This window comes from Tenrec ecaudatus, chromosome 6, assembly GCF_050624435.1.
Source record: "Tenrec ecaudatus isolate mTenEca1 chromosome 6, mTenEca1.hap1, whole genome shotgun sequence".
In the NCBI taxonomy this organism is placed as follows: Eukaryota; Metazoa; Chordata; class Mammalia; order Afrosoricida; family Tenrecidae; genus Tenrec; species Tenrec ecaudatus.
The window spans coordinates 65,872,091-66,016,269 of record NC_134535.1 but is presented as its reverse complement, the minus strand read 5'-3'; the positions used below and the strand labels follow the sequence as shown (position 1 = coordinate 66,016,269).

At 41.7% G+C, this 144,179-nt stretch overlaps 1 protein-coding gene and 1 pseudogene across 1 annotated transcript; both read left to right on the top strand.

Annotated features, from left to right (window-relative positions):
- Window positions 1–14,829: 14,829 nt before the first annotated feature.
- On the top strand, window positions 14,830–15,014 carry LOC142452117 (small nucleolar RNA SNORA62/SNORA6 family; annotated as a pseudogene).
- Window positions 15,015–49,430: 34,416 nt separating this feature from the next.
- Window positions 49,431–124,086, top strand: LEMD3 (LEM domain containing 3). The gene is made up of 13 exons (XM_075551335.1): window positions 49,431–50,938; window positions 89,925–89,962; window positions 95,721–95,784; window positions 98,808–98,875; window positions 112,911–112,990; window positions 113,069–113,214; window positions 116,144–116,245; window positions 116,330–116,432; window positions 117,373–117,551; window positions 120,045–120,126; window positions 121,428–121,533; window positions 121,614–121,692; window positions 121,866–124,086. The coding sequence occupies exons 1-13, from the start codon at window positions 49,468–49,470 to the stop codon at window positions 122,027–122,029; spliced, it is 2,682 nt and encodes an 893-aa protein (XP_075407450.1). The 5' UTR covers window positions 49,431–49,467; the 3' UTR covers window positions 122,030–124,086.
- Window positions 124,087–144,179: the final 20,093 nt, after the last annotated feature.

Here is a 144,179-nt window from a genome sequence, read left to right as displayed (position 1 = left end):
TCCTGGCTTTCTGCCTGAGAGTATTTGCTTTCCTAAAGAGAGAGAAAGAGGGATCCAAGTAGATCATAGCAGTCTGTGAGGAGACAGGGATAAGAGACTGGGAAGGTTCGGACAACTGGAATTTGCGAAGCAAAGGTCTTAGAGGAAAAGACTGGAGACGTGATGATGGTAACAAATGTACAAATGTGCTTGACGCAGTGGATGTATGTGTGGATTGTGATAAGAGTTATATGAGCCCCCAATAAAATGATTAAAAAGAAAAAGAGCTCAAGAAATATGCACAGGAGTCCTTTTGAGCTTACTTCTGAATATTTAGCTGAAAATTCATAGGGGAAATGTCACAACACTGAGCGAAGAACTACTGGGAAGCTGTAAGTGAAAGGGAGATGTCGGTCAGTGTAAGATATGACAAAATAATAATAATTTATAAATTATCAAGGGTTCATGAGGGAGGGGGGCCGGGAGGGAGGGGACAAAATGAGGAGCTGATACCCAGGCCTCAAGTAGAAAGCAAATGTTTTGAGAATGAGGATGGCAACAAATGTACAAATGTGCTTGACATAGTGGATGTATGTGTGGATTGTGATGAGTTGTATGAGCCCCCAATACAATGATAAAAAAAATTTTTTTTCAGAGCCCTCACAGAGCTATGAGAGTTTGACCAGAAAAGGGAGAGACAGAGAGAGACACCTGAGGCACTTGGTTGTTGTTGTTCGATGACCTTGAGTCGGTTCCAACTCATAGTGACTGATGTACAACAGAGCAAAACACCGCCCCGTCCTGCACCATCTTCACAATCGCTGTTATAACAACCATTTATACCAACCGCTGTGTCAATCCATCTGGTTGCGGGTCTTCCTCTTTTCTCACAGTCTTTCTACTTTAGCACGCATGATGTCCTTCTTCAGGGACTGCTTGCTCCTGATGACATGTCCAAAGTACCTGAGACCAAGTCTCGCCATCCTTGCTTCCAAGGAGCACACTAACTATACTTCCTCCACGACGGAGTCGTTTGTTCTGTTCGCAATCTACGGAACTTTTCATGTTCCTTATGTGTACCATAATTCAAATGCATCAAGTCTTCTTCAGTCCTTCCTATCAATGTCTGACTTTCATACGGCTTGAGCCAGGCGCGCCTGGTCCTCAGAGAAACATCCTTGCTCCTCGCTCGATGCTCTAAAGGTCTTTAAAGCCTAAAGACTTACCCAGTGCTCAGCAGTATTAGATCTCTTGACTGTTACTTCTGTGAGCATGGATTGTGGATTCTTGACAACTTCAGTCTTTTTTCCATTTACCTATTAGTCCAGTTGTGAGGATTTTGGTCTTCTTCACTTTGAGTTGTAATTTATACTGAAAGCTGCAATTTTTTATCTTCATCAGAAAGTACCTCCAGTCCTCCTCCTTTTCAGCAAGCAAGGTTATGTCATCTGCATATCACAGGTTATTAATAAGCCTTCCTCCAATCCTGAGGCCAAGTTCTTCTTCATAGAATCCAGATTTTCTGATTATGTGCTCAGCATACACACTGACTAAGCATGGTGAGAGGTACAACCCTGATGCACACTTTTCCTGATTTTAAACCACGCAGTATTCCCTTGTTCTGTTTGCACACCTGCCTCTTGATCCATGCACAACTACGGAAGGAGCAGAACAAAGTGTTCTGGGATTCCCATTCTTCACAAGACTATCTGCAGTTTGTAATGGTCCACACAATCGAATGCCTTTGCCTAGTCAATGAAACACACGTAAACATCTCTCTGGTGTGCTGGGCTTTGAGATCAATGTGATGTTCTCAATGAAATCCTTTGTCCCGTGTCCTCTTCTGAATCCAGTTTGAATTTCCGGCAGTGCCACCTCAGCCCATACACTGTTGCAATCATTGTTACATGGTCTGCCTGAAAATTGTACTTGCATGTGATATTGTTCAATCATTTCTGTATTCTATTAGGTGATTTTTTTTTTTTTGCTGTCAATAGAATTAAAGGTCACATCTGACCTCCTCTGGTTTCTCTATTGCCAAGAAGCAGGAATCAGACATGCCTCTAAGCTCCATCCTTCTTTTACTATCCTGACACCAATTGTTCCTCCCGCAGCACTCTACTTATGCTGGGTTCAATAATCCATTGCAGTGGTCACACGGAACTCACAGGCAATACTCACAATTAGGGGCATTTATTAGGGGAATCAATGGGTCACCACAAATCAGGATCAGTAAACAGCAAGGGTGTGGTCATTGGTCCACACTAATAATGCTCCTCAGCCAGTCCTCAGGTCCTCAGCCTCTCAGCCCCTGGCTTCTCCCTCGGTGAGCCAGAGAGCCAGCCCGCTGTTGCTCTGTCTCACAGCCCCATAGTCTCGGGCCCAATGAGGACAAAGTCCTCCAGAGTCTCAACGCTCGTCCATGCCACTGTCTTGGGTCTTGACCTCGGCTACTTCGAACAGATTCGGAATGTGCTCTTGAGTGCTTCCCATGGTCCTGGGATTTGTCTCTGTATCTGCGAATGTATCTGGAATGTCTTCGTTGCAGGTATGGTTTTGTCTTTTAGTTCACTATACTTTCGAGGAAAATAGAGGATGGTCGGTGTCGTAAATCACACCTTCCAGTAAATTAGTCTTAAAAATATGCCCCACCCCTAATCCTGTAACAGAGAACTCCCTCAACTATGGGGTCATAGCCACAGGCACGGAGACCGGAATGATAACACATCCCATCAGGAGTTAGAGCTAGAGGGGCCACGTTTCACTTTGCTTTGTAATGGGCACATATATGAATCTCTTCCAATAGGCTGGCCACGTAGCTATCGCCCAGTGTCCTGGCATAGGTGAGTGAGTGCTTTCCAGCGCCTCCTCAGCTTGTTGACGCATGCATTTCAGGCTGTAGTCTGTCAGTTGAAGGCTAATGCTTTAATTGCTGAACCTAAGGCTAGTGCCTTCCATCTTCTCCTGATGCTTCCTGCATCACTCAATTTTGCCTATGAAATGTTTTAATATTGCAACTGAAGGCTTGAATTTTTTCTTCAGTTCTGTATTATAACTCACATTTTATACCTTTTTTTCAAATACTCCATAGCAAAATAAAAGATTTTTATTAACAGTGTTTTTACCTTGTTTTTTTTTTAATCAAAGCAATTTGAGAACCCCCCATATTGAAAATGCGTGTAAATACAGTAAACATAGAACACTTCACAAGAGAATGGCTATAAATAGTATTTGCATGGATATAGAAAATGTTTTATCATTTAACTTCCTTTCTATTGTTATTCATCATCCTCCCAAGGGATTCACATGGCTTATCATAGATATACATCATTTCCAATCTCAGACAAGGATTTGTAGATAAACAATAAACTATTATTCTTATATGTCTATGTATATTTTTCACTGATTCACTAGTTGCCACTCAATAAATTTCTATCAGCAACTGAAAATAATACTAAATAGAATTTTTCCAAATATAATGCCTTAAACATAATTTTTATTTAACATCTTGTATTTTTATGACACCATATAAAGCATTTATCCATGATAATTCACTGTTTGTTTGGCAACTATCATGTGTCAGGCATTTTCATGGACACTAACTACTTTTTTTGGTTTTAAGTAGTTTAAAGATACATTAAGTATAGCTGGATGAGTGGTGTGAGGGGCGATCCTGGGAGGGTGGAGGGAGGGTGGGGTGGACAGGGGGAACTGATTACAAGGATCTACATGTGACCGCCTCCCTGGGGGACGGACAACAGAACAGTGGGGGAAGGGAGACATCAGACAGGGCAAGATATGACAAAATAATAATTTATAAATTATCAAAGGTTAATGAGGGAGGGGGGAGTGGGGAGGGAAGGGAAAAATGAGGAGCTGATGCCAGGGGCTAAGTGGAGAGCAAATGTTTTGAGAATGATGCGGGCAATGAATGTACAAATGTGTTTTACACAATTGATGTATGTATGGATTGTGATAAGAGTTGTATGAGCCCCTAACAAAACGATTTTTTTAAAGTATAGCTTTACTTTTTCAAGCCAGGAATCCTCTTAAATACATATTCTCCACCTCTGTGCTCAAAACCTTTCAAGAACTGCTCTTCTCCCTCAAAAAGAAAAAAAGCCTTTTCAGTTTTTTACATTGCCCACCGCAGAGGGCTGGATCCTGGCTGCATGTTAGAATCACCTGGGGTCTTTTAAAAAAGCTCCCATGTTAAGGTCCTGTCCCAAGGCCATTAAACCAGCACTGGGCACTGGCGCTCCAGGTCTCCAGATGATTCTAATTTGCAGCAGACTTCAGCACCTCTGCTCTGCACCCCTGGACTCTCCCCAGCTTATGTCGTTAGCTGCCAGAGAGTGGGCAAGACCAAAGGCAAATCTGTTGTTATTGAGTCAGTTCCCACGAATAACGACCTGACCTCACCTGAAACAGAATGGAAGCTTTCCTGACCCTGTACGATCTTCACAGTCCTTGGTATTCTCCAGTTTATTGCAACCACTATTTCCTTTGACTGCCTTCGACTTAGGAGGCTCATCTTCCATCCCTAGATAGGACTATACAGGACAGTAATCTATTGTGATTGATAGTGTTTTCACTGGGCCATGGCTAGGCCTGTGGGGTAGTGGTTACATGTTGGGCTGCTGGCCCCAAGGTCAAGATGAAGGTGAGGTTTTCTACTCCCGTGAAGAGTTATACTCTGAGAGTCCCACGGAGCAGGTTTACCCTGTCCTACAGTGTTACTATGAGTTGGAATCGAGTCAACGGCAGTGAGTTTGGTTGTTTTTGTTTGTTTGTTTTATTGCTTGGCCTGCTCTGCCTTTGTTTGGAAGCTCCCCTAAAACCTGTCTATCGCTGGTGACCCTGCTCGTATTTTAAATACCAATGACATGGCTTCTGGCACCACAACAACACATCGTATGACAGACGGTATGAACTTTCTGCGTGCGTTCCTACCATACAACCTGCACTGCACATTATTTTTATATGCTAACTCACATTCTTTACAGGGTGCAGACTTCAGTTTCTAGTCCTGGTGACATGGAGACTTGCCTTCAGGTGGGTGTTGGTTTTACACTACTTGAAATTTAAGCAGAAAGTAATTACCACGGGGTCAAAAGTGGCACACAGAAACCAACTTTTGTCATTTTCCGATGAACTGCTGCCGCCATTCTCGTGACTGATGCATGGGACTCCGTGCTGCAACCAAAGAAGGTGAAGGCCCCGGGAGCCCCCAAAGTCACCTTTTCACGCCGATGTTGGCACACGTGAGCAGGCACTTGGAGCAGATGAAGAGAGCGCTGTCGGTGACGTGTAGTGCGGAAGGACGGCGCACGAGCGGATGGTGGTTCCTTCTGCTTCACGGGGGTCCCGGAGTCCGAGATGTCCGGAGGGCACCTAGCGGCGAGGGATGGATGAAGCTGAAATGTACATCTGAAATGCCATCAGCCGCGTGGTAGATGCACGAACGAGCTACACCAGACTGTTGAACACAATTTGACCATTCCCGTGCGTTGTATGTGTGGGGCGCCGTATTTCAGTACACCCACTCCTGGGTCTCGAACCGAATTTCCTACTCTTTCCATCCTGCCCCTTTCACTCAAGCCGCACTGGCAGGATCTTTACACGTGTTACATAACTGAGGGAACCTAGCAGGCGCTGCCTTACCCCAAGAGCTTAGCCCTCTGTCCTCGACCTGAAATGATCCTAGCCCACCTCCGTTAGGTCTTGGCTCAGAATTCATCATTTCCGTGCGGGGTCTCTGCCCTCCTTATTCAAAATCAGACCTGCTCCCCTCAGCCTGCTCCAGCACTCCTCTCTCCGCTCTCGGCTTAGTTGCGATCGGCACCATTTAGGACCGTCACCTGATGGACTATTTTATTTATTTGTTTATTATTATTTACCTCTCCCTTTATTCTCCTTGTCTTCCTCCTCATCCCAGGAATTTGTTCTGTTCACTGATACAGCTCAATGGAGAGACCAGCGCTTGGCACTGGGGTTGGCACTCAATGGATATTTGTTATCGTTGTTGATAACTAAGAGAGAAAACAAAAACAAACATACAAACCAGGAAGAAATCCTAACTCATGGTGACCCCATGCAGAGTAAAGCAAAACTGCCGCGTCCGGAACAATCCCCATGACGGGTTGTAGATCGGACCGTTGTGATCCACTTTCACTGCTTTGTTTTTGGAAGCAGAATGCCAGCCTTTTCTTTCAAGAAGCCCAGCAGACACCCATCCAGCACCGTAACAATAGTGAAGCCTCCAGCAGCAAAGGACTGATGTCTGTACATGCGATACATGGACCAGCTACTGAACAAGGGGCTCGCGTGTGGAAGGTACTGTCTCGCCTTCCTATGCATTCCTCCCAGAAACCTACACATGCTAAGAAGTTCTCTGCCAGCCCCTGAATGCTTCTCCATGGCTCATTGATTCCTTTAGCCCCGTCTACACCTCTATTGCCATTCTCTTCATTAAATGCTCTTGAATGGAACTCTTTGAATATGGTTGACTGTATCATCAGTTACCTAATGAACACAGGGATTGATCCCAAGGAAAAAACCAAAGATACAGGCACAGATGGATGTGCAAGGATTATTCTTGTATCATTGTTTACAACGGCAACACGTTAGAAACAAGGGACATGCTCAACCAGAGAGGAAAGGACCCAAAACTTCAAACTCGTCGCCATTGAGTACACTCTGATTCACAGCGAGCCTACGGTACAGGTAGCCACTGTGGGTTTCTGAGACTCTTTCTGGTTGTAGAAAAACCATCTTTCTTTTGAGGAATGGTTGGTGGTTTGAGACTGCTGGCCATGCGGTTACCACGACACCACCAGGGGAAAGGAAGATGAGGTCATATACTGACTAACCCGTGGACTGCTCAGAATGCAGTGTCAGCGAACAGTAAGCTAAGAAACCATCGTTAGAGTTCATTCCAAATCTTGTAATTCTACATGGATGCACTTGTATACGTCAAGTGAAATTAAAAAGAGAGTCAGGTAAATGACAATGACTACACGGTCTATTGGAAGCGGGTCTGATTTGATGGCACGTTTGTATTTTTCTGATGGGGCATTTTGAGCCCAAAGTGTAATACTCAATTTTTATTCCCTTATTTTCCGTTAGATTCAGTATTAAAACTACAGGTAATGTAAAATACAGAGACTGGCTGCCAATAATAAACATGAATATGTCTACATGGGAAAAGCAACAGAGTGGTATTGTAGGGCTCAGCTCCCTGCCATCAAGTCTTATTGACCCAGGGACTGCAGAGTGGGCCAGAACTGCCCCTGTGGGTTTCTAAAACTCTGACTCTTTCTGAGAGTAGAAAGCCTCATTTTTCTCCATAGAAATGGCTGGTGGCTTCTAACTGATGACCTTTCGGATCCCAGCCCAGCCAATAACCACGATGCCACCAGAATATTCTAACAATGGAATCAAGTATTTACATCATAACCCACTTATAGGGTCTCTTTTTTAAACACAGGAGTCCAACAAATGAAATGCACCTAAGCTTACTGAGTGCCTGCCCTCAAGAAATGCCCAGTCCAGGAGGGCGCATGGACACACAAAGATGTAGTGTGAAAGGCACAGCTTAGACTGAAACACCAGAGTTTGAGTCTGGGCTTTGCTATAACCACAATGAAATAGTTCATGAAGTCTTTTGCAGGGTCTGTAGTGGAACGTGGCTTATCAAGTGCAATTATGCAGTCATGGAGGCTGCAGAGCTTTTTCATCAGTCTGAATGCTCTGCGGCATACATCGCTAGCATGTGCTCGCCCAATCAGGGTTAACATGAGTGTATCCTAGTCACTCTGCAGAGCAGGTACACACATTGTGCTCACGGGACGGGCAGAATTGCCAAGGTTTGGGTGTTTGGGACACATAGAGGCACAATATTCAAAAACCAGACTTGATGGACATAACACAGATGCCATTCTCCTGAGAGGAAAACAAACGTGTATCGTCTCCTTTTCTCTTAATCCGGGTAGCTTTCCAGAACGCAGACTGGAAAGCCTCCTATGGAATGTAGCTCATGGAAAGTGTGCAATGCAGCGTTTGTAAGAGTCAGAGATAAAATGTTAAAGAAAAATTAAGCAAAAAAAAATACAACCATGGATCATCACCAGACTAATGACTGGGGGATTCCAATAGCCAGAGAGACTCTGAATGGAGGGAGAAGAGCAACTAAGCTGCGGGCGATTTCTAATTGGAACATTTCCCCTCTACGATCTAGTTATGCCATTCTCTCATGCCTATGAAACCTATATTTATGCAAATAAAAGTTGCAGTTCTTATACTTTTCAGTGTGTTGTTGTTTTGTTTACCAGAATATCTCCTATGACTTCCCTTTCTACCAAGTCTGATGACTCCATGGCTACTCATGACAGTCATGTTCTTATTTGAACATAAGACTGGTCTCTCTTCAGTCTAGCCTTGTACCTGTCTGCCAGACCTCAGGCTTCAGAAATTCCTAATGTCTAATCTGCTTTGTTTATGCTTTGAAGCTACCATCCCTGGCTGTAGCATCACAGAAGGAATTTCAACTTCTGCCTATGCCAATCGATACCATGAAAAAATCTCTCCTAGGGTATAGCAGGCCTGGTAGACCTTGATCAAGGGCAATGTAACCAAGAATTACTGAAACCCAAACATGATAGTAGGACAAGAATGAAGATCAAACATGATAGTAGGACAAGAGAAAAGTAAAAGGAAATAGAGGAAAGAGCTAGGAGGCAAAGAAAATTTATATAGATCTAAATACAGGCATGTACATATGTAAATATAATTATATCTGATGATGGGGAAATAGATCATGTGCATATATTCATAGGTTTAGTATTAAGGTAGCAGATGGACATTGGGCCTCTACTCAAGTACTCCCTCAATGCAAGAACACTTTGTTCTATTAACCTGGCATTCCATGATGCTCACCTTTCCGACATGAACGCTGAAGACAAAGCAGGTGCATAAACAAATGTGGTGAAGAAAGCTGTTGGTGCCTGGCTATCAAAAGATATAGTGTCTGGGGTCTTAAAGGCTTAAAGGTAACAAGCAGCCATCTAGCTGAGAAGCAACAAAACCCACATAGAGGGAGCACACCAGCCTGTGTGATCATGAGGTATTGATGGGATCAGGTATCATGCATCAAAGACTCAGAACCAAAAATCATATCATTGTGAATGAGGAGAAGTGCAGAGTGGAGACCCAAAGCCCATCTGTAGGCAATTGGACATCCTCTTACAGAAGGCTCGTGAGTAGGAGGTGAGACAGGCAGGGTGAAGTATAGCACTGATGAAACACAACTGTCCTCTAGTTTTTTAATGCTTCCCACACACACACCATCATGACCCCAGTTCTACCTTACAAAATCCGGCTAAACCAGAACACGTACACAGGTGCAGATAGTATCTGGAAACACAAGGAATCCAGAACAGGACCAATAATGAGAGTAGCGTTACCAGGACCAATAATGAGAGTAGCGTTACCAGGAGGGGAAGGGGAAGGTGGGGGGAGAAAGGGGAAACTAATTACAATGATCTAGAACCCCCCTCCCAGGGGGATGGACAACAGAAAAGTGGGTGAAGGGTGACATTGGTCAGTGTAAGACATGAAAAAATAATAATAATTGATAAATGATCAAGGGTTCATGAGGGAGGGAGGGAGAAGAAAGTGGGGGGATGAGAAGCTAATACCAAGGGCTCAAGTAGAAAGAACATGTTTTGGGAATGATGAGGCCAACAGATGTACAAATGTGCTTGACATACAATGGATGGATGGATGGCTTGTGATAAGAGTTGTACGAGCCCCCAATAAAATGATTTTTTTAAAAAGAAAGAAAATGATCATGGCAACAAATATACAAATGGGCTTGACACAATGGATGGATTGATGGATTGTGATAAGAGTTGCATGAGCCCCCAATAAAATGATTTTTTAAAAAGAAAAGTCTCTCCTAAATTCTGTCCAATGGATGAGGATGGTACATTCAATGAGGAGACCCTTCCAAGAAAATATAGTGAAATAAAGGATCTGGTCAGATGCTCTGATGAAGCAAAACAACCCTTCCTACCTCTCTGTGGAGTGAGATTAAAGTAGCAACCATGCTCTTCGTTCAGTACTGGTCGGCCACAGTGGCCATGCTCAGTCATGTACACGGCACAGTTCCACTCCCCTGGAGCGTCCACGAGGTCGCCTGTGCTGCAGGGAGGGAAGTAGTGAAACGATATCTTCAGGCATCCAAGAAGCCTTACCACATAAGTGCTTTTTATTCCTAAAGATACATTCATATTTACGTACTTTTATTCAGAAATTAAAAGTGGTGGGTGAGAGGGGATTGAGCAACCAGTAAGACATATGCGAGGGGGCGTCAAAAAGTCTGTGGGGGAAAAACAATCCATTCTCTTTCAATAGTACTTTTCCATGAGCTTTTCCAAGCCCTTCATCTGTAGAGCTCAGTGAATGCATAGAGTTCTCCTCAGATCTGAAGTAGTTACTTGAAATGGGTTTGCTATTGTTTGACTCAACGTCAGTGGGAGCATTTATGACAACAGGGTAAAGCAAAAAGAATCAGCCCAGGAGAGAAAGGAGAACAAGCTGCACCAAGTGCTGCCTCTCCGACAGGAGAGCCGAGCTCCCAGGTTGCTCTGGATTTTAATAGGGAGAAGAGTAAGCATGAAAGAATAGAGGTTTTTTTATTATTTAAATTTCTAATTTATTTTTTAATTTTTAAAAATCATTTTATTGGGGGCTTGTACAATTCTTATCACAATACATCCATACATCCATTGTGTCAAGCACATATGTACATTTGTTGCCATCATCATTCTCAAAACATTTGCCTTCTTTCTACTTGAGCCCTTAATATCTGCTGCTCATTTTCCTCCTCCTTCCCCATTCCCCCCTCCCTCATGAAGCCTTCATCATTCATATATTATTATTATTTTGTCATATATTACACTGTCTGACATTTCCCCCCTTGCCCTCTTCTCTGCTGTCCCTCCCCTTCCTGTAATCAGTTCCCCCTTTCCACCCCACATTCTCTCCACCCTCCAGGCATCGCCACTCTCATCACAGGTTCTGGAGGAGTCATCTGTCCTGTCCTGGATTCCCTGTGTTTTCAGTTGCTATCTGTACCAATGTACATCCTCTGGTCTAGCCAGATTTGCAAGGTAGAACTGGGATCATGATAGTCTGGGGCGGGGAGGAGGTATTTAAGAACTAGAGGAAAGTTATATGTTTCATTGTTGCTACCCTGCACCCTTCCTGGTTCATCTCCTCCCCACAGCCCCTCAGCAATGGGTGTCCGGTTGGCTACCATTGGGCTTTGAGTCTCCATTCTGCACTCACCCACATTTTTAAGAGTGCGCCAGTAACCCACATAGAAAAAGATAGAAGGAAAGCAATCAAAACTTAGGAAATAATAAACAAGACTATTTTTGTAACAATTAACGTGGTCCTTTTAATGGTTTCCCCCTCTGTTCAGCACCCGTGCATTTTTCCGGGGAAAGCATGCCCTCCTCTCTAATTATAGACACCAAAGGAAGATGACATTATTTTTAGATGATCTTACCTACCAGGTCCAGGATATCTAGAAGTGAGGATCTCACCTAAACCGTCAATCCTAGAACCTCCTCACCCCACCCACTCACCACTCAGCCCATTAAATTGGCAAGAGGCAAAGGCACAGAGGCATCTGGCACAACCTGGGTCTTACTCCTTCCCCCGAGTGTTCACAGGACATGAAAAAGGGGTTTTGCTTGGGTTTTCATTTTGAAAGCTCGGAAGATTAAACTGGGAAGATGTGTACAGTGATTCGAGTAGCGCAAACAAGTGTTACAGAGAAGTGAAGAAGGACACAGGGTAGGAGATTCCTGGTGGTGTCATGTTTGGGCTTAAGGGATCTCTAGCTTTCCTCTTTCTCCTTCTGTTTGTAGGAGCCAATGACTTTTCACCTTGCCTAATTCCAGATGAATTTCTACATAGTGCAGCCCAAAACTATAAATGCAAGAATTATGATTCTCAATGTATTGGATCTCCACCTCTGAAGTCAAAGTCAGGCTCCGATTGGATTAGGATGGAATATACAATCTAGTTATTGAAAAAGAAAGATTAAAGATTGCCCCCAAAAATTTCAAATAAAATAATTTGCCATTACAAACCAGGAAAACACGACCATAATCAAGTGAGACACGTATAATTCCCACCGGAAACATTCAACAGAAAAAAAAAGATTGTCATTTTGTGTTGGTAAAGAGCCTGCTCCACAGAAAAGACATCACAGGGTCCGTGCCGTTGCTGAAGAGGGTCTTGCTTCACTGTCAGGCACGTGACTCACCCCTCGGGTTACAAGATGATGCTCGTGCTTCAGACATCCCTTCTGTGCTCTAGGGACGCAGGGGGAGGGGAGGCAACGTAGAAAGGATAGCGTTTATTTTCTGACTTTTTTCTGTTTACAGTTATTTGGTAGCAAGGGTATCACATCACGAGCCCTAGTTGCAAAGGAACGAGGGCTTCTTGGCACCCAGACAAACCCCTGACTCTGTGCCACAGCAAGGAAAGAATAGAAGTTGCGTAGGCAGCAGCTGGCTCACCTGTCGAGCACAAGGTAAACTAGCCGCTCACACCTGGTGGGTAGAATTCTAAATGATTTGCTTAAACCCTGTTGAAAAGTCATTTGGCAGGATGTATCAGCATCCTACAAAACCCTTACATCCTGTGCTCCAGTCCGTAGCAGGGAAGTGTGTGTTCCTCTGTCCTCTGCTTTTGCGAGAAGAATTGTTCTTAAACACCCTTTGCACTGTCCCGCTCTCGGACTTCCAGAAGGAAGGTAACATGACTTCTCTGGTTGGAAATTTAGAGAAAGAAAGTGGCCAGACACCTTTCACATGTCCCTTTTTTCTTCTTAGGGGCTATCACCCTAGAGCAGCGGTTCTCAACCTGTGGGTCGCGACCCCTTTGGGGTGGGGATCGAACCACCCTTTCACAAGGGTCTCCAAATTCATAACAGTCGCAAAATGACTGTGGTGAAGTAGCAATGAAAATAATTTTATGGTTGGGGGGGGGCGTCACCACAGCATGAGGAACCAAATTAAAGGGCCGTGGCATCTGTTCCACGATGCCATGCTGCTACTGCTGTGGTGGGCTGGGCTGGTGTCCAGTTCATGTCTACTCACGGTGACCCCATAGAACAATGGTCCAATGGGGTGTTCTTGGCTTTAGTCTCTACGGAAACCGATCACAAGGTCTTTCTTCTGTCTCTCAGCGAGTCAGGGGCTGGAATCCATCAACCTTTCAGTGAACAGTCGAGCTCTGCTTTAAAAGACGGGGTCCATTGTAGGAGGCCATCGTTCTCCACGAGTGACCTGTTACGGGTGAATAGTATACCAACTTCTGGACTCCAGGCTCCCCCACACAGAAGCTACTTCCTCTAGCCTAGGCTTGATCAATAATTAAAGGAATATTTATAACTGGTTTGTCAGGTTCTATAAAGAAATGTTAGAGCTTTGATTTATCTTATATTTAAACATTTAAATAACTGTCGAGTTGTTTTCTGTATTCCATCCCCACCAGTAATTTATGTGTTATGTGGATGAGCTAATGCCCCATTGGCCCCCACTCCTCGTGTCCCCATGGTCAAGGGAATGAAATGCTGGCTGATCCTGGACCATCCTCATAGTCATTGCAGATCCGATCACTGTGATTCACAGAATTTTGGGTGATAAATTTTTGGAAGTAGATCACTAGGCCTGTGTTCCTAGTCCTTCTTAGTTTGGAAGCTCAACTAAAACCTGTCAAGTATCATGCTGCCTTTGAGTCTATTCTAATTCACAGCCACCCCGTGTATACTAGAGCAAAACACTGCCCAGTCTTGCACCAGCCTCACAATTGTTGTTATATTTGAGCCCATTGTTACTACCATGATGTCAGTCCATCATGTTGAGGGTTTTCGTCTTTTTCGCTGATGCTCTCCTTTATCAAGTACGTCCATTTCCAGGAACTGGTCTCTCCTGATAACATGTCAAAGTACATGCGATAAAATCTCACCATCTTCGTTTCTAAGGAACATTCTAGCTGTACTCCCCCACCATAGCAGCATGCAATTAGCAGTTCATCATTACCTGCATGTTCTACCAGAGCATCAAGCTCAACCTTCCCCATTGTTAAGAGAACAGGCGTTCCTCCTGTACCCTAGTCTGAAAACCCTGGAGACGTCTTTGCTGTTCCTCTCACCTTGCCTGCATCCTTCCAGATGGTAGCTGAGCTCCATGCTGAGTGAGATTATGACAGGCAGAGGTGATTCAGGTAAGCCTTCAGGCAAAAGGAAGACCAAGAGTAAAATCAAAGACTTCAGGAAATGTCTGTGATTTCTCAGGGATGAGCCAGTCCACAGTGTGACTGATAAACATTGTCTGGAAATGAGGTAGTTGATGATATGGGTTAGCCCCACATCGTTGGAGGGCTGGAGCAGTGGGATGAGGGTGTAGACAGGTGCAAAGCAAGGAGCACATACAAAAAGTAGTATACAAGAAAGAAAATACACCATTGGCATTGTGTTTAAAAAATCATGGAAAAATTCCACTGTCTTTTAGTTCCATTTTTCCACAAACTTTTTGAAGCTCCCTAAAGCGTTTGAGGAGGACTAATCTATAAAGATAGTAGAAGAGAGAAGAAACCAAAAGCCACCTGTGTTTTGTTGTGTTTAGTTATTAGTCAGTGCTGACTCATGGAGACTCTGATGGCGACCCTGAGTGTAGAGAGCAGAAAGGCCCTTTTGAAGATGGGCATCTTTCCCAAGCAGATCCCCTGGCCTGTCTTTCAAGGCACTTTTAGATGCGTTTGAGCCTGCATGCACCTTTTCAGCTAGGAATCAAGCCCTTAAGTGTATCACCCAGAGAATCTTAACTCTATGCTAGGTAAGAAATACCCTCACGAGTGTAGGTAGCGTGCTACATGATGGGCAAGGTTTTCGCTAACACCACAAGGGCCTCTAACCCAATGAGTGGAGTTTGATAGTAATCCTTGCTACAAGTTAAAAAAAAAAGAAAGAAATACCATATACCATATTGGGAAGAAAGAATCAGATAGCAAAAGAAGAAGAAAATACGCATTTAAAAGACCTTTTTACACAGCTTAGCAATGTGTTCAAGTTGGAAAGGCATGAAGACTAACATTGACTTGCAGGCCTTTCTCAAGAAACTATCCCTTTTTAAAAACCTTAATCTATATATCATGTGTGTTCTTTCTTTCAGCCATTGTAACACTTTCTATTTCTCATGTGGTAATGATAATTTTTTGGTTTGGTTTAAGTTACATATTGTTAGTACTTATCTCCACATCATTTTTAAAAATCAGACTGTAAAATGTTTGTAAGGGTTAGGGATTATGTCAACTAGACACTCCGAATTAAGGATAGGGGCGGGGCTCAACCTATCATTTTGATGCAGCCTGATGACACCTCTTTGTGTCCTAAGTATTTTTGTAGAAGAGAGAGACCAAGGAGAGTTGAACTCTCTCTCTCTCTCTCTCTCTCTCTCTCTCTCTCTCTCTCTCTCTCTCTCTCTCTCTCTCTCTCTCTGGCTCTTGCCTTCTGTGGTAGTTACATAATCTGTTGTCAATTTGAGACTATTAAGAGTGAATGGGGTGGAGTTTAGCCTGTCAATCAGGTTCTGGCTTGATTTGGAGGCACTAAGGAGATTAAATAGCTCACTGGGGACAGAACACATGCTCACTCCATGTGAGACATTCCTGCTGATAAGATGCATGGAACTACCTAGTGCCTGGGAACTGGAGAAGCCACATGGAGACCCCTGCCAGCGCTGAGATGCTTCCACCGCCACTGGATCCACAAGACTTTCCACCCACTGGCCTGTGGTCTTCCTGCATTTGGTGTCATTGTATGTTTTGCATGAGTCTGAAGAGGAATTTATACATTGGTGTCGGACGTATGGGCTTATGACATTGGACTTAAACTTTTGATCGGGACTTGGCCGGGATGTTTTCTTAATGTACAATTATTCTTTATGTAAAGCTCTTTCCTGTACACATATGAGTGTCTGTGAATTTGCTTCTCTAGTCAACCTGGACTAACACACCTTCTGCTTGGGCTGGATCTTGTGTCTGATCCCTTGATCTCCTGTCAATCCAAGGGGGCTTCAGCTGACTGCAACAGATTAATTCAGCTGCCTTCAGACCTCTTCATCCAGCAGTCTGTGCCCCCTGCTGTCTCTACTTTGTCATCTTGCTTCGGTTCATCAGCTTCCACGTGTCAGGAGAAGCCTGATTTGAACTGAATTGGACTTTGTGATTTCTACACTGTATAAGCCATTTCATGATATAGATCTCTTTTTTCTATCGGGTTTTGCTTCTCTGGATAACCCAATCTAACACAATGTGTAAAGGGTTTGCACTTCTGCTGTTTCCATTTTCTGTAGGCCTGTATTGGGACAGTACATTTTATCAACTGGCCCCAGTAAATGTTTGTTGTATCGTCGAAGACAAAGAAAAATCAATAATTCTGATATTCTGTAAACATAGCCAAGGTTTCTGAAACAGATTACATATAATGAAGACTTACTAAAGGGCAAAATGTCTATCCTAATGAGGAATTTTGTTGGGAAAATAATTCATTTAACTTGGATCCACAGTTGATGCCCTGGAAGTAACCAAAGTAGAGAAATCAAATGACATAGTGCATGGGCAAATCTCGAAAAGACCTATTTTAAGTGTTTGGGTTTTTTTTTTAAGTATCACCTTGAGGAGTAAGGTACACCTGACCCATCATGGTGTTTTTAATTGCATCATATGCCTCCAAAAGCTCGATAATATAGAAGGAAGATTGAAGAATAATCGACGCTGAAGAAAAACTGAGTTACGGGAGTGGTACAGAATATGGAATATACTGTTTACTGCCAGAAGAATGAACAATCTGAACTGGAAGAAGTGCAGACAGACTTCTCCCTTAAAATCCAAGATGAAGAGCTTCATCTCGCATACTTTGGGCATGTGATCAGGAGGACCAGGCCCTGGAGAAGGACATCCTGCCTGGAAAGGCAGAGGGTCAGCAAAAAAGAGCAGACCATCAAAGAGATGGATCGACACAGTGGTGGCGACATTGGCCTCAAACAAAGCAACAATTGTGATGATGACGTAATGCTTGAAACATAGTAACAATTGTGATGATGGCGTAATACATGACTGGGCAGTGTTTTGTTCTGTTGTATGAGGGGGCTCCAAACGTTTCATGGAAAATGCAATTAAAAGATAATGGAGTTTTTCCACTATTTTAGTGATCTCTTCAGTCATACCCCCTAAAGATCATTTCATCCACTGCTGTTTCCCAGCCTGTCTCATGTCTCCCTCTTCAGCAATGGTGAGGCGGATACCTTTCCCTCGGGGAAAAGAAGCCCATGGTTTATTGCCATTTCCAATAACGATCATGTTGGAGATCCAGAGGCCAAGCTGTTGCCACTGGCATCATTCACACGAACCACATTGAAAGAGCCGATGTCTCTCTATTGGCGGTCACACCAACTCTTCCCTTCAGTTACCATACACACATGAACAGTGTGGAACTTGAAATGAGTCATCTTTCCGGTCTCCAAATCAGTCTGAATGGTGTCCTTCACCTTGATGAGTGGAAGGATCAGGGCAGCAGATGGGGCGAGCATTGTGAGTCCCCAGGGGGTGTTGTGCCTACGGAGATCTCCCTTACTTTACACAAACTGTACTTCGCCTCTTCAGATGTAATACAATGAACAGCAAAGTGTCCCTTGGTGTCATCGATCAGATGGAAATTCTCCCTGGTCTTGTCAATGGCGATGACATCCATAAATCCAGCAGGGTAGGTTACATCAGTTCAGACCTTGCCATCAATCTTAACGAACCACTTCATGCAAATTTTTTTAACTTGATCTCCTGTCAGAGTATACTTAAGTCTATTTCTTAAAAAAAAAAAAGTGGAGGGAGGGTGGGTTGGAAAGGGGGAACTGATTACAGGGGTCTACACCTCCTCCCTGGGGGGGTCAACAACAGAAAAGTGGGTGAAGGGTGACGTCGGACAGTGTAAGATATGACAAAATAATAATTTATAAATTATCAAGGGTTCTTGAGGGAGGGGAGAGCGGAGAGGGAGGGGAGAAAATGAAAAACTGATGCCAGGGGTTTAAGTGAAGAGCAAATGTTTTGAGAATGATGAGGGCAACGAATGTACAAATGTGCTTTACACAATGGATGTATGGATGGATTGTAATAAGAAGTTGTGTGAGCCCCCAATCAAATGATTTTATATATATAATATTGCAAAAGAGGGCAAATGGCATTTTAGTGGTGGTAGACATGAAGGAAACATGTTCTTTGCAAGAAATCAAGCCACAGAAGTAGCTGAGGCAATTGAATAAGGTTTTTTCTGAATATTGCATGGAGTGTCAAATGTTGATTTTTGCACACAAGCTACTCAGAAATACTTGGCTCTCCATGTTACTTTGTTAGGAATAATGGGTTCAGTCACTATCTGGACAGCCTGAGTAAATATAGGAAAATAGTAGAGTAAAAGTCTAGAAATGCTGATTGCAGCCTGGTACTGGAGTGTTCTGACTGCCAGTATTGGAATTGTGTTTAATAAGCTGTCAGAAGCCAATAGAAGTCATTGGTCACAGTGGTGGTTGGCTGGTTTTGAGCATGTTAGCGCCACAACAGGTGAGCTTTCAAGAAACTTAACTAAATAGCAGAGAATAGGAAGATGAGAAAGAAACAGGGAGTAAGGATCATATATATATATCTCTAATAATATAAGAGAAGGCAAACCTCATCACTTATCATAGACTTCTAAGTCTATTGCCAGGAAGTCGACTCCAACCCCTCATGATCCTAGAGCACTGAGTCAAACCATGGTATTTTACGTAGTAGACTGTCACATCATTCTTCCATGAAGCAACGGATGGGTTCGAACTGCCAATCTCTCAGCTAGAAGCTGCGCCTTTAGCTAATGCACCACCAGGGATCTCCCCCAACACCCCCAACTGTCTTATTGGCATTTAATTCCCATACTGTACAATCCAATAGTTCAGTCACACCAAGGAGAGTTTTACAGTCATCGCCACAAGAGGTCTTGGGACATGTTCCTCATTCTGGCACTCATCGTTATTAGCTCCCCATTTCCCCTCCATTTGCCCTGCCACACCCCCATACCACTCCTCCTGTTACTGCATCTGTAGATTTACCTATCCTGGATTTTAAAACACAGCAAAACATTAAAAGAAAACAAATAACAACAACAAAAACGACGACTAAAAAGAATAACAAAGTAAAATAGATCAAAACATCAATTTAAAAGATAGCAGGAAATATGAAAAACTAGAACAAACTTAAATGAATCATCCAAAAAACTAAACTCACTGCCATTGAGTAAATACGGACTCCTAGTGATCCTAGGTGAGTTTCCATCAAGGGGAGTAGAAAGCCTGTATTTATTTATCCAATGGAGCTGCTGGTGGTTTCAAATTGCCAACCATGCGGTCTGTAACACAATGCATAATCACTACACCACCAGGGAGACCAAATGGCAGGATGCTAAATTTTAACCTAATTGCATCTCCAACTATCTGTTTTCCAATGTATTCTGCATTTTCCTAAATCTAAATTTAATTCTTCGGTATTTCTTTAAATATCTAGGTTTACTTGGGACATGGTCTTCAAAAGTTTGCTGGTGGCTACTTAGCCTTAGATCCTGGGGCAGAAGAAAGTCTGATTTCAGTCTTGCCTCCCCTATTTTTTGACTCAGAGTCTAAGAAAGTAGACTTTTTTAAAAGACAGTTTTCTTGTCCTTTAATTCACATATCACACAATTCAATCATTTATTAGCATCAAATGAATTGTACAATACTTACCACAGTCAATTTTAGAACATTTTCTCCCCCCACCCCCATGGTTAAATTAGTTTTAAAATGAGTTGTGTAACCACCATCAGTTCCAGAGAGTGTTCCTTCCCCTCTCCCACTACATTGCTTGCTCCCTCGCCCTCCGATCTCCCAGCCCCACCCCTCCCTCCCCTATAAATCCGTGCATCAGTTCGTCTCTCTGTACCTCTGCTCCTGCTGTGCTTCACAAACAGAAAATCCAACAGGGAAAAAAAAAAAACAGAAACAAACAAAGCCAGGGATGCTTTATAGTCGTCCAGGAAGAGCTTAACTAAACTAAAATGGCAGCAGAAATCATGGAAAAGAGAGAGAATGATGCAAACACTATCACAAAGGAATTAGCCATTGGTTTGTAAGTGGCAGTGCTGGGTAGGGCGAAGGAGAAAGCAAAAAGTACTCTTGCATTCTGACCCGGGGGAGGAACATGAACACTGTGAACAAAAGAGAGAGCTCACCACGAGGATTGAGAAAGGTGGAGCGCTTTCTGTCTCTTCCATGTTTCCCTTGTATTTGCCCCCCCTTAAACATAACTATTTTAGACAATTCACCAACGAATCTGGGACACTGCGTGTTTATTAGATACCATAATTCTTGTCTTAGAAAGTGAGACAAATTAAAAGAATTTGTCATCATTAATCTTGATACCACTGTGCAGGGTGGGGGGAGGTCATGGATATATGCTCTTGGAGAAGTATAAATTGGGAAATTGCCTTATGATTTCATGATTGTCAACCTGTGGGTCATGACCCACATTACATATATTTTAAACTAAAGTATATACCGTATATACTCGTGTATAAGCTGAGTTTTTCAGCACATTTTTAATGCAGTTTTTGTGGTAAAATTAGGTGCCTCAGCTGATATTCGGGTCAGCTTATACGCAAGTATATACAGTGTATAAACATATGTTTTAAGTGGCAGGCTTAGATTTTACCTGACCTCAAAGCCAATTAAATCTTAAAAACTATGTCTACTACAAAGTCACAAGGGGGAGGGCAAAACAAAGTCACCAAGGTATTTTGGCATGTAGTCTTCTAGAAGTATTACATTTTAATTTTTATGGTTAGATCCATGATCCACTCAAGTTCCATTTTCCATATGGTATGATAATGGAGTGAAGTTATTTTTCTCCCTATGGATAACTATTTGTTCCTCTACCTTGAAAAGACTGTCCTTTTCCCTTAAATTACTTGACATCTTTATGGCGAGTCAATTGATCATATATATGATAGTAGCCATTTCAAGAGAGAGCATATGATCAAGAATCAAAGGCATTAAAAGAAGTCCACGGTACACTCAAGACTTAGCCAAAAGCAAGGCCCCAGGAAGAGGTGGGATGAAATGGTTCAACACTGGAAAACACTCACTTTTCTATGCCAAGAAATCTGGAAGACAGCTACCTATCCAACCAATTGGAAGAACTCCAGAGTTTTTCCTCTTCTAAAACAAAAGGTGACCCAGCAGAAGGCAGAAATGATCTGTAGGGGCAGTGAATTATTTAATGTGGTGCATCTAACCAAGTCTCAGTAACTTCCACCAAATGACCTTTTCCTGCATGGCTTTGGACAAGAAGATGGGTGAAGACACTGACAGAATTCACCTGTGACCAATGGTTAATAGACCACATTGGGATTGTCATCCTGGGTATAACATGGGCCCTCTGTAAGACAGGAGGGGGTGGGGATTTCCTACCAGCAAGAGCCATGAGCGGAGCGTGACCTCCAGACCCTGAGACCCCTGTGCCAGGAACCTCCTTGATCCAGAAGACAGCAGTAACCCCAGAAAAGTGGCAGAGGAGCAGCAACCGAACCAGGAGCCAGAGCATGAGGCAGAGTGGTGGACTTCCCAGGCAAGTAAAGCTGAGCGTTTGGGGTAGAAAACTGGTTTGGGGAGTGGATTCTCTCTGACCACTTAATGGGGGCGCTGGACTGGCTGACCCCCAGAACTTGAGCTGAGTGCCTTCAGGCTGAGGCTTGCTGGAGGAGGGTACGTCTGGGCACTTAATTAGGGGAACTAGGTTTGCTGATCCATGGAGCTTGAACTTGAATGTGTTCAGGTTGAGACAGAATGGAGTGGCATTTATTAGCAGCCCTGAAATAACTTTGAAATATATTCTGACTGAACATTTCTGTCCTGTGTATTTTTCAAATCATTTTATTGAGGGCTCTTACAGGTCTTATAACTATCTATACATCAATTGTATCAAGCACATTTGTGCATATGTTGCCATAGTACTTTTCAAGGCATTTTCTTTCTACTTGAGCCCTTATTCTATACAGATCCTCTTTTTCCCTCCATCCCCCACATTTCCACCCTCACGACCCTTTGATAAATTATAAATTATTATTATTTTCATATCTTACATTGTCTGCTGTCACCCTTCACACATGTTTCTGTTATTTGTCCCCCTGGTTAGTGGGTGAGGGGTGTTGTTAAATGTCAATCTTTGGGATCGGTTCCCCCTTTCTCCTCCCACTGTCCCCCTACCCTCATGGTATCGCTACTCCATTACTGTTCCTGAGGGGTTGATCTGTCCTGGATTTCATGTGTCAAAAGCTCATATCTGTACCAGTGCACATGCTCCTGTGTAGTCGGATTTGTAAGGAAGAATTGGGGCCATGATGGTTGGGGATAGGGAGCATTAAAGAACTAGAGGAATGTTGTGTTTTGTTGGTGCTATACTGAACCCTGGCTGACTCATTCCTTCCTTGTGACCCTTCTGGGAAGGGATGTCCAATTTTCTACAGGTAGGCTTTGGGTCTCCACTCCAGCCCCCCTCATTCGCATTGATACCATTGTTTGTTGGGGTCTTCTGATTGTTGTTGGGTCTTCTGATAACTGATACCTGATCCCATCAATACTTCATGATCAAACGGGCTGGTATGCTTCTTCCATGTGAGCTTATTTGCTTCCCTGTTAGATGGCCACTGTTTAACTTCAAGCCTTTAAGATCCCAAATGCTATAACTTCTCATAGCGGGCTACCATCAGTTTTCTTCACCACATTTTCTCATGTACCCATTTTGACTTTGGCAATCATATTGTAAAGGTGGGCATCACAGAATGCCAGATTATTAGAACAAAGTGCTCTTGCGTGAGTGAGAACTTCAGTAGAGGCCCAGTGTCCATTTACTACCTTGATGCTTAACATATAAATATATGTACATAGACCTATATCGCTATCATTTTATATTACTATATTTACCTATATACATGCATATATTTATACCTCTATAAATATTTTTCCTCCTAATTCTTTCCTTTATTTCCTTTTACTTTATTCCTGACCCACTCTCATGTTCGACCTTCATTCAGCTCTCAGTAATTCCTCTGGGCTACATTGCACTTGATCAAGCCCCACCAGGCATTCTACATCCTTCTTGCCATTGATTTTAGATCTCTGCTCCCTTGTCCCTTTCTCCCCTCTCTTCCCGTTTCTATTTCCCCTCTCTCTGTCCCCCAGAACCATTGGTCCTGTTGTTTTCTCCTTGGGATTGTTTATATTGCCTATCTTATATAGACATGAAAAAAGCAGAAGCAAAAGCAGAGGCCTATGAATAGCTCCAGGTCTGTCTTCTGCACCTTATGTATGTCTTCCAATTGAGTGTGATGAGGTGCTAAGCCCTACCCTCAGAGTCTGTAGTCTATTTCGGGATTCATCACGGACTTCATCGATTTGATCCCCTTGCTGCTCTGTTGTGCTCCCTTTGTGTACTGTTCATGTCTCCACAGGAAAGGGAGAGAGGAACCAGACCTCAAGCTGGTAGGCCAAGCCTTGAGGGCAACATACTGGCATGAAGCAGCAAACTAATAGAGAGGGCTGTGGGGCTGAGCCGAATCCCAGCTACGCCCACCGCCTCCCCAGAAGAGGGCACTACAGAGGACAGCAGGATAGCTATTCCCAGAGAGAGGGATGGGTCTTCCCAGACCACATGGGAGCAAACTAAGAGGGAGGGAGAGAGAGAACTGCATCCTGGCCCACCCAAGGCACAGAAAGGATCAGCCCCACCATGAGACACTGCGTCCCCTCCCTGACCCACAGCTCTGCCGGGGAATAATAGCACTGGAGACACAGTGTGGGAATTCTGCCCAGTCTGAGAGCCCCCACCCCCACCCAAAAGGAAGTGCATCTGAATCATGGTGCTGGCAGAGAATGTTGAAAGTACTATGCACTATCCAAATAATAAGCCGGTCTCTCTTTGAGGAAGTACAGCCAGATGCTCCTTAGAGCAAAAATGGGAAGACTCTCTCCATCTTTGGATAGTCATCAGGAGAAATCAGCCCTTGCAAAAGACCACGATGCTTGGTAAAGCAGAAGGTAGTGAAGAAAGGAAGGTCCTCACTGGGATGGAGCGTCCAGTGGCTGCAACAAGGAGTTCATACATAACGATGGTGAGGGTCTCACAGGATCTGGCAGTATTTCCCCCTGTAGGAAAAAGGGTTACTCTGAGTAAGAATGGCCTCAATGACACGTCGCACACAGCGACGGCTTGAGCACCTCTAATGGCAAACTCCTGATTCCTTACCTTCCTAATTAAAAAAATAGTTTTATTAGGGGCTCACACGACTCTTATCACCATCCATATACACATCAACTGTGTAAAGCACTTCTGTACATCCATTGCCTTCATCATTCTCAAAACATCTGCTCTCCACCTAAGCCCCTGGCAGAAGGTCCTCATTTTTCCCCTCCCTCTCCACTCTCCCCTCTGTCATGAACCTTTGATAATTTATAAATTATTATTTTGTCATATCTTGCCCTGTCCAACATCTCACTTCACCCACTTTTCTTTTGTCCGTCCCCCAGGGAGGAGGTCACATGTACATCCTTGTAATCGGTTCCTCCTCTCCAACCCACCCACCCTCTACTCTCCCAGTATCGCCACTCACACCACTAGTCCTGAAGGGATCATCCACCCTGAATTCCCTGTGTTTCCAGTTCCTAACAGTACCAGTGTATATCCTCTGGTCTACCCAGACTTGCAAGGTAGAATTGGGATCATGATAGTGGTGGGGGGGGGGGCACACATTTAGGAACTAGAGAAAAGTTGTATGTTTCATCATTGCTACATCACACCCTGACTGGCTCGTTTCCTCCCCGAGATCCTTCTGTAAGGGGATCTCCAGTGGCCTACAAATAGATTTGGGGTCTCCTGTCCCCCCCCCTCTACCCCATTCACTATGGTAAGATTTCTTGTTCTGGTGATGCCTGATACCGAATCCCTTCAACACCTTGTGATTGCACAGGCTGGAGTGCTTCTTCTATGTGGGCTTTGTTGCTTCTGAGCTAGATGGCCTCTTGTTTACCTTTAAGCCTTTAAGACCCCAGACACTATATCTTTTGGTAGCCAGGCACCACCAGCTTTCTTTGCCACATTTACTTAACGCACCCATTTGTCTTCAGTGATCATATCATGGAGGTGAGCACACAATGATATGATTTTTTTTTGTTCTTTGATGTCTGATAACTGATCCCTTCAGAACCTCGTGATTGCATAGGCTGATGTGCTTCTTCCATGTGGGCTTTGTTGCTTCTGAGCTAGATGGCCACATGTTTACTTTCAAACCTTTAAGACCCCAGATGCTGTATCTTTTGATAGCTGGACACCATCCGCTTTCTTCACCACATTTGCTTATTCACCTGCTTTGTCTTCAGCGGTTGTGTCGGCAAGGTGAGCATCATAGAATGCCAATTTAATAGAAGAAAGTATTCTTGCATTGAGTGGAGGCCCAATGTCCTTCTGCTACCTTAATACTAAACCTATAAATATATGCACATAGATCTGTTTCAACATCCTCATATATAAATATATTTGCATGTGTACATGCCTTCATTTTGACCTGTATAAATGCCCTTACCTTCCTAATTATGAGAGAGAATGTGATTATCGTGGAGCTCAGTTTTAAAACAGCCTAGGATTCATTTCTGGATCAACAATCTTCCTTATTTCATGTCTTACTTTCACATGCATACGAGGCGAGGGCATAAATGCGTGAGTGCTTCGAGGGCTTCTTCAGCTTTCTGAAACATTTCAGTGGTTATTCCATCCATTCCTGGAGCCTGTTTATGGCTAATGCGTTCAGTGCACCTTGAACTTCTTCCTTCAATATCATTGACTCTTGCTCATATACTACATCCTGAAATGGTGGACTGTCAACTAGTCATTTCTGGACCAGTGACTGTATTCTTTCCATTTTTCCTGACATTTCCTGTAATATTTTTCCTATAGAATCTTTCAAAATTGCACTTTGAGGCTTGACTTTTTTCTTGAGTTCTTTCCGTTTCAGCTATGCTGCGCATGTGCTCCACCTTGCGTTTTCAGTCCTTGCACATTTCATCATATTTGGGGCTTTCTTCTCAAGCTGCCCTTGGAAATTTTCTTTTCGTTTTTAAAAATCATTTTATTTGGAGCTCTTACAGATACCATAACATTCCATAGTGCAATCACATCAAGTACTATTGTACAATGGCTACTACAATCCATTTCAAAACATTTTCTTTCTTCTTGCACTCCTTGATATCAGCTCCCCTTTATCCCCTCCCTCCCCACCCTACGCCCCAGGAACCCTTATTTTTATTTATTTAATTTTTTGCCATCTACTACACCATCCAATGTATCCATTCACATACAATTCAGCTCCTTGACCTCATCCTTTCTTCCATTTGATTTAGCTATGCTACAATTAAGAGCAAGTTTCAGAGTCTTCTCTTCTGACATCCACTCTATCTTTTCTTCCTTTCCTGTCTTTCTAATGACCTTTTGCTTTCTTCATGAACGATGGTCTTGATGTCCTCCCACAGCTCATCAGGGCTTCTGCCGTTCGTGTGCAGTGCATCAAATCTGTACCCGAGATGTTCTCGAAATTCAGGTGAGATGGACTCAAGGTTGTATTGTATTTTGGCTCCTGTGGATTTTTTTTTCTTCAGCTTTATCCTGAACTTATATATGAGCAATTGATGATCTGTTCCACAATTGGCCCCTGTTCTGCTTTTAGCTGCTGATAGTTAGCTTCTCCATCATGATTTCACACAAATGTAGTCAATTTGATTTCTGTGTATTCCATCTGGTGAAGTCCATGTGTGCTTTTTGATTTGTTTTTTTAAGGTATTTGCTAAGAACAATTGTTAGTTTGTTTTTAAATCTTTTTATTGGGGGCTTATGCAACTCTTCTCACAATCCATACATCCATCCATTGTGTCAAGCACATTTGCTGCCATCATCATTCTCAAAACACCTGCTTTCTACTTAAGTCCTTGGTGTCAGCTCCTCATTTTCCTCCTCCTTCCCTTATGAACCCTTGATAATTTATAAATTATTATTTTGTCATGTCTTACACTGTCCGACGTCTCCCTTCACCCACTTTTCTGTTGTCTAACTTGAAGGGAGGGACTTATATGTAGATGCTTGTAGCCAGTGCCCCCTTTCTATCCCACCTTCCCTCCACCCTCCCAGTATCTCCACTCTCACCACTGGTCCCGAGGGGTTCATCTGTCCTGGATTCCCTGTGTTTCCAGTTCCTATCTGTACCAGTGTACATCCTACGGTCCACCCGGATTTGTAAGGTAGAATTAGGATCATGATAGTGGTGGGGGAGGAAGCATGAATACAATCAAGGGGAATGATGTGGCATTCATTGTCAGAAAGGATCTTGCTAAATCCATCCTGAAGTCCAATCCTATCTGTGATCAGATTGTAACTATCTGCCTTCAGGGAAATCCAATATAGATGATTATTATTCAACTTTATTCAACCGTAAAAGTTAGTGATGAGTAATGGAAGAATTCTACCAAAGGACTTCAGGCAGAAATTGATCAAACATGCCATCAAGATGCATTGAAAGTTAAAGAGCTAGGGGCGAGGGAAGATTAATTGAACATCCTTTGGGAGTCAGTGAATGGGGCAGATGAAGCTGGAAAGTGGGGTTGGGAGTACCTGGAAAATTGATTGCTTTTTAAGTATCATGTTGAACCTCCCCAGACCAGACATGAAAAAACTGAAGCCAGAGATTTGGTATTTTTCCTCTCCTTTTTTTTTATATTGAATTTTTAAAAATCATTTTATTGGGGGCTCGTACCATTCTAATCACAATCCATACATCCATCCATTGTGTCAAGAACATATGTACATTTGTTGCCATCATCATTCTCAAAACATTTGCCTTCTTTTTGAGCCCTTAATATCTACTGCTCATTTTCCCCCTCCCTTCCTCCCCACTGCCCCCTACCTCATGAACCCTTCATAATTCATAGATTATTATTATTTTGTCATGTCTTACACTGTCCAATGTCTCCCCGCCTTCTTCTCTGCTGTTCCTCCCCAGGGAGGAAGCTATATGTAGATTCTTGTAATCAGTTCCCCCTTTCTACCCCACATTCTCTCCACCCTCCAGGCATAGTCACTCTCACCACTGGTCCTGAAGGAGTCATCTCTCCTGGGTCCCTGTGTTTTCAGTAGCTCTCTATACCTATGTACATCCTCTGGTCTAGCCAGATTTGTAAGGTAGAATTGGGATCGTGAGAGTGAGGGGGTGGGGGAAGGAAGCATTTAACAAATAGAGGAAAGTTATATGTTTCATTGTTGCTACCTTGCACCCTGAGTGGTTCATCTCCTCCCCACAACCCTTCAGTAAGGGGTGTCTGGTTGACTACCAATGGGTTTTAAGTCTCCACTCTGCACTCACCCACATTTTCAATGATATGATTTTTTTGTTCCTGATGCTTGATACCTAATCACTTCGACAGCTCGTGGTCACAGGCTAGTGTGTTTCTTCCATGTGGGCTTTGTTGCTTCTGAGCTAGATGGCCACTTGTTTATCTTCGAGCCTTTATTAAGACCCCAGATACTATATCTTTTGATAGCTGTGCACCATCAGCTATCTTCACCACATTTGCTTATGCACACATTTGTCTTCATTGATTGTACCAGGGAGGTGAGCACCCATTGATATGATTTTTAGTTTTTTCATGTCTGATAACTGGTCCCTTCTGCACCTGTGGTCAGACAGGCTTGTGTGCTTCTTCCATGTGGGCTTTGACGTTTCTTAGCTAGATGGCAGCTTGTTTATCTTCAAGCCTTTAAGACCTCAGATGCTATATCTTTTTATAGCCGGGCACCATTTGCTTTCTTCACCACATTTGCTTAGCACACAAGTTTTCCTCTTCTAAGAATCACTCAGGACTTTCTTATGGACTAATCTTTTCACCAAAGCATACCTGTTTCTTTGTACATGGTTGATGTGATTCCAATCATCAGTTGTTCCTAAGAGGCTGATAGAACCTAGCCACTGGCCTCAGTGGTTCTCCCACATTCCAGTGTTTCTCAAACTAATGTCCAGGAACCCACATGCATTCGAATCTTCAGGGAAGCTTGTTTGAAAGAGAGATGGAATCCTGAGATTCACGCTAACTCTACTACTGAATTGGCATTTCTGCAAAGGCAAGAGGAGAAGTAATCAGCCATCTTCCTTTTGAATATATTTGTTTCCTAGGTGATTCTCATGTGCACTAACATTTGAGAAATACTGAGCCAGATTACAAGTGACTTGAGGACAGGGGACCAGTTTCTCTTGTTAAAGATTGTGTCCCCAGAACTTTGCCTGACACATAGAAGACATCTGATGAATAAAAACATTGAAAAATGGAAGCTCTATCCCTCACATTGACAATATAATGTTTGATATATACAAATACATCATAACAATGATGAGGCTTAATTAATAATTACTGCTAGAATCATAGCCTTGGGATTATATTACACCATCTAATCATTTTTGTCAATTAATAGTACTACATATATGTTTTCAAGAAGCAAACCATTCCATACCTGAAACGCCAACAGTCATCATTATATTTCAGAGAAAAGACAGGGAGCTATTCTGATGCAACTGTTAGACCTCACCAGACCAGACATGAAATAACTGAAGCCTGAGAATCCACCATTATCCTCTTCTAAGAATCCCCGTGAATTTCTTACTTACTAGTCTTTTCACCAAGGAACACCTGTTTCGTGAATTTCTTACTTACTAGTCTTTTCACCAAGGAACACCTGTTTCTTTGAGGCCTCTAAAAAGAACTACACAGATGGAAAATCCTCTGCCTGCTCCCCTTCTCTTTGTAAAACCTCCTGTGGGACCTGATGCTGTCTCTTGGATCCGCAGATGTTTTTTTACAATTATTTCATTTCCCCCTCACATATCTGGCCTTCACTTACATGAATTGTGTCCCAAATTCACAATAGACCCAAATTCAAAAACATACTGTTTCCCACAGTGCTGCTCCACTCTGAACCAAGTAATCCATTCTTGCCTGGTTTATTCTAGCCACTTTTTCCTTTAACTCCATGCTTCCACCCTGGCTTTGAGCTCCACAACCTATTTTCAACTCCCAGAAAGATGGTTTGGAGGTTAGGGGAGATCCATCCCATCATTCCTTTGTGCAAAACTCTTTCACGTAGCTCCCCATCTCACTCAGGCGCCGGCCCAAGTCTTTGCGATTACCTGAAAGGCCCTATGAACTCCAGCACAGAGTAAACACTCAATACATTTTTGTTAAGTGGCTGGATAAATCCGAAGAACCATTAATTATTCTGATTTTCAAATTAACACTCAAATGAATTAAATTCACTACAATTGAGTTGGTTCCAATGATAGCAATCCTGTAATTCCTTTGAAATTTCCTCCAAGGAAACAGCTTCCAGACTTACATTTAGTCACACTCCATTACATTTTTTTAGATTTTTAGGGTCCTTAAAATACAGCACCAAGACATGAACAGGCTGCCCTCCCTTTTGTAGAGCCGACAAGTTACTTCAGGCCCCCTTCTCGCACTGCTGCCTCAGCTTGCGTTGGCTCCTTTGGCAGATGTGCTTTAGCATCGGATCACATTATGTTCATTGAAATTCCCGTCTTCCCTCAGAAATTGATGCTCATCCAATTCTGCTCACCCTTGTGCTCTCGCAGTGGATGTTTTTTGTTTGTTTTTGGGTTTTTTTACATTTTATTAGGGGCTCATACAACTCTTATCACAATCCATACATATACATACATCAATTGTATAAAGCACATCCTACCTTCTTTGCCCTAATCACTCTCAAAGCATTTGCTCTCCACTTAAGCCCTTTGCATCAGGTCCTCTTTTTTTTTCTTTTTTTCCCCCTCCCTCCCCGCTCTCCCCTCCCTTACAAGCCCTTGATATTTTATAGATTGTTATTTTATCATATCTTGCCCTATCCGGAGTCTCCCTTCCCCCCCTTCTCTGCCGTCCATCTCCCAAGGAGGAGGCCACATGTGGATCCTTATAGTCAGTTCCCCCGTCCCAACCCACTCGCCCTCCACTCTCCCAGCCTCGCCCCTCACATCCCTGGTCCTGGAGGTATAGTCCACCCTGGATTCCCTGTGCCTCCAGCTCCCATATGCACCAGTGTACAACCTCTGCTCTATCCAGTCCTCCAAGGTAGAGTTTGGACCATGGTAGTTGGGGGGAGGAAGCATCCAGGATCTGGGGGAAAGCTGTGTTCTTCATCGGTACTACATCGCACCCTGACTGACCAATCTCCTCTTCTAAAACCCCTCTATGAGGGGATCTCCAGTGACCGACAAATGGACCTTGGGTCTCCACTCTACACTTCCCCCTTCATTCACTATGGCATACACACACACACACACACACACACACACACATATATATATATATATATATATATATATATATATATATATATATATATACACATATTCTTTTTTGTTGTTGTTGCATGATGCCTTATACCTGGTCCCTTTGGCACCTCATGATCACACAGACTGGTGTGCTTCTTCCATGTGGGCTTTATTGCTTCTAAGCTAGATGGCCACTTGTTCACCTTCAAGCTTTTAAGACCCCAGACACTATCTCTTTTGATAGCCGGGCACCATCAGCTTTCTTCACCACATTTGCTTATGCACCCATTTGTCTTCGGCAATCGTATCATGGAGGTGTGCAGCCAATGCTATGATTTTTTTGTTCTTTGATGCCTGATAACTGATCCCTTCAGAACCACGTGATCACACAGGCTGGTGTGTTCTTCCATGTGGGCTTTGTTGCTTCTGAGCTAGATGGCCGCTTGTTTATCTTCAAGCCTTTAAGACCCCAAACACTATCTCTTTTGATAGCCGGCACCATCAGCTTTCACCACATTTACTTGTTCACCCGCTTTGGCTTCAGCAGTTGTGTCTTGAGGGTGAGCATCATAGAGTGCCAATTTAATAAAAGAAAGTATTCATGCATTGAGGGAGTGTACAGTGGGTGTTTTGAAACTATGTAAGGAGTGACCAAAAGTTCTAATTTCTCATGGATTCTGATTCTTTGTGGATCAAAGACACTTGCCGCAAAACCTAATTGCTCAGTTTTGCTACTATGGAAACGCTGTTAATTGATACTGTTTTTTTTCCAAGGATTCCATTTCCCTTCATCTTTATCCCTCTTATCTTCCAACTGATGTACAATATAAAAAGTGTACTTTGGTAAAATACTGACATTATTTTTGCTAGATTGTTTATATCTTTCCCCTGATAGATAAGATCCTTTGTGAAAAAGATAAGTATATAGCTAGAAAGTGTGGTATCCAGGGAGTGGGCCTGGCTACTATCCTTATCTAGCTCTGTGATCTTGGACAAGAAGATAAAAACTGGGTGCCTCCTTGTACCACCCATTTAAAATGAGAATGATTGTAACCTGTGTCTGCTATTTAGTAAGTGACAGTGACCTTCAATGAGATAATGGATGTGCCAAAGGAGTGTTGATGCAAGTCAAGGAAAATAGCCAGAGGCACTAAGCAGAGCTTCGGTCAAAGCTCTTCCTACTAGTCTGCTACTTCTTCCCTTTAAAGTATCGCTCTATAGCGGGTAGGGGTGGGGGTGGGGGTGGCTTTTGGCCTGAGGCCCACAAAGTCATCAGTACTAGCTAATGTCACATGCCTCACCAAAGAGAAGTAATTCTGGCCATTACATTAGAGGGACACTAATGAAATGTTTGACCAATATGGCCCTTGAATGATGTTATAAATGTTCAAATGGCCCTTGACAGCAAAAATGTTCCCTACCCCTGTTCTTTGGTAGAGGGAACTGGTCTGCAAGTAGGGATACCTGGCAGCTAACCCTGATTGTCTCACTCACTAGATGCGTGACATTGAGCAAACAATATCATCTGATAGGTTTTATTTTCTTAATCTGAAAAATCAGTAGGATTTCCCTACATCCTCTCTATGCTCCCTCTCAGCTCTGAAGTGTTATAATTCAAAGGAAACTGAATGCAGAGGAGAAACACTTCCATTTGAATAATGATAATAATTCTGTCATCCCGGCCCACACTCAAGAATAACACAAATATTGTTTACATATTTGTCTTCATCAAGTTGTGGCAGCTTTTATAATTATTGCAGCCTGTGTGCAGTATTCAAGTAGAAGAAGTACAGTGCAAGTAAGTGCTGAAGGTTAAACATTTCTTAAAACCTCAGACTAAAACCAACAAGGTCTAGTTCAAGTAATTCAAAGAACCTCTTGAGCGAAACAGGAGTCTTTGGAACCCAGAGGCGCCAAGGACTTTAACAGCATTAATGCATCTTGCTTAACATGAAGAGTCATCTTTTTAAAAATGTGAACCTCAAAACATGTAGACATTGCTTATCAGCTCTTTTTTTCTTTTATTTAGAAAAATGGCAACATTTGGACTTTCAAAATATCAAAATGATAAAAGGAGAACCCAACTTAATAGAAATGAAGCAATAGGGGGAAAGGGGGGGTGTCAGTTAAGACATTAATTGAAGTTCTTTTGTAAGACATTTTTATTACAAATAACTATGAAGCAAATAAAATTAACAAGGTTCAATTAATATATAACCACACACACACACACACACCGCCCCATTGTAAGTACATTTTATTTCCTGATTTGCAGGTATACACGATTGAGTTCCTTATGTTTGTGAGAGTGCAGTCCCTAAAGGAAGAGAATCTAATTGTGGGGAATTTCCAGAATTTGGTTTTAGCAGCTTCTAAAATATACTCTCTCTGTGTTTGCTCTCCAATTACTTTCTAGACTTATTCTTTGTAGGCTTGAGCTTAAAAAATATATATTATTCTCCCTCTCTCTACATCCTAGTGTGTGTCAGAGCTGTAGCTGGCAGCCCTTTCCTGGGTTATACTCTGCTCCTGTCACAGCTGGCCACGGAACCTTTCTGCTCTCACACTCACTTTGGTAGCTCGAACCCAGTTCTTCCCCTTTCACCGGCAACCACTTGTATACAGCTGCTTACCAGACTCCATCACCCAGGAGTCTCACAAGTCAGGCGATTACAGCTCAATACACAGCACATCCTTCCTTCACGATGATTGTGCCAAATGTCTTGACTCTCTTCTCTCATGCTCAGTAATCTCTACCTTTAAAACATATTCACAATCCAAATGTTTCTCTGTTCTAACCACTGCTGTCTTAAGTCTCTTTACTTCCTCCTCCCCCACCTAAAGTCTCTTCTCAATGCCTCCAAGTCTTAAAATGCATATTAGGTCAAAATCCTGCAAGGCTTTCTGATTTCACTCAGAATGAAATCCAAAGTCCTGACCACATCCTACAGGGCTGTACAAGATCTGTACTCCACCACTGTTCTGACCTTAACTCCTCGCTCTAGCACTCCTCCCTCCCACACCAGCTAGACTGGCCTCCTTTGTTCCAAACATGGCCCTACCTTGCACATTCCCACCCCAGGTGTTTGCATTTGCCACCCACATCCCCACTCCCTAGGACGTCCACTGAATTTACTCCACCCATCCTTCAGACTCTGCTTCAAGGTCCCCCTTATCACAATCCATCTAAAAGAATGTTAGCCACCTACTCCCTTAACTCTCTGTTCCACTTGACCTTACTTTATTTCTCTAGTTAGCACTTTATGGAATGAATTCTGACCTCCAGGAAACTATGTTGAAGCCCCAATTCCTGTGCCTGTAAATATGACACAACCAGGAATGAGGAGTTTCTTTAATTATATTAATGAGATCATGCCTCTGTAGGATGTGTCCTAACCCCTGACTGTTGCCTATAAAAAGATCAGACTAGACAAGGACACATGCAGAGAAGACAGGTGTCCCCTGAAGATCTTTCTCCAAGCTAAGGCATGCCAAGGAGGGCCCAGTGCTACAAATGGGGAAGAACCCTCCTCTATAGCTGAAGCCTTGATTTGGACTCTGGCAACTAAAACTGCGAGACAATACATTTTTGTTCATTAAAGTCACCTGTTTACGGCTTTTGTGTTACAGCAGTGCTAGATACTTAAGATAGCACTGGTCACTAACCAACATAACACATCTTGGCTGCTCATTGTCTGACTTCTTCAGCTACGATGAAAGCTTCATAGCGCCTATTTTGTAATTGTAGCCTATCATCTAGAACAAAACGCTGCCTACAGCATGCCCTCAATAAATGTTTGTTGACTGAATAAATGAACAAACAAAATAGCTTTAACAGAGACTTGACAAAACATGTGTGAGAAGTTTAAATGCAAATAAGCCATGTATTGATTGTAAACGCCCGCAAAAAAGTTTAAGTGCAGTAAAAATGAACTAGAATCATTTATATATGACTGAATCTCACAAATGTAATATACAGCAAAAAGAAATGTTGCATATCTATAACTTATATAAGATATTAAAGTAATATTTAGAGATACTGTGTAATATATGCATGTGTTTATGTATGTATGCATGTGTATATATTTCCATGTGTGTATATATATATCAATATTGAGTGGAAGGGGAAAAAGATGATACATGGGAATGATAAATATCAAATTCATGCAAGAATTTACAATGGTGGGGAAGGAACCTTAGTGGTGTAATGGGTCATGCATTAGACTTTGAACTGTAAAGTCAATAGTTCAAAACCACCAGCTGCTCAAATGGTGAAAGATGAGGCTGACTACTCCTATAAAGATTTACAGTCATGGAAAGCCTGGGGAGGAGTCCTACTCTGTCCTATTGGGTTGGAATCAATTCCAGGGCAGGGGCAAGGTAGGGACAGGCGCACAAATATTCGTACTACTCTGACTTTTTGAATGTTCACATTTTGAAAATTGCTTAGAAGCCAAAATACATACAAAATTTAGAGTAGTTTATTAACCTCCATCTACTTGAACAACTTCCTCTTAAAGCGCAACAATAGAGATTTGATTCATCCTCTTATCTGAATGGACAAAGCATGCGAGTCAACAGTTTTCAAGAGATCGGACATCAGGTTATTAAGGAGGGTGATCCCCAGGTAAAGGGAAACAAATGAAGGGGCCCCCTTGTTGCCTCACCTTACTGTCTGGAGAGATTTTACAGGCCTGGGCACAGTGGGAGCAGGAACACTGAGCATTGCTAACACTTAAACTTTTTACAGGTGTAAGTCTTCTTAAGGCCATTTGGGACATGGGGTATCACTTCAGTATTTATTCATCACATTTGGATGGAGGCTTTAGGAGGAAGGAGGGATGAACACTTCGGGAAGACACACCCCTGCCTCCAGGAATACGTAGCCTAGGGGAGATCAGACAACTGTATGGGTAACCAGAATAAAGAGAACTGCGTAACTCTGTGGGAACATGCTTGGCAAATGCTTTATATTTAAGGGCTCTTAATGATCAAGTAGTCTTTCTTCCTCATTTAAGCGATAAGGAGACGAAAAGTAAAGGGTGGAAAGACTCATTTAGTGTGGCATAATCTCTTCACATGCAGTACCACAGAGAACAGTAAGCCCAGGGTCAAATTTTGGAGTAGTTTAGGGTTTCAGTGCTGATTGGCTCTCACATAGGGCAAACAAGTGAACTTTCTTGGATCTTAGTTTCCTCAGCGGTAGAACTGAGAAAATATAGAGTCAGTGAGTTGGGTTTTTTTGGAGGGTGTGGGGAGTGGGGCTGGGGGTGGTGTTGAGATTAGGGTTAGTAGGAGCCATCATGGGTTCTGTGTTGAACCACAAAGGCAGTAGTATCAACCTACGAGCTCTGTGCAAGAGAGAAGAGGCTCTCTGTTCCTGTGAAGATGTATTGGAGCCGCTGGACTCTATGTGACAGGATCGGTATGAGTCAAAATCAACTTGGTGGCAATGAGTTCGGTTTGGGTTGGTTTCTTAGGGCTGGAATAAAAACCAAGTGAGAAGATGAAAGAGCTGTTTAGATGAAATGGACGTGTAAAAAAGGTCAAATACTACTATACTTAATTCACGGTAGAACAAGGAATAGACCCCAAGTGTCCTCTCTCAGAAGAACTTGTTCATCATGCTATTAGTGGACAAGCTCCCCATGCGCTTCCTATCTGTGGTTTAGGCAAATTGCCGGGTTGCATCGTTAGAGTGGAAAATAATTTTTAATCGTTCCATACATATGTGGATTACTTGCGCTGTAGGATGATGACTCACCTGTTTGTGTTCCATAAAGAAAAAGAAGCCAGATGCTCTCACTAGGAAACTTTCTTGGATAATTCACACAGTAACGTAGCAGCGGGATTGGGTCCAACATTTCTCAACACCCTGTTGTATTTTCAGCCTGTTTATTCTGGCTTCTTCCTTAGAAGCAGTGTTAGTCTTGAATAAAATTTGAGCAAGCAATTAAAAAGAAAAATAAACAGCAGGGACTTTGTAGACTAAAATGAGTGAACACATCCTTGAGGCACTTGAAGAGAGCTGAAGAGATAACATCAATACAATATCGTGTTCTTTGATCTGCTTACCACGGAAGGGGTAGGATCGGTTTTACATTTATACATTTTCTTTTCAGTCAACACATGTAGCAACAAACCAAGAAACGGGTTAAAGGCAAGGGCTGTCGCCCTCTTGCTCACCCCTTTACAGACTCCTTCCCCTTTGGCTAGGAGGGGAAGAGGGAGCTCAGTTTATTTTTACACGGATTACCAGATGACTTAAGAAGGGAATTTTAGAGGTGGTGTGATGGGTGTGGTAGAAAACAAAATAAAACAAAACAACCATGGAATTTAGACTTAGAGGGTCCTAGCTTTCAGTTTCCCATCTGACTAATGTGAGACTTGAGTCATGCAACTGTCTGAACCTTCAGTTTCTTCATCTGTAAAAACTGGAGACTCAAAGGGTATGTGGAAATTCTTTATATTTTCTGTGCTTTTTTTCCCGTAAACCTAACACTGCTTTACAAAATGAAATTAAAATTTTTTTAAAAGAAGGGGAGACTAAGAAGACCTGCCCTTTGGGTTGTCAGAGGCACTGCCTGGCATTTCCCAAATTATCTAAAACAGTGCAAAGACACATGCCATATAACAATGAGCAAATAGAAATAAAATGTAATTTCAAAATGAGGTACAAGAACATAAAATTGAAAAATAAGGTGTGATCACAGTAAGATTAACTTATGAAGGATAGGCCATAGAATCTTACACCAGGGCCTAAGACTGGGTCACACATTTGGGTCTGAACTTTCTAACTATCAACCCAATTTGATCACATAGCAAGTCACCAGATAAAGTGTCTATCCAAAAGGTTAAACCAAAATGAGTTTAGTGGATCCTCAAAAAGTTAGACCTAAAATGATCAGATGACCCAGGGATTCTACTAGCTAGAGTAGACACCGCAAAGAATTCAAAACAGTAAGCTCAAATGAGTACTTGTACATTAGAGTGCCTTGAACACAGTTTTCAACAGCTAAGAGGTAAAAGTAGAAGCTATCCTAGAAAAGCCATTCGTTGGATGAACTGATAAACAAAATGTGACATATTCAATCAATAGAATCTTATGGAGGCATATGAAAAATGACTACTGATTCTGATGCCACGATATGGGTGAAAGATGAATGAATGGTTTCCAGGGCCCGAAGAATGACTGCTTCAGGGATTTGAGATATCCTCTGGGTAAGGAAAACGCTTTGGAAGTCGGTGGAGGTGATGGCTGCAGATGAATGTAAACGTACTGAAGGGCACATGGATGTGCACTCTAAAGTAGTGAATTGTACCTCAAACAGAACCAACCCAACCAAACAAAAAAAAACACATGGCTCTAGAAAAGTGAAACTTTCTAACACTGAGAAAAGAAAGGACACTCCTCTAGGAAAAGTCACACCTTCAAGGGCAGTATCTTCATGTAAACATAATGTCAGATTTCACACCATTCTTTGGAAGATCCTTCAAGATCATCAAGTGCCATGACTATGAAGTCTGACATAGAGCAAGTTGTTCTGCTTGGAACTGGGAGATGCAGGCTTAAGGAGTGGGAGCAACAAAGTGGGGGTAATGTGGCTCACTGAAGATAGGCCTCTGATGAGCAACTTTAGGGCAGAGACAGAGTTTTAAGACTCTAGGCTCTAGAGACTTAAAAATGTTTCTCTAGAGTCTAGAGGAAAAAGGGACAGTCTCTCCTTCAGGAATTCATCACGCGTGTTTCTCAAGGTCAAATCTTGAGAAGCTATGGAGCAGGAACGAGTCTGGATTAGCACTCCCTGTCAACATCTGGGTGCCATTTGTCTATGATGCCAATTAAAAATTAGATCCTCATGCTTTAAAGTGTCATCAATCTGGAAACAGGAGTCATACCCAGCTGCAACAGAGGGGAATGCTGGAAACGGCCGGCTATGCTGGGGCAGTGATGGCTCTTCTTTTGAGAAAGACTCGTCTTCTCAAACACCCAGCTAAGGCTGAACTATATAAACCCATGGGATAAATCATGCCCTCAGGATCTTCAGAGGACAGAGGTTTTGTGTAAAATGATGCCACACATATGGAATTTCATTGTAAAGTGTAAGGTTGTATATCATTCATAGTTGTCATTGTTATTAATATTTGGCTATAATACTGAATGTGTAAACAGAGCAGATGCTTCTACAGAAGTGTCTACTCATTCTCAACAATAATTTACTGAGTATTTATTATGTGTCCAGTAGAGCAGGCAATCACATCATGATTGAAAATAATTGATTTAGGTTCTGAGAGAATATGGTTTCCCCAATAAATGAATTTATTTCTTTGGTTTTTAATTTATTCCCAAACTTGTCACCCCCCTAGGGCTGAAACAACCAAGAACGGATGTCTGTCAAAGCCTTTGATCTTCATTAACTTTCTCATGGGATTATTGAAATGTCTTGAGGAGAGTTCGAGTATTTCTATGTGTTTGGCAACATTTTTTTTTAATTGCTGCTTTATGAAGTTCTCAGGAGCTTTGCATAGAAATGGATGCACACAATGCTGGTCTTCTACATTTTTGGCTAACATTTGTTACCTGTATATTGTGTGTCAGGCAAGGTGCTAATCATTATGCAAACATAACCTCATTTAGTCCATAAAATAGTTTTTTAATCATTTTATTGGGGCTCTTACAGCTCTTATAACATTCCATACATCAATTGTGTCAGCATATTTGTACATATGCTGCCATCATCATTTTCTAAACATGTATTTCTATTTGAGCCCTTGGTATCAGCTCCACTTTTTTCCCTCCCTCCCACTCTCCTAACCCTTGTGACCCCTTCATAAACTATTATTTTCGTATCTTATACTGACTGCTGTCTCCCTTCACCCACATTTCTGTTGTCAGTCCCTCCTGGGTTGATGGGTGGGAGTTATGTGTTGATCATTGAGATTGGTTCCCCCTTCCTCCCCTCCTCTCCCTGCCTTCCATTTACCCTCCTGGTATCAATACTCCCATTTCTGTTCCTGAGGGGCTTATCTAACTTGGGTTCTGTGTGTTCTGTGTGTCATGAGCTCTTATCTGGACCAGTGTACTTGCTGGTCTAGCCAGAAGTGAAAGGCAGGACTGGGGTCATGATAGTGGGGGGTGAGGAAGCCTCAAGGAACCAGAGAAATATTGTGTTTCATTGGTGTTATACTGCGCCCTGGTTGACTCATCCCTTCCTTGTAACCTTTCTGTGAGGTATGTCCTATTGTTATTGTCTACAGATGGGTTTTGTGTTTCTGCTCTAACCCCCCTCATTCTCAACAATATGTTTTGTTTGTTTGTTTGGGGTCTTCTGATGCCCGTTACCTGATTCTGTAGACACCTCATGATCAGACAGGCTGGTGTGCTCCTTCCATGTAGGCTTGTTGCTTCTCAGCTAGATGGCCACTTGTTTAACTTCATGCCTATGAGACCCAGATGCTATATCTTTTAATAGCTAGGCAAAATCAGCTTCCTTCACTACATTTGCTTATGCACCCAATTTGTCTTCAGTAATCTTGTCAGGAGGGTGTGCATCACAGAATGCCAGGTTGTTAAAACAAAGTGTTCTTGTGTTGAGGGCTTGAGCAGAGGCCCAAGTCTGTCCACTTCCTCAATGTATTGGCATATAAATATATGTACATAGGCCAATACCTCTATTTTTATGAATTAATATATTTATATAAGTGCATACTTATGTTTATACTTCTATCCATAGCTTTGCTTCCTAGTATTTTCCTCTGTTTCCTTTTACCTACCTCCTGCCCCACCATCATGCTCGCTATTCTTCTGCCTCTTAGTAATTCCTCTCAGCTTGATTGCTGTTGCGCCAGCACCACCAGACACCAGGATCTCTGCATCCTCCTCGTTGTTTCTTTTAATTCCTTAGTTGTTCCCCTGCCTATGGCATTGTTTGCTCACCATTCCTCATAAAAGAGGTTTTTGAAGAGGCAGGAAAAATATCCTACTTTTGTGTATAAAGAAAGCAAGGCTCAGAAACATCAAGTCACTCGCCCAAAGTCCTATAAGGATTTTCAGGCAGAAATATAAGTGGCATGACAATTTTTATAAGCTCATGAAAATTAGAAATTGAGTCAACAAACATCTATGATTTCTACCCGCAGAGGCAGTAGGGTGTGGAACAAATGTTGAAAGAAGGATAAAACGAAGACAGGACTGGACCCATATTTAGTTTTACTTAACTCCAATGCTAACCTCTCTGGTAGACTGATACAAGTTTGATTAAGTTTGTGATCATATGTCTCTCCCACTAGATGATGATTATGATGACGATATGTTTAGGGTCATCATCCTCACATTGGTTAAAATGTATCAAGCATTTACTGTGTGTTCCAACCATATGCATGCAAAAAAAAGAAAAAGAAAAGCAAACCCCGTGTCATCAAATCAATGCCAACTCATGGGGATACTACAAGACAGGGTAGGACTGTCCCTGTGAGTCTGTGAAACTGTAGCTCTTGACAAGAGCAGAAAGCCTTGTGTTTCTCCCTTGGAGAAGCTGGTGGTTTTGAACTTTGGACCCTGGGGTTAGCAGCCCAACTCATAACCATTACACCAGCTGGAGCTTTTCAAAATTAAAAGCAGTGATAAAACTCTGTCACTACACACAAGGAAAAGGATGTTACTATCTGATCCAATTGCACTGCACACACAGACACTTTACTAAGTATTAGCAATAAAAGGCTATTATTATTTTAAAAACATGAACAGGAAATAATAGGATCAGACTTGAGGTGAATTGGTAATCGACAAACCCCCCAAGTACCCCATTTAGCATCGTGGGAGAGGAATGGACTTATGTTTTAAAAAGAAGCTTCCTCCCCCTTCCCAAATTACTCATATCCATGTGTGTCACCCGTGGGCATGGCATGGCCTAGGTGTCAACAGGTGTTTCTCTCAGCAGATGTGTCATCACCTCTGGTCAGGTGTGCCCTGGCTGCGCTCAATCTGTCTCTCCGTGGCTTTTCTTGGCCCGGTCTGGTCCATTTACCAGTGCAGCTTTCAACCAGCAGCTTTGGGACAACCTGGGCCAGTGCCAGGGTTAGGATAGTATTACAACAGCTCCCCAGGCCAAGCCATTTTTATGGGCAACCCTGACAAGCCTCTGAAGGTAATCTCTTGGCCCTTAGGTATGGTTCCCTCTCAGCTTTAGCTCACAGTTCGCAGCGCAGTCTGCTGCAGCCAGAGGCAGGTTGGTTGGACCCCCATGTTGCCACTTGCTCGGATCTGGTGCACATTGCCGGTGCAAAGTGTGGTTGTTTCCCCTTTAAGAGCAGCCAGCTTCCTTGACAAAGTCCTATCTGGCTAGAGGCGCCCTGCTCTGGCCTGTGGGCTAACTCCGCCCACCACAGCCATCTTCCTCTCTGGCCTACTTTTCCGGCCAATGCCATGGGTCCTGCTATGGCACCAATGCCACATTTCTCTGACGCTGGGTTCTCCTGTGGTTACTGCCATTTCTTTCTGTCTTCAGAGTTACCTGAGCAGTGTTCCCTGTATTACAGCTCCTCCGGGAGGTTCTCCGTGCAGGGGCCTATGTCTAAAAGGCACGCTCCGCTCTTGGCTTTCAGTGCTCTGGAAGTCCTACCTGAACCTCCACATTTTAGAAGTCCTGGTAGTATAGTGGGTTATGCATTGGGCTGCTAACTGTAAAATCAGCAGTTCGAAACCACCCACCAGACCGAGGGAGAAAGATGAGGTGTGGAGACACAGTCTCAGAAACCCAAGTAGGCAGTTCGACTCTGTCCTTTAGGGTCACTATGGGGTTGCTATGAGTCGGAACCAACTCAATGGTGGTGAGTTTGGTGTTTTGCGAGGATGGGGGTGGATGGCTAATGTGGTTAAAATCATCTTGGGAGCAGAGGCAGCCAATCTCTGTAAACGTGGACAGCAATCCGGCCAACAGATCTCTGAAACTGCTTATGCAAAGAGCAAACTGATCAAACCTTTAGCGGATGGGAAAGGTTCATACTGGGAGAATTACAGCATGGGGCAGAAAGACCACATTAAAAAAAAAAACAAACCATTGAACCACAGGGTTCAAATTCTTTAAGAGCTTAGCAGTCACTGATTGAGGAACTTCTGTATATTTACATTGTTCAGTGCTGAAGGATAAGGACGTGCCTTTCCATCTCAAAGACTTTTAAAGGTGTCACGCAGTGATGGGGCTCTTCCAGTCAGTCCTGGCAACGTCCAACAATGACTGGATGGGACCATGCAAATCAGGTGTGGAAACAAAGCAACAACTTGTCGAGTTACTGGCATGGCTTCCCTGCATGGGTTTTACAGATGCCAGAGACATAAAGTAATTCAGAGAAGGGGAAGAGGAAATTAGGAAAGGACCCCAGCAGGACAGAGATTTTTAGATGTTGTTGTTAGGTGCCAGTGAGTTGCTTCCAATTCATAGCGACCTCTTGCACAACAGAACAAAACACTACATGGTCCTGCGTGCACCATCCTCACAATTGTTTCTATTGTTGCATCCGTGATGACAATCCATTTCCTTCCGGGTCTCCCTCTTTTTTGCTGCCCCTCCACTTTAACAAAAATGATGTCCTTCTCCAGGGATTGTTCACCTCACAGGACCAAAACATGTAAGATGAAGTCCTGTCATTCTTGCCTCTAAGGAGCACTCTGCCCTTCTTCCAATAAGATGTTTGTCCTTTTAGCAGTCCATGTACTTTCAATATTCTTCTCCAGAAGGACAATTCAGATACATCTATACTTCTTTGGTCTTCTTTATTCTATGTCCAACTTCCTTTTATTTAAAAAAATCATTTTATTAGGGGCTCATACAACTCTTATCACAATCCATACATACATCAACTGTGTAAAGCACATTTGTACATTCATTGCCCTCATCATTCTCAAAACACTTGCTCTCCACCCAAGGCCCTGGCATCAGCTCATTTTCCCCCTCCCTCCCCGTTCCCCCCTCACTCATGAACCCTTGATAATTTAAAAATTGTCATATCTTGCCCTGTCCAACGTCTCCCTTGACCCACTTTTCTGTTGTCTGCCCCCCAGGGAAGAGGTTATATGTAGATCCTTGTAATCAGTTCCCCCTTTCCAACCCATCTCTCCACCCCCCCCAGTATGGCCACTCACACCACTGGTCCTGAAGGGATCATCCATCCTGGATTCCCTGTTTCCGGTTCCTATCCGTACCAGTACATCCTCTGGTCTAGCCAGATTTGTAAGATAGAATTGGGATCATGATAGTGGGGGAGGAGGAAGCACTTAGGAACTAGAGGAAAGTTGTGTGTTTCATCATTGCTACATAGCACCCTGACTGGCTCATCTCCTCCCTGACACCCTTCTGTAAGGGGATGTCCAGTGGCTTAAAAATGGGCTTTGGGTCTCCACTCTGCACTCCCCCCACCCCATTCACTATATGATTTTTTGTAATGATGATGCCTGATAGCTGAACCCTTCGACACCTTGTGATCACACAGGCTGGTGTGCTTCTTGCATGTGGACTTTGTTGCTTCTGAGCTAGATGGCAGCTTGTTTACCTTCAAGCTTTTAAGACCTCAGATGCTATATCTTTTGCTAGCCGGGCACCATCACCATCAGCTTTCTTCACATTTACCTATTCACCCACTTTGTCTTCAGGTTGTCAGGAAGGTGAGCATCATAGAATACCAGTTTAATAGAAGAAAGTATTCTTGCATTGAGGGAGTACTTGAGTGGAGGCCCAATGTCCATCTGTTACCTTAATACTAAACCTATAAATATATGCACATCGATCTATTTCCCCATCCTCATATATATTTACATATGTACATGCCTGTTTAGACCTGTATAAGTGCCCTTTGCCTTCTAGCTCTTTCCTCTACTTCCTTCGACTTTTCTCTTGTCCCACTATCATGCTCAGTCTTCATTTGGGTTTCAGTAATTCCTCTTGGTTACATTACCCTTGATCACGCCCTACCAGGCCTCCTACACCCTCCTCACCACCGATTTGGATGACTTGTTCCCTTGTCCCTGGGTTTGTTAACACCACTACCTTTCCCCCCACCTCCCTCTCTCCCATGTCCCCCCGGAACTGTCCCATGTTTTCTCCTCCAGATTATTCATCCAGACTATCTTATTAAAACAGATCTGTCAATGTCCAACTTTCACATACATAGAGGCAACTGAAAATACCATGACTTGGGTCAGGTGCACCTTATTCCTCAAAGTAACACCCTTGCTTTTCAATACTCTGAAGAGGTCTTCTGCAGAGATTAACCTAATGCAACACATCTTTTGATCTTGACTGTTGCCTCTATGAGCATTGATTGTGGATCCAAGGAAGACAAAATTCTTTTTTTTAATCGTTTTATTAGGGGCTCATACAACTCTTATCACCATCCATACATCAATTGTGTAAAGCACATTTGTACATTCATTTCCCTCATCATTCTCAAAACATTTGCTATCCACTTACGCCCCTGGCATCAGGTCCTCATTTTTTCCCCTCCCTTCCCGGTCCCCCCCCCCCCCAATAAGACAAAATTCTTGACAACTTCAACCTTTTCTCCATTTATCATGTTACCTATTGGTCCAGGTGTGAGGATTTTGGTCTTCTTTACATTAAGGCTTGATTCATATTGAAGGCTACAATCCTTGATCTTCATCGGTAAGTGCCTCAAGCCCTCCTTGCTTTCTGCAAGCAAGGTAGTGTCACCTGAATACTGCAGGTTGTTCATAAGCCTTCCTCCAATCCTGATGCCACGCTATATATAATCTAGCTCCTCTGATACAGATTGAATAAATATGGTGAGAGGACACAACACCAACACACAGTTTTCCTGATTTAAAACCATGGAGTATTCCCTTGTACTGTTTGCACAACTCTTGATTCATATACAAGTTCCGAATGAACACTATTAAGTGTTCTGAAATTCCCATTGTTTTCAAGGTTCTCCATAGTTTATTATGGCCCACACAGTCGAATGCCTTGGCACAGTGAATAAAACAAAAGTAATCCTCTTTCTGATAGTCTCTGCTTTGAGCCAAGATCCATCTGACCTCAGCATATCCGTTGTGTCATGTGCTCTTCCAAATCCAGTCTGGACCTCTGGCAGCTCCGTCAATGCACCGCTGTAACTGTTGTTCGTATGATTCTTAGTAAAATTTTACTTGCATTTTATATTAATGATATTGTTCTATAATTTGAACATCTGTTGTGTCGCCCTTCTATGAATGGAAAAAAAATATGGATCTCTTCCAGTCAGTTGGTCTTCCAAATTTCCTGGCATTTCACGGTGAGTGACTGCTTTTAGATGATTACTAAGAAGTGTAGTGAGTATAGTGGATGTTGATGGAGTTGATATAAAGTTTCTAATGCAGCACTCCAGGAGGCTGGGGACCAATGAAAACTTTGGTTGGTTCTTCAATGTTAGAGAGGGATAAAGCATTCTGTGTTTCATCCCAGCTGGGAGGAATTTAATGGTAGGTCCAACCTAGGATCATTTGAAACAGAGATTCAACTAGTTGATCAAGACAAGAAATCAAAACAGGGATTCATCATTTTGCCATCCTGCTGGGCTTTAAATAAGCCATTAAAGAAGCAGAAGCAAGGGATTGTAACTACTATCAAGATTGAAGAGCCAAGAATGGGGCATATTATTTAGAACCAAAGAGTCCTGCCCACTGAATCTTCTTAAACCACGAGACAGAGAGCCAGGACACCAGAGATGTACATGGCAGAGGAGCTGCCAAGAGCCCAAGACTGAGTTTCCAGCCCACAGAGTGAAGAAAACTGAGTGCCTTTGGTCAAGAATGTTCAATTATGGGATGGGCTACTTCTAACCACTTAATTGGGGAAATTAGGGTTTACTGATGCACAGAACTGGGTAGGGCAGAGGTTAAGAGGCTACTTGGCTAAGAGGGCAATGACCAGAGAGAGGCATGCCAGCAAGCACACTGAGAGAAGGCGCTCTGACCGGAAGAGACATGTCCATTTCTGATCCTCAATTGTAACGTCCCTAATAAACCCCATAATCGTGAGTGTTGTGCTTCCAGATGCAAAGGATTATTGGATCCAGCAAAGAAGATGAAACTTCTATGGGGGAGAAGATTAATATCAGCATTGAGAAAGAAGGTTGGTGGATGGAGAAAACATCCAAGGATCTACTTCCCAAAAGGTAACAGAAGAGAGCAGTTCTACTCTGTCCTATAGTTAGGAGTGAGAATTGACTTAATGGGACACACATATTCTTCTGTTGGACTCAAGATGTTGAAAAAGGTAGTATGTATGTGGGGAAATGGTGTCTATCTACATCTGTTCTTCTCTAGAGTCCAATTCCAAATCTGCCCAAGAATGATTGCAGTGGGGCAGTGCTGACACGCCTCCAGCCTTCATTCTTCTTTGTCTTGTCAGATACCAACCATCCTTCTCAATGCTCTACTTCTGGCTGGATTCAATAATCCATTGGAATGGCCACATAGAACTCACATCACTCATGGCTATGGGCGTTTATTAGGGAAACAAACAGGTTTCAAAGGAGCAAGGATATTGCGATGTTTTCTGGGTTTGGGTAGGTTTTTTTTGCCCTGAAGGATCCCTTTGCAACAGCACCTCTTTTCAGCCATGCGGCAAGCACTCTCACTGGTCCTCTGCCTCTCAGTCCTGCTGCTGGTAAGTGTTATAAAGCTTCTTTAGAGCCAATAAATGCCCAACGGGGATCCCACTCTGCTGCCTGAAGGCACCCAGCTTTATTTATTCTGCGGGCAGGGAAGCCACTACCCTACAAGTGCTCCAGGTGTAAACCAGGTAATAGATTTCATCTCACAATCACTGCTGTATTGCACCAGGTATTGTGCACAATAAATTATAGTACAAGTGCTAGAATTTTGCACCCAAGAAGTGTCAGCTATGTCAGGATTTTAGAAGGGACAAGATCTTCACAAAATTGGGCACAATTCTCTGAAAATAAGGCTTTCTAGACACAAATTTTCCTTTTTCTGACTACTCAGGAGGGTTCTTCCTCTTCATATTACACTTTTGTTACATAAAATTTTCATCTATTATATTAATTTAGCAAATATTTAGTAAGCTTTTACTAATGTCAAGAACTGATTAATTATGTATATCGCCAAACAAATAAGCACGCCACACAGGTGCTGTAAAGGAAATAAATGGGATGGTGTTATTACACCTCCCCACCCCAGTCACAAAATTAAGCACATTTTCAAAAACTGGTGGTCGAGAACAAAGCAGGGGATGTTTATCTTACAATCAACTAATGAATGCATAACCAATACTATGGAACCCTGCAATGGTGACTGGTCCCTTCTGAAACCTTTCCTAGGAAGAGGAAAGAAGATTCCCCCGGAGAGCGGCTTGAAGTCATTGGAGCAGGCAGGTGAGAGTGGAGTGGAGAGAAACACTTAAATGAGAAAACGGGGAACGAGACAAGGACACTGCCAACCTAGTCCGGCCACAGGGATTCATTGGAGTAGGCTCCCACTGGCATTGCGAAGGAGGACGGAAAGCAAAGCAGTGCCATGGATTTCCCGGTAGATTTCTTGGCAATCATACCGTTCGGGTAGCAAGAACACTGGAGAAGAGGTCAAGGCGTGGTTTAACCAGGCAGCTCCCGGGAACGGCAGTGGGAAGGGCAGGGCGGCCAGCGCGGCAAGCAAGCGCTGAAAACAGCACGGCGCAGCAGAAGGTGCCGGGACCCCGAAGTGAAAACGTGGAGAGCAGCCGCCCGCGGGAAGGGCTCGCCGCTCAGGTGGCCCTTTCCCGCTCAGGTGAGCGCCTCCCGCGCCTCCCATTGGCCGCGGCGCTCGCGGCGCGGGGCGGGCGACGCAGCCCGGTCTAGTTCAGGGTCTAGGGCGGCGCGTCACTTCCGGTAGCGCGGAGCTTCTAAAACACCCTGGAGAGAAAATGGCGGCGGCAGCGGCGGCGGCGGCGGCTCCGGCGCCTCAACAGCTCTCGGACGAGGAGCTTTTCTCCCAGCTGCGCCGTTACGGCCTGTCTCCCGGCCCGGTGACGGAGAGCACCCGCCCGGTCTACCTCAAGAAGCTCAAGAAGCTCCGCGAGGAAGAGCAGCAGCAGCAGCAGCAGCACCGGTCCGGGGGCCGCGGCAGCAAGACGCGGAACAGCAATAACAATAACACCGCCGTCGCCGCGGGCCCGGCGGCGGGGATGGGGGTCCGCGCGCTCGCGGGCGACCTCTCCTCCCTGCGGACCCCTGGGGGCCTGGGCCGAGTCCCGGGCGCGGGCCCGGACAGCCCTCCGGGCGGGCCTGGGGCCGCCTGCGCCGCGCCCCCGGCCGGCAGCAAAGTGCTGCTGGGCTTCAGCTCCGACGAGTCGGACGTGGAGGCCGGTCCGCGCGAGCAGGCCGGCGGCGGCGGCGGGAGGAGAGAGCGGGCGGCGCTCCAGTGCCGCGGGCTCAAGCCGCCGCCGGCCCCGCTGGCCGCGGGCGACGTGACCGGCAGCTCCCCGGCCGAGCGCAGGAAGCCCCCCTCGTGGTGGGGGGCCCGGAGGCCGGCGGCGCCCGAGCCGCCCGGCCCGTCGGAGCGCGAAGGAGCGGCGGGGGAAGACGAGGCGCCGTGGCCGAGCCGGACGGTGAATGGCAGCCGGCTGCTCCCCTACAGCTGCCGGGAAAGCTACTCGGACTCGGAGGAGGACGACGACGGCGACGTGGCCGCCGGCAGGCAGGTAGCGAAGGACGAGCCCCTCTCGCGGCCCCGGGCCCGGCGGAGCCACAGCAGAGCCCTGGCCCCGCAGGCGGCGAGGTCGGCGGGCGGCCGGCTGGAGCCCCCCGCGCCGGGCGGGGGCGGCGTCGCGATGAATGACAGGGCGGCGGCCGCGGGCCGTCTAGACGGGAGCCGCGACCTCGAGGCGGCGGCGGCGGCGGCGCGGGGCGCAGGGTGTGACCCCGCGGAGGCCAGCGCCGGTCCTCGATTCCGCGCGAACGCCAAGCCGCGGGCGCCGCCGCTCAGCGACCCGGACGCAACCTTGGATTCGCCCGCCGGCGCCCTCCGCAAAGCCAACAACCACGTCGGCGGGGGGGCCTTCGGCGCGGACCCGCCGCCGCGCGGCTGCTCGCACGGCCTGCCGCCCGTCCCGCCCGCGGCCGCCGCCGCCGGCGCCCTCCGCGTCAATCACTCCAACCACACGGCCGCCAATCACACCTACCTGAAGAGCACCTACGGCCGGCCCAAGCTCGCCGAGCCCGAGGAGGCGCTCCTCCAGCAATTTAAACGCGAGGAGGTGTCCCCCCCGGGCGGCTTCAGCGCCCACTACTTGTCGATGATCCTCCTAACGGCGGCCTGCTTGTTTTTCCTCCTCCTGGGACTCACCTACCTGGGCATGAGAGGGACGGGCGTGGCCGAGGATGGAGGCCTGGGCAGTAAGTATGCAAACCCCGGGGCCTGGGCAGTTAGGGGGTGCTGCGGGCCACGGGCCTGCTTTGTCTGCACCTGGTGGTCGACACAAGGCGACTTGTGTGTGGCAAGAGCTTGCTTGAACAGCCTGACTCCCGAGATGTGGCGTGCATTGGTGACCTCTGCTTTAAGAAAGAGCCATGCTGTTCTGATCCCCCAGGGCTGGTGTGCAGACATTTCTGCCCGATTGTGAGCCGGGGAGCAGCTTCTAAAAGAATCCGGCATTACAGGTGTCCTGGTAAAAACGTGTGTGTGTGACAGACTTGAAATTTTCATTCGTTCTTAAGGTGCTACTAGCCCAACAGTTTCTAAGTATTGTGTCTGCAAAGAGTCACGGTGAATGCTCTGGGTGCTCTCTTGGAATTCAGGCAAGCTCTTTTGTAACAGCACATAGCCATTAAGAAGCCCTATGAACTAACTGGCATCTTCATTCAAACGGTTACCCAACCCGATGCAGCTCCCCTCCCTTCTGCAGGCAGTGTAGGAGCTTGGGATCATCCTGTGTCCCTGGATTGGATTCCAGGCCCTGCCACATACTTACATATGCGAGGTGACTGTAAGTGGGTGTGTTCATTTATTCATTCCCCCAGCTTCTCAGCACTTCATGCATGCTGCTCCTGGGATGCAGCCTTAAGGAGTCCAAATAGTCCTACCTGTAAACACACACACACACAGCCGATGCAGATTGTTTTATATTCTTGTAAGGGCGATAAGGATAAAGTAATTGTTTTGTGCTCTTTTACCTTGGCGGCTAGAGGAGGTACCATTTGAGGGGAGACTTGAAGCGGAAGGAGACAGTGGAGCTGGGCTGAGGACAAGAGGAAAGGCTTTGAGTTGAGCAAGAACTTTCCTGTAGGCTAGTGTGATGGCAGCATATTGAGCAAAGGGGAGAAGGTGAAAGGAGCTGGAGATTCCGTTTCCTGATCTCTGGCAGCAAAGATCTGCAGCTTGGGCTGGGATACGCACTGCCCACAGTTCAAAACCACTAGCAGCTCCGAGGGAGAGAGACTTGGCTTTCTAATCCCATAGAGAGGTACAGTTCCGGAAACCCACAGGGGTTTGCTACGAATCATCACTGACTCCATGGCAGTGAGTTTGCTTAAGTTTTTTCTTAGGATTCAAAAAGCTGTGGTTGGTAGGATTTTTCTGGAGAATTATTGATGAGCACAATTCTCAATCAAGAATGTAACATTTTAATCCTCAGTAGATGAATGGCTAATGTTTTCTTATGTATTGGAATAAAATATTTTACTCTTCCAGTAAATGTGATATAGTCTGGTTGGATTCCAAGAATATCGGCAACGAGCTGGAGGATCTAGGTTCCAGGGCTTGTCTAAATGACCAACCTCTTAGCCTCACTTTGCTCATTTATTAAATAGGAAAAATAGTGTCTGTTCCGCTCAAGAGGTTGTGAGGGTCAAATTAGAGTTTGTTGAACAAATGTACTAGAACCAAAAATTGAAACCTGCCTTTGAGTTGATTCTGACTCAGTATTCCAATAGGCCAGAGTAGAACTGTGCCCCAGGGTTTCCAAGGCTGTTACTCTGAACTGAAGCTGACTGACACTTTATTCTTCAGTGAAGTTGCTGGTGGGTTTGAACTGCCAACCTCTCTGTTAGCAGCCAAGTGTTTAACCACAGTGCCACCAGGACTTAAACAGACAACTATGAGTCAGCATTGACTTGACTTGATGGCAGTGAGTTTGGTTTTGAATGGTAGTCAAAAGTTTAGGCAAGATTTGGTGTAAGTAAAGTACAATATATCTGTAAAGTGAAACAGTTAAGGGAAACTATAAGTTCCTATAAGTGGTATTTAGCACATTGTCTTACCTATTCAATATTTAATTTTCATTAAATTCCATTAAATATACATTGTAGATTTTGATAGAGGAATTTGAATCAAGGAATAACTGAATTCTTAAAAGTATGATATACTTGGTCTATTCAATAGATACACTTGATTTACTAAAAATATCAAGTATATTATTCATTTCCACCAGAATATACCGTAGATTCTATTGTATATTCTAGTGGAAAGAAGTGCCTGGGTGTTCAGTTAGTCTGTATACCTAACGGTGTTGGTATTTGAAGAGTGATTAATTTTCACTCCCTATATTTATGCATTCTAAATCTTTTGTCATATTTTGATGCTTAACCATGGAGTTCATTGGTCAAGTAGTGTGCTTCAGGAAACAATTTTACTTTGAGTAATAATTTCACCAGAAGATTGTAGGTTATATGAGAGAGTAAGCTCTAATAGGCTTTTATTAGTTATCACATTTAGATTATAGAACATATAATAGACTAGCATTTCAAATAATGCTTAGGGCCTTGGTGGTGTAGTTGCTTAAGCACTGGGCTAGCATCTGTACAGTTGGCGGTTTGAATCCTCCAGCATCTCCAATCACCAGCAGCTCTTGGGGAAGAAACAGTTACAGTATTGGGAACTCACATGGGGTCGCTATGAGTCAGCACTGAGTCCATGTCAGTGAGTTTGGTTTTGGCTTTTCAAATAATTCTTAATCATTTGTTCGTTGATTTTTTAATTAAAAATCCCTGTGTGGGGGTTGGAGCTGCCAACCTTTTGGTTAGTAGTTGAATGAAAAGTTGTTTGCACCAGCCTCCTATTTCTATTTAAATTACTTGAGTTCTGTTCTCAGTGCCTTATTGGGGGAAACTAGGGGTCAGATTAGATGATCTCTAAAATGGGTTGCTAAATGCAAGGTTGACAGCTTGAATTCACCAGTCCGTGTACTCCCATAAAGACTGCAGCCTAGGAAACCCTGTGGGGCAGTAAGCTTCACGATTCGCAGGAACTGACCCTTCGGCCTCCCACAACCACAGCAGCAGCAGGAGCAGAAGCAACCAGGCTCTTTTTAGTGCTGAGGTTTAAGAATCTAGCTTTGACTTGTCCTAGCAAGGCAACTCAGGAATCAGCCACCAATCTACAGTTTAATTTGATCATGACAGCCCACCAAAAGAAAATAGAGACTGCAGAATAGATCGACTATTGTAAGCTTATATGATCATTGTGTTGTTTTTAAATTATTTTAAAAAGTGATTTTTATAGAAAATTTGAATATAGATCTGTGAAGCAAAATGTGAGTGATATTTATTTTGTGCCTTTACTCCTAATCTTACTCCTTGCACTTGGTATAAGTTCCAGAAATAATCCCTCCAGAACTTGATTTATACTTTCCATGTAAACAGTGGGACGTATATACACCTACATTGCGTAATAAGAGTGCCTGTTTTGTGCTAAGCACTGTTCAAACAATGATGCACAAGGCAGAAGGGCTGTCTTTCCATAGTTCACATTCTAGAGAAGAGGATGGACAATTAATTAAATAAGAACTTTCCAGCAGTAAAAGGTGCTACTACAAGGTAATGATAGTAACTGGGGACTGCAGTGGAGGTTGTGCAGGTGGACAGGCATCTCTGAGGAAGTGAGGGGTGAGTTGAGATCTGAATGAATGATTTGAAGGAAAGATCATTGCTGTTTAGGGAGTGTAGTGTAGGCAAGAGTAACTCACAAAACTCCTCAGGCAAGAAAGAGCCAGCTTGCTATGTTGAAGGCTTGCAAAGACTGGCTTGTGGGCCTGGAGCATAGTGAAAGAGGGGCAGAGGTATGTGATGAAGTCAGAGGGTGTGTAGGGCCAAGAGATAAGTGACCTAAAAGCCTTATGGACTTTTAACTTGGGTGACATGATATGCATATTTTTCAACTTTTCTTTTTTTCTCTCCACTTACTGCTCTTCCAGAAGTATCTTTCCATCTGCATGGGGCTTCCAAAAATTTGTGGCCAAATTTCATTGCCTTTCAATTCAGTTTTTCCATGAATTTTTTGAAGCCCCCTCACATCATTGCAAGTGTAAAATCTCACTTTTCATTGATCCCTTTCTTATTGGACAAAAATGCTAAAGTCTGCCACCGTAACAATCTCTCCTCCAGTTGGTATTTACTGCCACAGGAAGCCCTGGGGTTAGGGACATCTGATACTCACTGCCATCAAGTCAATTCTGATGCATAGCGCCCTTTCTAGAGTAGGGTAGAATGGTCCTGTGGGTTTCTGGGACTGTAACTTTTTAAAAAGCCCTATCTTTCTCGAGAAGTAGCTGGTAGTTTTGAACTGCTGACCCTGTGGTTAGCAGGTCAATTTGTAACCACTGCACCATCAGGAATCCTACTTGCCCTTCAGTGTTAGGGAAATTTCCCACACTCTGAAACTCTTGAACCAGTCCCTACTCATAACAATTTCTTCACCTTCACTTTTATATTATTGAAAATGCTTCAAGATGTTTTTGTTTTGTTTTTTGCATTCATTCGCCTGCCCCCTGCCATCAAGTCAACTCTGATTTATAGTGACCCAAAGGGTTTCCAGGATTGTAAAGCTTTACTGGAGCAGATAGCCTGTATGATGGTTGTGACCCACTGACTTTAAAATTAACGGTCCGATGCTTACCTGACACACCACTAAGGCTTATTTTCTTATACTAAAAACAGAAACCAAGCTTGCTATCGGGCCAGTGTCACCTCACAGCGACTCTGTAGGAAGACAAAGAAGAGCTATCCCTGGGAATCTCCACACTGTAACTCTGCAGGCTTAGCAAACTCCCATCTTTCTCCTGCGGAGTGCCTGGTGCTTTTCCAATGGCTGACCTTTCGTTTGCAGCCCACGATGCCACCAGGGCTCCTTTTTTGTATGAAGGTGAGGCTCAATAAGAACAGTATGACCTACCAATTCAACTTACAGACACACTCGCCAGTGTTTCTCATTTGGAACTTGGTGACTGTGTCTGTAACTTACCCGGGTTTTATTTTTAGTTGCTAGCCATTCCTCTGGTTTTTTAAAAATCATTTTATTGGGGTTCCTACAACTCTTAATCACAATCCTTACATACATCAATTGTGTAAAGCACACTTATACATTCGTCGCCCTCATCATTCTCAAAATTCGCTTTCCACTTGGGTTCCTGGAATCAGTTCCTCATTTTCCTTTTCTCCTCCCTGCTCCCCCCTCCCTCATGAACCCTTAATAATTTATAAATAATTATTTTATCTTATACTGCCGGCATCTCCCTTCACCCACTTTTCTGGTGCCCAGCACCCAGAGAGGAGGTTATATGTAGATTCTTGTGATTGGTTCCCCCTTTCTACCCTCTTTCCCTCCCGGTTTCGCCACTCTCACCGCTGGTCCTGAGGGGTTCATTTGTCCTGGGTTCCCTGTGTTTCTAGTTCCCATCTGTACTGCTGTGCATCCTCTGGTCTAACCAGGTTTGCAAGGTAGAATTGGGACCATGATAGTTGGGGGGTTGGGGGATGGCGTTTAAGAACTAGAGGAAGGTTATGAGTTCCGTTATTGCTACACTGAACCCTGAGTGACTCATCTCCCTACTACCCCTCTGCAAGGAATGTCCAGTTGTTTACAGATGGGCATTGGGTCTCCATCACGCGCTCCCCTCATTCACGATGATATGATTTTTTACCCCTGCCTTTGGTGCTTAAAACCTGGTCCCCGGCCCTTCATGATCACACAGGTGTGCTGCTTCCTTGTGGGCTTTGTTGCTTCTGGGCTAGATGACTGCTTGTTTCAATCCCAGACGCTATTATCTCTTGATAGCCAGACACCATCAGCTTTCTTTACCACGTTTGCTTATGCACACGTCTGCAGCGATCATGTCGGGAAGGTGGGTATGAGAAATGACCGTTTAGCTGAGCAAGGTGGTCTTGTATTAAGGGAATGCTCATGAGGAGGCCCAGTGTTCACCTGCTACCCTACTACTAAACCTATAAATATGTGCACATAGGTCTTTTTCCTCCCTAATCATAAATATATTTACATATGTACATGTCTGTATTTAGGCTTCTATGTATGCCCTTTATCTCCTACTCCTTTCCTCTATTTCCTTACGCTTTCCTCCTGTCCCACTACCATGTTCAGCCTTCATTCTGGTTTCACTAATTCCTCTCAGTCACCTTGCCCTTGGTCACTCCCTACCAGTTCTCCCATCTCCTCCCTCCCTCCATTGGTTTTGAACCACTTGCTTTTCCCTTGTCCCTGGGTTGGCCAGCACCTCCTCCCTTCCCCTACCTCCCACACTCTCATGTCCCTGGTTCTGTCTTCTTCTCACATTGTCCAGCCTATCTTATCTAGGTGGACCTGCAGCTATATTAATATGTGCATAAAATTGGGGATGGCTTTGACAGCACCAAGGTGGCACATAAGAACATGACGACAGCAGCAACGCCGACAAGCTAACAAACAAAAAGGCCACTGACATACAAAATTTAAAAGAAGAGAAAAAAACTAAAAGACCGGGGGTGGGGTGGGGTGGAGGGCGCAAGCCTGTTAGTAGTTCAAGGTTTATTTGTTGAGCTTTAGGAACTGGACAAGTCTGATGGGGTGCCACGTCCTGGCTCCAGAGTTGATCTTTTTTACTCCCTCAGGACCTCCTTTTTCTGCTTCCCCAGCTGCTCCATTACAAGCCCCCAGTGTTTTGCCTCAGTGTGGTGGGGTCAGCTCAGTCGCACATCCACATTGTGTCTCCGGTGTTGTCCTATGTAGGGCCATGGGTCAGTGCAGGATGTCTCACATCTCGCGGGCCAGCTATATGGCCCTCTCTGTACATTGGGCCCTTCAAGCCGGGCTATCATCCTCAGTTTGGTGGGCCCAGGTGTGCTCTGCTCCGTTCTTCCTCCTTCCTTTGCTTCAGCTTCCTTCTGGGTGTGGTAGGTCAGTTCCTTTCCCACACCAAACGATCTATTTTCATTTTCTGTGGTAATCCCTTCCATGGTGGGGGTCAGGCTAATTCTGGTTAGGACTGGTGTATGGTGCAGTCTCTTTGTGGATTCCTCCACGCGTTACGTTGCCCTCCTGGTTTTGCATGTCATGGTGGGGTCTGTATGCACGTTCGAGTTCTGTGCAGACATAACCAATACTCTCAGCCTGGGGGGTTAGTGCCCTGTTCCCCCCATGCCATCAACTCAGTTTCTCCCTGCCCCGCTTCTCCCTCCACCTGCTTCCCCTTCTTTATGCTGGGCTCTCATGTCCCTCCCTAGGTGTGGCCTGCCCTCCCTCCAACTATCTAGGCTTCTACCCATTTATTGCGAGATAGGTGTTTGTTCCTGTCATGCTGATTGTACTTACCTCAGGGGACTCAAGTTATATCTGTCCTTTTGAGTTTGGCTTACCTCGCTTAACATGATTCCTTCCAGCTCTTTCTCACAAAACGATGTGTTTCATGTGATCATCCATGCTTTTCAGTGCTGCATAGTACTCCATTGTGTGAATGTACCAGAGTTTACTAATCCACTCATCTATCAATGGAAACTTAGGCTGTTTCCAAGTCTTTGCAATTGTCCTGCAATAAACATTGGAGCACAGATGACTGGTCGTGTTTTTATTTGTTGCTTCCACTGGGTATATGCCCAGTTAGAGGGATGACCCTCTAAGTATCTTTAAGTATCTCCAGATTGCTTTCCACAGTGGCTGTACAAATCTATACAACCACCGGCAGTGGAGGAGGGTTCCTACTTCACCACAGCCCCTCCAACACTTGTTGCTCTCTGATTTGCTGATTTGGGCTAGCCTCAGGGGTGTTAGGTGGTATCTCTTGGTTGTTTTGATTTCTCTTATGGCTAATGACCTGGAACACTTTCTCATATGCTTATTGGCCAAATGGGTCTCCTCCCTAGTGAAAGTTCTTTTCAGTGCTTTTGCCCACTTCCTTAGGGGGTTAACTGTTTTTCTCTTTTTGCAGGTCATGATGGTGTAGATTTTAGTAATGAGCCCTATGTCCGATGTGTCATTACTAAATATCCTCTCCCAGTCTGTGGGTTGTCTTGTCACCCTCTTGGTGAAGTCTTTCAAGGTGCACAGGTGCTTTATTCTTATTAGATCCCATTTATCGATTTCCAGTTCACCTGTGTGTGTACCCATCCCTATTGCAGTGAGCCTATGAGCTCCCTGGGCCAGTGCTCTGAGGTTAGTCCCAATTCCCTCCTTGATGGTCCTGATGGTTTGGGGGTTAACTTTTAGGTCTGTGATCCACCTTAAGTTTATTCTTGTGCATGGGGTGAGGTAAATGTCTTGTTTCATCTTTCTACATGTGAATATCCATTGTTTCCAGCACCACTTGTTAAAAAGGGCATCCGCTTCCCACTTGATGGTTTTGGGAACCTTGTTGAAGATCAGTTGTCTATATGCTGATGGTTTTATTCTTGGGCTTTCTATTCTTTTCCACTGGTCTCAGTGTCTGTCGTTGTGCCAGTACGCTATTTTGACCACTGTAGCTGTGTAATAGGCATTAAAATTGGGTAAGGTGAGTCCTCCAACTGTGTCCTTCTTGAGTTCTCTGCTAATTCTGGCTTTCTTCCCTCTCCATATGAAATTGGTGGTCAGTTTTTCCAATTCTTTGAAGAAGGTTGATGGTATTTGAATTGGTATAGCATTGAACTTGTAAAGTGCTTTAGGTTGGATTGGCATCTTTACTATGTTAAGCCTTCCAATCCACAAGCAGGGATGTTCTTCATTTGTGGAGGTCGCTTTTGGTTTCCTGTAGTGTAGGATCTTATAGTTTTCCTAGTATAGGTGTTTAGTATTTCTTGTTAAATATATTCCTAGGTATTTCAGTTTCTTCTCAGTTACTATGAAGGGTACTTCCTTCTTAATCCCCTCTTCTGTGGTCCTGTCCAATGTGTATTGGAAACCTACCAACTTCTGTTTATTGATCTTGTATCCTGCCGCTCTTCCATATTCCTCTATTGCTGTAAGTACTCCAGCTGTGGAGCTTTTGGGGTCTTCAATGTACAAGATCATGTCGTCTGCAATTAGCGATAGTTTCACCTCCTCCTCTCCCATTTAGATCCCTTTGATGTCCTTCCGCTGTCTTATGTTAGCCAGAACCTCCAGAACAATATTGAATAGAAGTGGGGACGGGGGAATCTTTGCCTTGTACTCTTTTTCAGTGGGATTGTTTTTGTCTTTTCTCTATTGACTATGATGTTGGCCGTTGGCTTTTCCTAGATAGCTTGTAGAAACTTGAGGAACTTACCTTCAAGTCCTATCTTTATGAGTGTCTTGATTAGGAATGGGTGTTGGATGTTGTCAAATGCTTTTTCTGCATCTATGGATATTATATGGTTTTTATCCTTTTTCTTCTCGATGTGCTGTATAATATTGATGGATATTCGGATGTTAAACCATCCCTGCATCTCTGGGATGAATCCTACCTGGTCGTGGTGGATGATACATTTTGTATACCTTTGTATTTCTATTGGCCAAAATTTTGTTGAGGATTTTTACATCTATGTTCATTAGAAATATTGATCTGTAATTCTCTATACCTGTGTGCTCTTGCCCTGTTTGGGTATCAAACTAATGCTGGCTTCGGAAAATGAGTTTGGGAGTTTGCCATGCTCTTCTGTTATGGAACACTTTTTGGAGGATTGGTGTCAACTCTTCCCTGAATGCTTGGTAAAAATCTGCTGTGAAGCCATCTGGACCTGGGACTTTTTTTGTTGGCAGGTTTTTGATGACCCTCTATTTCTTCTCTCTATGGGTTTGTTGAGGTTCTTGATCTCTGTCTGAGATAATCTAGGGAGAGATTGTTTTTCCAAATATTTATCCATGTCTTCCATGTTTTTTAATTCATTGGAATACAGACCTTCATAGTACTTTGTGATTATCCTTTTAGTCTCATTGGGGTCTGTTGTTATTACCCCTGATTCATCCCTCATCCTGTCTATTGATGTTTGCTCCTTTCTATCCTGGGTAAGCTTTGCTAGAGGACTGTCAATTTTGTTAATTCTTTCGTAGAACCAGCTGTTAGCTCATTTATCTTTTGCATTTTTCTCTTGTCTTCCCACTGGTTTAACTCTGTCCTGATTTTTATTATTTCTTTTCTCTTGCTATTAGAGGAGTTGTTGTGCTGACTCTGCTCTAGTTGTTGGACGTTTTGTGTTAACGTATATGTCATTCGCCTCTCTTCTTTTTTCATATATGCGTTCAATGATACTAAGCTACCTCTGATAACTGCCTTCGCAGTGTCCCATAAGTTTTGATACGTTGTATTCTCGTTCTCGTTAGTTTCTAGAAATTTCCTACTATCCTTTCTAATCTGAGCCTGTACCCATTCATGCCACAGGAGATCATTGTTCATCCTCCAATTGGTTGTCCTTGCTTTTCTGGACGTCCTCCAGCGTTATGGCATGGTGATCTGAGAAAGATGTCTAGATAATATCTACGTGTTTAAATTTACTCAGTCTGCACCGTGTCCCAGCATGTGGTCTCTTCTTGAAAAAGATCCCTGTGAACTTTAGAAGAATGTGAAATACTTTGCATTTGGATGGAAAGCTCTATAAATGTCTACCAGGCCCTGTTGCCTAATTACATTATTTAGCTCTATGTCCTCTTTGCTGAGCTTCTTTCCCAGTGATCTGTCTTTCTCTGGTAGCGGAGTGTTAAAGTCACCTACTATGATTGTTGATTCTGTGATTTCTGTTTTCATCTTTTTAATAGTTTGACGAAATTCGCCGCACCATTATTAGGAGCATAAATATTCAATATGCTAAGTGCTTCCTGGTTTACTGAACTTTGAGCATTATGTAGTGTCCCTCTGTCTTTTTATGGTTTGGATCTTGAGGTCCATTTTGTTGGCGATTAAGATAGCCACCCCTGCCTCTTTTGAGTTACAATTTGGTTGGTAAACTTTCTGCCAACCCTTTATTCTTAGCATATTCTTGTCTGTGTGCTTAAGATGTGTCTCTTGCAGGCAACAGATTGATGGATTATGTTTTCTGAGCCAGTCCTCAAGCCTTTTTCTTTTTTTAAAAACATTTTATTAGGGGCTCATACAACTCTTATCATAATCCATATATATACATACATCAGTTGTATAAAGCACATGTGTACATTCTTTGCCCTAATCATCTTCAAAGCATTTGCTCTCCACTTAAGCCCTTTGCATCAGGTGCTTCCCCCCCTCCTTCCTCGCTACCCCCTCCCTCATGAGCCCTTGATGATTTTAGATTATAATTTTGTCAAAGCTTGCCCTATCTGGCGTCTCCCTTCACCCTCTTCTCTGTTGTCCATCCCCCAGGGAGGAGGTCACATGTAGATCCTTGTAATCGATTCCCCCTTTCCAACCCACTCACCTTCTACTCTCCCAGTATCGCCCCTCACACCCCTGGTCCTGAAGGTATCATCCACCCTGGATTCCCTGTGCCTCCAGCTCCTACATACACCAGTGTACAACCTCTGCTCTATCCAGTCTTGCAAGGTAGAATTTGGATCATGGTAGTTGGTGGGAGGAAGCATCCAGGATCTGGGGGAAAGCTGTATTCTTCATCGGTACTACGTCGCACCCTGACTGGCTCATCTCCTCCCCTAGACCCCTCTGCAAGGGGATCTCCATTGGCTGACAAATGGGCTTTGGGTCTCCACTCTGCATTTCTCCCTTCATTCACTATGGTATTTTTTTTTTTGGATGATGCCTTATACCTGATCCCTTTGGCACCTCGTGATCGCACTGGCTGGTGTGCTTCTTCCATGTGGACTTTGTTGCTTCTGAGCTAGATGGCTGTTTGTTCACCTTTAAGACCCCAGACACTATCTCTTTTGATAGCTGGGCACCATCAGCTTTCTTCGTCACATTTGCTTATGCACCCATTTTTGTCCTCAGCGATCGTTTCATGGAGTTGTGCACCCAATGATTTTTTGTTCTTGGATGCCTGATAACTGATCCCTTCAGAACCACGTGATCACACAGGCTGGTGTGTTCTTCCATGTGGGCTTTGTTGCTTCTGAGCTAGATGGCCGCTTGTTTATCTTCAAGCCTTTAAGACCTCAGACACTATCTCTTTTGATAGCCAGGCACCATCAGCTTTCTTCACCACATTTACTTGTTCACCCGCTTTGGCTTCAGCAGTTGTGTTGGGAGGGTGAGCATCATAGAGTGCCAATTTAATAGATGAAAGTATTCATGCATTGAGGGCTCGAGTAGAGGCCCAAGGTCCTTCCGCCACCTTAATACTAAACCTATAAATATAGACACATAGATCAATTTCCCCATCCTCATATATATATTTGCATGTACATGTCTTTGTCTAGACCTCTATAAATGCCCTTTGACTCCTAGCTCTTTCCTCCATCTCCCTTGACTTTCCTCCTGCCCCACTACCATGCTTCGTCCCCATCTGGGTTACAGCTATACCTCTTCTTTACATAACCTTACCCTTGATCATTCCCTACCAGGCCTGCCACTCCCTCCTCACCACCAATTTGGGTCCCATGTTGTTCCCTTGTCCCTGGGTTTGTTAACACCACTTCCTTACGTCCCCACCTCCCCCTATCCCAAGTCCCCCTGGAACTGTCGGTCCTGTTGTTTTTCCTCCAGATAGTTCATCCAGCCTGTCTTATTTAGACAGACCTGTGGAGGTAATAACATGCACGAAAACAAGACAGAGGAAAACAAAGCAACAGTATACAACCAGACAACAAAACAACAACAAACCACTGACAAAGAACAAAACAAAACACATCAAGAAAGAAAAGCTTGTAGTTAGTTCAAGGATCGTTTTTTGGCCCATAGGAGTGTTTTCCAATCCAGTCTGTTGGGGTACCACGCCCTGGGCCCCAAAGTCCACTTTCAGCATTCCCTGGGGCCCTTGCCGCTCCATTCCCTTGCTGTTCCGCTGGACTCCCCCAGTGCTTTGCCTTTTTCTTTTAATGTACGAATAAGTCCATTGGATTTCAGAGTTATTATCACTATCTGTGGATTCATAGTTGTCATACCCTGTTTTGTGTTTCATTTCTTTATCCCCCTTCATATCAGTGTACTGTGTTTGAGTGGAGAGTTTCTATCTTGGCTTTTCCATCTGAAACCCTGTTGTCCTGGTAATTGTTGCTGGCCTGTTGGCTTCTAGATGGAGATGGGCTATATGATGATCTCCTGTTTGTTCTTGGTGGCGGTTGATCCTCTGGACATAGTGAGTCAGCCAGTGTCTTCCACAGAGTCGGGTGTCTTGTAGCATATTCTTTGATTCTTTCCTTGTCCTGGAAGACCCTTATCTCACCATCTACCTTAATGGATAACTTGGCAGGGTATAGGATTCTGGGGGAGGCGTTTTTTTCTCTCAGCTTTTGGAAGCTGTTGCTCAATTCTTTTCTCATCTCTGTTAGCTTCTGCAGTTCCCTTTGGTGGGTGGACTTCATCTCCTCTATCATTGCCTCTTTATTCTGGGTTGCTTCCCTCAGCTCCTGTATTACTGTGAGCAGATGAAGATTTCCTTCTGTGGTAGATCTGTATCTTTCTTCTATGAGAGACATTAGCCCTATTACTATGTTTTTTTATCTCTTTTTTGTTGAGAGTGATGTGGTCTGTTGATATTTCCTTGATCTTTTCATAGGCCCAATGTTTCTGGGAGGGCAGGGGAACCTTAGCTGTGTTACTGTTAAGGATTATTCAGGCAACAGCTTGAATATAAGGATGGGTCAGACCACTGTGTAGGTGGAGTTCCCCGACGGATTAGCGACCCACAGTGGTAAGATGTTTCAGCGACTGGAGTGGAAGCTGGAGCCTCAGTGAGTGTCCCCAGGCTGCTTTGACCTGGTATGTCAGGGTACCTTTAGCAGCCCTTTTTTTGTTTAGGAGTCAAAAAGAAAATTTAAAAATAATTTTTTTAATTGGGAGGAAAAAATGGAGTAAGAGAAAGAAGGAGAAGCTATACAAGAGGAGAGAAAAGAAGTGATAATAGTGTAAGTGATAGGAAAAAAGAGATAGTAGGAAAACCTGTAGAAAAGGGGCATAAGAGAACTAATAGCAATAATGAAGAAGAAGAAAACACAGAAAGTAAAAGAAAAAAGAAAAACCAGCACGAGATTATATATATATATATACATATACACATATACATATAAATTACCCCCCTACTTTTCCCTCCAAGATGTAGCGATGCCTACTAGAAGGCAGAGATGGGCAAGGCCTTGCTCCCACAGGACTTGGTGCTGATCTGGGATCCAGAGTAGGCTAGGTGGGGTTAAATGCTCTTCAGATCAGCAAGCACTCCCAGGGCCCTGCAGGCCTGTAGAGTTGAGCCTGGGGGCAGAGGCTACACAGGCTGGGGCGGCACTACTGGTGCGAGCCTCCTGCACCGACTGGAAAGGTTGGGGCCGCAAGGGGTGCTGGGGGAGGCACAGGCTGCAGCACCCGCCTCCTATGCTGGCTGGGAAGGGCTGGGCAGACTTAGAAACTGGCGCTGGGGAGCCCGCAGGGCACCGCAGTGGTGAGAACCTGCTGAAGCGCAGACGATTCGGGGTGGGGTGGGGGGACTGCAAAGCCGCGTCCTAGGCTCCCTTAGCAGGCAGGCATTCATCGCAGCCTCCTCAGCGACATGGTCTGAGCCGGATGAGACAGTGGCGGCTCTGGCACAAAACAGCGGGCAATGCCACCATCCAGATCCAGGGTTAGTCTCTTGCTTGAATTATGTCAACAGCCTCCAAACAGGTGGTCTCTTTATGCAGTCATCCATTATCTTACCTGACATTACAATAACTTTTCAGATGAGATCTTTACTCCTTGGCTGGACTGCTTGTGATCTGACCTTGCCTGCCTCTTTAGCTTCATTTCTTCTCATTCTATCCTTTTCATAAAGTTTTACTTTCTGAAAGCCTGAACTACTTGGTCTTCACTCATTAAATTGTGAAACCGCTGTACCTCTATTCCTTTCTATGTGTTAGTCCTTTCTTTGAGAATGTTCTTTCTTTCCATTGACTGTCTACTGTTACTCATTCTTAAAAGTGTGACCTGGATATTAGCCTACTTATCCCAAGAATTTGATGCATCCTTCTCTGCTCAAATAAAATTGTGTTCTTCCTTCATAGTAGAGTATTATAATTGTGTACGGGGCCCTTCAAAAGGTTCATGGGAAGATTTCATTATCTTTCCATTTATTTATTTATTTGTTTGTTTTTAATCACTTTATTAGGGGCTCCTACAACTCTTATCACAATCCATACATACATCAATTGTGTAAAGCACATTTTCAATTCCGTTTTTATATGAGCTTTTGGAAGCCCCCATAAAGGTCTATCATATCTAATAGGTTGAAACTCCTGGAGATAATCTTTCTATGGTACATAACGAGAGACACAAAACAGTGACTATAAATGAGAATAATACTTGCCTTGGGGTAGCGTTGAGTGCTGAGTGAGATAGTGTATGAGGTATTAAGCTTTGTTAAGACATGAAATCACTCAATAGATGGAAGTCATATTAATATTCTTGATACAGATATTATTTGTCAAAAGATCTTGTATTTGTTATCCACTATGCAAGCATTCATTATATATTTATAAACCATTTTATTGGGGTCATGTACAATTCTTTTCACAATCCATACGTACATCCATTGTGTCAAGCACATTTGTACATTTGTTGCCATCATCATTCTCAAAACATTTGCTTTCTACTTGAGCCCTTGGAATCAGCTCCTAATTTTTCCCTACCTCACCCATGAACCCTTGATAATTTATAAATTATTATTTTGTCATGTCTTACTTTCACACTATCCGACATCTCCCTTCACCCATTTTTCTGCTGTCCTTTCCCCAGGGAGGGGGTTATATGTAGATCCTTGTAATCAGTTCCCCCTTTCTACTCCACCCTCCCTTAATCCTCCCACTCTCACCACTGGTCCTGAAGGGATCATCTGTCCTGAATTCCCTGTGTTTCCAGTTCCTATCTGTACCAGTGTACATCCTCTGGTCTAGCCAGATTCTTAAGGTAGAATTGGAATCATGATAGTGGGGGAAAGAAGCATTAAAGAACTAGAGAAAAGTTATGTTTCATCGTTGCTACACTGCACCCCGACTGGCTCATCTCTTCCCTGCAACCCTTCTGTTAAGGGGATGTCCAATTGCCTACAGGTGAGCTTTGGGTGCCCTCTCCACACTTCCCCTCATTCACAATGATTTGATTTTTTTATTGTTGGCCTGCTACCTGATCCATTTGACACCTCGTGATCACACAGGCTAATGTGCTTCTTCCATGTGGGTTTTGTTGCTTCTGAGCTAGATGGCCACTTGTTTGTTTGCCTTCAAGCCTTTAAGACCCCAGACACTATATCTTTTGATAGCCGGGGGCACCATCAGCTTTCTTCACCACATTTGCTTATGCACCTGCTTTGTCTTCAGCAATTGTGTTGGGAAGGTCAGCATCATTGAATACCAGTTTAATAGAACAAAGTATTGTTGCATTGAGGGAGTACTTGAGTGGAGGCCGGTGTTCATCTGCTAGCTTAATACTAAGCCTATAAATATATGCACATAGATCTATTTCCCCATCATCATATAAAATATATTTATATGTACATGCCTGTGTTTAGACCTCTAGAAATGCCCCTTGCCTCCTAATTCTTTCCTCTATTTCCTCTATTACTTTCCTCTTGTTCCACTATCATGCACAGCCATCATTTAGGCTTTAGTAATTCCTCTTGGTTACATTGCCCTTGATCAAGCCCAACCAGGCCTCTTACACCCTCCTCGCCACCGATTTTGGATCACTTTTTCCTTTGTCCCTGGGTTTGTTAACACCACTTCCTTTCCTGTGGTTGGAGGGTGTGCCAGCCCCCCACCACTAATCACGGGTTTAGTAAGCACAATTGTACGGTTGAGATAAATAAAGATTATATTAAAGTCATCGAGAGCATTAGAGATAGGAGAGAGACTGGAATAATGGAGTCAGACACATTTCATGATAGCATGCTCACCTCCTGGATGGCCATGACTTTACCAGCCAGGTCTGTGCACAGCGTGGGCCAATGCTAGGTGGGACAGGGACCTAGCAGGATGCTCGAGTACCCGGCAGGAGGTTGGAGTGCCCATTCATTGCTAACCCAGGGTTATATCTACTTAGGGGGGCCTGATTACAGGTAACCACATGTCACAGGAAGGGGCAGTACAATAGGCAAACACATTATAGGAAGGGTATGTACAATGGGCATGGGCGTAACAGGAAGGGGATGAGGTAGGGCTGTACACATGATAGGGAGGGAAGGAACTAGAGGTAAACATGTGTCAAGATGGGTGGACCCTGGATTCATGATGGCGGCCTAACCTTGGTCATACCTTTGAGTATGCTTGACCTCTCTGGGGTCTCCTACAAAGAAGCAGACAACTATCCTGATCAGAAGGGAGTGGGCCTTACTTGTGGGTTAAACAGTGGTGACTGCTTGCTCTAGATGGCTGATAACCCTTAGGGAGAATAACGCCTGATCTACTTCTGATGACCTCCAAGTGTATAGTCATTTGCAAGCAGCTAAGTTTGGCATATATTTGGGGGAGACAACTTGGGAGAAATCCTTGTTTCCCACACTTTGTCCCACCTTACCCTCCCTCCATGTCCCTCTGGAAGCTACAGTCCCATTGCTTTCTCCTCCAGATTGTTTATCCAGCCTATCTTATCTAGTTAGACCTGGAGAGATAATGAGACAGACAAAAATAAGACAGAGCACAACAAAGCAACAAAAGAAAACAAAACATCAACAACAAAAGACAATGACACACAAAAAAGAAAAGAAAAGCCCGTAAATAGTTCAAGGTCTGTTTGTTGACCTTTAGGAGTGTTTTCCAGTCCAGTGTGATGGGGTGCCATGCCCTGACCCTAAAGTCTATTTTTGGTATTCCCTTGGGACATCCTTGCTCTGCTCCCCTTGCTTTGCTGTTGCATGCCCTTAGTGTTTTACTTCAGTGTGGTGGGTCAGATCAAGTGCAATTCCCACACTGTCTCCAGTGTTGTCCCCTGTAGGGCTATGGGTCAGTGAAGAATGTTGTGTCTCGTAGTAGGGACGGCCATATGGTTCTTTGTGTGCATTGGCTGCTCTGAGTAGGGATATTGTCCTCAAGGCTTGGTGGGCCAGGATGTGCTCAGATCAGACATGTCCTTTTCCCTGAACTGTAGCTTCAATGCTGTCCTCTGAAGTAAATTCTTCTGGGGGGAGGGGCAGCTGTCCACATAGTTGGGATTGGGGTGGGCCCCCGCAAGCAGTCATTATTTCATTATCTATCTCTCTCAGTAATTGGTTAATTAGTACCTTACTTAAATTTTAAGTATTGGGAAGGTTACAAAAGAAATCCTATTCCTGCAAAAACTTCTACTACATTAAGTAACAGCCACATGAAACAGTTAAGAAACATTGTGATAAGTATCACATTTTCATAAAAAGGGAAAAACTTACTGTGAGAGGCATGGTCTCGAATGTTGAAAAATCCATGCGTTCAGTTGTAGAGTTTATTCTATAGATAGACTGCTAGAACTCCGTGGGAGTTTTAGATTTGGAACTTGGATGTTCCTTGGAGTTGATTTTGAACTTATAACCACCCCATGTGGTAGAAATGCCCCCATCAATGTTCTAGGCTGTAATTTTTACGGGAGCAGACTGCCAGCTCCTCTGGAGCCACTAGGTGGGTTTGAACTGCCAACTTTTTGCCAGAGCTGTTTAACCATTGCATTATCAGGGCGGTTCAGCCAAGTACTACATGATCACATTAGTAGGAGAAACATGTGGTGGTAGAGATAATGGAGTGAGGGAGTTGGAGGGGAAGGCGTGAGGCAATGAGTACCTGTAGGAGGCTGATACAGTACTGGAATGCAGTAGGTTCTGTGAGTGAGAAAAGCCATTTGATGGAAGAAATAAAATTCTCCACTGACTAAAAAAAGAAAGGTAAGAGTCTGGCCGACTGAGGCTGGTGATGCCATTGACAGCAGTCAGGCTTGTTAATATGTGATCTTGTTAGTAATAGAAGAGACGGATTTATTTGGGGCTTTTTGCTTCATTGCTACTTATTTGGTAGGCCAGATAAGTTTGGCAACCTATGAGTCAGGGCTTGGCACAAGTGCTGTTTACATAAGGAACAGTAGGTAACTTTTAGAGTTTGGGGTTTTCTTTTTGTGTGTGTATGACTTGTGTATACGTTCTTGTGTTTGTATTTAAACCAAGATAAAGTGTTTTTTCTAAATGTGGCATCCCCCCCTAATTTTTAATTTAAAAAGAAAAAAAGCAAAACCGTGTTTTTGAGGATGTAGACTAGCCAAATGATCCAGAGCTTGGTATCTGAAATGAAAATAGGGATAAGGTTTCCTGAAAAATGATATCTGTCCCTCTTGGATCTTGAAAACAATGCTATGCTTGAAGTTTCTCAGTTATAGCTACTTTTGGGGGAAATTGGTTACCTTTATAAAAACATTCCTGGGAACCCAGTGGCTTGCATGACTCTTGCTTGATGATTAAAGCCTACGCTATGAAAGTGCCTTTCATTTGAAAATTATCTCTAGAGAAATTCAGAATTTAAAAGCCATCAGTTACAATTGATGAATCCTCACAAGTATATCCATGGAGCCTAGTTTACGGAAACATTGGCATATTTATCAGAGCTTGGTTTGCTTATTGACCCTTCTACTCTAGCATTTTTGCTAATGGCGAATCACTTAGCTACAGAGGCCTGGGGTGGGGGGTTATGTAAGAACAGCAGTTCAAACCCATCAACCCCTCCTTGGGAAAAAGATGAAGCTCTCTGCTCCCGTGCAGGGGCACAGTCTCAGAAACCCACAAGCCCTTTTACCCTGTCCTGTAGGGTCACTATGAGTTAGAATCCACTCAATGGCGTAAAAATTTTCTTTGGTAATTACTTAGCCACTTACACCTCAATCAATGTCCTTTGTATAAAATAGAGTTAAGTGAGAAAAAGACAATGCAAGTGTCTTCCCCAGGACAGGAGACCGTCAGTATTTACCTAACCCTATGTAGTGCTATGTGCCAAGCACTGAGCTGAGCAAGTAGTTAACTGAAAACACCAAACGTTTAGCAACTCGCCCAGGATCATGTAGGCAGAGACACTGTTTGAACTCTGATCATGGTTCTTAACCACTCTACTAGATTGCCTCTTAATGTGCACTTAGGAACTGTCAGTGTATGTTTTCTACTATTAATACTGCTATTATCCAGAAAATAACAAAGGATATTGATGGGAGAATTAGATAAATGGATGAAATTCTAGAAGTGCCAGGAAAAATCTATAAAATCTAACATTACTCCCCCCAAAAGTATAAAATTGTACCCCTTCAACCATTAAAATATCCCTTGGAACTGTCCACTTTGTGTTTTAAATGAATTGGTATTTAGGGGAACGTTTGCGGAATCAAAATTATATAATATGGAAAACTATAAAACATGATATCGCTAAATTTTATAAGATGTGCAGTCTCAAACCTGATAGGGAAAGTGGTCATCTGTTTTGCTTCAGCACTTTGCTCCCTTAACTACACTGTACCTGGAATTCCCCTGTGTACTGAATCCTGGGGGCATTTAAACTTGGACACTGTCATGATTCCTCAACCGCATCATGAAATGTTTGGAGTTTCAGAGCTAACATCTTTGCAATTGTATTCCATGAACTTAACTATCTGAAAAAAAAAGGTGAGTAGAAGGAAACTTGCGATCTCAGTGGGAAAAGATACAGGTATGTGTTGCATAATATCTTTTCGGGCCACATGTTTATAGTTTGTGATTTAATGAAGTTTCTTGCTTGTATTAAAGGAAACTCAGGCTGCTAACTGCAAGGTCAGCAGTTCAAAACCACCAGCTGCTCCAAGGGGAAAAGATTAGGCTTTCTACTCCTAAAGAGTTACAGTCTTGGGAACTCACAGGGGCGGTTTTTCTCTGTCCTGTAGGGTCTTTGTGAGTCAGAATTGGCCTGATGGCAGTGAGCTTTGTTTGGTTTAGAATGGTTTTAAAGACCCCCAAACCCAGATTCCTGCAGTACTGCATCATAAATGGGTGATATAATAAGTAGGTGAGGCAAAGGACCATGGCTTTGGCCTCAAGCTCTCGGTTTTTGTGATGGCAGTGGGAGGATGCCTTTGTCTTTCAGGTGAGGGGAACATGGGGACGGGATGGGCAGATTCTCTTCCCTTCCCACTCTGCCCTGCCATTGTCCTCTCCGTTTCCCTGCATGGTTTCTGGTTTGCCAGTGGTTCCAGCAGTGGGAGTCACAGGGATAACCAGAACAGAGTCCCGTAAGATTTTAAGAAGCTTTCCCCACACACCCAAATCGCATAACATCCTATTTCTCAGAAGATAGCATGGCCTTTAAGTAACATACCTGTATTTAATGTAGACTAAATAGTTTGAAGCTCTGGTAGCTTAGTGATTACATGTCAGACTGCCAACTGCAAGGTCAGTAGTTTGAAACCACCAGCCACTCTTTGGGAGAAAGACGGAGCATTCTACTCCCATAAACAGAATCTTGGAAACTCAGAGGACAGTTCTTCCCTGTCCTGTAGGGTCACTGTGAGGGGCACCAACTCCATGGCAGTGAGTGTAGGTATTTTGAGGTCCTTGGGTAGAGCCAGGAGTTTGAAGACAGCACTAACCTAGAGTTTGATGGTTCAAACCCACCCAGTGACCCTGGGAAAAGGCCTGGTAACCATCTTTACAGCCATATTTACAGCCAAGACAACACCAAGAAGTTGTTTGACTGTGTAACACACGAGATTACATTGTGTTAGATGACATTGTGCTGTTTTGTTTAAATAAAGAATTTGAAATAAAAAAGTACTTCTCAAATATTGGAAATTACCCCCAAAACGTGTGGTCAACAAGTAATAGTATCTTCATTACATTTAAACTGATAGTGTATCTTTATTGTCTAATATTTATTATACATGAATTGCTGCCTTGTGATTTCACAACACAGCCTATAATTAATCATGGAAATTGTGATGACAATGATGTGTATAACCTTAAAATCTGTATTGAAAATAAAATTTCAATATAAATCATAAACTTTAAAGTAGACCAATCAATAGTATATTTGAAATGTGAGCATTTGAATTCTAGTAATGCGTGCTTAACCTGATTTTCATAAGTGACATTTTTTCTTAATTGGGGCTAGGGTAGAGGAGCCATATTAAGAAATTTCACTTTAACATAGAGTCACAGCCAGGATTTGAGCTTATGATCTGACTTGAGATTTGAGAGTGTTAGTCACTGAGCAAGAGAAATTTGTAAAAATGTCTCAGGGGTGACATCTGACCTCTGATTTCACAAAGGTGAAAAATTGAACTGAACAGTGGCCTGAGGCTGTCATGGCAGTGGTCAGACTTGCTTCCACCCCACCACCTTTACCAGTTTACCCATCTGTCTCCAACTGTCCTTGAAAATTCATTGCAGCAACCACACCCAACTCAGACCTTACTCATGAATTTATTTAGGACGTTAACTGATTACAATTCAACATTAGAAATGCTTAGGCTTCCTCCACTTAGGAGCACCTCTCCTCGGCCTTGCCCACAAGCATGCATGCTTCTCTGGTCTATCCCCTTGGCCTCTACCCTGCTTAGTCAATGCTTACAGCACTGCTAATAGTGCCCCAAAGCTACACCAATCCACCTTAAGCCTTTGTCTGAAGGCACGTGGCTGTACCTTCCCTGGTCTGCAAATCTAACACTCCAGCTTAATGCCTGCCAGGCAGTACCCAACTCAGCAAGTGAGCCTCATGCGCAGACACTCAGCTTTACGTGCTCCATGAGCTGGGAAGCTCACTGCTCTTGTGTTTTGTCTCATAGCCATGCTGCCATAACTGGTGCCACACAGCTCTCTGTATCTTGGATCAAGGAGGTTTAGCACATGGGAATCTTAGGTGCTGGAGGACCTGTACCACTCCTGACTCTTCTTCCTTGATGGCATTGAAAGTTTTCATGTTTCCAAGATGACTCATTTTAGATGTGGCAAGATGGCATAATTGACCAATTCCCTTTCTAGTGTCCAATATACCCCATTTGTTTAATCCCATTCACTGACAATGGTGGGAGTTATAAAGAGTGTGTCTAGAAGTACCATAACTAATAATTCGGTGCACTGCAAAGATTTTTATGTTTCATCTTGTTCTCCACTGCTAATTTTACTTGGGCATACCTCTGGGCCTTGGTTTTTGCATGTGTCAAATGAGGAACTAGTAAAATCAATGCATTCTACTTCAGTCAGGGATTTTTTTAAGGAACTGTGATAATGTCTATCAAAATGCTTTGGAGAGTTTTCAAGTGATATACTTGTATATCCACATACTTTTAATATGTAACTTAGGTCTCCTCAGCTCTAGTAGTCAGGTTTAATCCACATATACCCAGCCCTATGACATGACTTGTCAGTAATGTTGATAAGTGATGAAAGAGTTCTTAAATTTATAATCCTTATCAGTATCTTAAAACCTTTTTTCAAGTTCCTAGCAGATAAGAGAGTCAAAATCTATTCGTTACTTAATCATCGCTTTCATGATCACTAGGACTATTAAACATTTTTCCTGTTACATTAATTTAGTAGGCGGAAATACAACTTGTAACTACTCTTTAGCCTGGTTTACCTCTAGATAATAAGTAGATTTGCTGATAGAAAAGTCAGAGATAGGATACCACACTAAGCTCCTTTCCCCTAAAAAATTGTACTAATTTTGAGGCAGAAAAGCATTTCTTAGGAACGTGGATGTCTTTATGAACACAAGCCTTTATGTCTTTATGAACACAAGCCTTTATGAACATTAGCTGGATGAATTGGCAGTGCATGCAGCTAGTAGAAAAGGACAGCCTACCACATATGTTCTTCAGCTAGTTTGCATGATACCATGAATACTGTTACTGCTAAACTGGGAAACTAAGATGTGTCCCCATGAATAGGTGATAGACCAAATAAAGGTAAGGTTCAACAACGGTTAGTTGTTGTATGAGGGGATAACCTCCCCACCCCCCAAAAAAATATTTTTTTCTTTTTTTAAAGGATTTTTTCCCAAAGCTATGTATTTTTTTCTTTTATTTATTTTAACAATTTATTGGGGCTGATAAAATTCTTTTCACAGTTCATACATATACATACATCAATTGTATAAAGCACATCTGTACAGTCTTTGCCCAAATCATTTTTTTCTCTTTTCTTTTTTTACATTTTATTAGGGGCTCATACAACTCTTACCACAATCCATACATATACATACATCAATTGTATAAAGCACATCCATACATTCCCTGCCCCAATCATTCTCAAGGCATTTGCTCTCCACTTAAGCCCCTTGCATCAGGTCCTCTTTTTTTTTTCCCCTCCCTCCCCATTCCCCCCTCCCTCATATGCCCTTGGTAATTTATACATCGTTATTTTGTCATATCTTGCCCTATCCGGAGTCTCCCTTCCCCCCTTCTCTGCTGTCCCTCTCCCAGGGAAGAGGTCACATGTGGATCCTTGTAATCAGTTCCCCCTTTCCAACCCACTCACCCTCCACTCTCCCAGCATCGTCCCTCACACCCTTGGTCCTGAAGGTATCATCCACCCTGGATTCCCTGTACCTCCAACCCTCATATGTACCAGTGTACAGCCTCTGTCCTATCCAGCCCTGCAAGGTAGAATTCGGATCATGGTATTTGGGGGGAGGAAGCATCCAGGATCTGGGGGAAAGCTGTGTTCTTCATCGATACTACCTCACATCCTAATTAACCCATCTCCTCTCCTAAACCCCTCTATGAGGGGATCTCCATTGGCCGACACTTGGGCCTTGGGTCTCCACTCTGCACTTCCCCCTTCATTTAATATGATATATATATACATATATACACATACATGTATACATATACACATACATAAACACACTTATATCTTTTTTTTTTTTTTTTTGCATGATGCCTTATACCTGGTCCCTTGGGCACCTCGTGATCGCACTGGCCGGTGTGCTTCTTCCATGTGGGCTTATTTGCTTCTGAGCTAGATGGCCGCTTGTTCACCTTCAAGCCTTTAAGACCCCAGACACTATCTCTTTTGATAGCCGGGCACCATCAGCTTTCTTCACCACATTTGCTTATGCACCCATTTGTCTTCAGCGATCCTATCATGGAGGTGTGCAGTCAATGATAATGATTTTTTGTTCTTTGATGCCTGGTAACTGATCCCTTTGGGACCACTCGATCACACAGGCTGGTGTGTTCTTCCATGTGGACTTTGTTGCTTCTGAGCTAGATGGCCGCTTGTTTATCTTCAAGCCTTTAAGACCCCAGTCACTATCTCTTTTGATAGCCGGGCACCATCAGGTTTCTTCACCACATTTACTTGTTCACCCACTTTGGCTCCAGCCGTTGTGTCGGGAGAGTGAGCATCATAGAGTTCCAATTTAATAAAAGAAGGTATTCATGCATTGAGGGAGTGTTTGAGTAGAAGCCCAAATAAAGGTAAGGTTCAACAACGGTTAGTTGTTGTATGAGGGGATAACCTCCCCACCCCCCAAAAAATATTTTTTTCTTTTTTTAAAGGATTTTTTCCCAAAGCTATGTATTTTTTTTTTAAACAAAACAACTTTATCTTTAGAGTACTCTCCATTACACTTAAAACATTTGCCCAATCTGCCATTCCATTCTGAGGAACATTTTTCAAAGTCTTCTGTTTGGATGGCTCACCTCGCTCATTTCCCTCACCTCTTCTAAGTGGTCACATAGCTGTCCTTTCATGTCCTGCGTTTGCAGAAGCAAAAAGACGTACAGAGTGAGGTCAGGTGAGTAAGGTGCGTGGGGCAAGAGTGGCATGCTGGTTTTTTTGCCAAAAATTGTCGTGGTGGGGCTGAACCAATGGTTCTCCCTGCACTGGCTGCTCTGGTCCTCGGGGCTTGGTGGGCCAGGATGTGTTCCAGTCTCTCCCTGTGTCCTCTGATCAGATACACCTCTCTCCCTGAGCTGTAACTTCAGTGCTGTCTGAAGTGCATTTTTCGGGAGGGTATGTGTCTGTGTGCCTTTTTTATATATAAATAATTCTTGTAGTTAGATTGTTAAGTCAGATTGATCATAAAACAAAAATTAAAACAAGTTACAAATTACCATTGTAAAACTCTTTTGAGGGTAGAGACTGACACATGTTTTTTCAAATTGGCGCTTTTCCCCTCTAGTATAAGAATAGACTCTTGAGTATCTAATGAAGCACTGTGTCCCACAGTACCATCTTTGAACTACTCATAGTATGAGAGCCACTTGGCAACAGATCTGGTGAGGGAATTTCCCACTGCTGTCCAGTTGATTCTGGCCCACAGGACAGAGTAGAGCTACTCCTTAGTTCTGAGATAGTAGTAAATCTTAATGGAAGCCGACAGCTTCATCTCTCTCCCAAAAGGCAGTGTGATAGGTTTGAACTGCTCCAATTTGTGGTTATCCCGCCGTTCCCAAAACCAAACTCACTGCCATCAAATCAATTCCGACTCATACTATCCCTACAGGACAGAACAGAACTGCCTCTGTGGATTTTTCAGACTAAATTTTCACAGTAGTAGAAAGTCTCAGCTTCAGAATGGCTGATGATTTTGAACTGCTGACCTTGTAGTTACCAGCACAGCACATAAACCATACACTGCCAATCTTTCTTACTGTGTCACTGTTGTTAGGTGCCATTGAGTCCATTCCAACTCATAATGACCCTATGTCCAACAAAATGAAACCTCACCTGGTCCTGTTCATCCTCACAATTGTTCTTAGATTTGAGCCCCTCACTGCAGCCACTGGGTCAGTTGGCCTTATTGATGCCTTCCTCTTTTTTTACTGCCCCTCTGCCTCACCAAGCATGATGTCCTTCTCCAGGAACTGGTCTCTCCTGGCATGTCCAAAATACATGAGACTGAATCTCGCCATCCTTGCCTTCTAAGGAGGTATTGTGCCATTAGGACTCCATAAACCAAACCAAATCACTACCTTTGAGTTCATTCTGACTCATAGCCATCCTATATAGGGTTTCCAAGTGTGTAAATCTTACGGGAGCAGATAGCAGCTGGTGGGTTTGAACCCTTGACCTTAGAGTTAGCAGTCCAGTGTCACCAGGCTTCTATAGGTGATGGAAATAGCATAGTCAAGCCCCTCATGACAAGGTTTATATAGGGCACTGCAAAACTGGTATAGGGTCTATAGCCAACCTCCTATATCTATACAAGATGGAAGGAGAATCCAACTATACATCTGCCCAAGGATTCCTATGAGACAGAGTTCAGACATGACCACCTCCAATCTTAATTACCTAATTCTGAACCATTTGTTTCTTCCACCACTCTGTACTTTTCTACTCAGGTCAATAATCTGATGTAGTGGCCACACAGAATTCAACAGAAAATACCCACCATTATTAGGGTTTATTCAGGAAGTTAAGTCAAGGTCAGAAATGTTCAGGATATCGTTTTTTGTTGTGAGCTATGCTGACAGGCACACCTCTCTGGTTCGGCCTCTTAACTGCTCAGCCGCTGGGACCCTGTCCTGCTTTGGCAAGTGTTACCAAGCTCCTGAGTTCTGCTAAATGCCCAAGGAGCACCATACTCCACAAGGCAGCCTCTTTCCCTTCGGAGACTTTTTGAAGTTCTTTGTTGGGTACTGATGGTGCCCCATTCACTGTTAATCTGTGCAGGGATCTTGAGGTCCAGTGAACAAACTTTGCGTGTAGCTCTCCTTTCTTGATGTTTAGGAAATCTCCATTCTGGCTTTTGAGATGGCTCACTTTGTACTCAGTGAAATTGCAAAACTGTCCAGTACCCATGTTTTGGTACCCTGTACCTTATTTACATACTCCCATGGATAGAAGAAGGCATGAGCACTGGTGGCCTAGTGGTTATGTGGTGGGCTGCTAACTGTCATGGCAGCAGTTCAAAACCACCATTTGCACCTCAGGAGAAAGATGTGGCTTTCCATTCCCACCAAGAATTAGTTTTGGAAACTCATGGGAACAGTTCTACCCCATCCTGTAGGGTCGCTATGAATTGGCGTAGTCTCAATAGTATTGAGTTTGGTTTTTGAGTTTATGGAAAGAAAAACCATACTAAGTAATTCAGGCTCCACCACAGACACATACTGACTGTAACAGCCAAGTGAATGGTATAATAAATTGTGTGCTTCAGTTCTTTAGTATTCATTCATGTATATTTCCCCGTTTGATACAAGTAGAAGTTGAATTTGACAATCTGATATGATTCTAGTTTATGTCTAGTATATTTTCTGTTCTTTTGTGTGTGTGTTTGTGCAGGTGTGGTTTTTCTCTCTAAAACTTTCATATAAGCAACAAAAGCAGAATTTTATGTAGTCTTATATGTTGTCACAGCTTACATATTGTAAGTCTTGCATTTTGTTCTGTCCATTAGTTTTGTTTTCGACTTAATGATGGCATACTCAAGTGCCCCTGATAATGTGCTCAGTGGCTTCACAGTTTGTGCCCACTTCTTCAGAGCACATTGCTTATAAAGTCAATGATAGGTATTTTTTAGCTTCAAGTTCAGTTTGTGTGTTAGACTCAGTTTCTAATATTCGTTTTATTTTTATATATAATTAATCCCCTTTCACTTTTACTCTAACAGTGCTCTTCATTGTTTCATTTGGTGAATGGAAAGGGAACTACTTCCATTTGGATTAAAGAAATGTTTTTATTCATCTTCATTTGTCTGCAACTTTTCTCCAGTTTTTTTGGTTTGCATATTACCTTTTGCTATACAAAACTAAGCTAGTGTTAGTATTTGTTATCCAAGCTTATATAAAATGTTAAGCGTGTATATGATAATACTGAGTGTTGTTAAATAGTAGACTTATTAGTATTTAATTCCATTGCTGCATTTCACTGAAAATAGATGATATAGTGTATCACAGATGCTTGTAGGATCTATCAAATTGCATCTAGCAGTGCTCTTTCAGAATAGTTTCATTTGCATTCTTGTAATATACCGGTAAGCCTTGAAGAAATGTTAGTCATTCTCTGGTGTGTAAAAATTAATGTTGATAAATTACAATATTGCATGAGCATACATCCCTTTGAGTGCCAAGTTAGCTGTTACACAGGTGCTTGATATTCTTTATAGGTTTGTCTCTAACCTTTGTGGGCTTACTTGCTTTTATTTTCTCTTCACTTGTCACTATGCGGTAGCATCATTCTTTAACTTATGTACAAAATTAATTTACAAGAAGAGATCTAAACTTGTTCTGAAAAACAAACTTTGGGCTCTTTCCCTTTGAGATTTGTCTTAAAGTAGACTTCTATAATTTAAGGATACACGGTGCTTATCTCTTTCAATGTGATCCCTGTCCAACTCCCTTTCTCCCCAACATTGGGACAAACTACTGCAGTGTCTTCAACGGATGAAAATAGACGGAGACACCAATCCAGTAGTTTCTCTCTGGAGTTTGGGGCAAGGGTGCTCATTTTATTTTTTTATTTTTATTTCAGCGTAAGTTGTTGATATTTTTAAAATCTAAAACTCATGTCTTAGGTAAAGCTGCGTTTTGAATTGGAACTTCAGTTTCATCTTTGTTAGATGCAGTATTCAACAGCTATCAAATATGAAGAGTGCTTCAAAAAGGTTTTTGAAAAATTGAATTAAAATTTTTTCTTGAATTCTGAAAGTCCCTTTGTATCTTCTTTTTGAGCTGTCTGAACTGTTAACATTATCAGCTCATTTTTGGTAAGGAACAGACTTATCTTTAAAGTCTTTAAAATGAATGATATTTTAATTTCTTGATATGCTAGTGATTACTCTTCTAATTTAGTAATATTTTATTTTAGATAATTGAGCTATTTAAGAAAAACTTATGAATTGGGTGATGGTTTACAGAGCAGATCAGTTTTCTATTTAGCAATTTACACATATAGAAATTGATTCGTGTCGTTGAGGGTAACCCCTACAATAGAACATTGCTTATCCCACTTCAGCTCTGTATTTTCTGTTAACATTCCTCCTGTTTTCCTAACCTTTTAGGAGCTCTGGTGGCATAGTGAGGAGTCCTGGTGGTGGAGTGGTTACGTGTTGGCCTGCGAGCGGCATGGTAGATAGTTGGAAACCACCATCAGCTCCCTGGGAGAAAGACTAGGAGTTCTACTTCCATAAACAGTTACAGTCTCAGAAACCCACAGGGGGTCATGTCAGTGAATTTGGGTTTTTGATGGGAGGTTCCTCGTTTTTCTGATAGGGGGTTATTTGTTGGGCTGTTAACTGCAAGGTCAGTTAGTTTTGGAAATGCACAGGTGCAATTCTACCCAGCCCTATAGGGTCATTGTGAGTCAGAATCAACTCAGTGGCACGGAGTTTGTTTGTTTTCCAGAGCATTGTTGTGGGTTAGTGTTGCCCTTTTGATCTTTTATTCATTCATTTATTTTTTGCCCTTTTTATCTTAAATTATTGATTGTTCTGAGATGTTTGTGTTACTTAGTATTATTGTTACCCTTATAGAACTACTTAATGTTTGATTGAAAATTGAGCCATGGGGGTGAGCACATTTTAGACCTTACGGGTGACTAAGGCCATAGTTTGGGTGTACTCCCAGTCTCTCCTTAACCAGTAAGCCTGGTTTCTTTTGTAATAATGGATTTTGTTCCACATTTTTGTCCCCTCTATTTCGGACCTTCAAATGTTATCCCTTTCAGAATAGTTGGTAGTAGTAGCCAGACAACATCAAGTTCCTCTGGTGTTGCAGTGGCCCATTAGTCCATTGGGCTCATTGTTTTTGTATGCCTTCTGTTCTCTTCACTCATCTTTTCTTTGGGCAGAGAAGGGCCAGTAGTTCCACTTTGGATAGCCACTCTTGAGTTTTAAGATTCTAGTTGCTATTCGCCACAGTAGGACATAGAGTATTGTTGTGAACTGTCTTGTGCCAGTTGACCTGAATGTCCCCTGAGACACTAGAATGCAATTACCCTTTTGAGTTTCTGAGCCTGTAAAATCTTTACAGGAATAGAAGACCTCATCTTTCTCCTATGGAGTGACTGGTGGGTTCAAACTCCTGACCTTGTGGTTAGTTGCCGAGCTCAACCCACTACACCACCAGGGCTCCATTGGTAGAGAGAGGATCGTCATAAAAGAGGAAGACCCCCCATGACCTCAAACATAACAACAGTTGGGAGGATGACTTGGGACAAGTCTTCTGTCTTATCTTTTTCTTTCTTTCTTTCTCTCTCTCTCTCTCTCTCTCTCTCTCTCTCTCTCTTTTTTCTTTTGATTCTGTTGTACATATGTTCACTCTGAATTAGAGCAGACTCAAAGACTCCTTACAACAAAAATTAAATTGCTTTTGAGTCAGTTCCAACTCATGGTAACTCCATTTATAGACCAGAAGTCCACTCCATAGGGTTTTCAAGGCTGGGAAGCACATCACCAAGGCTTTTTTCCGAGGCACCTCTGGATGAGTTTGAACCACCAGTTGTTTGTTAATCAGGCAAGTGAGACTCTTCCTAATGCAGTGCATATTCTCAGGAAATGGTGTGTAGCATATGCTCCATAAAGACAGAGGAAATAAATAAGCAGTCTGTGCTTGGGAGTCTTTCTTAAAGCTGTTAATGCAGAGAGGCAAAACCCCGGGCATAGTAATAATTAATGTGTTACTACTTGATGAGTAAAGATAAGCAATTTAAATACGTATTCTGATTTTATTGTACCCCTTCTCGAATATTCAGTTTTATAACTAGCAAATGTGAGACTTTCAAGTAACTCCTAAGCAGAAAGGAACCATAATACAGTTTATTATGCACAGGGATGAACTACTATAGTTTTGACTTTTTATTTCTTTTAGCTTTTCGTCAGTACAAACTATTTTGAGTTTTCATTATATTTTACTATTCTGATAACCACATTGAACAGTTTTTGTTTTCATTGTATAACGTTAATATCAGTGTTTTGTTACTCTCTAACTTACTTGGAAGTGGCATGGGACTGTTGGAGCTCTCAAAATAGACAAGTGAAAAGTTGGGAGTCCGGTTGGATACGAGTAGAGAAGCTCTTAAATTCTTACCGTAATACCCCCACTCTCACGCACTCTCCTCATCTAAACCTCCGTAGATTTAGCTGTTGGAGTTAAATGGAAAGGTTACTCAAAAACAGAACAAGGGTGCTACAGTAGTTTGCTTTAGACAAGTTTTATAGTAGACAGTTTCTGTCCATAAAACTTGGTGCATTTGATTCTGATTAATATCAGTATGCGCGGTAAGTGGTTAAGTATGCATTGCGTAGAATGGTCATATGTTAAAGTCTTGAAACAATTGACCTTTCAGAAGACAAGCGGGCAACATGCTGTGTTGCAGAAAAATGTACTGCCTTGTTCACCCGGGACCATTTTTAGATCCAGTTAGCTGATAGTGACATGCGGAAGTGTTTTCCACACAGGTGCTGTATTCTGCAGCTGTTGGAAACATTCCTAGTACCCTCTTCACATAAAATTTTGCTCTGTTTAAATGATTAGTGCTAGGAGATAGGATTTGAAAATGCGAATATCTTTTTACCAAAAAAAGTAAAATGTAGAGATATCGGTCATTTAGGCAGTTGAACTTATTTAACTATCTAGATGACTTGTGTCCTAAGACTAACACCTAACCTTAATGCCATGGAGTTTAGAATTTTTAAGAGGCTGTCTTTGAAAGCCTTGTATACTTTTTATCATTCTTTGTAGTGAGAAAATATGCTTGAAGGAAGTAATGCTTACACTAACCATTCACACATTTTAAAGTGAGTGTGCGAACAGGTGGTGATCTTCTAGGAGGCAGTAAGGGAGACAGATGATGTATCTATTCGATGATCACATGATAAATAATGAGCTTACAGCAATGATTTAACAAAACAGAATCTACTACCATCAATTCGATTCTAACTTGTAGTGTGACACTACAGGACAGAGTAGACCTGCTCCTTAGGGTTTCGATGATTGTTATCTTTACAGAGCAGACAGCTTCATCTTTCTCCCCCTGGAGGAGCTGGTGGATTTGAACTCCCCACCAGTGGTGAGCAGTCCAGTGCTTAACCTGCTGCACTACTACAAGCGCTTCTTAAAATGGCTACAAAACACCAAACTCACTCCATTGTCAATGAGTCCGATTCTCTTTTCTTTGTAGGGTTTCTGTGGTTGTAAATCTTATGGAAACAAGTAACATAATCTTTCTCTGGAGGAGCTGCTGTGGGATGGAGCTGCCAAACCTTGCAGTTAGCAGTCCAGTGCTCACCTGACAGCCCCATCTGAGCTCCCTTACAGGAAGGAGGGATGTGGGAGATTGGGTTATTAATTAAATCATCTAAATTTCCCGTAAAATAATTCACCACTTTTCTATATATACCAGTAACTTCTTAAATTCCCTTCTGTCAAAAAGATACCAAGTTTACTACTGCATATTTAACAAATCTGTGGTTTCTATTCAGAACCCTTTCTTTACTCATCTTTTATTTGATATTACATTAATAGTTTTCAGAAACTTCCCCAAAAAACAAACTTACAGTCATCAAGTCAGTCTGACTCAGTAATACCCAAGTTCTAATGCAGAAAACAATTCAGACCAGTAGATTTTACAAAGTAAAGTAGTTCATGATGACCAGGTTTCCTTTCTGAGATTTTTCTATTCTTATTTGAGAAAACAGGAAGTCCCATAGGAACCAGGAACTGCCCGATTCTAAGAAAATTCATGTGTAAGATCAATTTAAAAGGTACAATTTAAAAAACAAGGGAAAATGTATCTGTTATTTAAACGGATTTTGCTAATAGTTTCTTACACAGCATTTTTCTATACAGAAAAAGGCTTTGATACTAGGGAAAATTTTATTTGAAATATAGATCAAAAGTACTCAAACAGGGGACAGGGAGACAAAGTATACCTTAAAGAATAAATAAATTGTGGAGAACGGGGACAACTTTGAACTAAAAGGGATAATCTTTAATATTAATTTGTAAAATATAAAATATGACCAACTTTTAAGCTATAATCTCAGCATATTGCAAAAAGTGCTATGACAATTGGATTATAATAAGTTGATCAAATAATATTTTGTTCTTTGTAAGAAGTACAAGTTTAAAACATAAAATTCCATAAAGCCTGGTGTAATGACGATGAAGAAAGTAATCCGTGCTAGCATTACTTTTTGGGCCATACAGAGAGTTTTTGTATCTAGTCAAAACTAACACATGGAAAATTGCATCAACCCGTAGGTGTTCAGCCACCCAATGTGCTCTGAGTCTCGCAGCAGGGACTGTGCTATGCTTCATGTACTGAGCCACACACAGAATCAGACGTACAGTTAGTGCTTGAAAAGTGCTGCCTGCGACAGCTAAGTCCAGGCCACTTCTTCACGCTACTGCGTGGATTAACAATGAAGCAAAAGCATCCAATTCTTCAGGAAACGGAAAAGGGTATGTTCTGGGAAATTGGGACAGGAGAGGAAAGACTAGCACAGAGAAAGGCAAAGAGGCCTTTTGTGTCTTTCTAGGATTCTGCCTCTTGTCTGATAGGCCAGGGCAGCAGGATAGGATATGTCTGGGGAAAAATAACATATCTTCTGGGGAACACCCCCTTACACACACACCCCCGCCACCCCAGTATCTATGACAACTGTTATCTATTAAACAAAGCAGACCTGTTGACTTAAAAGACCAGAAATAAAACCTGGCCTCGAAGTTACATGCTTTTAAGGAAATTCCATCTCAAAGCGGCAAATTCTAACAAAGCTAAGAGTCCAGGACTTTTTGAAAGAAGTATTGTTATCTATTTAACCTCTCCCTGAATTGGGGGGAAAGATGAGCTGTTGTGTTCCTGTAAAGAGTTACAGTCTTGGAAACCCACAGGGCAGTTATATCCTGTCCTACAGGATCTCTGAGTCGGAATCTACTCAGTGGCTGTGAATTTGGTTTGGTGAGTTCCCTAAACTACTCCAGTACCCAGTCATGCCTTGTTTTATTTCGCTTTGCTTTATGGCACGACTGCCTTCTTTGTCCTTTTCTTTTGTGGGTACCAGTGGAAGGTCTGTGGCAATGCTGTGTCTAGTCCACTGGCACCAATTTTCACGGGCTCATTTTATGTCTTTGTGTCACATCGTGGTCATTTACATAATGTAAGGGAGTTTCGAAACATTTGTGGAACAGTGGGATTAAGAGATGGTGAAATTTTTCCCGGAACATCAATTCCCCTCATATTTCAAACTTTACAAGTAATGCCATTATACACTTACTCACTCTCTGCCATCGAGTTGATGCTGACCCTGTAGGACAGGGTAGAACTGCCCCTGCGGATTCTAAGACTCATGCACCACAGGAGTAGGAGCCCTGCCTTTCTCTCCCGAGGAGCTGCTAGTGGTTTGAAATTACTGGCTTTGTGGAGCTCAGCGCAGCTCGTAGCCGCTACTACAAGGAGCATTCCCTGTACACTCAGTAGACTACCAAAAATCTCAGCCTCAACTGCCACTGAGCCGTGCCAACTCTTATGAGCCCTGTAAGACAGGATACAACCGACCCCTGTGTGTTTCTGAGATTGTTAACGGGAGTAGCCAGCCTGTCTTTCTCTTGCAGAGTAGCTGGTAGTTTCAAACTACTTACCTTGCAGACTGCAGCCCAACATGTGAGCACTACGCCACCAAGCCTCCAGTATAGTATAAACATAGCTTTTAAAAAAAACAAAAACATGCACTAGAAACCCCCACTCCCCACCCCACCGCCCCCACAATACTTTATTGCAGTAGTCTGGAACCTAACACACTATCTTCAAGGTATGCCTACATTCCTAAAAAACAGTATCATACTTCTCACATTCCAAAAATCTCAGCATCTTATCTCACCTACCAAATCAAACCAAACCAGACTCACTGCCATGAGTCACTTGTGACTCATAGCAATCCTGTAGGACATGGTCGAACTACCTCTGGGTTTCCAAGACTATAAATCTATGGGAGTAGAAAGCCCCATTGTTTTCTAGATCAGTGACTTGAGGTTTTGAACTGCTGACCTTGAGGTTAAACAGCCCAATACATATAATTGCTATGACACCAGGCTTCTCAGTTCCCTACAGTCTTTGGGGGAAAAAAACTTGGTCTTTGAGCCACATTGTGGGTAGTTCAAAACCACTAGCAACTCCGCCGGAGAAAGACTGGGCTTTCTGCTACTGTAAACAGTTACAGTCTCAGAACCCCACAGCGGTAAAGGAGTCAGCATTGAGTTTGGTTTGGGTTACCCATAGTGCAGGTGTCTTGAGTGGCAGGGAAGAAATCTTATTCCCAAAGCATTCCATCGTAAATTTACCACCCTATTAGGCAGCATCTTTTTAAGGGGCTGACTTGAAAGTGAATTATAATTCTTATCTTTTCCCTTAAAACAATGATAATGACACATTTGATTTTGTTACCCTCTAAAGCAGTGGTTCTCAACCTTCCTAATGCCACGGCCCTTTCATACAGGTCCTCATGTTGTGGTGACCCCAACCATAACATTGTTTTCGTTGCTACTTCATCACTGTCATTTTGCTACTGTTATGAACTGTAATGTAAATACCTGATATGCAGGATATATTTTCATTTTTACAAATTGAACATAATTAAAGCATAGTGATTCATCACAAAACAATATGCAATTAATTATATATTGTGAAATATTTAGAAATGAAATTTTGTCTGGAAGCATGGGTAACAGTAGTCTTCATGCCAGGTACTTGTATGTGTGCGAATCTGCATGTGGGCGGACCTCCTGAAGACAGATAGAGGAGCAGTGTCTCAGTTCCTAAGACCATCAGAAATAGGTGCTTTAACTACTTTTTCTTCAGTGTTCTTGTTCAGGTTATTTCATATTATTTCAAACCATGAAGATACCAAACTTTTGTAAATGGTAGTTTTATAGATGTGTGTGTGTGTGTGTGTGTACACTATTAGAGCCTTCAAAATCTTCCAATGGCTTCCTATCACATTGTGCTTCAGGGAAATTAGTCTAATCTTGTGATATTGTTCTACTGTGTTATGGTGCAAAAGGGCCACATTTCAAATGTAATTTAAAGAGAATATTTATTATGCCATAAAGAGACAAAGACACAAACACAACATCTAGATGAAGGAGACCATCAATACAAGGTTCAAATGCTGTCCAAGGGTTTGTTGAGATCCAGTACTTTTGTGTTGATCAAGTAAATAACTGGTGTTCTCTTTGAGGATCCATTTAGGTTACTCTGGCAGTAAGGGGAAGAAAGGTCTCAAGGGACCAAAGTCCTTTTACAGGTCTGAACTGAAGACAGTTTAGAACACTCACCTTATTCTTAGAGTTGGGTATGTGACAGTGAGTGAAAAATAAAACGCAAATACCCGAGCCTTCATGGAACTTGTTTGTTTTAGAAGGTTTATCTAGACAGAGAACAAATAACATTTTAAAACATCTGATGTGAAAGATGTGACAGTTGCTTTGAAGGAAAAGAAACAGGAGTGGTGATTGGTGGGGAAGGAAAACTATTTTAAATGTGGTCATCACAAGAAGCTGACATGGGAATAAATACTTTGGGCGAAGGGAATGTAGAGTGCTTCATCTGGAGTGCCTCTTTGGAGGAAATATGTCGGTGTACCTTGAAATGATAAGACATACTCTTTAGGCTTAATTTCAACATTTTCTTTTACATCGTTTTATTGGGGCTCATAGAACTCTTATCACAATCCATACTCAACAATTTTTCTTTGCTACTTTTTTTGCTACAAATGTTAGCAAGGGTTTGAAGTTTATATGTATCATTAGAAGTCAGAATTCTAAATAGATTGTTCTCTCCAAGAATCATAGATTTTGTGTTTAATTTGAAGAGAAATCAATTTAAGGTCAAAACAAATGATAAAGTATTATCAATAATAACAGTGTAGTTGTGTTAGAGGGAGTAGATTTCAATGTAGAACAACCACATAGGACAGAGTAGGTATGTATGTTCCATGGTTTCCTAGGCTGAAATCTTTACGGAAGGGTCAGACCACTTGGTTCTTCTGAGTCAGCTATAGGGTTCAGACTCCCAGTAGCTTTTGGTTAACAGGCTAGCAGTTAGCCATGGAGCTGTAGCAACAATAGTAACAACAGTAATAGTAAACCCCACAACCAAACCCCTGGTCATGGAGTGGATCCAGTCTTGTAGCAGCCCTGTGAAGCAGACTAGAATTGCCTAATAGGGTTTCCAAGCTTGTATCCGTTACGGAAACAAGACAACTACATCTTTTTTAACTGGAGAACTTGGTGGGTTTGAATCACTGTCCATTCTTTAAGCAACTGAGTATTTTGGCCACGGTGCCATCAGGGATCCGTAAATAATATCAGCGCGCCAGGCACCATGCCAAGCACTTAATATGGCTTATTTAATTCAGTCTTCACAACTAGATAGAGTAGGGATAAAGTTCAATGGGGGGGGGGGAAGTACAGAGCGAATGGAAAGGAACAGAAACCATCAATGAATATAGGAGCACATGAGCTGACGAATGAAGTAGTTTTAGAAAAGCATGTTGATTTAGTAGATTCGCAAGCCATGCATTCCATGGGCCTATTACCCAGGAATATGAAACCCACTGAACAGGAAGCCTGTACATACACACACACACAAACACCAGTGTGATCAGTGTGCACAAGTGCAACAACCACCACCTGTTGACATGGTATAATTAGTAATATTCATTCTCAGAATTGTCCCCATTTGGACATTACATGGTGATTCCACTGAGCTCCAGCATGGTTTATGGAAGACTTGATAACAAATGCCAACATGATCCCACAAAGCAGCCTTAATAATAATGCGAGATCATCCTAAGAAAAAGAAGTGCAAACCCTTCGTCCTCGAGTTGGTCTGGTTTCTTTACAGTGACTGAGTGTATGTTAGTGTAAGTCCTGTTGCGAGTATGTGGCGAAACTGTGCCGTACACCTAGACCTGAGATACCAGAGTGCCTACTCCCAATAATTACAGAGAAAAACTACCAATTCAAAGTGAGAGCGATAAGTATCGCAAGTCTGGAAATGACCTCTTAGCTTTTAGTATTATGAATTTGTTTACGTCTTGTGCGCATGTTTATGTTCAGTTTTAGCAAATTACATGATAGCATTTCGAGGGCTTGTTTAGGGAAGTTCGATTGCATAACACCCCTAAGTGATGCTAATAATTTTCTTTTTTCTTTTTTCTCGATAGTTAAAAACCCCTTTGATGAAACATTTGGAAAAATACACGTAAGTTAAAGATAATGCTGGTATTTGGTACAATGTTTTATATGATTAAACATATTAGGGTCATTAACATTAAAAGTAGTAATTTTTTAAGCAGAAGCTATTTTTTGTACTCTCATCACTCTTTAACTATCATATAATATGATGCACATTTGGTCTTATGAGTTGAACTGTTTATTGCCAGTTACTCTGAAAGTCCACTTCCAAGTACAGGCAGCAGCTTGTCTTCTGGGGACCTGGTCTCACCCTTAGAACTAAGCATGCCTGTTGTCCTAAATGTTCTTGCACGCTTTGTCTTCTTTGCCCGCATCTCATCCCTCCTTGGATTCTCTGCACATGGGCAGGTCTCTTCAGTCACCACAAAGCCAAGGTTTTAGATAGTTGGTCTATTTACGAAGGGTCTGCAAAATGTTTGTGGACGTGGAATTAGAAGACAATGGAATTTTCCCCGAAATGTTTTAAAGCACCTTCATATTACTTCTTTTTCCTTTAAAGGATGCTGAATATTAATTTTAAACATAGGTTTATTTGCATGAAAATACTTTTCACCTAAAGACATTTTGAAGCTTAAAATGATTTAACTTGTAATATCTTAATACACAGCTAGTTGGGTTTTTTAGATTATAGAACTGTCGCATAGATTTGTATAGAAAAAGTATTTATTACACTGAGGTACTTATAATTGTGTGCAGTCATATTGCTTTAGATTGTTGGAATGGGACTTTTTTTTAGCAATGTCATGGCCCTATTTGTTTGAAAAAATATTTTCAGTTGCAATATTAAGTACAGTCCTGATTTTAATATAGGAACACAAGACTTTATTTTCTTCTGTATAATTTTCTCAGTGAGGTAAACTAAAGTTCAGAACCTCTGAATGATACTTATAATGAAGGTAATGGCAATCCATTCATATTGTTTATCTTGTGTCGTGCTAAGTATTTAAAATCCATTATTATCATTTTGCCAGAGATACAAACAATTGTATATGAGAAAATGTGTAGTCCCAAGAATAAGTACTTTACACTAGAAAATGATATAGGTTGCTTTAAGGAAATCTGAACTTTATCAAAACAGACCATTTGAAGTCTGTTTCAAGTTATAAAATTATTTTTGTTTAGTCAACAGTTACTTAATGACTTACGTTAAATGTTAATTTATTTGTACATCTTTAACTAGTTTGCAGGGAGACTAAGGAAGCCAATAGTTAGACTTAACTATTTAGATCATAATGTAGTTGATTTTTTAAATGACACCCTGAGGTTCTTGAAATAGGACCTGGAAGTATTAATAATATTCACTTCTAATTATGTTCATTTTTATTTTGCATAAATTGACACTGGCAACAGAAATCCTCGGAAAAAATTTTAATGTGTTTTTGTGTGCTTAAATACTTTATGTATGAATTTAATAATATATATGTCGTCTCACACAGCATTCTATCTGTTATATCTGATTTCAACTCAAACTCCAGACTGTCTAGTCTGTTCTGCCTCATAGTGATCCTATAGGTTCTGTTATTTACTTACCTATAGAATGAAAAAATAAAGTTTGACCCCATATCTGTGATATTCATTAAAGATACAGTCACGGAAGACAAGTGCCTTATTCTGGGGCTTGGTTTGGTTTTTGAAAGGGATGTTTGTGTTGCTTATGATAAAAACGTGATGCAAAAAAGAAATCTATCTTTTTTCCAGATGAGAGGGAAGAAACATCAAAAACCTAGTGACTTTAACCTCAAATTTTAATAGTATCAGCTTGCTTTTATATAACAAGTCCACACATTAGACTATCTTTGGGTTGCCTCCTGCGCCTACTATTTAAGTTGATATTTATTAAAAATCAGTTTTGTGTTTTAATGTATCACAATAGCATACTCTGTAGAATCCTGGACCTTAGTTTCTACAATTACATGACTTGATTTTTGCCATTTGGAGTTTGATGTTTATGTGAAGACAAGATCTGTCTTTATTTAGAAATTGGTTATGATAGAGTTGAGGTGGGGAAAGGTGTTGGAAAATGAAGAAGTAAGTCACTTAGCTCTCACAATCAGCTCACACAATATGTACTGTAGTGGTAGGCTCTGGGAGCCTTTTATGAGCTTTCTTATTTTGGCATCACTGATTAAAGTTATGCTTCCTCTGTTTGCATTGTCCCTGCAGAAAGGTTATGCCTCAATTTCCAACAGCCTTAACACTGCTCAGGATGATACACATGCTGGCACCAACCAGTTCGTTGCATCATTGGTGATTGCGAGACCTTCACAAGGATTGGCAAAGCGAAAGCTTTTATTATTACTGTGAAAACAAGCTCCTGTAAGGCAGAAATCTGCCAGAGAGGGAAATTAAAAATATTTTCTCCTGAAAAAGCTTGTTGGAAATTGATAAGCTTGCACCCTGTTAAAAGTAGGGAAACTTTGAGACTCAGGGAAAGAAGGCAGTCTCATCAAATTCTAGTGTACACAGGTTTTGTTATATTTATGGAATGCAAACAATAAACCATGACAACAGGTTTTCAAAGAGGAAGTGTGTACCCTTCCCCAGATCACCCAGAAGCAGCCCTGCTTGACTGAAAGAATCAGTTTACCCATCAGTCTGTTTCGGTTCAGATTTACACCTTGGAAACACTGGCGAGGATTTCTACTCTGTCCTGTAAGGTCTCTGTGAATTGGAATCCACTTGAAGGCAGTGGGTAGCAAAAATTTTAAATCACTGAGCAGGTGCCCTGCAGTTTAGATCTTATGCTGTGTTCTGCGTATGACTGCTCTGTCCGTGAGCCTTCCTGGGTTTTATCTTCTTGGAGGAAGAGCCCTGAAGGATCTCTCCTGAGCCTCTGCCCCAGGATCCTTCCTACTACCCGATGCTCAGGGCTTTGTTTTTGTTTGATTGAAAGTTTACAGAGCAAATTGGTTTTCCATTCAACAAATTATACACACTTTGCTTTATGACATTGCCGTCTCCACATTGTAATAACAGTCTTCCTACCTCCTTCCTGTGTTTACCACTTCCATTTAGCCTTCTTTCTTCCCCATTTTCCCTTTTCAGTTTTATCCCTGGGCAAATTATACCCCTTTAACCTTGTACAGTTGATTATTCTCAGGAGTGTGTACCCCTCTGATGTTATTGTTCACCTGGTAGACCTGTATTTGCCTTAAAGTTGAGCCATGGAGTGAGTTCACTCCGGGGCCTGAAGAGTGATCATATGCTAGCTCTTAAAATGGATGACTGTTAACCAGTTCTTTTTGATACAGTGACTATGTATTCCATCTTCTTTTGCTTATTCATGTATTCAATATTTTGCCCGTAGAATCCTTCGATAAATACTGCAAGGCTTGGGTTTCACCAATCCCCATCAGAGCAAACCTGTTATGTTTTTTGTTATTTTTATGATTCTGAGTTCTGTTCCATGTTTTCCTCTCACTTTCATCTAGTATCCCTCTCAAAACAATTGATAGTGGTAACTGGGCACCGTCTAGTTTTCCAGTCTCAGAGTGGTAGAACTGGGGATTTTCATGGCTTATTGGTCCCCTCAACTTGGATTTCTTTTGACTCCCACTCTCCTTTGCTGCAGGTGGGGAGACATAAATCACTACCTGACGTGGCTGCTTGCAAGCTTTTAAGATCCCAGCTGCTAAATATCAAAGTAGAATAGAGAGCGTTGTCTTTGTGGACTATGAAGCGAGTTGACCTTGATGTCCTCCTGTGGGTTTTCTTACTGCCGGGTTACTAGACCCCTGTTGCCCAAGAGGGGGAGAAAGTGGACAACCTCTGTATGGAGTACCCAAAGGCCGCTGTCTCCATCGTGCTGTTGGAAGAGCCCTGTACAGGACCCTGTGAGGCATCACCGCACAAGGCACAGCAGGCCCCTGTGTAGCAGGGGCAAGTGGCACAGCGCTTTTGACTTCTTCAGCAGGCTGACAATGGCCCTTGCTGCCACTGTCTCATCATCTTATGCCAGCTTCAGTGCTCACAGGTTTATTCTGGGCCCAGGAAGTTCTCAGCGAGTGTAGTGACCTCAGGTCCTTGGTCCAAAGGATATGCTCCACAATAGACTCATCTTAATGGTGTTAAGGTTCCTCTTTAAATTCTATGGATTAACCCATATATAAGAACAATCTTAGTCAATTAATTTCAAGGTATTTCTCTGCCAGCCAGACCTCAAAAGCCCCTAGGTAAACCTTAAGTTACTTAATTGACATAGCTCAACCAATAAAAGTTGTAATTTTGGGAAATTACAAGACCATAACTTTAAAGGTCATAAAAAAGCAATTCATTGTACCTTTGCATGTCACCCGTAGTGTGCAAAAGTGGTTTTCTTCTGCCCTTGAACACGTAGCATGCAAACAAGTGGATGAGCTTGCAGTCTCAACTCTCAACTCACTGCCCTCAGGTGGAGTCCTGCTCATAGTGACCCTATAGGGCAAAGGTTATTTTCCCGGCCCTTCGTCGTCTGCATTCGCTCCCTAGGCACATTTCTTAAGTAACCTCTTTTTCTTAGACAATTCAGGAAGAAAGAAAGTAATAACGTTGCTATCCCTTATGAGTCATGGCTTTCTTTCATATAGTATAGCTTTTATCTACCTATCGCTTAGGAGTTCCTCTAAGTTGCACTTGCTCCTAAACTGGAGATCTCATTGGTCTAGACTACTTGGGAGCGTGCTTAGACTGTACCAATGTAATTGTTTTCTTCTGGGTTCCTTTTATACGACAGAGCTTCAAAAATGTGGAAAAAGGAAATGAAAAGATCATTGATTTTCCCACGAACTCTTTCAAGCCCTTTTGTGTAGGTGTTTCTGTTTCTTGACTAAGGTAACCTATACATTATGGCCAGAGTAATATTTATGATGCATCCTTCTGTTTGACTTTCCTCCTCTTAAGTTTTCAGAAGGAAATCAGCCTTGGTTTTGGCATGCAGGGTTTTTGGCAGTTGATGCCAGACCACTTTTCTAGTGCTTGCTCAGTTAAGCTAGGCTGCTGGTTATGTAAGAAATATCATCATGCTTTCATGCCCTGCTGCTTGTGCTCAGGTTGCTCCTTTTGCTTGGAATTCTAGTCTGTCTGTTCTTCCTGTGAAGCCCACTTTATGTATTCTCTTCCATAAATGGGCCTTCTCTTTCCAGCCTCAATTTTGCTTGCTTTGTACTTGGTTTGTAATGGTAATATAGCAGTTGATTAGTGTCTGCCCCTGGGAACAAGGAGCCTTTCTTGTTCACTAGATTCCTGACTTTGTGGAGAACAGCTTTGAACTCCTCGAAGATACTTAAAATTTTCTTTTCACTCTAATGATATATCAGATTATACAAGGACACTTTGGGAACCCCAGGAGAGACTGAGGGTCTGTCATGACACATGTCAGTGTCTTTCCCTTATTTTCCTGTGGATTGAATCATTTTTTTTAAATCTTAAAGGGAAACCTCGACAAAAACAGTATTTCATAAGAACAGTAGCCTAAAAACACAATGTGTAGAAGGGAGATTGGGAGCTCAGTTGTGACGGTGGGAGAACAGGGTTTGCTGTGTGTGAGACCTTTATTAGCCCCCTCAACGCAGTGCCAAATTCACTGCCGTCCTACTCGTAAGATGTTTCCAATAGTAATTTAGATTCCTAGATTAAGGTTTCTTTAAGTATAGTAGCCATTGCTTAATTGTGGCTTTGTCTTTTGGATGGTATAACTTCTAAGTGTTTGGAATTTTTTTGAATAAGGTAAATTATGTGATACTTTTTTTCAGAGTTGGGTATTTTATAATCACTTTTCTTCATTTTAGGGAAATGAAAAAAATCTTATGATCACATTATACAAACTTCATGATCGATTGGCACAACTTGCAGGTAAATGTTTTAGCATTCATAATCTCTAAATTAATTTGAAAAGTTGATTTGCATGTAGTAGTATGCATGTAGCATACTATGCACTAAAAGTTGTTTTTCTTAGGTCCAGTGTTACATTTGTGGAATATTTTCTCCTTAGAAGATATTACCTAGGTGGAGTGGATTTTTATTTTCATAGATATATTTAATCAAGGCCCTTTTCTGCCATATGTATCATATGCAATTTGTACCCGCACACACTCTGTAGTGTATAAATTTAAAGGGAATCAGATTTCTTGCAATAATAGTAACAAAAAATTCTGAAATTTTAAATATCTGTTGAATTGGGTTGGCAGTAAATTAACTAAAATTCTGGATTAAATCTAAGCATAGATTCTATTTTGGTGTTTGGGTAAAAGAAATCTCTAAATGAATAAAATCTATTTTCGTAGTTTGTTATTTCCGCTTTACTGCATTTTCCTTATATTCTGCTGTTAGAATAATGACATTTCAATAGGTATCACGTATAACATACAACTTTAGTATCTTCTAGCCATTTTTGGTTACTTTTAGCTTCATATATATTTTGAAAAGTAATGTTTTATATTCTCTTTTTAGAATCAGTTACAACAAACAAAAAATATTTTCCAAATTTCTGTGCGCAGCATATCCTTTTGTTGAAGCCCTAGTAGTAAAGTGGAACTCTCTGTTACATGAGCGCATTCAGGGTCCTGACGGTTTCTTGTTACTCTCCAGTCTTGACTCCCTCCGGGGCCCTCCTTTGACTGGGGGGGATGCAGAGTTTCCTTGATGCTAGTCAGTGTTTTGACTTTGTTTGTGTAGATCACTAAAATCATCTTTGACTTGGATTGCACATTCATAGTCATACTTCATATGTGTGAATTAGCTCAGTTAGCATCTTTTGCACTGATTGCAGTCATATTCATGTGCTACTAACTAGTGACATTTATTTGGTATGCTATAGTGCCCAGAATTGAGTTAATTAAATGAAAGGGCTTTTAAAGCCCATGGGGAAAATGTATTATTTTTTAATTCCATTTTCTCCGCAAATTTTTTGAAGCCCCCTTGTACTCTTAAGGGGAAAATTTCATGTTGTGTGGTGCACACCACAGCTTCTCTGGCTGTTTCAATAGTATTGTTTTATATAGTATGGACGATGGTCCATTAGCTCGGCCAACTACAGGGCCCTTTTGGATCTCTAGATACCTTTTGAGGCAAGGAGTCGACATATGTTTCTGGGAAGGGTCAGACGGTCAATGTGCAGGCTTTGCAGGTGACTCTTTCACAACTACTGACCTCTGCCATCATGGCGTGCAAGCAGCCAACTGCGCAACGTGGATGAGGGCGCGTGGCCCCAGTCCAATAGCCTCACTGTTAAACACCAGTGGCAGGTCATCTGTGGCTCGTAGAGCTGTGCTTTGCTGGCCTTTTCTTTAGATATGTGTCTGTCTCTGAGACAGAATTTTACATTTAGGTACTTTTCCCCTTTTTTAAGAACAAAACTGATAAAAACATGCTTAGTTTTCTTGCAGAAGCCTGTGTCAAGAATTCTATTTTAACTATTAGGACTTCTGTGTTAAAAGATTTTATAAACTACATGACAGAGAAATACCTAGAATGAAGTTCATTAAGGATAATTTACATTTAATATGTTCTTTGTAATACATGTAGCCTAAACCATAAGACTTTGGACTCCCGTCTTATAAAGAAGAAAAAGAAGAAAATCTAATTTTCTAAACTTTTATGTTCAGTAGATCCCTTCCTTTGTAGAAACCCAGTCACAGTCAGAAGCCTCATAAAGAAGCTCTCTCTTAATTTCCCTGTTGATATGTGTTATTGCAGTTTTTAAACCAAACCTATTACCAAAAGCTTAGCTACACTTTGAAAATGGGCATGTTTTAGTTCACTGGTAATTCAACCTTATTTGAGTCCTTGAATTTTTAGCTTTGAGAATATATATATAGATGGTAGGAATTAGCAAAATTAATTAGCTGAATTTTTCTCCTTCAGAAATAATATCTAGTACTTATTTATGGAAGGTCTCCATATTGTGTCTTGGCTTCTATATGGTGTGGGTACTACCCTGACTTACATTCCAGTTGAGAATTTAAGAAGAAATCCTATATAGACTAATCTGTATTTAACGATATGGCCCATATAAAGGGCATTTTATTTATGTTACTTCCTGAAAATTTTAAATAGAAAATATAAATAATATAGGAATAAATAAAAAATCTTATTGCTACAAATCACAGAAACCTTTATTAAACATAAATGTCTATTCAGAAGTTTCCATCTCTAACCCTTCCTCGAAAGAATTCTGTGCCTTTCAGTTTATACCACATCGGAATTGGCAGCTTTGACATCCTCATGGTATTTAAATTGTGTTTATTTTCTATGTACTTTTCAGTTTCGGGAACAAAAAAGAAGTATTAAAAAGCAAGATCAGGCCTATAGGGTAGATGAGGGTAAGGTTTCCAGTGAAATGTTCTTAAGATCGCCCTTGGGAGCCTCAGAGAATGAGCAGGCACATTGCTGTGATTGGAAAAAATTTCTCAGTACAATTTTCTTGGCCATTTTCTCATCAATGCCGTTTTCAATGTTTTTAAATCTTCTAATTATCCCCCATGATCAACCTGTGACTGTAGAGAAAATCTATTATGAGTTTTCCTTTAGACACCAAAAATCCGTTGCCATATCCTATGTCCCTGAGAAGCGGCGGTTTTGATTGGACCTTTATGTTTTTGAAGGCACCCTATTGAGACAGCAGTCGATGTGTTACTGAAAGAACTTGTCTGCCACCATCCACTGATGACAGAGACTAGCTTAGACACGTTTCACTTGGAAGAAACCAGTGCGTGTACGAGATGGAAACGAAGTAGTAGTGCTCTGGTCTTTACCTTCACATTGATTATGACTTAACCCAAAATTATGTAACTGATAAAATATTTTGAATTAATCATATTTGTTTGATTGAGTCACATAATACTGATATAAAACTAACTCTTTGTTAATCTTTTTAGGGGATCATGAATGTGGCAGTTCTAGTCAGAGAACCCTTTCTGTCCAAGAGGCAGCGGCATATTTAAAAGTAAGCAGAGAAATTAGAATGTTGATAGTTACACTCTTAGAACATTACTATTTATGTATCAAAAGTATCATATCTGTAACTGGTTTAATTGTATTGTTTAAAGTTTGGGCCTACTCTTTGGAGTCAGTGTATGCAAACCGGGGAGTAGGATTGTTCCACGTTTTCGCCTTTGGGTACGGAGACAACATGCTGATGACTGTGCTAAACAGCATTAAGTAATCTTAGCAAAGTTAAAGACGGACAGGTGTGATTCTGATTTTTAAAGGGGGAAATGGATTTTGAAAGCCTTTGTAGAGAACTTAGTATCAGTCCAGTTAGAATAATTCCATGACTGTAAGGGTACATGCAAATGGAAACGAGACTGGCATGAACTCATTGTCGCATATGTAAGATCCTATAAAGTTCATCCCCTTTCCATCTTAAAATTTAAATTAGAGACAGTATGTGTTCTAAGGTTTTCAACAAGGTTTTGGTAATAGCCTCTCAAGATAGGCTTTTTAAGAAAGAGAAATAAATGTGGGTTGAGTTTTTAACTTAATTTGTAAATTGTATGTAGATCTCCAAAAGAGGCCAAGACAGACTAATAAGATTAGATCTGCCCTTTGTAGCTTGGGTCAAGTTCCTTAACTTTTCTGAACCCATTTCTCTACCTGAAATCGGGGTCTTTTTAATGCCTGCTACAGTTTTTGCAAGATCTACGTGAAAATATAAAATACCTGCCTCAGTGTCTGGTGATTATAGTTGTGCTTTTAGATGTCATGCATCCTTTAATTTCAGCCCATGCCACAAGATAGAATTGCCCCGTATTATTTTCTAGCATGTGATCTTTACGGGAGAAGATGGACAGGTTTCTCCTGAAGCCTTTCCTATTAAATAAAGTTATCTACTTTTCTAGTTAAGTATGTTTTGTAAGGAGCTCTCTAATGAGACACTATAGGTTTTGCCCATAACTTGTGAACATCATTTTAAATTTGACCTAATTGAGTGCATTGATGACAGTTGTATTTGTGGAGAGCATTACACTTGGATAGCTTAATACTCACCACCCAGAAGATCTTGATTGAAAAGGTTTTGTGATCTGTGGAGCTCAGTTTTAAGAGAGACATGCTGGATGGGTGTAGGGATAGAGAAGGCATTGAATGAAAGAGGCAGAAGGGGGCATAGTAAAATATTCCAGCAAGAGGGAGTAGCCTAAAAGATTTGGATGCTCTCCTGTGGAATCCAAAGAAAGCAAATGGGTCCTTATGAGATGTTTGCAAGTGTTTTCACTTTTAGCAGTGGGAAAATTTTATCACATCGAGTGCTTCCTTCCTTCCTTCCTTCCTGCTCACTCTTTGTTTTTCACTTCTCGTTATGTCTGTGTGATAACTACCAAGATAAGAGTTCTGGGTTGGTCATAAATTTCTTCAGGAAGATACACCTACGTTTCCGAATAACTCTGAGACTCTTTAAAACTTGACTACTGTATTTGAAGGACTACAAAGATGAGATTGGGCCTGGGGGCAGACTAGGACCTGCCTGACTAGTGGGTAACCTGGAGCTAAGGAAGAGCTAGAGGTTGGTATAGAAGGATCATTAACCTCCTCTCATTTCCCTTTCAAAGTTTGATTGCAGCTGTGAGTCAGGAATAGGATGAGGTAGTATAGTGGGTTCTGTGTTGTGTCATTAACTGCAAGGTCAGCAGTTCAAAATCACCAGTCACTCTGGGAAAGATGTGGCTTCTAGCACCTGGTCCTGTAGCTTTGCTTTGAGTTGGTGGGTTTTTTCGTTTTTGAAGCAGGATGACATAAGAAAGAACACAGACTTAGGGTTGGGATAAATATGGTTAAAGTCATACATCAGTGGGTGCAAGAGAGATAAGTTTGCTAAAGATTGACAACAAAGAAATTACTTGGAGGTAACCATGACTATTATTTTACATAATGCTTAGTGATACATACATGCAATTTGAAACAATATCAATTACTGTATATACTTGTGTTTAAACCGAATTTTTCAGCACATTTTTAATGAAGTTTTGTGGTAAAATTAGGTGCCTTGGCTGATATTCAGGTTGGCTTATATTATACTCTAGTATGTACGGTAGTTTAAACAATCAAAATTTTTAACTTTCATATCTTTTCCTTACTATTTTTCAGATTGGATTTTGCCCCTTTTTTAATTTAATAGAATTTTATGTATGTTTTTACAAAAGGACCTGCACTAATTTAATTCTCATTTTTAATTAAGCAAGTGAAGTTATTTTGTCCAGAAATGTCAATGCCTTGTTTTTGGGTCAATGCTTTTCTTGTGCGTTTAGATTTCTATTTGTGTGTGTGTGTGTGCGCGCACGCGCTAATTTTTTCATTTTGGAGTCCTATTTTCAGGTTTTAAAATGCTGTGAAACCTGAACTTCCACTAGGGAGAAAAAAAGATAAATAAGAACTTTTCTCAATAGATAAAGTACTAGGGTATAGGAAAAGCTTTCAATTATTGTACTAATATTTAGTTTCTTAACATCATATTGTGTTGATGATTTATATAGATGGTACATAAAAGGGAAATTCAGCGTTTTAAATGCATAACTTAAAATAACTTTTGATTATGGCATTTATGGCATAAGTATTCATGTATTTTTCCCTTTGTCAATTAGGATGAGCATTTTCTCATCATTGAACAGATTTTTAAAAAACAATACATTTATGACAAAACTTTTCTATTTATGACAAAATTCGTTTGATTTTCAGTACTAAGAAAGCATTCTAACCTTTGCATATTTTAATTGATTACCTAATAATTATTTTTTTAGGAAATACTCATCTTCCAAAAAATATTTTTCATTTGGGGTTAAATCTTAACACAATTAGTAAAAATTCACTATTTTGAAAGACTAAATATTCTAAGGTAAATATGGAAGAAATGTTCTATAAAGTTGGTATCAAATAATGATGACAAAAATGTATATTACAGACTTTCTGCTTGTGTAGAGAGATTTTGTATTGTAAATTCCATGTACCATATAAGTTTTTCAGCACATTTTTAATGTTATTTTTGTGGTAAATTTAGGTGCATCTGCTGATATTGGGGTCAGCTTATACTCAAGTATATGTGATATTTCTACTGTGATGATTTTAGCAACAGCATAATTAAGCTTTGGATCCAATAGTAAATACCCAAAGAATTATAGCACTTAGGTAGGATAAGCTATTCCCCACCCCACCCCCAATTTCTACCATATCTTTTAGCACTGAAACCACCCCCACTGTTGTCTGGTGGATCCCAACCCACAGCAGCACTCAGGACCGAGTAGAAGTGCAAGCGGACTACCACGTCTTCCTCCCACAGCACCGCGGGTGGGGACTAACTGCCGTCTTTTAGTTGACAGATAAACACCACTTGGGCTCTACATCACACACATGCACACCAAACAATTCCATTATCTGTTAATTCCTTTTCTTTCACAGACCGTTTGAAGCCCTCATTGTATAAATTAATACTAGCATACATACAAGTGATGGAAATTTTTGCACTTTAGTTTCTGGCCCCGTGCTCCCCTTGGACTAACAATTTATCCTTTATTAGCCTCAATTTCTTCATCTGTTACCTGTTTCTTGTAGATCGGTGGTTCTCAACCTTCCTAATGCCACGACCCTTTAATACAGTTCATATTGTCGTGACCCCCCCCAACCATAAAATTATTTTCGTTGCTACTTCATAACTGTAATGTTGGTTCTGTTATGAATCTGGTGACCCCTGTGAAAGGGTCCTTCAGTCACCAAAGGGGTCGTGACCCACAGGTTGAGAACCACTGTCGTAGAGGGAGATAGTATTAATCGCTGAAGTAGCTTATAAACACTAAGCAGGTACAATAAAAGATGGTATTTACCAACTCACTCCCATTTGGGCTCTTCACATTAAGCACCCAAACCAGACACCTGTCATGAAGTAGATTCTGACCCAGAGAGCCTATCGGGAACTGTAAATCTTAACGGAAGCAGGCAGTCGTCTGTCTCTCCCATGGAGTAGCTGGTGGGTTTGAACACCGATCTTGCAGTCAGCGCCACCGGTGCTTGTTTATTCTGAGCGCTCAATGCCAACTCATAGTGACCCATAGGACAGGGTAGAGGTGTCTCTCTGAGTTTCTGAGACTAACTGTTTAAGGGAGTAGAGCCACCCCCACCACCACACACACACACGCCCCCGCCCCCCCCCCCCCCCCCCCCCCGCACACAATCGCTCCTCAGCTGGTGGTTTCAAAGTGCGGACCCTCTGGATCGCAGCACAGTGTATAACCACTGTACCACCTTTAATAGGACAGAGTGGAACTAACTGTCCCTGTGCATTTCCAAGACTGACTCTTTATGGGCTTAGAAAGACACATCTTTCTTCTACAGAGGCAGGCTGGAGGTTTTTAACTGCTAACCTTCGCAGCCCAACATAGCATCATGTAGCAGCATGCGCGCACGGGCACTCTATCCATCAAATCTAGTCTGACTCTTAGTGACCTAAAGGGCAGGGTAAACCAACCCCTGGGGGTTTCTGAGACGTAACTCTTCATGGGACGGAGAAAGCCCTCCTCTGGAGGAGTGCTGCTGAGTTTTCATTGCTGGCCACGCAGTTAGTGGCCTCGGGCTCCTGAAACTCAAGCATAGGATTTAGCACAGGTGTGATGGAATTTGAGTTTTTACATTCAGCTCCTCCCCCCCTTAAACCTTTCTATTAAAGGAAATGTGAATAAATATATTTGGTAAGCCTAACATTGGAGATTTAGAATGTTTCATTTGTGAAAAGTTAAGAGGTCCCTCTAGTGGAATACTTAAGAAATACACATTTTTGCAGAATCCTGATTAGTTAAGCTAAATGGTGGGAGCATACATAGTATTTACAAGGAGGTAACGAATAGTGAATAAGTTTCTAGGCCTCTTTTAAAATCTACTTATACCATGAAACAATGAGTATGATTAGGATTTTTTTAGAAAATAGGAAAGAAGAGAGCTGTAAATGTGCTCAAATTATGGGACTAGCAAACTTTAAGTCCTAATTTAGAATTCTAATCACTATTAATTAAATTGTATGTGTGTAAAATTAGTATTCTGAGAAGTATGAGATGGAAATGTCATAAGTACAATTTATCAAGCAAAGTTTATCTGTTAGCCTTAATTAGTGTTTCAGCGCGGTAGGTGGTAGCACGCCCACCTCATAAGAGGACTAAAGCTCGATAAAGTCATCCAGTGAAGCTAGTCTGTGCGAGGACTGAGAATAGAAGCAGACTACTTGTTCCCTCGTCTCACTATACTGTTCTGCCCTCCTTTTCAATGGAAGGACTGAGCTCATGGCTGCAGCTACTGAGTGGACTGCGACATCATTTCTTTTGTCCCACTTCAGGTTAGGGAGCCACGAATCTGATCTTTTCTTTAAGTCTGTAAGGGAGCCACAAATCTGGTCTTTTCCTTGCCTGATTATTTATGAGAGGATCTTTATAGAGGGATAAAGAATCAAGCTCCCACTGAATCATCAATAGTGAAATCATGTAGGATTAATTTATTATCTGTGTGTTATTTAAAAGATACATGTGGTGTCTGAGGCTAAGTTGGAAACCACTGCTACCAATGTTGAGTGCTTTGATCCCAACTCAAAATGATCCTGTGTAAACCAGAACGAAGCACTGCCTGGTCCTGTGCCAGCCTCACGATTGTTACAGTTGAACTCATTGTTAAAGCCTCTGTGTCAATCCATCTCGTTGAGGATTTTCTGCTTTGCTGCCCATCTGTTTTGCCAAACATCCTTTTCCAGAGAAAAGGTCTCTTTGGATAAAATGTGCTAAATACTTGCTGCCCTTGTTCCCAAGGAGCATTCTGGCTGTACTTCTTTCAAATCAGATTTCACCAAACCAAAAACCAAACTCGCTGCCATTGAGTCAATGCCGACTCATTGTGACCCCATGAATTTTCCCAGATTTTAACTGTTGACGGGGCTAGAAAGTCCAGTCTCCTGCAAAACAGCTAGTGGTTTTGAACCACCGATCATGCATATTGCAGCCCAATGCTTAACCACTATGCCTTCAGGGCAGTCCATAATACTATTCAAACATCAATTCTTTGCTGCTCTTCGGTATTCATTGTCCAGCTTTCCTTTCAAGCTATTGAAAATAGTGCGGCATACATCAGGTGCACCTTAGTCTCAAAGGGAAATCCTTGTACTCCAACACTTTGAAAATGTCTTGTGCAGCACATTTGATCAATGCAGTTCTGTGTTGCCATTGTTAGGTGCCATCCATCCAGTTGGTTCCAACCTATAGCAACCCTATGCACAGCAGAACAAAATCTGGCCCAGTCCTGCGCCATCCTCACAATGATTCCTATGTCTGAGCCCGATGTTGTAGCCACTGCATCAGTCCATCTCATCAAGGGCCTTCCTCTTTTTCACTGCCCCCCTATCATCAAACAAGATGACCTTCACCAGGAACTAGGCTTTAATCCTGACCACATGTCCAAAGTATGTAAGGGAAGCCTCACCATCCTCGCCTCTAAGGAGCACTCGGGCTGTACTACTTGCAAGACATTTTCCTTTTAGCAGTCCGTGGTACTTGCAGTATTTTTCTTGAGCGCAGTTCAAATGCATCAAGGTCCAGCTTTCACAAGCACGTGAGATTATCGAAAATGCCATGCCTTGCAGCGGGCATACCTTAGTCCTCAAAGTGACGTTGTTTTTAACCGTTCTAAAGAGGTCTCCTGTAGCAGATTTACCTAATGCAATACGTCTTTTGATTTCTTGACTGTTACTAATATGAACATTATTTATGGATCCAAGCAAGGCAGAAATCCTTGAAAACCTTCGACCTTTTCTCCATTTTACTTATTGGTCCAGTTGTGTGGATTTTGTAAACAACATGGAGGAGGCTATACCTGACCCCTCTGGCTTCCCTATTGCCCTGAGGCAGGATTAGGTCTGCCTTCACCCTTTTCTTATATCAAACGCTCCTCCCACTGCTTTCTGCTGCTTTGCTGGGTTTGATCATTCATTGCAATGGCCGCACAGAACAGAATTGAATTAAGGGGGCTTAGGGAGGTTAATGAACAGATAAAACTAGCCAGCATTAGTAAGCAATTAAAGTAGTCATTGGTCCACAGCAACACTTCTCAGCCAGCAGCCAAGTCTCTGGTCCTGAGAGTCTCAGTCACATTGTGCCTTGGCTTCTGCCTATGTTCACCAGAATGTCTGCCTGCCGCTCTGTCTGCTGTCTCTTAGTCTAGGTGCTGCTCCTCTCCCTGTTTCATCCTCTGATGCCCCTGGTCTCAGTCTCCACCACATTGAGTTAGAGATCTTGATTGTACAACACCATTCCCTATGGTCCGGGGATTCTCTCTTCCCGCTAAAATGGTTCAGCCTTCTTTCTGGGGCTGTGGCAGCTATAAGTGACCAGCCCCCTCTATTAGTTACACACGTTTGATTTGCTTAGGCCCACCCAGTCATTTGGTAGTATTTAGAATCATGGATAAAAGCCTTGTTGAGAAAATCCACTCCACTACAAATGTGTCATTTGATGTCTTTTTTGTTGTTGTTGCATCATTTGATTTCTTAGTTGTTGCTTCCATGCTTGTGGATCCAGTCTAAATGAAATCCTTGACAACATCAATCATTTCTGTATCAGAATGTTGTCTGTTGAATTTTGTTTTCTTTACATTGAGTTGCAATCCATACTGAAGGATGCAGTCTTTGATTTTTATTTATTAGCAAGTGCTTCAAGTCCTCACATTCAGCAAAGTTGTGTCCCCTGCACATCACAAGTTGTTAAAAAACCTTCCTCCAATCCTGATGCCACATTTTTCACATCATCCAGCTTACAATGGTCAGTAAGCATGGTGAAAGGGCATAACCTTGACAGACACACTTCCTGCTTTGAAACCATGCAACATTGCCTTGTTCTGTCTATGTGGTCCACTTGAGTACCAAAAGAACACCCTTCTTCACAAGGTTATCTGCAGTTTGTTATGGTCTAAACAGTCGAATGCCTTTGCACTGTCAGTAAAACACAAGCAAACATCTTTTGGTGCTCTCTGCTTTCAGCCAAATTTCACATCCTCTTCTGAATCTGGTTTGAATTTCTGGTAGTTCCCTGTCAATATACTGCTACAGCAGGCATTTTTAAATTATCTTAAATTTTTTACTTGCATGTGTTATTAATGGTAATTGCTTGATAATTTCCACATTTTAGTGGGTTGCCTTTCTTGGAACTGGGCACACATGGTTCTCTGTCCGTCGGCCAGATAGCTAACTTTACATTTCTTGGCTCAGATGAGTGAGTGCTTCTAGTGTTTTACCATCTTTTTGAAATATTTCAATTGTTACTCTATAAATTCCTTGTTTTTGGTTATAATGAGTTCACCTTGGACTTGCTCAAGTGCCATTAGCTCTTAATCCTATGCTTTCTCTTGACACGTTTGGATGTTGCCCTGTTCTTTGTGGTAAAGGGACTCTGTGTAGTCCTTCTTTTGTGGATGCTTCCTGCATTGTTTAATATTTTGCCCATGGCATCCTGAAGTATTGCAACTAGAGAGTTGGAATTTTTTTCTTCAGTTCTTTCAATTGGAGACACGGAGAGCATTTTCGGCCTTTTTGTTCTAACTCCACGTCTGTGCATTTCCTTAAAATACTCTTTGTCTTCGGCTGTCCTTTGAAAGTTTCTGTTCAGCACTTTTACTGTATCTTTTCTTCCATTTTCTTTAGCTAACCTACATTCAAGAGAGAAAGTTTCAGAGTCTTCTGACCTTTGGTCCTTTCTTATATTTTTAATGACCCTTTGCTTTTTTCATATATTATATTCTTGATGCCATTCTACAACTGGTCCTGTCATTATTCACTGTGCCAAATGTGTTCTTGAGATGTTCGATAAATCCAGGTGGGATATGCTTATGGCTATATTTTGATTCTTGTGTAATTAATTTAAGTTTCTTCATCTTCAGCTTGAACTTCCACGTGAGCAATGCATGGTGTGTTCCACAGTGACTCCTGACCTTGTTTTGGCTGTTGCTATTATGCTTCTTCGATGTCTCTTTTCATAGATGTAGTCAGTTTGATTCTTGTGTATTACATCTGATGAAGTCCATGTGTTTAGTTTCTATTTATGAAATTGAAAAACGTATGTGTTAGTCTGGGTACACTAGAGAAACACATCCACGGACACACGTGTGTATAAGGGAGAGGTTTATATACAAGAGCAATTGAGCATTAAATAAACATCCCAGTCCAGATCAAATCCATAAGTCCGACATTAGCCCATATGTCTGACAGCAATCCATAAAGTCGTCTTCAGACTCATGAAACACATGCAATGATGTCGAATGCAGGACGATCACAGACCGTTGGAGAGAAAGCCTTAGGATCCAGTAGCATTATAAGCATCTCAGCGCTGGCAGGAATCTCTACATGGCCTCTCCGTCTTCAGAGGTCTTGTCAGCTGCCATGTCTCCCAGGGAGTTGATAGAGAGGTGTCTTTTGCCTCCAAGGAGGAAGTTCCAGATTTCCCAGAATTCTCAGAAGGCCATGCCCACATAAGTCTCATTGGCTATCACCAGATTGGCAGCCCAGACCCCACTCCTGTACTCTGAATCCTTAAATTGACACCAGATTAGGTGACTACCAGAGTATTACAAGGAAAAGCCATTGGTGTTTGAAAATTCATGTCAACTCCAGCTTTGATTCTATCATCAAGGCCATATTTTCCTACTACTTACTCTTTTTGTTTCCTACATTCTTATTCCAATTGACAGTAATTATCAATTTATCCTAATTGTGTGTTTGATCAATTTTAGATTGAAGAAATTGGAAGAATTCTTCAATTTCTTCATCATTGAAGGGAATAATATCAGAGCTTAAAGTGAGATTTGTTTTGCAAAAGGCAAGAGATGACAGTGGAAGTCCAAACTGCATTTGCAGGATCTACATAGTGAATAAGCCTCCAGTGATTTTCCTCTAACCATAAATGAGGGATGGAAATAACCTGCTAATGAGACAGAGTATTGGAGGGATGCCTGTAGTAGATTAAAATGACAAATCTGACTTGAACGGTTAAAAACCACGTCACTTGATTTCCCTCTGATACACGTTGGGCTTGATACTGTTTTTAATATTTTCTATGTTTTTTTTTACTTCATTCTTTTTTTTTTTTTTGGCAGTGTTCTGTTTTTTTACCCCTTTCCTATATTGGGGTTTTATTATCTCTGCTGTAGTTTGTCATTGTTAGTAGCCTTCTTAAACCTTTATTATGTGCTCTATGGTTTTTGGTATATGAAACCCAGGATAGATGAACCTATAGAGACAACAGCTAGAATAAGGGTTCTTTGGGGCAACAGGGCAGCTGATATCAAGGAGTTCAAGAAGGAAGAAAATGTTTTGAAACTGATTTTGGTAGCAATTGTACATTACTGCTTGATGTGGAATGAGATAATGTCTGGATTAGCTCCAAATAAAATAGTTTGGAGGGATAAAGTTCTGACTACAAAGAAAAAGAAATTTTTTTTTTTACACTGAATTTGATATTGTCACTTCTAGCATAGTAAACAATGATCGACTCAAACTGGCTAACACAAGTCTAATTTAGCTCATCAATGCTTAGAGAACTCATGCCAACCCTATCAAACAAGGTAGAACTGCCCCTGTGAGTTTCCAAGACTCTTCACTCTCTGCGGGAGTAGAAAGCCTCCCCTCTTTCCAGCGAGGGGCTGTGGTCTCAGTGACCTTTTGCTTATTAGCAGTCTACCACATAACCACCATGCCACCAGGGAGTACTCATTAGACTTGCTTTAAAAATCAAAACTCGGTTTCCTTATAATTTTTTCATTAGATAATAAAAAATGTTTGTTTTAGGTGTGAGGATACCTTGCCTAAGGTGTTGGCCAACCCCACTGTCCACCAAAGAAATCTAGAGTATGGGTTATATTTGTATCACCTAGTTACTGTGGTTTTTACAATTGTTGTAAGGTATTATTTTTCAAAAAGTATATGACAGACTAGCGATACAAGTAGTTGCAAAGCCTAGAATACCTTTTACAAACAAGGTGGTTCCATTATTGCCTCCCTACAGTGTTCCGGGTAGCTACTTCAGTGTTTAATATAACAGGTTAGACTCTTAAAAATCAAGTGAATCTAATCAATATACTATACAAGTTCTGTTTAGTTAACTTAAACTCAATCCAACTTTCATATCAACAAAAACTTTGCCTTGCATGACTGTAGAGGTCTCCCTTGTGGCATATTTGTGGAAGTGACAGTTTATTTAAGTGATCCCCCATTACATCTTTAATTGAGGATATATGTAGAATTTTCTACTCTTTTTTGAGATTATGCTCATAAAGTGAATGTTTCAAGATTTTACTATATTCTTAAAATGGAGTATTGAATGATATGAAAATTTTACAGAAAATGGGGAAATAGCAACAGGTACCCTTTTCTTTATACTTTCATTATCCCGTGTTTTTAAGACTCTTCTCATTCTCAGTTTATTAGAGGTGTCCTTGCCAATTTACATATTGAAGAATAGGTAATAATATTCACAATGTCTTCTGCCTCTTAAATACATCTTTATATTTAAAATATATGATTAGTAAATTTGGAAATCTATTTTATATTATCTGAAATTTGCATTATAATCTAAGTTCAATTAAATAATGTACAACATGATCTGAAACTGCATAAACATGCCTCTAAACCTCCAACCTTCTTTACCAGTTCTGACAACCATTCCTCTGGTACACTCCACTCCACTTCATTTCAACACCCACGGCCTCTTCGCTTCTGCGCCACTCAGGCAGAGCTCCTTTAGTGCTGCCGATAACTACCCGAAAGGCAGGCCGGCCGGCCCACCGTCAGACTGGCCCCAAAGACACCAAGCTTTGGCCATGTGTGTCAGCAGACCGAGCCCCCCCAGTCAGTGCTGCAGGCCTCACAGTCTGCAAGGGAGCCTCTTACCCAAAGGCACTCAGCTTTACTCACCCCTGTGTGGGGAAGGCCACCCTTCTGTTTTGCGCTCTGACCACTCCTCTGGTGTCTCTACTCTGATTCGTGGACTGAGGAATTTTGATGCACTGAAATCTTAGGGGTCCTGAGGATGTACCCTTCTTTTCGGATGTAGTACGATCTCTTTGAGACCTAGCTGGGTAACAAGCTGGTAAATCTGCTTGTTAGCTTACATATACCTTATTGGCATGGTCCTACCCAATCATTTGGTGGGAGCAAGGCAGATTATAGCTAGAAGAGCCATATCAAGTAATAAGGTTTTCAAACTCCTCACGGAAGCTCTTATTTTGTTCTATTAAAAAATCAAATAGAGGAGCAGTATAGATAGTATTTCACCTTATGCTTAATACTTAAATTTAAAATAAAAACACATTTACTGTTAAGTAACAATTCTTACATCTCTTGATGTCAGGTCCTTTTTATTAGACACTTAAAATGACTAAAAGCCCCAAATGGTTTTTATTCATGAGCTAGATGGATAGATATTAATCATTATAAACTCAAATGGGAGGGAAAATGGAAATTTGTTCATTAAGAACAATAATGAACTTATTGATAATGCAATGTATTTTTATCAAGGGAAAAATATCCTTATATTTTCCAAAATAAAACAGATTTGTGTCATTGTTGTTTTTGCAAATTTTAAAAAGTCTAAATTAATAGTAGACAATTGAATTATCTTCTGTTTGGGCTGAAATATATGATATATAGTGAAGGAACTATATATTTTAATAACCTTTTCCGAGAATTATGGATCTTCTCTGACACTATACAACATTCTACATATCATTTTAAAAGGTCAGTTGTAATGTGAAAGTCATAAATGATATCAGTGAACTTTGTACTGTTTCATAAATTCTTTAACCTGTCTTGCACTTTGAATGGATCTCTTCCCACCACTACCACCATCATCTCACAAACCATGATTATACAATGTTGTGCATGCATTGGTCATTTTTAAAATTATGTTTTTTACTAAGTTAAAATGCAGTTCTAAATGTTGATAAATTTTACTATGCCATATCAAAAGCTCACTGCCATCTAGTTGATTCTAACTCATAGTGACTCTATAAGGCAAGGTAAAATTTGGGTTTCTGAGAATAACTCTTTAGGGGGGAGTAGAAAGTATCCTTCCATGGAGCCACTGGTGGTTTTGAACTGCTGACCCTCTGTTTTAACAGCCCAACTTGTAACCATGACATCACAGTAGTTAATTTACAAGGCTTTTATTTGATCTCTAATGTGACACTGATAAGTTATTTTAACATAGCACCACCAATCTCATTGGAAAAATCTTTAAGTATTGAGAAGCTGTCGTGTTCTCTCACAGTAATGGACTTTTTGAAAGTCTTCTCTTGAAAGCTTGAATTTTATCATTGTAACACTGTCAGTTTTTCTCTTAAGGTGCCAGGCTCACTTCTTTCACTTGTCAAGAAAACATCTGTAACACACCCTTGTCTGAATAGTTATCATTTTCTTCTTCTAAAAATAGTGTCCTACAACAAAGTATCACTTATCACAATGATTCTTTAAAAATATACTGCCGGGGAAAAAAAGCTCTACAAATCTGTAAATACTTTTTAAAAAGAGAAAACGGAAAATGATGGCGATCAAGTGGTGACTTTTCTTCTTTCGTATTTCTCTGTGAATGCTGTTTTGTGTATTATATAATTAAGATATTATATAAGCTCCCCCTCTAAAAAAACACCAAGGAGGTCCTGTCAGCCATCCAAACAGATGAGTTTGAAAAATGTTTCCAAGAATGGAAGCGCAGATTTGACAAATATTAAGTGTGATGGAGAGTACTATGAAGGTGATAAGGTTGTTTTGTGAAAACAATTTAAAATACACGACTTTGGGGGGGAGAGGAATCCAAGGTTTTTTTAAATTGGTATCCTTTCATATAATGGTAATATGTGTTGTTTATAGGACACTTTACATTTCCCATGTATGTTTAAACCTAATATCAAACCTTTGTGTGTGAATTTTTTAAATGTGAATCGTTAAGGTTAGTTAGTTTTTTTCTTTATTTTCTGATTAGGAATTAGGCCCTGAATATGAAGATGTATTTGACACCTCATTGCAGTGGATTTTAGAAAATGGACAAGATGTTGGTATAAGGTAAGTGATTTTTGTTGTACCATTTAGTGTTTATAAGAAGTGAATTTGATTTTAAGCTCTTCTTTAATTCTTACCTAGGTGTGTCGGGTTTGAGCCTGAAGAAGAGCTGACAAATATAACCGATGTGCAATTTTTGCAGTCCACCAGGCCCCAGATGTCCTTCTGGTGCCGGGCCCGCCGTGCTCTTATTACTGTCACACACAGATTACTATTGTTCTGCTTGGGTAAGTGCTTAAGAATAAAAAGCTGATTTAAGTATTCATGAGAAAGAAAATACACCGCCTTGAAGAATTTGTGTATGTGTGTGTTTTAATACTGTCAGAATTAATAATCCAGTTTTTATGGTTGTTGTCTTACAAATCACACCCAGAGGTCATCGTGAAGGTAATGACATTTTCACAGTGTCAGTGTCACTCGAAGCACTGATTTCTCTAGAGCAGTGGTTCTCAACCTTCCTAGTGCCACGACCCTGTAGTACAGCTCCTCATGTGGTGACCCCAGCCATAAAATTTTGTGGTTCCTTCATAACTGTAATTTTGCCACTGTTATGAATCAGGGAACCCCTGTTAAAGGGTCATTCAACCCCCAAAGGGCTCTCAACCCACCAGTTGAGAACTGCTGGTAGGTCCATCAGGGGTATAGGAATAACATTTATTTTAAAGTTTTGATTGTGAATTAGGTGAAGGTTTACAGAGCAGCTCATCAGATTTACATTCAATAATTCGTGCACATTAAAAAAACCAAGAAATTAATCCATACACATTTTGTTTCAACTCAACCATTGCAATTCCCTCTATGTTTCTCCTGCTTTTGTTTCTCCTTTCCTAAGCCATTGAACTTTGTTGTTGGGTAAGCACTACCTTTTGATTTTCAGTGGCTGATTAGTCTAACGGTAGGGTGGACCTGAGGAGAGATGGAGGGGCATAGCCTTGAGGCTTACACCGGGCTCCGTCTGACCAGGAAGCATGATCTTTGAATATGATTTTAAGTTCTGTTCCACAATTTCCTCCTCGATCCAGGACTTTTGTGCGATCCTCCTCATAGCAATTGGTAATGATAATCAGGCACCTTCACTTCTGATCTCAGGGTTGTAGAAAATGATGTTTATTTGGTCTTTCAGTGTTCACCATTCCCCTTTCCTCTGAGGAGACCAATAGTTGCACTGTAGAGATCCCCCTGAGTTTTCGCAGCCCAGTTGCTACTCAACAAAGTAGGGTGGTGACAGCACTGTCAGTGTAATCTATGTTGTGACAGTTGACCCCGAGCCTTCCAGTGCAGGGCTTCATTCAACTCGAGGTATTTGATTATGTCTAAGAAGCTTTCATGGCTTTTCTCCCTGTGTGCTTTATCACATTCGCGAATATAGTTCAATGCAGCAAAAGTAAATCCATACAAACAATCCTTTGTCAAAGTATTCATGGATATAATAATATATAATTCTCCATCCTACACTTGCTCAGCCTTGATGTCTTATCCAAGTATCTACTCAAAGATTAGCTCTCTTGCAGGAGTGTATCTGTGGCAGTGTTTGCCTCTGTGGCCATTGACTCTCACAAACTTCCCCTTATCTTCCCCTGCCCCATCGTTCTTAGCCACCCCCATTATGTCTTGCCTTCCTCTACACCCAAGCTGACACAGCTCTACCCTCTGGCGAGTGAGGGTTCCCTTCTTTTTTCTCCTACCCCCGGGAACTATCAAAGAAGGTTTCTCTCAGTGTGAAAACTTTTACTTGGCTTTTGTGTAGTAGAGCTTCATATGTTTGTCCTGTTTGTGGTTGACTGCTCTCTTTCAGCTTGATGGTGTCCAAGTCTATCCTGGGGCTGTGAGGTCTCCGTGATCATTCTTTAACCTCCCGTGGTATTCCATTGTGTGCATGTACCACGGTTTCTTTATCCATGCTTCCACTCTTGGACATTTTCTTTTTGTGTTTTCTTGTGCTCTCGTGCCTTAGTGCTGCAGAGTGCCTCTAGTTATGTGTGTCACAGCTCTGTTGAGCTCTGCACCGAGTGGAGGCATTGCTGGCTCATATGGAATTCCTGTCCTCGGTGGTTTGAGGAAGCACCGCCGCTTTGCACAGTCCTGTTGTCAGTGCGGAAGGCCTCGTCCCGGGGCCTGCGCCCACCAGCCATTGCCATTCTCTCTCTCTCTCTCTCTCTCTCTCTCTCTCTCTCAATCTCACTCTTTTTTTTTTAAGCAAATTTTATTTTATGTGATTTTTTTTTTTAAGCTTAGCTATTAATGCTGGGTGAGATCTCCCTGTTGCAAGTGTAGCACATACAAACCTACTTTAGAAACTAAAACTGGAAAACACAAAACATATTTCTTCTTTAATAAAATATAAGTGTATTAGAATTTTTTAATATTCAAATATGGTTTATCAGAATTAAAATTCTCATCCTGATTTCCTATGACGATTTTGATGATTAGGATTAGGGTTAGGGTTAGGATTAGGGGTTAGGATTAGGGGTTAGGGTTAGGATTAGGATTAGGATTAGGGGTTAGGGTTAGGGTTAAGATTAGGGTTAGGATTAGGGTTAGGGATAGGATTAGTGTTAGGGTTAGGATTAGGGTTAGGATTAGTGTTAGGGTTAGGATTAGGGTTAGGATTAGGGTTAGGGTTAGGATTAGGGATCTTAGGAGCTTTTTGTTCCTTTCATTTCCTTTTTCAGCCCCAAATCCTTCTTATGAAATTCTATTTTTTTTTTAGTTCTATTTTCTTGCAGTAAGATTCATTGTTTTTATTCCATGGAGACTCACTTTTCCGGTAGTTTAATGCTATGAAGGGAAAAGCTTGTAAAACATGGTAATGGTGTTGTATTTTTTTCCTCTCAAAAAATAGTAGTTAGAATATAAATGGTCAGTTGTTGGTGTAATCCAAGAAATATTTTTTGGGAATGTAAGTGAAACAGGAAAATAAGTAATATTAAGCTTTCCTAAGTAGTTTTAATTGTATATCATTCAACCTATTCTGACGATTGAACCCGTTCTGTTATGGCAGTTGAAATAATCATGATAGGAAATGTCATACTTTCTTCTGTTTGCATTTTGTTGTTTCATTTCGCACTGTTTTTTACAGTCCCAGTTTTTCCCACATCAACAATTTTTAATGCTATTGGCCAACATTTTCATAACAGAATAAATACATAATTGCAGGTGTGGTGATTGTGTGCGTGGTTCTGCGCTACATGAAATATCGCTGGACAAAAGAGGAGGAGGAAACGAGGCAGATGTATGATATGGTGGTAAAGATTATAGGTATGGTATTGTTTGAATACTAAACAATTGCTAAACAATCACTCGGTGGCGAGTGATTGCTTCATTTGTTTGATTTATTTTCAGATGTTTTACGAAGTCATAATGAAGCTTGCCAGGAAAATAAGGATTTACAACCCTACATGCCTATTCCACATGTGCGAGATTCCTTAATACAGCCTCATGACAGGTGTGTTAAATGATACATAAATGAATGCAAAGTGGTTATCCTTCTTACCTTGTACTGTGCACTCCTTTGGAAACTTCCTTTTTTTACCCTCTTGCTTTTGGGTAGAGTGACAGACAGCTTAATTTCCAAATTGCTCTTACTCATGTGCACACTGGGACCTTTGTTACCATTCTCTACCTTATTTTCATTTTATTGCTAAATAAACAGGTGCAGACATTACAGCCAGTGGTGTTCTATATTTCATGACTTTTTTGTTTGTTATTTAAGCAAATTAAAACAAATAGAAACTAAAGATTGAATTATTTTAAAGAAAAATGACCCCAAGTCTTGAAGCAGCATTCTTTTTTTCTTCTTAAAATCACTTTATTGGGGGCGCATCCAACTCTTATCACAATCGATACATGCATCAATAGTGTAAAGCACATTTGTACATTCGTTGCCCTTATCATTCTCAAAACATTTGCTCTCTACATAAGCCCCTGGCATCAACTCCTCATTTTCCCCCCTCCCTCCCTGCTCCCCCTCCCTCATGAACCCTTGAGAATTTATAAGTTATTATTTTGTCATATCTTACACTGTCCGGCGTCTCCCTTCACCCACTTTTCTGTTGTCCGTCCCCCAGGGAGGAGGTTATATGCAGATCCCTATAATCAGTTCCCCCAAAGCAGCATTCTTAACACTAGCAACTGATCATATCAGAATTAACAGTGGAGCTTTTGGGGTGGAGGGGGCCAGGGGAAGAGAATACAGGTGCTCATAGTTCAACTTCGTAGATGCAAATTCTATTCATCCAAAGTTAGACTCAGGCCTTGTAAGTCTTAGTTTGAACCTCTCTTTAAGTAGTGATACTAACAGCCAGAATTAACAACCACTATCAGTTTACTAATGTTTGCAAAAGAAGACACGGGGATGATGGTGCGTTTGTCACTTTGTGTGACAGGAGGAAAATGAAGAAGGTCTGGGATCGAGCCGTTGAATTCCTGGCTGCTAATGAGTCTAGAGTTCGAACAGAAACCCGGAGAATAGGTGGTGCGGACTTTCTAGTTTGGAGGTGGATCCAGCCTTCTGCATCCTGTGACAAAATACTTGTAATACCGTCTAAAGTATGGCAAGGTCAAGGTAAGTGCTTTTAAAGAACATACACAAAGTACATCTTTTCTAATTTTAAAGGTTATAGAAACCATGCTTGCGTGTGGTTGCCCCCCCCTCCATCCCCCCACCCCCATTAAAGCAAAGTTCCTTTTCAAATCCTATTCCTTAGATGGGAATCATTATTATTTATTAATAATCTGAACAAGATATTTCTCTATAACAATAAAATACTATATGCTTTATTTCTGTCTTTCTTTTTTTCACTTAACAAGCCAATGCAGTATTACAGATATAGCTACTCTTTTTTTCCCTTAATTTCTTTTTACAATTACAGAAATACAAGATTTTTATATAAATGGATTCTTTTAAAATGCTCTTTTCTCCCATTATTTTTGATTACTATATTCCTTTTTCTCACAAATACCCTTTCTACCCATCTTAAGTCCCTTGCCAAGTAGATTTTGTTGGTTCTTCCCAATTTTTAATGCATATATAGGTATCTACCCTTTTTTTTAGTTTTTTTTAAATAGGTGTTTTTGATAAATAGTTACCATAGAAAAAAAATGAGATCATAATATACATACTTCTCCAAGGGGATTTCATAACATTCTTGGAAAAATAGAAGGAAAAGCCAATGAGCTTTCCCTAAAACATTTTGAAACCCTTCATGTTTCTTAGTTTACTTCATTAAAAAAATATCCTTGAATATGGGGGGTTTCCTTGGACATGTTTGCAAATCAACATGATTTTTTTTAATGATCTTATAATATTCCATAGTATGAAATAAATCTTAGTCTAACCAAACATTGATTGGTTAGTAAGCAACCATGTATTTATAATTTTCATATAAAAACTAACCGTAAATATAAATCATTACATCTTTATATTTTATTTTCTGTGGTGTTTCCCAGAAGTGGGATGTGTCTGGGTGGAGAGAACAGAGTACTAGATGATGCTTGATTGCTTCCAGCTTTCTGAGTGCTCTCACCAATTAAGTCTGTCATCATGTAGCCAAACTCTGCTGGTGATAGCACTTTGAATTTTTACATTTTAATGGTTGGTTGCAATGTGAAACCTGGTTAATTTGGAGTATTTCGGAATAGGCGTAAGATGAATCTCATGTATCTGTTTGTTGGATTCTGTACCTTATAAAACTGAAAACATAAATTCCAAACCAGCCAGATCTGATTACCTTAGTGTCTGCTTGTAATTAGAAGTCAACCTAATTTCATCATAAAATTAGCAACTGGTGCTAATATGATGCATTCGAAGCTCAAGGGAAGTCGTTTTTTAGTCATTTTTAAAATAGGAGTTTTTCCAACATTAACTTAGGGATGCTCTCTTGACCTTCATAATTGATATTCTTGAAAGTGCTTTCAAGTTTTTAGTGCTATAATTTGTTTTAAGTGTATTAATTTGGATGCTCTTTTTGAAAAATAATTTTATCAGTTTTAAAAGCTCAAGGAAAAGACTGCACACATGATAAAATGCAACATCATGTCAATGCTAATATGAACGTTTTTTGCATAACATTTCTTAACTGTCCTGAAGTTCTGGTTTAAAATGTCCCTTCTGGTTAAGTGCACTGGTTTTTTAGAGTCAGACAACCTGCACTTACTGGTCCTGAGTCTGAAAACTAATCCATGGCTGCAGGAAAAGTATCTTAACAGCTTTGAGCTTTCATTTTTTTCGCTTGTTAAAAAACGGTAAAAATACCTACTCATTGGTTGTGTGTGTGTTAAAAAAAACAATGCATATGAAGTATATATGACAGAGCAAGCTCTCTGTATTAAGTACTCAATAAAATTTAACCTGCTATAGTTGCACTTAATAAATATTAGCACTCTTGCTACTTTTACAGTAGTTTGTGGTTTCTTTTCATCTAGGTTGCAGAATATTCATTAAATATTCATAAACTCTATGCTAGGTACTAGGCTATCTTAAAGGACACCTGGTGGCACAGTGGTTAAGGCACTCAGTTACTCACTGAAAGATTGGTGGTTTGAACTTAATAATTGCTCTGAGAGAAAGATGTAGCATTCTGTTTGTAAAGATTTATATCCCTGTCATCCCTGTAGGGCAGTTCCGAGTTAGAATTAGTACAACAGTTACTGAGATGTTATTGCAAGCTATCTTAATTGGACTATGTCTACGTAAGCCACACAATGAAGTATATATTTACTCTCCCTCTACTTGTCCTTGATAATCACCTTCAGTTAATAGGGGCTCCTGAATTTCATTTCATTGAAGACATGCTAGGTGGCGCTCCAGGAATAGACTGCATTTCAAACTTTCTGTGCACTTCTCTCTGGACTTCTTACAGTTACTTGGGTGGATCACAGCTGTCATCCGTCTCCCTCACTAAACTGCAAACTCTGAGTGCCTGTGTCTACCTTTTTCATCTTAACGCCTAATATGAGGAAGCATGTATTGAATATTTTTTAATTAAGTGAGTTAGTGGATAAATACCTTTCAACATAATGGAATAATGGCCAATAATTAAAAACTATTTTTTTGTAGCATTTCATTTAGATAGAAGAAATTCACCACCAAATAGTTTGACACCATGTCTAAAGATTCGAAATATGTTTGATCCAGTTATGTAAGTATAGTTAAGAGTACATGTAATTTTTATTTGGAATATTTGGTTGAGAAATGTATGATGCTCTTGTAATGCTGTGTCTGCAATTGAAAATCTGCTTTCTTTCTGAATTAACCACAGAAATTGTTAGTGTTTTCCTCTTCTGTTTTGTTGAATTCTAAGCAAAGATGTGGCTATAAGAAGCAGATGTGTAATCTGTGAAACTTTTATAAAAGTCTTTGTATTTCCTGTGACTCGCTGTAGCAGATAAATACTTGCGATAAATTAGCATGTGTCATTTCAGAAATTTCTTGTCTCTATGATTATACTTGCCACACAGAATAACACAATTAAATGTTAGTACTTTAACAGTCATAATATTTTACATATAAGCTATAATAATTTTTAGAATGAGCTTTTTAGGGGCCACTGCTTCTCTGTCCAATAATTTGAAAGCTCAAATTCTTTAAACACATTTTTTAATCCTGAAATTTTATTATTTAAACTATCCATAAAACTCATCCGATAACTCATTTATTTTAATAACTGTGTGTACTACCCTATAACTGTTCTATGCATTCATCTCGTCTACTTCTAAAAAAGACAAGGAGAAATCATTGATATAATGAAATTCCAAACAATTGACAGCAAAATTGGGCACACCCATACGGTCCATTTTTCAGAGGTAGAAATAATTAGTGTTGTAGTGACCCTCCTACTGGGACTCCTTTCATGTTTTTAGGGACTAGGAACCCAGTGCCAGTCCAATATAGTGCTATTATTGAGGTAAATATTTAAGATTTAAAATAAAGTTATCTCAAGAGGGAGATAAGCAAAAAATTATGGAAACCAGGCAAGCCGTTGAGAGATTTGATGAGTTTCTGACTATAAAAATGATGCTCTCTCTAATCCTTCACCTAACTCACAATAATTTTTTTAAAAGGTAAAGGTATCATTTCCCTTGCCTATCATCTGTGCCTCACAAGCACAGCAGGTGTGCAATACTGTGCATTACGGTGTAGTCGATAATGGCTACAGCTGTCAATACTAAGGTGACTATTAGTGCAGATGATTCTCCTTCCATTATTTTGGGGAAAAGAAACTCAGAATATGCTATTTCGGATTTTAGGAATTTGAAATAATAACGACATTATTTTAGGAATAATATTGTTTAGGAATTTGAAAATAATAACAATAAAGAAAATACTAACTTTCACAAGTTCAGTACACGTCATTTAGTTGAAGACACTTAGAATTGTGTGTGGGGGGGTTGGGTTTTTGGTGGCGATATGGTTTATTATTTTGTTTTCATTGGTTTCTAGGGAAATAGGTGACCATTGGCATTTGGCAATTCAAGAAGCAATTTTAGAAAAATGCAGTGATAATGACGGTATTGTCCATATTGCAGTAGACAAAAGTTCTCGTGAGGTAAAGTTAACTTTCAGTATGAAATTCTAGTTTTTCTGTTTGTTGCTATTAAATTAAGATGATTTCTTTTTTTGTCACAGGGTTGTGTATATGTTAAATGTCTATCTCCAGAATATGCTGGAAAGGCTTTTAAGGCATTGCATGGCTCTTGGTTTGATGGTAAGACATTTGAAATTTACAAGCATTTAAAGATTAATTATGACCCTGTAAACTATTACCATATTTTAAAAATTAGATTAGCGTTTTTAGAGTTCATCTGTCTTTTAACACAGTTGATTGTCCACAAATATTAAGCATGTTTACAGAACTAAAATATTTTTATCTTACAACAGGGAAATTGGTCACAGTGAAATACTTACGCCTAGATAGATACCATCACCGCTTTCCCCAGGCGCTTACTTGCAATACTCCCTTGAAGCCGTCAAATAAACACATGAACTCTATGTCTCATCTTCGTCTTCGGACTGGCCTGGTCAGTTCTCAAGGAGGCTCCTGAAAAGACTTTCCACTTCCCCTAAGACTGTTATTTACGATAGGAAAATTCCTGTTTGGCTTCCCGTCTTCCCTTTTAAATGCTTTTTTGTATGTAATATTTTTATTGATGAATACAGCTCTGTTTGAACGTTACAGAAACCTTAAGGTTCCAAAGGGACTTCGCAGTGAAGCAGTATGCTGAATAGATAGAATAACTGTTTCATTCAGTTTGGGGAGCGCAATTAAAGCCAATGCATTTAAAGTTTTGCATGAGGAACATTGACTTTAATAAACATTTTCAGATATGGTGATTGTATTTTTGCACTGAGAAGTGTTTGGATGACCACACGAAAGCATGGTGAAGAGGCTTCTTGAATTTCCATAATTTCCTGTGAACTAATGTTGTGAGATTTTGTATATAGTCAACTGCATACTTTCTTACAGGCTTATGTGGTAAAGCAGTTACTTTGCAATTCAACGTTAGCATTTTATTGCTTGTAAGAGATGCATTTGCTGCAGCTGGAATATGGAGAAATTAATTTTGAGTTTTGTGGTTGCATATAAATGTAAAGGGTGTACATGTACTTAAAATTGGTTTTTGTATATATATGTATAAATGCTGGTGGTGGTGAAAGTAGTTTTGTTTTGTGAGAATGCCTGCATTAAAGCAGTAAAATAAGCTTCCTATTTTATTCATAATCTAATATGTATATATATGTGTATGTTTGATACATGTGTGTATGTGTAAATATATGTGTGCGTGTATATGTAAATATATGTGCACATACACACATATATGCATATGGCTGTACTATAACATAGGTCAAACAGCCAAAACCTGGAAGTATTAGATACAAGTTTAAAATATCTTTTATAGGTTTTATATAAAGATGTCTGAGTATGATTTTGTGTGGAAGTTCTAAAACCAGTTGTAATGGATACAAATTTATGTGAGCAATAAAGAAGCAATTGGCAGATATTGGAAAAAGTATTTTGTGAAAAGCTGTATTTATTATAAATGCTAGGGCTGTGACATAGTACCATTGGGATTAAGTCATTTCCCAATCTATTTATAATTTAATGAAATGTTAGCTCCCCCCTTCCTCATACCCCTGTTCTATGTCAAGTTCAAAAACAGGGCACATTGTTGCAGCAAAATGTGTATTTGATTAATTATATTTACAGTTTTAGGTTGTGAAAGTTTGCAAAATAGTAAATGCACGAGTGACTGTTGACTTTGTGCCTCAGTATTTCATGTGTTTCGGTAAAGTTGCTTTATTGTCTATGATTTCAGATTAAAATAGTTACTGAGCAAAGTTTACTTGTAGACTAACATTATGGGTTTTTTTAAATTTTCAATAACCTGTTTATATAACATCATTGTCGGTCCAAATGACTATGTGAAAGAGCTGGAATTGTACCAATTCTGATTTTTTGTAAAGCTCAGTTTTGTTTTTGTTTAGTTTCATTGTGTGTGTGTTGGGTTTGCAGCATGAACTTGCACAGATAATGCACGTTGTTTGGTTGCGTGACCATGACGCACACTGTTCTGTACCAGGAAACCCTATTGTGCCTTACCTATGTGCTTTTGTGGGCACCATGTTTATGAAGAATAAAAAATGATTTGTTATCTGAAGAGAATAAATTTTACATTCTCAGTTTATGTCTCAGATGCTGAAGTGTGAATACATATATATATATTATATAAGTAACCAGTCTTTCTGTATTTTATGTGCATTATAGTGGTTTAACTGAGGTTAGTGACACTATCTTGTAACTTTGAGCAAGAGTGAATGTAAAAAATAACTGACATTTTAAAAAGGTTACCTTTTGATGCAGATGCATCTTTTTCTTCTAAAACAGATTTCATGTAAACATTGTACACTTACTGTAATATATCCTTATTGAGCAGCTTATTTTGCCTGAAACTGTTAAGCTGACCAAGATCCCTCCCTGCAAGACAGATGGGAATATGTATAATATTTGAGCAGTTCTGAAGTTTGATGTAATCTGTTACTTGTCCTGTTTAAAAAAAAAGAAAGATTCTAATTAAAAATTTACTAGGTTTTTTTTTTTAAATGTGTCTTGACTTTTTAAAAACTTTAAAAAGTGCCCTGTGTCTTTATTTTTTTCACTGGGAAAAGAAGTGCCTTTGTTTTACTTACTATTGAACTGAAAGGTCTGTGAGTAAATGGGTGCTTATAAAGATGGACGAAGACCCTGAAGCTAATTTCATAATTTGAACCATCCGTTTCTGATCTATTACCTTGTTTGTTTGTTTGTTTGTTTGTTTAAACAAATGCATTTGTCCAAAGTGTTTGAATGAGTGGGACTCGGGTGGAGCAAGAATGCACGTCAGCTGCACCCTGAGTGCCATCTAGCTCTGTGAGGCGCTTTCTCACGGCCCCACTTCTTCAAGAAGGAGAGCGGTTCTGCGGCTTTCTGGCTTACCCGTGTCACGTCATGAAGGAGTTCACGAGGACGCTGCTTTGAGGCCCACTGGTTTAGATCCTTTGAATGGTTTGAGCCAGAAGACTTGCTCTGTCTGCTGGTCACTTTTATTGATTGCTCTCAATGCAGCCACTGGTTTGTAAGGGATCCAGAGAAGGAAGGAATGCAACTGAGAGCAGGAATGTGGGGCAAAACTAGGTGACAGAGTGAGAGAATGCGGGGTGCTCTGGGGATGCAGAGCTGTCCCTGCTGCATCTTAGTAGAAGGTAAAGACAACGGGCAGACTGCAGAGGAGCAACAGGTGCATCATAGTTTTACTCAGTTGAATGTTTATAAGTAAGCATCTGTTAACTAGCATAAAAAGAGCTCATAGCTTTTAGGGGAGATTCCATTCTTTTTTTTTTTTAAACAATTTATTGGGGCTGATACAATTCTTTTCACAGTTCATACATACACATACATCAACTGTATAAAGCACATCTGTACAGTCTTTGCCCCAATCACCCTCCTCTCTTTTCTTCCTTTACACTTCATCAGGGACTCAAACAACTCCCACCACAATCCACACACATACACACATCAACTGTACAAAGCACATCCACACATTCCCTGCCCCAATCACCCTCAAGGCACCTGCTCTCCACCTAAGCCCCTTTGCATCAGGTCCTCTCCCCCCCCCCCCCCCCCGAGGTTCCATTCTTGTGATGAGCTCATTGACAGCAAGGTGGAGCGCCGGGGCTGTGCAGACATCCTTTCCATACTCATTGGTATGTGGTTTCGTGGCTGTCTTGTAAATATTGAAGCGTGGTTTTAGACATTGATGCTTCTCCGTGTATGGTACCCAATGGATGGCAAGTTATTTTGATGTTTCATATGCCCAGAATATTTGCTTTAGTAAGATTTCCCCTGGACTGCTCAGTCCCTGGCCCTAGTGACAGATAGCACACTGCTACGGCGGCCGCCTGCATGGCCCCGTCACTCCTTTCCTAGACTTCCAGACAGTCTCATCGAGTATGAGTTTGTGTTCCACCATATACTTTGGAGAGACTTAATTCAGTCCAGAACAATGTCTGCATTCTTCCCTGATTTGTCGTATCGATTTTTGAAGTGGAGTTTTCTTTTTACATTTCCAGATGCTGCTATAATTCTTCTCTTTATCAAAATAAAACTCAATACTAAAAATGTGAACATTTTGAGATCTCATTGGTTCTTTATTTCCCACACAGGACCCTTGGCGATGTAGTGCGTTACATTTTGGGCTGCTAACCACAAGTCATCAGTCCACATCCACGATGAGACTCTCAGTTCTGGTAAAACCTCACAGCTTTGGAAAACCACAGGGGCAGTTTTATTTTGTCCTTCTATGGGGTTGCTATGAGTCACAATAAACATAATGGCCATATTTGTTTTGTTCTAGAGATTTAGAATATTAACATCCCAAAATGTAATAAAAATTTATTATCAGCTACTTTACTCCCCGCCCCCCCCCCATATTAGATCTTTAAATTCCAGAGTGTAGTTCACATTTAGAGTTAGGGTGATCCTGGACCCCTCTGTTTGGTTCCATTGTGTAGCAACCTTATGACCCTGGCACTGACCTGGCTTTCAGTGCTAGAATCTTTACTGTTGGCAACCCTAACTCAAACCCACTGGCATAGCGTTGACTCCAAGTGACCTTATAAGACCGAGTAGGCCGTTCTAAGGCTCCTCAGATACTCAGTCTTTGTGGAAGCAGATAGCCCCATCTTTCTTCATTAGAATGCTGCCTTTCCACTGAAAGAGCCCTGGTGGTGCTGACCGGGAAGCATGGGAATGCTAACCTCAAGGTCAATGGTTCCAGCCCTTGAGCCACTCTGCACCTCAGGAGGAAGTTGAGGCCACCACCTGCTTTCAGATTTATAGCCTGGAAGCACTACATAGAGTCACTGTGATTTGGAATCGACTTCATGACAGGTTTTAGAATTGTAATCAGAAATTCTTGATTTGCAGTTAAAATGTCTAAGTGAAAATGAAAAAGTAGAGTCACCCAGGTTCTTCCAAACACTCAAAATTTTTCCCGTAACTGAACCAGGGGTCAACTTTTAAGGTTCACTCAGCTTGAATAAAATGTGCATTCATGAGGCATGATAACCCCATTTCAAGTTGCTCATTGGCCACCAGTGGCCTTCATGCTGTTTAGTGCAGTCCTAAACCAACTCTTACCTTTCTAGCCCAAGGTTTGCTCACCTGGCAACCTGTTTGCTAAACTGAATTGTTTACCTTTCCTATGCAGACCCTTTACTTACACGCTCATTGACATTGTTCATAGTGTTTATTTTGCTTGAAAGGTCCTCCTTTCAATATCCAAATCTTGTCTATCCTCCAAAGTGCTATACAAATACTGCCTCCATGAAGTCTTCTTTCCCTTTTGCTTAACTTTTTTTGAATTAAATGCTTTTATTGGAGCTATTATATCCCATCACAAGCCATACATTAATCCATGTGTCAAGCACATTTGTACATGTGCTGCCATAATTTTCAAAGCATTTTCTTTGTACTTGAGCCCTGATATCAGCTCATTTACCTCCCTCTCTCCTGAACCCTTGATAAGTTAGATTTTTTTTTCATCTTATATCATCCTCTGAAGCCCCTTACCTACTTTTCTGTTCATCCCCCTAAGTTGAGCCTTGTGATCGATTCCCACTTTCTCCCCCCACCTTTCCCATATCCTCCTGGTTTATCATTCTCATTTTTGGCCCTGAGAGGTTTATCTTGGATTCCCTGTGTTTCAGGCTCTTATCTGTAGTAGGGTGCATGTTCTGGTCTAATCTGATTTGTAAGGTAGAATTGAGGTCATGAGAGTAGGGTGAAGGAAGCATTAAAGAATTAGAGGAAAGTTGTGTGTTTCATCGGTGCTATACTGCACCCTGACTGGCTCCTCTCTCGTGACCCTTCTGTGAAGGGATGTCCAATTGTCTACAGATGGGCTTTGGGCTCCATGCCCCACCCCTCTTAATTCACATTAGATATGGTTTTCTAGGTTTTAGATGCCTGATAGCTGATCCCATCGATACCTCATGATCATACAGGCTGGTGTGCTTTTTTCATGTGAGCTTTGTTGCTTCTCAACTAGGTGGCTGCTTTTTTATCTTCAAGCCTTTAAGACCCCAGGTGCTATATCTTTTGATAGCCAGGCACCAGCTTTCTTCATATTGCTTATACACCCATTTTGACTTCAGCAATCATGTTGGGAAGGTGAGCATTCTTGTGTTGAGGGAGTACATGAGTAGAGGCCCAATGTCTGTCTGCAACCTTAGTTCTTAACATATAGATATAAGTACATAGATCTATACCCCTCTCATTATATATAAATATATTTACATATGCACATGCCTGTATTTAGACCTCTACATGTACTTTGCCTCCTGGTTCTTTCCTCTGTTTCCTTTTACCTTCTTCTTGCCCCACCTTCATGTTCGGCATTCATTTGGGTTTAGTTAATTCTTTGCTGCTACATTGCCCTTGATTAAACCCCACTAGAGATCCTACACCCTTCTCTCCATTGATTTTTAGTTCACTTGTAGTTCCCTTGTCCCTGGGTTGGTTTCCATCTTTTTTCCACTTCCCCTTCTCCCATACCCCATCCCCCAACTATAGACCCCATTCTTTTCATCTCTGGATGGTTTATCCCGCCTGTCTTATCTAGATAGACACGCAGAGTTTGCTTAACTTTTTATTGTGAATTAGGTGAAGGTCTGCAGAGCAGATCATCAATCTTATACTCAAAAATACACATTTTGTTCCAACTCATCTACTGCAGTCCCCTCAATGTACCATCAGTTATTCCACTTCCTCCCTGTGTTTCCTGTTTTCGTTTCTCCTTCCAAGTCCTCTGAACTTGGTTGTTGGATAAATGCCACTTAAATCTTACATGGTTGAGTTAACAGGGCTGGGAGTGCCCCCACCAGTTTCTATCTGACCAGTAAATCTGGTCTGAAGAGTGAGTTTTGTTGCTAATTTATCTCCCACTCTAGGACCTTATAATGCGATCCTTTCCAGAGCAGTTGATAGATCTTCATAATGTGTTATAGACCTTATAGGCCTGGCTGGAAAAATAATCCTTCTAGTACATTCCAGAAAGATTGACTTTTGCTCCTTTATTAGTTTTATCATTTTCTACCTTGATTTATAATATTTTCAATCTATACTACCTTGGTTTCTGCCCACTGAAATGATCTGAGATTTCACCAAATTTCCTTTTTGCCAAATTCAAGAGTCACTTCTTGTTTTCACCTTTCTTTAACTCTTTGTATCATCTGCCATAGTTGGTAATTACCTCCTTTTAGGGGTTAAAACATTTTTTATTATAAAATAATTCACATACATAAGAATATATAGGGGGGAGTGGGGAAGGAGGAGGAAAATGAACTGATGCCAGGGGCTTAAGTGGAGAGCAAATGTTTTGAGAATGATGAGGGCAACAGATGTACAAATGTGCTTTACACAATTGATGTATGTATGAATTGTGTTAAGAGTTGTATGAGCCCCTAATAAAATTATATATATATCTGTGTGTACAAAATTTAGACATTTGACCTTAACATGGCCTGTTTTGCCTTCCAACATCCTGTCAACAATTTTGTGAATTGAGTGTTAATAATTTTTTCCATATATGCATATATATATACTATTGCCATTTTGATCTTTCTCTGAATAGAGACAAATTGTTCAGTGACTTTTTCCTCAACATTTGTATGATTTATCAGCATACATGCACAGAACCATTATCATTGTATAGTACACCAAATTGAATTGTTTTCAGTTTGTATTAATGTAAACAGGTAGCTGTGAACATAACTCCTGATACGCATACGCTGGAACAGGCAGCATCAATCACGTGGGAGCTTAGTAACTTCAAACAAATTATGAAGCGTCAACCAAGACTAATTGAATCAAACTTTGGCTCCCAGTCAACCTTATTCTAGCAAATTGCCCAGATTCTGATGCCCACTGGGCCCACTGGTCTAGAGGCTGGAACCCTGGTGGTATGGTACTTAAAGTGCTCAGCCACAAACCGGAAGTTGGTTATTCAAACACATTATCGCGAGAGAGCAAGATGTGACCCTCTGCTTCCATAAAAATTCCTAGCCGGCAAGGGCCCAGTTGGCAGCTGTACTCTCCCTATCGTGTCTCTACAATCGAAAACCCACACATCCATAGGTTCGGAGTTTTGCATCTCTTTTGGGTTTAATTAGGATGATGTGATTATGACTGACTTCCATTTCCTTCAAACTTTAATCTCTTGTTTTCTGTGACACCTGAACTATTGAACAACTCGTCTACACCTGGCCTAAGACGTCTGGCTCTTAACAAAAAGAGCTCTCAAGCCCGGGGATACCAAGGGGAAAGTGTTCTTACTGTTGAAGTTGGGCAGCTGAAGGCCAGTCCGCCCAGCCTGACCTTGCCAGCTGCCACCTAATGGGTTTACTTGAAGACTGTCAACAAGACTTGCTATTCTCAATCTGTAGGGTGCTGTCAGGTAAGTGTTGGACTGCTAATTTTGCAATGTCAGCAGTTCAAACCCACCAGCTGCTCTGTGGAAGAACAATGAGGCTGGCTGCTCCCTTGAAGATCTACGGCCACAAGCCTAGGATTGCCCTGAGTCAGAATCCGCCCAGTGGCAGTGCGGTCAGTGCTTCGTTCTGGCTCCCACACTGATCTCGACACATTTCTTCTAGGTGATATCATCCAGGCCTGTGGCTTTTATTTCTTTATTTTACCAGAATACCTGCATTTTAATTCTCCTAAGATTGCTTTGACATAAACCCTTATGTCCCAGAATCCACTGCTGAGAGGTAGACTCAAAGTGTAGACTTCAGTGTATCAAAGTTCCAAAGAATTCAAGTATTCCAGTCACTCAATTATGCATCACTTTGTCTCTGATACCTACTTTGACAGTGAAAATGAGTCCAGATTCCCACAAGTAGTGGAGTCCGGAGTCAGATCCTAGCAACACCTCATAAGTCTTCTCTTCATGGCAATAAAGCCTGCAGAACTGGATCAGCCTGCTGGTGGACCCTACAGAAGGGACTGGGATACCTGACCATGTGATTTCACAAACATGTATGACTTTTAAAGGAGTTATGGTGTCATGGATAAGCACTCGGCTGAAAGCCAGAGGTCAACAGTTCCATCACGCCCCCCCCCCCCCAGCTTCTCAGTGGGAGCAAAGTTCTGGCCAGATGCTCCTGGGTAGCTCACCATCTAGGAAAGTCTCCGAGGCACCTTGACTCCATCCTATAGCGTCTCTAGAAGTTGACATCAACTCAATGATGGTCCACAAGAGCTGTAAATACTAGTTCTCTGTTGGTTTTTCATCTTGAAGTTGAGTGTCCTTACCATTGCAAACTGCGGCATGAAAAAGAATGGCTGCTGGTGCTTATTTATATTGACATTGCTGATCTGCTAATGTCCCCGTTTTATTTGACTATCACCACCAGGACTCTCTACACTTCTACCAGCACCCAGCATCTGTTGTATAGACTCTTGGTAAACAGCCATAAGCCAGGATCCCCTCGGAGGAGCATGGCAAGTAGTAACGGCTGCTGCAACAGAACTTCCCAATTGAAGACCCTGAAACAATGCAATCAGTTCAGTGTGTTACACAGTGAAATACTATACACGTGCAGACAGATACAAATGTACTGAAACGTTAGGCTGTGGAGTGGCAGCAGGACTTGGGCTGTGTGTTAGTCTGGGTACTTGAGAGAAACAAATCCACAGAAACTCATAAGAGGGTTTTATGTAAAGATTAAGTGCTCATCAAGTAAATATCCCAATGTAGGGCTGCCCAAGCCCACAAGTCCAACATTAACCCATATGTCCAACACCAATCCACAGAATCCCCCATCTCACAAAGCACACTGATGCTGACTGCAGGAGGAAAGCCAAATCAGTGAATGTGTAAGCATCTCAGCGCTGGCAGGGGTTTCCACCCATCTTCTCCAACACGCAGGGCTGCATCAAGGTAGGGCAATGTGGCTTCTCCAATGTAGGAAGTGAGCCTTGTGAGCTGAAGCAGGGAACTAAGGCAGCTGCACCCAGGTGCGGCCACAAAGCAAGAGACCTGAGAACTTGGGAGGCGAGGCTCACCGAGCCATTTATCCTTGCGCCCCTCAATCCCACATGTGTTTATTGGCCAAGTTGTCATAATAAACTAGCTCAGGCTACCTTAACAGTTAAAAAAAAAGTTGGGAGAGGACTGTTCTATGCATTCGATAGAACATGTTGTGTTGTTAAATATAATCAAGTTGAATCTAATTCAAAGCAACTCCAGACAACAGAAAGAAGCACTGCCCGGCCCTGCACCAGTCTCAACATCATCCTCTTTTTCTTTGACCTTACACTTTACCAATCATCATGTCTTTGTCCAGGAACTGGGCTTTCCTGATAGCAACGTCCACGTACAGCTTACCATTCTCACTCCCAAGAACCGTTCTGGTTGGATTACTTCCAAGGTCAATATGTTTATTTTTATGGAAGTCCATTGTACTTCAATATTCTTGACCAGTGCCAGCAATGCAGTACCCTCACACCAGTCATGTTCGAACCCACTGCTGTAGGCACTGTCCATTCGTCGTGAGGCTCTTGCTCTTATGTGCTAATGCTTCCTTGTTCATCTTCCTTCGTTTGCTTGTTCATGTGCCCCGATAACTCAGATGGACTAAAGAGCTGAGGAATTGTCATAAAATATAAAACAGCATTGTCAAACTGATTTGATAGAGCCGAGCGTAAAAGCAGGAAGCCACAATGGGGAAAAAAGTGCTAGTGTTTGGTTACAGTGATATAAAAGCTATTAGTACACAAGAGAATTCTAAGAACAAGTGAAAAGTCAAGGAAGGAAATGGGGAAGTCATGATAATGCATGCTTTTCATAAGCGTTGGGCTGCTAACTGCAAGGTCAGTAGTTCAAACCCACCAACTTCTCTCGGAAGAAAGCTGAGGCTGTTTGCTACTCTCAGAAAAATCTACTCTCTATAGAATCACTATGAATCAGAATCTAGTTCAGCGGTTCTCAATCTGTGGGTCGTGACCCCTTTGGGGGTCCAACGACCCTTTCACGGGGGTGGCCCAATTCATAACAGTAGCAAAATAATAGTTATGAAGTAGCAACCAAAATAATTTTATGGTTGGGGGGGTCACCACAATATGAAGAACTGTATTAAAGGGTCACGGCATTAGGAAGGTTGAGAACCACAGCTCTAGTTGATGGCAGTGGGCTTTTTGAGGGGTTTTTATGACCTGCCAGAGTAGTGGTTACAAATTGGGCTGCCATCCTCAAGGTGAGCAGTCGCAGCTCTGTAGGAGGAGAGAGAAGGTATTTTCCTCTCCTGTAAACAGGTACAGTCTCGGAAACTCACAGGGGCCAAGCAAGCCTGTCCTATAGAGCTGCTATGAGTCAGTATTGACTCAATGGAAGGGGGATGAGATACACATATATTCTAACAAGAAATTAACATCTGATTTTACAGAAAGGTCAAGTGACATCAAGAGATTCACAAGTGGCCAACAAATATGTGAAACCTTCAGCCATAGAAATATATGTCAACAAGTCAGCAACTGAGAAATGATAGATCGAGTTTTGTAGATTTGCCTTGAGTTTGGGGAAAAAGGGCCTCTTGGTGCATGTTGTGGGGTGAAGCAATGAGCATGTCTGCAGGTCAACTGAAGGATACAAAATCCAGTAAATGGGGTGGGAGCCACATCTGACCTCCTCAAGTTCAGTGAGAAAAAAGAATCTAACTCCACACCAACACAAGGCCAATTGTCGCAAGACCGAGGTCTGACATAGCTTCACCTCCATCCTTCTTTTACCCAGTTCTGGCACCAGCTGTTCCTCTCGGGGCGCTCTACCTCTCTGTGTGGGGGATGGCCAGTCCCCCACAACTAATCACGAGTTCAGTAAGCGCAATTGTATGGTTAAGATATATAGATATTATAGTAAAGTCATAGATAATGAGAGAGAGAAGAGAGGTTGAAATAATGGAGTCAGACACATGTCCCGGTAGCATGTTCACCTTCTGGATGGCCTTATCTCAACAGCCTGGTCTGTCCACAGCTCAGGCTGAGAGGGCAGCAGAGGAGGGCAAGGAGGGGAAGGACAGGGGGCCAGGGTAGAGAGGTCTTTATTTCTAACCAAGTGTTATATATCTTTGGGGGGTGTGCAAGCCCCCTAATTATAGGTAAAGACGTGTCACAGGAAGGGGTTGCACTATAGGTAATACAGTAATGAGGGGGAGGAATTGGGGGCACACATGTGACAAGATGGGTGGATCCTAGATTCAGGATGGCAGCCTAATTTTGGATATCACTGAGCAGATTTAACCTGTTCCCTGACTATAGCAACCAGTATCAGTAGGGTGTAAACCCCACCTACAGTGGACCAGACAAGTTACTGAATGCCTTCAGGGAGGATGTGTCTAAGCATCTGACCACCCACCATGTGCTAGCAAATAGCCTCTAATGTTTGGCCTATCTTTGGGGGAGACAAAGCTGGGGAAAAGTCTTTATATCCCACATAACTGGATATTATAAGGTAGTCGAGAGGTACCAGAGACCAAATCAGTCGAATTAGAGCAAACAGGCTTTACTGGGGAGAAAAACCCAGCCTGGGCGAAGTCCCACGGTCCACAGTGTCTGGGCCAAGGGAGTCTCAATCCAGACTACAGGAGTGGTATTTATATAGCCAGGGAACATGTGACTGGGCTGCCTTGAGCCCATATAAGGTAGTCGGGGTTTCTGGAATGTAAGGTGTCTTCCTGGTTTCGGGTGTATTCACGCTGGGTGCAGAGCGGGGGGCCGAGAACAAAGTGGGCACTGAGCCAAACGGGCCGTGAACAAAATGGGCCGTGAGCAAAACGGGCTGTGTGTAAAAGAAAGGAAAAATCCTGCAAAGCTGCTCTACATCAGGCAGCTCTGCTCAGCTCCGCAGGTGTGTGTGGGAGATTCAAGGTCACTCGCTGCCAGGAGCCGGCCGATAGCAATCCGGCCTGACAGATAGCGATCCGGCCTGACAGATATGAGAATTCGTTGCAATGGACACAGCTCAGACAATGATGATTATGGGGGTTTACTAAGAAGGTTGACATGTTACCACAAGTCAGAATCAGAAAACATTGGTCCACAGCCATGCCTTTTGCCAGCAGCCAAACGTCTTTCTGAGCCTGAGGCTCTCAGTCAAGGGTCCTTTGGTCTCTGCCTCCTTAGGTCAGGAAACCTACCTTCAGCTCTGCCTCAGTGTCTCACCATCTCAGCCAGGTGGTTCCTCTGCTCTGACTTGGCCTGGCTCCTTTAGTCTCTCGTGGTCTCTCCACAGGCTCGGCTGCTGGCTATTGTTTCCTGATGGTCCCGGCCTTCTTTCTGCTCCTGCTTCTGAGATGACGCTCTCATAGCCATAGTGAGAGTGAGTGATAAACTGACCAGTCCCCACGTTGGAGGCCTCCACACCTTATTTGCATGATCCCACACAGTTATTTGGCAGGAGTTATGGAGAAATGGACAGACGAACCATAAGTAATTTCACTTCATCACAAGGACAACCAAAAATTAATAGTCATATCCTTGGACCCAGTGTTTTAATCTTTAGGAATTTACCCTGAATAAATCATAAGAGATGTAATAAAGAGATACAAACATAATGTTAATTGCAGCTTTGTGCTTTGATTAAAATAAAAACCCAAATCTATAAATATACTGATTTAAAAATAAAAAGTAACTTAAATTTTAAATACAAGAAAAAAGAAATTATGGATTATCTGGACTTTGATAATCCATTAGGTGGCAATCACAGAGACGCTGTCATTAGAGCACTGGGGCTGGTGCTGGGACCGGTCATGGAGGTCTCGTTTCTGCTCCTGGGCCCGGATCGCATCCATGACCTTCGGGTTTTCAGGGAGACAGGTGCGGCCGTGGGCATCGCTTTCCGTGCAACTCTCAAAGCAGTGCTGGTGGAGGAGTGGCCGCCCAGGGAGCGGACTGAGGGCAACTACAGGGCACTGTTGCTGATGCTGCACTTGATCTGGAAAATCTTAGGGTTGGCCTTGAGCTCCTGGATCTCCTGGCGGATGCGGGTGGTCTCTCTCAGTATCCGCGCACCCGGAGCTCCTCCCCTGCCATCTGCTGGCTCTGTTTCTGCAGTTTCTGGCCCGGGGCGTCCTTGATGACAGACAGGGTGGTGGTGGAGTTGGAGGCCAGGGTCTGCACCACTAGCAGGGGTGGCGTGAGGTTCTTATTCTCGGTGTTAGATCTAAAGTTTAACAACGTATGACATCTGTTCAATGTAGATTCGGATTCAGCATATCTGGTATAGCAATGCAAATCTCAGCAAGGGTTTGAGCCAGAATGGTCCACTTCAAAGCCCTGGGATTCATTTAATGGAGCCTTGACAATTTCTAAAGTCTTTGAAGAATAATTAAGATGGGAAAAGTTCTACCGATGTACTTACTACTAGATTGCTCCTGAGCCCAGGCCTAGTGTATATTTCATATAGGATACTATTAGTGGAAGAGACACCATACTTTTCTTCAGCACTCATGGAAAAATAAAATAAATTCCCCAGGATGAAGATTAGAAGAAGTGGGAATAAACGTAGGACAACCCAGGAGGTAAAGGGTAAGGGCAGGGTAGACTTGTCTCTGGAGGTACTGGGGCAGCAAAAATCCCAAACAAAACGCAACTGGTGCTCACTGGGTTGTGGTCTCAATTTCCCTGGCCCAAAAGGCTTCAAGCAGAAAAAAATTAATATAAAGTGGGCACAGTTCATAGTTACCTCAGGAAGAAGCATATGTCAATTCCATCTGGTCAATAGCAATTTTTTTTCTGTTAGAAACTGATTTCAAGATACACTGGGTTCTAAACCATCTTTAGATATCAGTTGTTAACCGGTGGAACATGGTGTGTCTAGAATTAATCATCTCATTTTTAAAACCTCATTGTCGACTCATGGTGACCCCACAGTACAGGGCAGAGATGCCCTGTGACTTCCCAAGGCTGTCCCTGTTTAGGGGACTGGAAAGCCCAGTTTTGAGCTGCCAACCTTTGGGATTTCAGCCCAACGCATAACCACTCTGCCACCAAGGCTCCCTGAATGAATAAACAGCGGATCCTAGTCATAAGATTGATGCAATGGATCTAATTATTAGAATATATACATTTTATAAATTCTCTAAAACTTTGCCTTGATAAAGGATCCCATAATTGCCTTTACTCTGTTTTCATGATTCAAGCTCCTCTGCTGGGATATTTTGAATCCCTGCCAACCTTTGATAATGAAGCTCAGATATTTCGGATTTTTAGTCTTTCACTCCTCTGGAAAGAGCGATGTTTACTTTGGTTGCTGTCATTAGCAAGTATACAATAGGGCCTTGAAAGCAGTGTTCATTCCAGCATTGAGAGGATAGAGCGAGTGAGGGCTCAAAGCATAGTCGGGAGTCAGAACCAGACTCAAGTTTGGTCTTTGATGTATTATGGTGGTGTGATTGAAGGAAAGTTATTTAAGAACCTTAAGACTCAGTTTCCTTATTTTTAAAACTTGAGAGAATTCAACGAAATAAGAAAGTGTCTGTAATAATCTCACTGTTACTATTTCTAAATTAGGCTCTGTGAGATCAACTACTTGAAAATGGGATTTATTTTTAGCATCCTTTTGCTGTTTTCATTAACAGTTCTTACACATGAGAGAATTTGGAAAATGTATATTTTCAATTCTCTCTTTTTAAATGGCCTATCTTCTATACCATCAAGTAGAAAAAGTGACTGCACCCCAAGGTAGTATAATCTTTTTTTTTTAAGATAGCATAATCTTGGTGCAAAACCAACACGAAGTAAAAATTGTAGGCCAAGCTCAATAAAATAGAAACTGACAAAAAAAACCAAACCAGAAACGGACTCCCAACCCCCAACCTAAAACTCCAGCAAGCCAAATCCCACACCTAGTGAGGATTGCATCTCAACACCAAAATGGGTTTACTCCAGGAATGCACAGTTGGCTTGCCATTAGAAACTTAATCAATCAGCGTAATTTTATAAAAGATGTCTATTCTATAGTCATTAGGAAACCTATCAATATAATTTACATCATCAAAAAATAAATGAAATAAATTATATGATTATCTCAATAGATTCAGTAAAAGCATTAGAAGCCCCTATCCATGCATCTTTTCCTTTTTTTAAAATCATTTTATTGGGGCTCATACAATGCTTATCACAATCCATACATATGTCAATTGTGTAAAGCACACTTATACATTCGTTGCCCTCATCATTCTCAAAATTCGCTTTCCGCTTGGGTTCCTGGAATCAGCTCCTCATTTTCCTTTTTCCCCTTCCCCTTCCTCCTGCTCCCCCCTCCCTCATGAACCCTTAATAATTTATAAATTATTATTTTATCTTATCTTACACTGCCCGGTGTCTCCCTTCACCCACTTTTCTTTGCCCATCCCCCAGAGAGGAAGTTATATGTAGATCCTTGTGATCAGTTCCCAGCTCTCTACTCCCCATCACCCATCCCTCCAGGTGTCACCACTCTCACCGCTGGTCCGCATCTCTTCTTTTTTTAAAATTGTTATTTTAACAAGTTTATTGGCATAATTTAAGTGTCATACAATTTGATATTTCGATTGTATTAAAAAGAGTTGTGCAAATATTACCATCATCAACGTTAGCACACTTTCTTCTTACTTGTGCTCTTTGTTATTAGCTTCCGATTTCCCCTCAACTACCCCTTTCAAGCCCCTAGGAAACTATTAATCCTGTTAGGATCTCTATAGATTATCTATCTTGGATTGCTTATACAGAAAACACACAAAATAAAAACCAAAAGCAAGAACAACCCCAACAACAATGATAAGATAAAACAGAAAATTCTAAATCCAAAAGAAAACAGAGAATATTAAAATTGGAACAAATTTTAAATTGTTCAAAAAAGAGATTGTGTTAGGCCAGATTGACTAGAGAAACAAATCCAGACACACTCTATATATTTATAAGAGAGCTTTATATCAAAGAACAATTGTATATTGAGAAAACACCCCAGTCCAGTCCAGATCATGTTCATAAGTCTAATATTAGCCCATAAATCCTTCTTCAGAATCACGCAGTCACATGCAATGATGCTGAATGCAGGAAGATCACAGGCTAGTGGGTGCAAAGTCCTGTGGATCCAGTGGTGCTGGAAGCCTCTCAGCGCTGGTGCGGGTTTCTCTGTGACTCCTCCGGCTCTCTGAGTGTGGCTCTTCAACAGGAAGGCGAAGGCAGAGAGCGCCATTTATCTCGGTAGCCCTCCAATCAAGCAGCACCATGATTGACAGGCTAATCTCCACCCACATGTTCCTACGGAAGCCATGTCACTACAAAAAACCCTAACTAGCACAGAGATCAAAAGATAATATGCTACATTTTAACCTAACTACATCTGCAATGATCCACTTGACAATGCCCTCTGACACTCCATACCCTCCATGATCAGAGGGGATTGATTCTTCAGAGGCTTTGTCCACGTGGGGATCCTGCCAATGGATTTGGGGATTCATGTACCCACAGCCTTCTGAAAATGGGGCGTTCAGACTTTAGGCACCAATACTGTTCTTTCCTCTGGATGTAGAGTTTATTATTTACAATCCTTAGATCACACAGACTGGTGTGCTTCTTCCATGTGGACTTTGATGGCATGTATCCTTTCATGAAATTTTATTTTCAGAAAACACAATGAAAGGGAATTTTCTAAATATCCTTTATCTTTAAAACTTTGTTATTGTTCTTCTTCCTCGTCTTCTTCACTATTACATTATTTTCTTTTAAAGTTAAAATAACTAAAACAAACAAACATAGATCCACTGCCATTGAGTAGATTTTTTTTTTTGACAGTCAATCATTTACTAATAAAATAACGATATAGCACTAGGTGCTGGGGATAGAATTGACACACACTGATTGATGCTGAGACAAGTAAAGCCCCTCTTTTAATGCATGAAAATATTTCTTCTGCATAATCTAATAGAAAAAATAAATTCCAGGTATTTCATACTATGAATTCACCTCTTTCTTTACTATCATGTTCTATTGAGTCACTATAGATTCAAGAGGTTTTTTGTTTTTGTTTTTTTTAAATTTTTTTATTTTAACAATTTATTGGGGCTGATACAATTCTTTTCACAGTTCATACATATACATACATCAATTGTATAAAGCACATCTGTACAGTCTTTGCCCTAATCATTTTTTTTCTCTTTTCTTCTTTTACTTTTTATTAGGGACTCAAACAACTCTTACCACAATCCATACATATACATACATCAATTGTATAAAGCACATCCATACATTCCCTGCCCCAATCATTCTCAAGGCATTTGCTCTCCACTTAAGCCCCTTGCATCAGGTCCTCTTCCCCCCCCCCCCCCATCCATTGAGTAGATTTTTAAGCACCTTAAAGGGCAGAGCCCCTTAGGGGTTTTCACACTAAAAGAACCAATTTTGTCCTGGACAGTCTTGAAGGCCAGCGAACAGACCCAGGATTTTTGTAGTAAGAAAAAAAAGGAAAGAAACACTTTTGATGGTTGTTTGGGGTAGGAAGGTACAGGCTGGCTGGAGGGTAGACATGTGTTCATCTGGGAAAGGGGACAGCAACACAAAGTAAGAGTGAATGAAGCATGAATTATTATCACATGTTAATCTGACAGGCATGGTCTGAAAGAATGCCTTGCCCTATTACCAACCCCCACTGTTCGTGTAAGTAGTGCCCAGTCACTTAAGCGTTTATTCTGCATAAGTCAAAAACGATTCAGGTATTGTGTTTCCTGGCTGACCTGTACCTATAAAATTTCCTTTTCTCAGCAGTGTTTTAAATTCTATGCCATTGGTGAAATTAATGACACCCTCCACAGGATTACCATATACCTCAGGGGGGTGATTGATAATGTTTTCTAACACAGTAAATAAGTTACAATGATGTCTCTGAAGCAGCAGTTCTCAACCCGTGGGCTGCGGCCCATTTGGGAGTCAAACAACCCTTTCACAGTGGTCGCCTGATTCATAATAGTAGCAAAATGACAGTGATGGAGTAGCAACGAAAATAATTTTATGGTTGGGGAGTCACCACAACATGAGGAACTGTATGAAAGGGTCGCAGCACTAGGAAGGTTGAGAACCACTGCTCTAAAGTGAACTAGAGCCATATATAAACCATAGATAAATGAATGGACTGAATTCTACCCCCAACCTAAGAACAGTTGGATGGGTTCTTATGGCACGGCCGTGCTTGCTGTTCACCTGCAGGAAGAGCTCCCAGAGGGTGCGGGGCTATAGCAAAGTGCAGTAAAGAAACCGATGGTGCCTGGCTATCAGAAAGAACAGGGTCTGGGGTTTTCAAGGCTTGTCTTCCTTCACACAGCAGCCATCTACCTGAGGTGTCAGCTAAGTCCACATGGGCATGGGTCACAAGTGGAGCTGGAGCTTCTTTTTCAGCTCCATTGTTTTTGCTCATATGCTACCTCCTGAAGCGGTGGAAGGTGGCCAGTTCTCTTTGATACAGTGACCCTGTATTCTTCCCAACTTCTTTTGAGGCCTCCTGCATCATTCAATACCTTGTCCATGAAATCTTTCAAGACTGCAACTCAAGTCTTGAATTTTTCATGAGGTTTTTCTTTTTCCCCGTTCAAGATCTGGGCCTTTGTACATTTCATTATAATAATTCACTTTGCCTTTTTTTCCCCCTCTCACTTTGCCTTGAGCTGCCCTTTGAAATTTCCTCTTCAGCAATCTGACGCCATCATTTCTTCCATTTGCCGTAGCCACTCTATGATTAGGAGCAAGCTTCACAATCTCTTTGCACATTCACTTTTTTTTTTGGTTTTTATTTCATATACTATTTTATTCCATTAGCCAATTTTTTTTTAATTTTACTTTTTTTTAACAATTTATTGGGGCTCATACAATTCTTATCACAGTTCATACAAATACATACATCAATTGTATAAAGCACATCCATACATTCCCTGCCCCAATCATTCTCAAAGCATTTGCTCTCCACTTAAGCCCCTTGCATCAGGTCCTCTTTTTTCACTTTTATCTTTTCTTTCTTTCTTGTTTTTTTAACGACCTGCTTTCTTCATGAATGATATTCTTGATGTCCTCCCACAGGTCACCATATCTTCTGTCATTAGGGTTCAATGCAGCAAATCGGTTCTGAAGATGTTCTCAAAATTCAGGTGGAATAGACCCAAGGTTGTATTTTGTCTCTAGGGGACTTGTTTTAATTTTCTTCTTCTTTAACCGGAACATACATCTGAGCAACTAGTGATCTGTTCCACAGTTAGCCCCTGGTCTGTTTTTAACTGCTGACATTGAGCTTCTCCGTCTTCCTACAGCTATAGCCAATTGGGTTTCCGTGTATTCTCTCTGGAAAAGTCCACGTGCATAGTTGCCGTTTGTGTTGCTAGTGAAGGTATTTGCTATGAGCAAAATTCCTGCATGTGACCTGCAGCTTCCTTTCTATCACCAAGATTATATTTTACAATGATGATTCCTTCCTCTTTGTTTCCAATTTTTGCATTCCAGTCGTCAATAATTGTCTTGATTGCTCATTTGATCAATTTCCAACTGAAGACATTGATGGAATTTCTTTATCACTATCTTGGTCGTTGGCGCATGAATTTGAATAATTGTTGTATTCATTGGATTTCCTTCAAGGTGGATCGATCTAATCCTATCTAAGACAGCTTGTACTTTAAGATAGACCTTGAAATGTCCTTTTTCACAATGAATGCAACCCTATTCCTCTTCATTGTATCATTCCTGGCCCAGTAAGCCATATGACTGCATGATTCAAAATGGCCCACACCAGTCCATTTCAGCTCACTGACACCTAGGATCGCGATCTTCATGCATTCCATTTCATTTCTGAAGACTCCCGATTTTCCGAAGTTCATACTTCACGCGTTCCAATATCCCATGGCTGGCAGAGTTCTGCAACTGTTTCTTCTCGCTCTGAGTTGTGCCCATCACCAACGAAGACCCTGAAGGCTTTCACTCCAGCCAGGTCACCATGGTCAGCTCCACTTTGATGTGGCAGCTTTTCACTGGTCGCTCTTGGAGTGCTTTCCGACCCAGGGGCCCATCGTCCGGCACCGGCACTGTTCTGCTTCCGATCATTAGTCCTTCAGTGTCCGACAGAGCTCCAGGGGCTCCTTCCTCCGAAGGAGGCAGCCGATTCCTTCCTCATTGTCTGTTCTTAGTCTGGACGCTCCGCGGAAAGCTGTTCACTTTAAGTGACCCTGCTGCCATTTGTAACACCAGTGACAAAGCCGCCAGCATCACAGCAACACACACCTCCACAGTGCGACAGACTGACAGCCCAGCCAGGGGCCTTATTTGGAGTTCGAGTAAATTATCGCAGGTAGAAGGATGGTGAAATCTGTGTCACATATTTATGCATTTTCCTGTAATCCTGTTAATAGGCATGATAGAAATAAGAAGTTGAAACTTATCCTCCTCAATTAGGAGGTAGAAATAGAAATCCCTCCAATTGCTCTAGAGTTTGTGGAAAATAAATTGTGAACCACTTGCCCTAAGCATTACATGGGATACGTCCTAGAAGTGCTGGCTTCTGAGTCTTTCCCCAGACTTGCTGAATCACAGAAGCTGGAAAATCCCCCAGCCTATCAACAAGCGTCCCGGGCCATTGTGATACTCTGCCTGAGACCCGTTGTCAAATGTCCTCGGACTCGGAGCTATTACCATAGGAAGGGCTATCAGAGTAGGAGCTAGCATTCTTCCCCTGAATGTTGGAGCAGGGAAAAGGGCACAGATTGCAATGGGTGTGCTACTTCCTGTGGAGAACAAGAGCAGGAAATAATGTTCGGCCACCAAGCCAAAGGGGCTTTAGAGGCAAAGTGGGAAACAGCACAGAGCTAGGCTATTCATGTTGATAACAGTGCCTACATCACTATGTAGGTTTTTCTAATGTCTTCCTTTCTTTTTGACAGGAAATAACATAAAATTAGTGGAGACTACGTGTTGTGTGTGGGAAATGTTTGTACTGTTTTAATGATTTGCTTTGAAAACTATGGGATTTATTTCCTCTTCTTTTTAAATTTAACCCTAAAAAGACCAAACCAAACATTGTCGTCGAGTCGATGCAGTCTCATAGTGACTCCATAGGAGAGGGTAGAACTGCCCCGCTGGGTTTCTAAGACTGTCATTGTCACCAGAGTGGACATCCCGTTCTTTCTCTCACGGAGCGGCTGGCTTTTTTGAATGGCCGACCTTGCGGATCACAGCCCAGAGCGTAACCACTGCGTCACCTGGGCTCTGAACACACAAGGACGCTCTAGCATTTAATGTGGGAAATACTAATATTTTCAAAAGGTTAGTGGCTAATTATTATTCTCTTAATAAGGGCGAAAGTGACAAAGAGAGCCATTGTGACATTCATAAAGACAAAAGGTTGTTTCAACAACAGTCTGGAAAACTCACCCTCCTCTGGAGATTAAACATTTGACGAAAACTGAAGTGTGTTATATAGCCCTGAAGTAATTTAACAGCTCTTTGACAAACATCTCTCCCTCAGTAATAAAAGTAATCTTAGGAATAATAGTGGAAGGGGAAAAAAACCCCCAAAACAAGAAATCACCACCATATAAGTGACCTCAAAGAAAAAATGCATGTGAACTTCTCCAGAAAGTCAGTGG

Bases quoted from the DNA above. Each gene is read 5' to 3' on its own strand.
- LEMD3 (XM_075551335.1), top strand. From the start codon at position 49,468: ATGGCGGCGGCAGCGGCGGCGGCGGCGGCTCCGGCGCCTCAACAGCTC. The intron at 116,246-116,329 runs GTATGGTATTGT...ATTTATTTTCAG, and splicing joins TATGGTGGTAAAGATTATAG to ATGTTTTACGAAGTCATAAT. The intron at 120,127-121,427 runs GTAAGTATAGTT...ATTGGTTTCTAG, and splicing joins AATATGTTTGATCCAGTTAT to GGAAATAGGTGACCATTGGC.